This window comes from Populus nigra, chromosome 4 (genome assembly GCF_951802175.1).
Source record: "Populus nigra chromosome 4, ddPopNigr1.1, whole genome shotgun sequence".
NCBI classification, from domain to species: domain Eukaryota; kingdom Viridiplantae; phylum Streptophyta; class Magnoliopsida; order Malpighiales; family Salicaceae; genus Populus; species Populus nigra.
The window spans coordinates 3,796,558-3,913,875 of record NC_084855.1 but is presented as its reverse complement, the minus strand read 5'-3'; the positions used below and the strand labels follow the sequence as shown (position 1 = coordinate 3,913,875).

The 117,318-nt window shown below is 33.1% G+C and overlaps 12 protein-coding genes and 2 long non-coding RNA genes across 30 annotated transcripts; 10 read left to right on the top strand and 4 right to left on the bottom strand.

Annotated features, from left to right (window-relative positions):
• The first annotated feature begins 9,054 nt into the window (after positions 1-9,054).
• On the top strand, positions 9,055-12,253 carry LOC133692657 (phytoene synthase 2, chloroplastic-like). Its single transcript, XM_062113758.1, has 5 exons — positions 9,055-9,582; positions 10,483-10,533; positions 10,917-11,089; positions 11,204-11,439; positions 11,556-12,253. The coding sequence occupies exons 1-5, from the start codon at positions 9,195-9,197 to the stop codon at positions 11,926-11,928; spliced, it is 1,221 nt and encodes a 406-aa protein (XP_061969742.1). The 5' UTR covers positions 9,055-9,194; the 3' UTR covers positions 11,929-12,253.
• Positions 12,254-19,565: 7,312 nt separating this feature from the next.
• On the top strand, positions 19,566-23,401 carry LOC133690517 (protein PHOSPHATE STARVATION RESPONSE 1-like). Its single transcript, XM_062110742.1, has 5 exons — positions 19,566-19,876; positions 20,210-20,286; positions 21,254-21,375; positions 21,955-22,060; positions 22,933-23,401. Exons 1-5 carry the CDS (start codon positions 19,753-19,755, stop codon positions 23,182-23,184), a joined length of 681 nt encoding a protein of 226 aa, XP_061966726.1. The 5' UTR covers positions 19,566-19,752; the 3' UTR covers positions 23,185-23,401.
• A 1,415-nt stretch (positions 23,402-24,816) lies between these two features.
• On the bottom strand, positions 24,817-28,996 carry LOC133691538 (uncharacterized). 2 transcript variants are annotated; one of them, XM_062112078.1, is made up of 9 exons: positions 28,838-28,996; positions 28,199-28,350; positions 28,017-28,105; positions 27,793-27,931; positions 26,452-26,526; positions 26,148-26,269; positions 26,002-26,077; positions 25,855-25,914; positions 24,817-25,287 (listed from the first exon to the last, which is right to left on the bottom strand). In XM_062112078.1, exons 2-9 carry the CDS (start codon positions 28,319-28,321, stop codon positions 25,159-25,161), a joined length of 813 nt encoding a protein of 270 aa, XP_061968062.1. In that variant the 5' UTR covers positions 28,322-28,350; positions 28,838-28,996; the 3' UTR covers positions 24,817-25,158. The 2 variants fall into 2 exon arrangements, with proteins under 2 accessions (XP_061968062.1, XP_061968063.1); XM_062112079.1 differs by having other exon boundaries at positions 28,199-28,355; positions 28,839-28,994.
• A 1,189-nt stretch (positions 28,997-30,185) lies between these two features.
• Positions 30,186-40,008, bottom strand: LOC133691536 (BTB/POZ domain and ankyrin repeat-containing protein NPR1-like). Its single transcript, XM_062112077.1, has 5 exons — positions 39,562-40,008; positions 38,767-39,325; positions 37,820-38,576; positions 31,560-31,763; positions 30,186-30,862 (listed from the first exon to the last, which is right to left on the bottom strand). Exons 2-5 carry the CDS (start codon positions 39,313-39,315, stop codon positions 30,594-30,596), a joined length of 1,779 nt encoding a protein of 592 aa, XP_061968061.1. The 5' UTR covers positions 39,316-39,325; positions 39,562-40,008; the 3' UTR covers positions 30,186-30,593.
• A 4,980-nt stretch (positions 40,009-44,988) lies between these two features.
• On the top strand, positions 44,989-45,678 carry LOC133691464 (photosystem II repair protein PSB27-H1, chloroplastic-like). Its single transcript, XM_062111979.1, has one exon. It carries the CDS (start codon positions 45,064-45,066, stop codon positions 45,586-45,588), a length of 525 nt encoding a protein of 174 aa, XP_061967963.1. The 5' UTR covers positions 44,989-45,063; the 3' UTR covers positions 45,589-45,678.
• A 1,026-nt stretch (positions 45,679-46,704) lies between these two features.
• On the top strand, positions 46,705-48,386 carry LOC133690688 (small ribosomal subunit protein eS12-like). The gene is made up of 5 exons (XM_062110934.1): positions 46,705-46,812; positions 46,920-46,968; positions 47,098-47,401; positions 48,027-48,092; positions 48,188-48,386. The coding sequence occupies exons 2-5, from the start codon at positions 46,961-46,963 to the stop codon at positions 48,245-48,247; spliced, it is 438 nt and encodes a 145-aa protein (XP_061966918.1). The 5' UTR covers positions 46,705-46,812; positions 46,920-46,960; the 3' UTR covers positions 48,248-48,386.
• Positions 48,387-49,931: 1,545 nt separating this feature from the next.
• Positions 49,932-55,686, bottom strand: LOC133691313 (disease resistance protein RUN1-like). Its single transcript, XM_062111766.1, has 6 exons — positions 55,107-55,686; positions 52,668-53,766; positions 52,190-52,462; positions 51,170-52,087; positions 50,448-51,064; positions 49,932-50,204 (listed from the first exon to the last, which is right to left on the bottom strand). Exons 1-6 carry the CDS (start codon positions 55,595-55,597, stop codon positions 50,066-50,068), a joined length of 3,537 nt encoding a protein of 1,178 aa, XP_061967750.1. The 5' UTR covers positions 55,598-55,686; the 3' UTR covers positions 49,932-50,065.
• Positions 55,687-57,754: 2,068 nt separating this feature from the next.
• On the top strand, positions 57,755-61,146 carry LOC133691099 (uncharacterized). 11 transcript variants are annotated; one of them, XR_009841606.1, is made up of 6 exons: positions 57,755-57,954; positions 58,124-58,563; positions 58,777-58,854; positions 59,137-59,271; positions 59,596-59,671; positions 60,179-61,146. It is a non-coding gene; the product is annotated as an uncharacterized LOC133691099 (long non-coding RNA). The 11 variants fall into 11 exon arrangements; XR_009841607.1 differs by having other exon boundaries at positions 57,755-58,563; positions 60,179-60,417; positions 60,748-61,146; XR_009841599.1 differs by having other exon boundaries at positions 57,755-58,563; positions 60,179-60,417; positions 60,710-61,146.
• Positions 61,147-69,499: 8,353 nt separating this feature from the next.
• LOC133691922 (WD repeat-containing protein 26 homolog) lies at positions 69,500-79,963 on the top strand. 4 transcript variants are annotated; one of them, XM_062112546.1, is made up of 6 exons: positions 69,503-69,698; positions 71,483-71,546; positions 72,027-72,918; positions 73,326-73,427; positions 73,805-74,434; positions 79,586-79,963. In XM_062112546.1, exons 3-6 carry the CDS (start codon positions 72,124-72,126, stop codon positions 79,799-79,801), a joined length of 1,743 nt encoding a protein of 580 aa, XP_061968530.1. In that variant the 5' UTR covers positions 69,503-69,698; positions 71,483-71,546; positions 72,027-72,123; the 3' UTR covers positions 79,802-79,963. The 4 variants fall into 4 exon arrangements, with proteins under 4 accessions (XP_061968531.1, XP_061968530.1, XP_061968528.1 ...); XM_062112544.1 differs by having other exon boundaries at positions 71,456-71,546; XM_062112545.1 differs by lacking the exon at positions 69,503-69,698 and adding an exon at positions 70,958-71,140 and having other exon boundaries at positions 71,456-71,546.
• A 467-nt stretch (positions 79,964-80,430) lies between these two features.
• On the bottom strand, positions 80,431-82,392 carry LOC133691924 (oxygen-evolving enhancer protein 2, chloroplastic-like). The gene is made up of 4 exons (XM_062112548.1): positions 82,015-82,392; positions 81,247-81,479; positions 81,041-81,091; positions 80,431-80,852 (listed from the first exon to the last, which is right to left on the bottom strand). The coding sequence occupies exons 1-4, from the start codon at positions 82,256-82,258 to the stop codon at positions 80,592-80,594; spliced, it is 789 nt and encodes a 262-aa protein (XP_061968532.1). The 5' UTR covers positions 82,259-82,392; the 3' UTR covers positions 80,431-80,591.
• Positions 82,393-86,569: 4,177 nt separating this feature from the next.
• LOC133692730 (reticulon-like protein B8) lies at positions 86,570-90,106 on the top strand. Its single transcript, XM_062113862.1, has 6 exons — positions 86,570-86,904; positions 87,578-87,767; positions 87,862-88,042; positions 88,140-88,281; positions 89,343-89,412; positions 89,710-90,106. The coding sequence occupies exons 2-6, from the start codon at positions 87,587-87,589 to the stop codon at positions 89,877-89,879; spliced, it is 744 nt and encodes a 247-aa protein (XP_061969846.1). The 5' UTR covers positions 86,570-86,904; positions 87,578-87,586; the 3' UTR covers positions 89,880-90,106.
• A 2,176-nt stretch (positions 90,107-92,282) lies between these two features.
• LOC133691947 (uncharacterized) lies at positions 92,283-93,157 on the top strand. The gene is made up of 2 exons (XR_009841768.1): positions 92,283-92,630; positions 92,842-93,157. It is a non-coding gene; the product is annotated as an uncharacterized LOC133691947 (long non-coding RNA).
• A 2,954-nt stretch (positions 93,158-96,111) lies between these two features.
• LOC133691021 (uncharacterized oxidoreductase At1g06690, chloroplastic-like) lies at positions 96,112-99,602 on the top strand. The gene is made up of 10 exons (XM_062111329.1): positions 96,112-96,483; positions 96,940-97,031; positions 97,112-97,152; positions 97,259-97,423; positions 97,511-97,533; positions 97,715-97,786; positions 97,926-98,093; positions 98,594-98,676; positions 98,766-98,828; positions 98,976-99,602. Exons 1-10 carry the CDS (start codon positions 96,258-96,260, stop codon positions 99,159-99,161), a joined length of 1,119 nt encoding a protein of 372 aa, XP_061967313.1. The 5' UTR covers positions 96,112-96,257; the 3' UTR covers positions 99,162-99,602.
• Positions 99,603-102,925: 3,323 nt separating this feature from the next.
• Positions 102,926-107,218, top strand: LOC133692845 (transcription factor PIF4-like). 3 transcript variants are annotated; one of them, XM_062114003.1, is made up of 10 exons: positions 102,926-103,091; positions 103,184-103,360; positions 103,666-103,757; positions 103,857-104,709; positions 104,790-104,888; positions 104,969-105,034; positions 105,541-105,606; positions 105,696-105,995; positions 106,138-106,276; positions 106,950-107,218. In XM_062114003.1, exons 3-10 carry the CDS (start codon positions 103,687-103,689, stop codon positions 106,952-106,954), a joined length of 1,599 nt encoding a protein of 532 aa, XP_061969987.1. In that variant the 5' UTR covers positions 102,926-103,091; positions 103,184-103,360; positions 103,666-103,686; the 3' UTR covers positions 106,955-107,218. The 3 variants fall into 3 exon arrangements, with proteins under 3 accessions (XP_061969987.1, XP_061969986.1, XP_061969985.1); XM_062114002.1 differs by lacking the exon at positions 103,184-103,360; XM_062114001.1 differs by having other exon boundaries at positions 103,184-103,757.
• The last annotated feature ends 10,100 nt before the right edge of the window (positions 107,219-117,318 follow it).

Genomic DNA, 117,318 nt, shown 5'->3' with positions numbered 1-117,318 from the left:
TCACTTAAAAATACTATAAAAGTTATCAATTTGATTTTGTTCATTTGATTTTTTCCAAAAAAAAAATGTATTCTTAAAAGCTTTTAAGAGCGTGTTTGGTATTGTGGTAGCTTTTGTGGTTGCGGTTTGAAAAAAGTAGTTTAATAAAAAGTACTTTTTGTGAGGTTGTTTCAAAAAAAATTGGTGTTTGGTTAAAACTGTGGTTGAAGTTGTGGTTTAAAAAAAAACAGTTTCTTGTGTTTGGTTAAAAAACTGTGGTTGAAATTGTGGTAGAAAAAAAAACAGTTTTGTGTTTGGTAAAACTATGGTTCCAAAAACACTTTTCAAAAAAATTGATTTTTTTTAATAAGCGCCAATTTTGTAAATGCATTTTATTGTATTGTGAATTTTTTTAATTGAAAAATGTAAAGATTTTATTTAAATTTAATAAAATAAATATAAAAATCTAAGAAGTGATAAGTTGAGAAAAATTTGTTAATGGTAATTAAATATTAAAATAAAAAAATTAATATCTTTCATAAAAACAAAATACAATAAGCATGAAAATATTTGACCTGACTTTTTTTTTAATTCATATGTTTTTTTGTTGTTTTTTTTTATCTTAGAGGTTATTTTTTAATCAAATATAAAAAAAAAATAAAGATAAATTACAATAACTTCTTTGATACTAATATAAAATAACTTCTTTGGTACAAATATAAGAATAATTGCTATTTAAAAAAAATAGACAGCCGTAGAATAAAATAAAAATTAAACCCCATATTAATAACAAGGCGACAAAAAATTATAAGTTATAGGGGTCGAATAAACCTTTAAAAAAAAAAAACAGATTGAGAGCTTTTCTCTTTCCTAAGCTGCTGAGGTTTGGAAATGGATAGGCTGTGAGAGTTGAAACATAAAAACCAAGGACAGGAGGTGGGACCGTTGGGAAATCAAGGGAAAGCAAGGGGAAGGTGTTGGTGATGAGAGAGAGGGCAAAACGCATGAAAAGCAATTGGTAATTGCTTTTCAAAAACTGAAGTCCAACCTTAGTTTTGTACTGGGACCCACATAAATAAAAAACGTGGTTGGTGTTAACCAAACACTATATTGCATATTTTCATTTCAACCGCGACCGCTGCAGCATATCCAAACGGCCACTAAAAGCGCTTACGCATTTAAAAGCAAAAGCTAACAAATTCTAGGTTTAGAGTGTGTTTGGTATTGCAGTAGCTGTTATAGTTGTAATTTGAAAAAAATTATTTTATAAAAAGTACTTTTAGTTGAGGTTGGATTGAAAAAATAGATGCTTGGTTAAAAGTGTGGTTGAAATTGAGGTTGAACAAAAAATAATTTAACGTGTTTGATTAAGAATGCTTTTGAAATTGAAGTTATAAAATAATTTTTAAAAAATATATTTTAATATTGATGGTTTTTAATTTAAATATTGTAGATTTAACTATTGCTATTATATCATGAAATAAATAATACTCTATATAAAATATTTTTTATTATTCCATTAAACCATCTACAATTCCATTATGTATAAAATTTATCCGACAAGAACTACAGTTTCCATAATTTTTTGAGCGTACAATAAATTTAGATAAAATATTATAAGGAATAAAATTGATTTGATATTACAGTATGAGTGAATTTAATTTGCTCTACACTAGTTTTTCAGGGAAAAAATATTGTTCACAATATGAGTAAATTTAATTCACTATAAGCTAGTTTTTTAACAAAATAAATGCATTGGAAAAAAAAACAGTGCAAGTGAATTGCACTGTTTATTTGTTTTGAATGAACAGTGCAATTCACTTTATTTATATATATATATATATATATATATATATATATATATATATATATATATATATATATATATCCAATGATGGAAAAATCATCAAATGAGAACATTCTTTGTACGACAAGATACACTATTCGCTAAGATACAATTTGAAGAAAACTTCATTGGTTACCACACAGACACAGGTAAAGCAGCTTGGAGCTGCTTTCAACGGAACGCAGACGCATACGCAAATTTTGGTAGGTCCCATTAACAGTAAATAATGGTTTATCACTTACCAAACAGTTGATATCTGTGGTGGCATTAAAACGTGGAAGCTACCATGCAGCCAAACGCTTTTTTAATATATTTGGCATAACACTGGCTTTTGCAGTTATGCTTAAAAAAATAAGTTTTAAAAAAATATTTCTAGTTGTGATTTTTAAAAAGTAGATTTTAAAAAATATATGTTTGATTTAAAATGTTGTAAGATAGATTTTTACATGTAAAATAAATAAAAAAACATGTTTTCATAAATAAAATACATATTATTTTAGCTTCTATGACATCAAAATTTAAAATATAATTATAATGTGATCCAGTAAAAAAAATTTATTTAACTTAACATAACAAGTTTTTCTCTATGATTGAATAAAAAAATAAAAAAAATATCACAATCCCAAATATTCTCTCATCATTTATCTCGGTTTTTTATTATTTAATTTTTTTTTTCTATTCCATATTGATATGCTATGCCATTGTTTTCAAGAAAGCAAGGCAAAGAACAATTTTATGCATCCACAATAACTCTTTTCCAAATTTCAGTTGTGGGCTCTTGGCCCAAGTTTTCCAGCTCCTTCATGTAGCATCAAAGAAATTATATGTATAGCTGGAAGTTTGACACGTCCTGCGGTCAGGTGGATTTGATCATGTGAGGGTGAAAAGACTCTCCCCACATGATGGAGGTTGTGCATCCCTCCGCAAGGAGGTGCACTTTTGCCTCCCTGTATCTGGGCTTTAATTCCGGGTCGTGTTGAAATCTCTCCAGGCATATGTCCTTTACTATTGTTTGGAACTTTGAGTGGGCTTCTGCGATTCTGCTCCCGTAGGCCTGTTATCAAATTTCTTTTATATTTTTTAAAAAAACTAAAAAATGCGGGAAAATTACTGCACGCACAAACTCCTCAGTACTTTTTGAACATTCCGGATTTTTCGGTTAAATTCCGTCCGGAATGTTCCAGTTTCATTCCACATATTTAGTTCCGTTCTTAAAAAGCTATTGAATCAAATTAAACCTTATTCAATTTAATTAATTAAATCACCCAATTATAAAAAGTTGTTTTTCATTATTATTTTCAATAACAATGATATGATAATAATATTGAAAATTATTATTACTATTTTCATTAACAATTATATTAATTTTTTAAAATTAGATTTATCACTAATATATATAGTTTATATTCATGTTTTTTTTTTTCATGTTTATACTTTGTATGATTTTGAGAAAAACAATGGATGTTTTAGATTCTATTAGCCTTGATAACATTGACATAACTTTATATTTAAAATATTTGTGTTAAAACATTTTATTTTCATAATATTTTGATATTTTATTTAAGTTGAATTACTTTAAGTTAAAAACATATCTAATCTTGACTATTTAGGAATATTTAAATTTTAAAATTATATTTGTTTGGCATTGTGCTTATATTGCATAATTTATAATTAATTTATCTTAAATTTGAATTATGTTTGTTGAATATAAACGGAAAATTATGTTTGTTGAATTATCTTAAAATGAAATGAAATTTGTTCCGTTTTGTTTCGTTTTTTGAATTGATATAGAATGTTTCGACCATTCTGGGCGAAACGGAACGAAATTGATAACCTTGTTTTAAACGGGAATGGCATAATTATTATTTTGCTTTAAAAATAAAAAAACTCATTTAACTTGGCCTTCATGGGTCAATTGTAATTGTACAGGGACTAATCGGTTATTATTATTTTGATTGGGATTTAGAATGTTTTTTTCTTTTTTAATTGTATAATGTAATGACCAGGATGCCCTTAAAATAAAAAAAAAATGATTTGATGAAGGGGTAATTTTGTCTTTTGCTTAAAAAAACTCATTAAATTTACTCTGTTTTCTGGTTGGAGGCTTGCAGCATGCTCTCCAGAAACAAAATGCCAAGGACATTCTGGATCGAAGCAGTGAATTGAGTTGTTCAAATCGGAGTCGAACCTTTCTAATAAAGGATAAGACTCTAGAAGAAGCCTGGGGGTGACAACAAACCTCTAATTAAGGCCTAGAGTGGCATGTTTGTGAGTTTAATTGGGTTCTTTTTTGAAATGTTTTTTTATTTTTGAAATGTATTAAAATAATATTTATTTAAAATTTATTTTTAATACTAACAGGTTAAAATAATCAAAAATCACTAAAAAAATACAATTCAAAATAAAAAATTCAAAAGTTAATAAAAAAATCGGTTAAACACAGCCGAGGCATCTTCTTCAAACTTGTTCATACTTCACAAGAGCCAATTATTTCCAACACTTTCAAATCCACGCATTGCGGTGGTGTTACGTGGGCGAGAGCAAATGGTATTTTATTTATCTTGCTAATTAAAAGGAAAAAATAAAAGCTGTGGTTGGAAATTGCGGTAACAGAGAAAAAAGCAATGAAAGTGACAGCAACGGCCAAGCATACTTGTGTATAGGATTAGGAGCTGCACAGCCCGCACACATGTTGGTGGGTTGTAATTCTCAAAAAACAAAAAAACAAAAAAAGGTTATTGTAGTAATTTTATTATCTCCTTTTGAATTCTCGTATCGTTATTTTTCCTGCACACATGCTGGCGCCACGTTAAGGATCAATTGTCATGCCTGTGGAAAAGTAGCCAGCCAGCCAGCGATGCATCTCCACTGATGTGTATGCGAGAAAAACGACAAAATCAGTTTTATATATAATTACTGATTAGAAATACTGTGATTTATTGACATTGCTGATTAGAATAGAAGAGGATAGCCCACTCATCACTCGAGAAGATAGGGATTCAATTATTTATATATAATTAATCATTGAGTAATTTGATTATATTATTTTAATCTTGTTTATGTATTATTATATTCATTATAATTGTATATATTTGAATAAAATATCAAATATTTCATATTCATAAAACATTTAATCTAAATTTTGTATAAATTTATAGCGTTTTATTTTTTTAATTTCTTTTTAGCTATTAAAATTGAATTCGTAAAATCATTATCTCAAAAAATAAAAGCACAGGTTAGTAAGCTTTTTAAAAACCATGTGATGTATTTTATTTTCTTGATGCATGTCAAATTTAAATTCTTAACTATTCTCAGTTTTCTAAAAAAAAAAAATACTATTGTATCATATGATTTCATAACTTTATTAAAAAAAATAATTGAAAATAACAAAGAATCAAATAAAATAATGTAAAAGTGAACTCATGCACTTATAATATAAGCTTTTTATTGGTTTAAGAAAAATAGTATAAAATAAATTTACATCAATAAAATATTATCCAAAATATCTAGTTGAAAAAAAATTCATGATTTTTTTCAACTTGTTATTAATATTTTTTTATTTTTAATTACATGTGACAAGATGGACTTTGTACTAGTTTGGTTTTTTTTTTTTTATAGTAAATATCAAGATTGTATTGATTAAACTTTAATATACACAATTTATATATCATAACCATAGCGCTATTTTGAAAGAATACTATGTAAGGCAAATAAAAATAAATAAAAATTATACCTTTTCTATATAAAAAAGGATAAGATATTCACTTTCCAGCACATTAAAAAATTATAATTTTATTAGATATAATAGATTCTGCAAGGGAGACCTGGCCGGATAGGCAATTAAAAAAAAAGATGACGAGTGCCACATGCTATTATTGTGCATGGGTTGGACTGACAGGACAAATACCAAGAGCTATACATATATAGGCATAAATCAGTGACATAAATCACATAATTACTTGTTTTGTTTTGTTTCGACATTTCTAGTGCAGGCACGCATATCACACGAAACCCACGTTAAAATTGGCTACGTGTCAAATTGCTCCACACAGCCCACTTGCCTCTCCTCGCGTCAAGAAGCTTTCTGATCCACATAATAACTCTACCCATTATCGCAGAGTCTGTTTTATACTGTAGTCGTCGTTGTTTTTTTTAATTATATTTTTTAAAACCGCCATGTTGACTCTAACACTAATTTTTTTCTACTATAAATGATCAGGCACAGTGAGCGGTGGTCGCGTCAGCTGGTGGCGCTGGAAGAATGAGGAAGTCCGTAGTGGTAGGCTGGTTCTCCTCCTCCCCGATAATCCAACCACCAATAATGGCATCCTGCTTTTGAAAAATTCAACATGTACCAGTCGCGGTGGAGTTTTTGTAAATGAGAAAGCGAGCAGAAGCTACGGGTCACCGGTGATCCAGAGTCAAGTCTTTGCAGTTGACAAATGGGAGAAGAGTCTGCCAGGCATTATTTACCTATTATTCCTGTGACTTTTATACTGTTTATATTAGTAATACACACACTAATGTTAAAAATAAATTTTAAAAAATAAAAAATATTATTTTAATATTTTTAAATAAAAATCACTTCAAGATAGAAAAATACTTATCTCATTTTTGTCCAATTAATTACATCGAAGTTTACAGTAACAGGCATTATTAACCTAGTAATATTTATTATTAGGGTAATAATTATTTTTTAAAATATTTTTTATAGTATATTAAAATAATATTTTGTATTTTTTAAAATCTATTTCTATATCAATATGTTAAGGTGATTTAATAATATAAAAAAATAATTAAAAAGCACGTGGTTGCATAGTCAAAGACATTCCAAAAAGACTGCAAACAGAGATGGTATAGAAATCGATAAGAATTATTATGAAGCAGTGCTGTTAGGATTCCAACTAGTTTTCAAAGTTAGAACGGAAGGGAATTTCCCAGCGATTAGGATGACTATCTTTATCACAAGGACTTTACAATTCAGCATTAAATTTTTGAAACTTGGGGAAATTTGTAAATATTAAGAAATTGTTTACAAACATAGTAATATTTAAATCTTCTAGAAAATTGGAGCTAGAAAAGGAAAAACCAGAACTCTCTATCCAGATCCAATATTTTTCTATTTAGAAAACTGAAAATCTAGTTTTTTATTTTTTTTAATTTACAATGAATTTGAAAAACACATTTTAAAGTTTTTATAATTTTCATTTACAACTTTTTCATTGTTTTTTAAATAAAAAAAGACACGGATAACACACACACACACACCTACCTTTTGGCAATGTAAAACATTATAGTTATATTTTTTTATATTTTGATAACTTTTCATGATAATTTGAATAAAATAAAATTAATATTCTATAATTAGACTAACTGGGTATAAAATATTAGTATGACTGTTATAAATTATAGTTTGACTTTCTATGACTAGTATAAAATATTAGTATGAATAGCCATGATTTTGATGTATTTGTTTTTAAAAATTTGATGAACAATTCTGTATTCGCCAATGACAAGTGAACAATATTTTTAATTTTTTATAATAATAATAAAAAATATTGAAAAGGAAAAAAATATTATATCAGTAAATAGATCCTGAATTTTTACATGGTTTTATTAGTTTCCATTTACACCGCACAAACAAATTAAAAGAATGTTTTAAGGTTTGGTAGCGATTGCTTTTTAAATTATTTTTTGTTTAGAAATATATTAAAATAATTTTATTTTTATTTTTAAAAAATTATTTTTCACGTCGGTATATTAAAATAGTATAAAACATCAAAAAATATTAATTTTAAAAAATATTTTTAAAACATAAAAATAAATAACACAGAGCCTTACACTTGATCCCACCCTACATGTATGCCAGACAAGATATGTAATGCAAAATATTTTCCTTGGTTTCAACTTTCAAGAGATTTTTTCACGAAGAAAGAGATAATAATTTAATTAATTAAAATAAACGTAGCTGAGGTGGAGAAAACACTGTTCCGTACGCTTGATCTCTTCCTGCATTTATGCCGGACACCTTTAATATGCAATGAAAAATATTTTCCCTGGTTTCAAAATATCTTTTCTCAGGGAAAGAGAAAACAATTAAATTAATTAAAATAAACCCAACAGAGATAGAGAAAATATCGTTTGCCTACTCACAAAACACATGAGAACTGTGACCATGATTTTTGGTTATTTAAGTTTTTCGTACCTCTTATTGCTTTTAGTTTTATTATTCTACTCTGTGTTAACCAAGATTAAACTTGATAATTTAATTTATTTTATTTTTTATAGAAATATTATGATATCAAAAAATATCTCTGTACAAGTTTAATTCTCAAGTTTGCGAAAAAATAATAATAAATGATTTTAATACTTATAAAAAATTCAAAATAAAAAGGTAAAAATTAACAGCGATGCAAATGTGCGAGTTTTCCACTATATTGTTCATGAGGCCCCTTTAAAAATAATTTCTTGTTGAATCTTTTCATTTTTAGTCCATTTAATCTGAAATTTTTATGTTTTATTTATTTACATTTCAATTTATAAATTTAAGAGATAATAAATAATCATAAAAAAATAACTAGGAAAAAAGAAAATAACTGATTAGATAATTATGTGGCAAAAAACTAAATTTTGTGTCAATATTTTTCTCTTCAAGGTTTTTATAAAGTTTTATATTGTCAAAAAAAAAAAAAAGAGATTGGGTTGATAAAGATTTTTCTAGTTTAATTTTGTATTTTTCAACTAATTTAAAGTTATTTTGAGTTAATAAATTAGTATATTAAGTTTCATGTTTTTTGATGGTTTATGTAAAAATATGTTGAAAAATAATGTTTAAAATAAAAAAACTTTTTTATTGTATGATATTTTAATTAATTTATTCATATATGGATATGCGTACCATACTAAATTATTTTATGAAAATCTTTCTAATAATTTTGAACCTACGCCACTCCACTTCCTAACTAGACCGATTCTCTTCCTATAAATGCGATTTTTTTATCCAGTAAATGTTCAACAAAAGTTCATCACGATTTACTAGCAAAAAATAAAAGTTTTAAAGCTCAAGGAAAAAGAAAGAAAGAAAAGATAGATAGATAGATAACTAGTAATTGGTTTAAATCCTAGAAAGGCCAGTAGAAGGGTTAAAGAAACGATGTCCACATATTCCAAGGGCCTGGCTTGTGGTAACAAGGCAGAAGAAGATCCTCAGCATCACCTCACAATATAAAGTGGAAAGCCATGTAAGAAACTCAGAACAACTGGTTAGCCAACCCAGAAAGCAAGAAAATAAAAAGCTTCCACTCCTCCCTCGAAGACATTCTCACTACAGCCAACAGGCCTTTAAGAAAACCAGTGAAGAATTATCGAGATGTCTGGTGTTCTCCTTTGGGTGATTTGTCCCAAAGAGAATGCCGGTTTTGCTGCAACAACTTCGTATAGTTTAGTCCCAAAAATTCGCGCACAAGTAAGAAGTCATAACTCCAAAGGGTGTTCAAGACTCAATTTCTCTTCTGGGGTTTTTGCTGCCGCTTCCCTTTCAAGTGCAGTGGCAAACCCACCAAGATCTTCAGTTGAGAAGGTGTATGAGGTTGTTCTAAAGCAAGCTGCTTTGGTGAAAGAACAGAAAAAAGAGAGAGCTTTGGATGTTAGAAAAGAAAAGGGTCAAACTGATAGCATGACTCGTGGGGATCTGCTGAATGGGGCATATAACAGGTGTGGCGAGGTCTGTGCTGAGTATGCCAAGACCTTTTACCTGGGTAATTGATCTCTCGCGCTCTCCCTCCCTCCCTTTCTCTCTTCTTCTTGTTTGTGTTTACTTACAATTCATAGTTATCAGAGGGCTTGCTTAACTTATTGTTTTACTAATAAAGACGAAGTAAAGTTTTTATTAAAAAAAAATGAAGTGAACTGGTTTCAAGGATATAAAATATTGTCGTCAAACATAAAAGTTACAATTCTACAGTTAGAATCTGACCATGTTAGCCTTTCAAAACTTAGCAGTTTGCACATGGCAAGAGATCAATTGACTATTACAATACAACACTTTTTATCTGTTTAATTATCTATCTTCCATATCTTTTTCATTTTTATACTAAATTTTTTATTTCCTTGAAGATTAGCCCTTTGTTGCTACTTGCTAAGATAACGAAAGGAAAATAAGAAAAGTTCAATTGCTTTGCTTTTCTACTTTCCGTCTGTGCTTCTTTCTCTTGTTGTGGAAACGATTGAAAAGGCTAATGGCGGAGAAATAAAGAAGGTTGAAAAGGGCTCTATAGAGTGACAACATTATCATGGCATTATACTAAAGATAATGATTTCAGCACAGATAATGTTCCCTTTTATTATTTTTTATGGGAGCTCATTAAATCTAAATTGAATCTAACATACATGATTTATTACATGTTAAATATAATAATGACTTAATTCTTACAATTTTATTTCTCTCACAAACACACATGATTCATTGAATTCAAAACTAATTGTGAGATATTGAATATGACGAGTAATGCTACCAAGGGGGATTTGGATGGGGAACATGAGAGTGTTCGAAGCGGCGGGGAATTAGGAACTGAAATGTCAAGTTAATAATGTTGGTCAAATTGGAATAAAATTTTGTGTTATAATCAAGTTTCTTACCTGCAATATTCCAATTTCAGGCACATTACTGATGACACCAGAGCGACGAAGAGCTGTCTGGGCAATTTATGGTATGTATGCTATGGCCCTCTTTCAACTTGCCAGTTCATTTTGTTCTGTTGCATTTATGCTCCCTATACACCAATTTGTTTGTTTGTGGTGGGTGCACTAGGGCCGATTTTGGCTAGATCAGTATGATCTGCTATTCTGCTTACATTATGGGTCATATGGACATTCCATGAATGTGAATGAGCCCTGTAAATGACCCAAGTTGTGTTTTTTCGTATCACTACCAAGGGATTTGTTGTTTTGGAAAAAAAAGATGTCTCTCTACGTATTTCATCACCATGTGTAGGTCATTGTAGAATTCTCTTGCAATCATAATGGCTGCGAAACACTTTTATGTAAAAACCCCGAAGAACTAGTCTATTTACTCTTTGTATCTGTTCTGAAGTGTGGTGCAGGAGAACTGATGAGCTTGTGGATGGCCCTAATGCATCACATATCACACCCAAAGCTCTTGACAGATGGGAGCAAAGGCTGAATGAACTTTTCGAAGGTCGCCCATATGATATGTACGATGCTGCTCTATCAAACACTGTCTCCAAGTACCCTGTTGATATACAGGTAAAACCTAAACCGCAATGCTAGATAGCCAGCATGCTTTTGTATATTCACTGCAACATCTATTTAGTGATAAATTATTAACCCCCGTTGGTTGCAAATCCTCTCTTGTGACAGCCCTTCAAGGACATGATAGAAGGAATGAGAATGGACCTGAAAAAGTCGAGATACAAGGACTTTGATGAGCTTTACCTGTACTGCTATTATGTTGCCGGGACAGTGGGGCTAATGAGTGTTCCAGTAATGGGAATAGCACCGGAATCCAAGGCCTCAACAGAAAGCGTCTACAATGCGGCTTTAGCCCTTGGGATAGCTAATCAACTAACCAATATACTCAGAGATGTTGGAGAAGAGTAAGCTTAATTATAATATAATCCTGATTCGAATTGCCAAGTAGATTTCTTATTAAGCAAAGAATTAACACCCTATAAATCTGTGAATACTGAGAATGTTGGTTGGTCCTTGTCAGTGCTAGGAGGGGAAGAATATATCTCCCACAAGATGAGCTCGCTCAAGCTGGTTTGTGTGATGAAGACATATTTAATGGGAAAGTGACAGACAAATGGAGGAGTTTCATGAAGGTACAGATAAAGCGTGCAAGAATGTTCTTCGACGAGGCTGAGAAGGGTGTTGCAGAACTCAATGATGCTAGTAGATGGCCGGTATGGGCATCTTTGCTGCTATATAAGCAGATATTGGATTCTATCGAAGCAAATGACTACGATAACTTCTCAAAGAGAGCTTATGTGGGAAAAACAAAGAAATTTGCATCATTGCCTGTAGCCTATGGTAGAGCACTCATGGGTGGTTCTTCTAAATTCGCCAAGCCAGCAAGAAGTTGATCACTTCGATTTTTTGCCCTTGAATTTAATTGCTATATTACCAAAAAAAAAAGAAGAAAAAACCAAGTTTCAAAGCTATAAATTCCCTGCTTATTTCATATGTGAAATTAAAAAAGAAGAAGCAAAGCATTGGTTAATTTTTGCAATGTCTTTCACCTTTCACTCAACAGATCGTAGAGGAGCATTGGTAGCATTTGTAATAGATAAATTTATTATTTTCATGTCACTTTAATCAAATGTCTGTCATTGTATATTTATCTCAGGACACAACCAGATGTAACCTTATTTACCTTCTATATCAAATTACAAGGATTCTTTTTGTGAAGTGTTCTTCTTTTTTTCAATTTAGTACCACTTTTTTTTTACAACTATCCAAGTTGTTATGGTATTGCCTAGTTTTGAAGTTTTTCTTATTAATTTTATTTTTTCTTTTTAATTTACTTTTTTATATATATATTTTTTAGATTGATAGGATTGTTTTTTTACCTAGTTTAATTTTAAACTTTAAATTAGTTAAATAATTATAAAAGTTTTTAGCTTGATTTGGTGAATCGGATTTAATAACATCGAATAGTTATCTATAACATGAATAAATTTTTTTATATTTTGATTTTATTCTATTTGCGAGATACCCATGTAATGCTTCTCTAACCAGCTGAATCATAAGAAAAAATTAAATTTAATATCACATTTAAGTCATAACCCACTAAAATCATTGCAACATACCCAGCTTCATATATATATATATATATATATATATATATATATAAGACAAGAGAAAGAAAAGAAAAAATCAATTTCCCTCCAAATCGCAAGATCTCTACCCCAGGTCAAACTTGTAGCTCTGTCACCTCCACAACAGCTCCTGTTCATGTCAACAACACATTTCATATATAAGGTTACTAAAACAGGATTTCTATTAGCTTGGACGATACATTATGATAACAAAAAACATTATTAGATGTCTGACAACAAATTAAGAATATAACATATAGTTTAATGTGATTAAATACGGCGGAGACTTCTAAAATAAACTGAAAAGGATATATTCCATTCTTTCTTTAACCTTTGTGGGCTTTTATCCACACCGAGGCAGAATGGCATTCTTCTCTTTTTTGAGACTGAATCGGGCTTCTTCTTGCTTGCCCATGCTTTGAACACCATTACTTTAATGGATGTAATGCCTGTTGTATATAGTCCAATAGTCTGTACCCAGTTTGAACAGGCTTCGTTAACAGGGCTCTGTTTTAACTCTGAACGTTGAGGCAATTCGATCAGAGTTCGGATCCAGACGGGGGTGCAAACCATGGCAAGGCCCTTCTGTAACATCTGCTCCCCGGGATATTTTGGCTTGGATCCCGATTTTTCCCCTTGTTTCTTCCGAGGGGGCAAATACCATGGGAACATGCAAATTTTAGGTTAAAATCCGTTTTGAACTTCAATTTCTCATATATTATGCCCGCTAACAGGGAGGGAAAAACAGTATGTAATTCTTTGATTTCGCGGCCAAACAGTGTCTACGTCTCCAATTTGACATTAATTAAAACTCGACATCATGATATCTCCTCATGATACATCTCGTTTTCTTGATTTGCTTCCAACGTTGGCAAGCCTGCATCCAAAAGAATTCAACGAAATTTGTGCGAGGACCATTCATGTTGGGCTATACTAGCTTTAGCCTTTAGGTGCTTGTTTTAAAGCCAAAACTAGTTGAAAGGATACACGAAATTGCTCAACAAGGGAATTTGAATTCTAAAGTAATTGTATTATCAAGTTTTATAATAATAAATATAATTCTTAATCCAATTATTGAATTGAAATAAAAATTCACCCTGAATTTATTTTGGGATAAGATTTTAGGTAAATCCTTACGATAAAAATTAGAATGGACTACACAAATTTTATTATTTATTTTTTTAACTTATGGATATTTTATTTGGTAAAAATCCTTTTCCTATAAGGATATGATAGCTTTTTATAAGAATTTTATAGTTCTACAAGAATTTTTAACATACTATAATATAATTTTTTAAGTGTAGTGAAAATTCATTAATGTTTCAAAATTATTTTATTATAAAGATTTTTTATTCATCATAGCTACATAAAGAAAAAAGAACCAGTGATATTTACTAAAAGATTAGTTATCTTATTATTTTCTTTATATTCGGAGACTTGGTTAACATACTTTGGGTTTTTTGTAAGTAAGTAAATATTAGCCCACAAGTTTTGGGTATATTAGGGTTACTAGTTGAATTATTATACAAGGTTTTGTAAGCTGAAATTTTCAGCAACTATAGATTTATAAAATATTATTGTATTTCGTTTGAAGCAAACGTGTTCCTTGCATTAACAAAGAAGAAAATCTGACTTATTAAGGTATATATAATTAACATTGTGGCATCAATTCATGAATTCCAATACCTTTAATATTTAGTTACATGTTAACTCTAAATCAAGGTTTTCAAACTTGATTATCGATTTTCTAAGAGAAAATATCATCTTTGTTAGGAGTTGTTTGATCACAGGATCAAGATGTTTTTATTAATTGATATCAAAGTTAGGATTTGAAATTAGGTTATATCTCTTATTTTTTGTGTTTTTTTAATATTAATTTTATCCTTTGTTTTAGGTCAGAATTCTATGAGTCAATTTTCGTAATATTTATTTTCTTTCCTGCATGATTTCTTGTTTATTTTTATTATATATAATTTGTCTGATTACATCTATTTCTTGTTTATCTGTTTCGGTCATTTGCTTGGGGGTTTCTTGGGGAAATTTCCCTGCTTAGACTAATCCAAAAGAATTCAACGAAATTTGTTCAAGGACTTGTTTATATTCCACGAGGACCATTAATGTTGGGCTATACTAGCTTCAGCCTTTAGGTCCTTGGTTTTAGTTGCTTTCAGCCATTAACTTTGAAGGATTCGAAAAGACAAACTTGTTTCCTTTTGTTGAGTGTCGAGGAATTTATATTCATTCCTCTTTGAAAAGCAGAGCCTGCAACCTTCACTTAAATAAAAGGGTTGCCCAATGAAGCTAGAGCCCCCTTGGTTTTCGTCCCTTTCTTGAACATGCTTTTGGTCTTATTTCTCGGCTATCACCTCGCCGAACTTGTGCACCACCCCATGTTTCCGATATGTCGTGCTACGAGATAATACCCTATCATTAGCTTACGAGGAAAAGGATCCCCTCTAGTTCTACCAATCATGCACTCTTGAGTTTTACCTAGTGATAAATGACATTAATGGCCATCTTCATCCATGATCGATGGTGGCAAGTTTTTCTATACCAAACCCACTTTGACGACGAATGGGATTGAGATGCTAAGCTCACAAATCACATAGCATTATGTATAAAAATTATATTTGTGTGTACGAGAATATTTTGGTTACTTGTTATGGATGCAGATGTTGTTGGTAAGAATAAAATAAGAAATTAATGCCAGTTCTGTAGTTGATTTCTTTTTTACCTACTCTTTTGACATTTTTGTTATGATTGCGTATTTAATCGGATGAGCCTTGCGTCTATGTTATTTTTTTAAAAATCATAACTTGTAAAGTTTCAACTTTATACCTTCATTTTTCATTCATGAAATATACAGTAAAATATAGTATAAACCATCAAATAGCACAACCAGTAGCATGATAATGGATATCTACGAGATTTTAATATTATCTATACTCGAACCCGAATGACTGTACCCTAACCTTACCCGACAGGGTTTATAAAATCTATTCTATGACCCGACCGGACCTACGTGGTACCCGGAAATCTGCTCTTAATTTTAGTCATAACCAGCTGTTGAAAAGTAAGACACTCGAGAGAGAGAGAGAGAGAGAGAGAGAGATGCAGTATTGATCACTTCCCACTTACCTGCTCCTCCTGAAACGATTAATTAATCAGTTTAGGTAAGTCTTCAAGAAACACACCGCGTACCTCCTTTACAAAATTAGGATGATCCTCGTCAGCAAGATATTCAAATCCAGTGAAATTGTCATGATCAAGAGCCATCGAAAACATATAGTGACATGATTTTCCAATATCAGTACAAACACAAAAATCAAGATAGTCCTTTTCTTTAAGGATTTCTCAAGATATCAGATCAAGAAAACACTAGCTATTGGAATTACTCTCTGGTTCTTCAATATCAAAACTGCTTTTATCGGAAAAAAGCTCCCAAGCAAATGATCAATCAATAGAATCTTCACAAGAATCATGAGATGCTAATTATATATGCAAGGATATTTAGACGCATGAAAAGGCAACAGAATACACAGAAATCAATAGCAATCTTAATTTTTAAAGAATGAAAGATAGCCATCAATTTATTAGATATGGACATCAAAACGAATCTTGAAATGTAAACTATTCGTCAAATGAAGAACAAGAAAGCAACCCATAAGAGAGAGAGAGAGAGAGAGAGAAGAAGTCAATATTATCAACGCTTTAATATTGGACATTTTCAATTTCAAAACAAAAGATTCCACTCTTCAATTTCGAAATACGAAACAAGGCATGCAGTTGAGTAGAGGAGAGTGAGTCTGTGTGGACTGTGGGCTGCGGCCGAGGAGAGAAGATTAATGACATAAAACAAGGCATGCAGTCTTCATCAGCTATACATAGTCGAAGCTTTTGAAATTCGGGATAGCTTTTGATTGAATGGTAATGTGTTTTGTCGAAAGATTTATCATAGCTAAATTTGTCCAATTGCACGCCTGATCAGGTTGGCATCTTTTCAAGGATAAATTCGAGGGGCAAACATTCTCAGCAATGTATTGAGGAAAGAACTGTAAACTTTCATCGTTACATCGAGTCATTATGTATATATACTATGTACGTACCAAATGTCCGAAAGGTTTGAAAACTCAAGATGAACCTGCGATCAGATCGGAAGAGAGAAAGAAGATGAAGATTAAGAAACTTGTATATATCGAGTGATCTTGGCATTCATTAATTTTATATATTAATAATAGAGACAGACTATCATTAACCATAATCGTGCATTGATGATCAACTAATGATAAGTGTGAGTACTACAGTACTGTGCCCCGATTTCATTTTCTTGTTTTCCGATTATATTTTCTCCTGCACTTCAGCAGTATTTATTAATTCTGCCCGCAAAGCAGCAACAAGGCATAAGGTTAGAAATCGCATGCTAATAATTAGTGGTTTCAGAATATTATTGCAATATATAGAAAGCTTTTATATATATATATATATATATATATATATATATATATATATATATATATAAACATGTAGAGAGAATGTGTTTAATTTACAGTCGATGAATCACTGATAAGATATAGAATACTTTACGATATAGATAAAATGCAATGGTAATTCTTAAAAAAATCAGGAAATGATATATAAATAATACATTATTTTTTTTTAAAAAAATCATTATCGGGAGAATTTTACTTGAATAATATATAAAAACTAGCAGGTAAAAAAAAACAATATGAACAATAATAATTATTATGATGGCTATAAAGAATTGGTGATCGTTTGGTTTTTGTTTTTGTTTTTTTTTAAATCTAATTATTGCTACGTATCTCCCTGTTGACTAATTTGTAGCAATAACGTGTTCTTATCATAATTCTTTTTATAAGATTATAATATTAAAGAAAAAAAACCCAGAGAAAGATTCCCTTTGACTGAGAAAATAAGAGAATTAGCAATTTGATACCTGGTTGCGATGTGTGAATCAGCTTTTCCTTTGACTGAGAAAATAAGAGAATGAGCAACTTGATACCTAATTGCGGTATTTGAATCAGTTTTGGTGGCTAAAGTACGTGATTAAATTTATTTATTTAAAATATATTAAAATAATATTTTTTATTATTTTTAAAAATATTTTTTCTGATATAACACATCAAAATAATAAAAAATAAAAAATTAAATCTTTATAAAATACCGTTTTAACCGCGTTTCTAAACTGGGCCTCCATATTTATCTATATTATTTAGCATAGTTATCGAGTTACTTGTAGAAATAAGATTTACCTCTGTCACTTTCACAAAGAAAGGTAAAATGACACCCCTTCAGATATCTGCATGTGTATTTGCCTTTTGGCCAAAATTACAGTGAAAGCAATCTTCCAGATCATAAATATTATATAATTTATAGCAATAGAATACAAATTGCGGGAGCTGGGAAAACGTGAGAGATATTCTTTTACTCTCTGTTTGCAAATGTGGATCCATTTCTTTTGTGTGGTTTACGTGCACGGGAAGGTGCCCACGCACGCTGATCGATCATCCATCAAACAGGCGGTCAAGATCCTGCAACAGAGAAGTCCATGGTTGGATGCTAAATGACAGGGACGGTTCATTGCATACCATGTATCTTTAAAGCACCGGAATGTTTTCAACCATATGATGACGAGCCAGAAATTCCAGGGGGAAGCCAAGCGGCTAGCTAGCTTTTCTCTTTTTCTAGCGTATTGAAAATGGTGGCGCTGAACACGGCAGCCACAAGTCGAATCAGATGGGTCCAAAAAGTAGGCACCGTCTTCCACAGCCATGAAGTTGATAGGTTAAGGTCATGGCCTTGACATAACCCTCTATCTGCTTTGCCAATATCGATGGCTTGTTAATTTCTTCTTCTTCTTCTTTTCCCCAGAAGGTGCCATGTCCTCAAAGTGAAATGACAGAAGAAAAATCTCATAGATGCCTGTCCGAGGTTATGGCCACATGCGCTTTTGATCATAAAACAAATAAGAATAAATAATCATTGAACTAATTAAATCACACATATACAATTTTTCTGATAAATATTTTGTCTTAAACACACACACACATATATATGAAGCATTTCTTTATAAAAAACTTTAGTTTTTTCATTATTATTTATTAAATTTAATATTTAAGCCTAGATTTTGTTCAATCTTATGACGGGTGATTCATTTTCAAATCCATATATTATTTATTTATTTATTTATTTCATGTGAGTTTACTGTTTCTAACACTCTTCTCATTTACAACCTATTTTCTTGAGTTTTGTCAAGTAGATTGGTATCAGAAAGCTCACTGGACTTATAATATATGTGTTAATACCATATTAGATTTTTTTTGGATAATTACACCATATTAGATTTGACAGGCGAGTTTTATTTTTTATTCAAAAAATCTAAGTCAACTGGTAGGTGATTAATTTTCAACCTTTATATCTGTTAATTATAAACTTAATTATAATCAATTAATCATATCAAAATAGAGGTGGGAAAATGAAGTTCTTGGGCCTTGGCAAATCATTTAGAGGGATGACTCTTAATTGTTCTTGACTTATTCAATAGATTCTTTCAAAAAACTCATGGATTGTGACTCCAAAGAAATTCTGCATCCTACAAATTATAAGGTGAACAGTCTACTCTAATTATAGGTCAAAGACAGTGTATATCTTTTGATTGTTAACTGGTTAAAGCAGATTACAATCGCCATGAATATTCATGGAAGGTTAGACGACCGTTTCGATCTTCTAAAAAATTAATTGAAACAATAATCGTGTTATTAAGCTTCGAACTCCGAAGGTAAAGGATGGTGGGTGGGCTATTGTTTTTTCTTCTTGGTTATGTGTTGTGGGTTTATTCTCGGGGCTCAACTTTTCAATTTACTTAAGAGTTCATTACCACTTAAAAAAAAGAGAACAAGTTTGAACAGGAACCTAATTAAATGCTTAAAAAAAGAGTCTTTGGTCTTAGACTGACGATCACAAGTTTCTTTCTTATTTTGTATGATTGCAGGCAGATATGCGTTCATATATATTATAAGTTTAGGCTTCTCAAAAAACATTCTGGACCAGGTAGAGAAGCTATAGCTAGCCATGAAAACTTCCCAGGCAAATGGAGCAAGGCAGTACATCAAATCTGAACATCCACGCCTCCGATGGACTCCTGTGCTCCATGAACATTTTGTTGAAGCCGTTGAAAGCCTCGGTGGAAAATACAGTAAGTTGTTTCGGTCGGTCGTCTGATTTAAGGCTTCTTAATCAAAGCCATGAAGAAGACACTGCTTTGATTAACTTAATTTCTTAAAATGAAAGCTGTGTATAGAGTGCTTAAAGCTACTAAGGAAGATCAAAGGATTCCCTTTTCCTTTATGATTTCAAACAAATTATATATATTTAAATTATGGTCAACCCTTTTGTTTTTTGTTGCCCTAAATCTGCATGCCCTAAGAAAACAAAATCTTGCTGGATCGATCGTGCATACACGGTTAAGATCAATCTGTACTCTTCTCCATTACTGATTTGTATATATGATGTTGATGATTATGCTCAGAAGCAACGCCTAAGCGAATTCTACAGACGATGAGCGTGAAAGAACTGAGGATTTCTCATATTAAAAGCCATCTTCAGGTATGTCTCTCATATCAGCTAAAGAAAAGAAAAAATGTGAGCAGATCATTAAACAGCAAGACAATATGTATGCTAGGTGGAAGAATTACAAGAATGCTCCTTGTGCTATCATTATAGGCAAACCTAACCATTTCATTAACTTGAAGCTCGAAAGCGATTGGAGTTCCTTTTTTCTTTCTTGAATCTATACGTCCGAGCTGTGCATTGCAAAATTTAGACCTAATTAATTTGATGGTATATTTTCTCTGTCCAAATTGATCAATTGTACTTGGATGGCCCCAAAGGATATTTAATCTTGAGAATTAAGATGAATTAATTACGATTACATACCGCATATGGGAAATCTAGAGAATCTATACACATGATGATGAATATGAGAAACCTAAATTAACCTGAAGGAGCTTGTCTTCGTTCTAAGCTATGGTTAAAAATAGTGGCTCTTCACTCTATTCAAAACAAATTATTAGTGTTGTTTGGTAGTTAATTAACAAAATAACAATGCTATATGATGATATCTCCCCATCTCAGGTATGATATCTATACAAAAATAGCTCATTTTGGAGATTGGACATGCTGTAAATTAAGCTAAAGGAGGTATTCAATTTAAAAACCAGGTCACATACGTGCACACATCTCTAATGTTACGTGTAATAACATCCACATATGGTCTGCTTTGGCACCGAATTTTGCTGCTATAAGAAGGATAGAAAAAGAAAAATCAAAGACCCATTATTTTCTGATGCATGTACATTGAGAGGAATCTAAGATTTATGCCGACCTAGTTAATTTGCCACATTTTGTATTGTTTCTGCATGTGATAGCATGGAAAAGAATCTTTGTTCTTTTTGCATGGATAATCTTAACTAAGTAAAGGCATAAGGGACCAGGGGAAAAGGTAAACATACATAACGAGGAGAATATATTTGCTTTTCCCTCTATCTTCAAGATTGAAATCTGGTTTTGACAGATGTACAGAAGCATGAAGGGTCCCAGAAACTTCAATATCATTATACCCATGAGGAAGCATCTGCAAGCAGAAAGAAAACTACTTGATGGCATGGGAATCTCCTCAAGTTTCTCCTCTCAGAGGTAAACATGCTTTATTGTCTTCTCTTCTCGATTGGAAAAAAAAACCATTTGAGCACACGTTTCACTCATAAAACCTTAATTATCATCTATACTTTCGTTAGCCACATTTAATCAGGTCATTATTGGCTAATGTCACGTTCTTCTTCTTCTTCTTCACCTTTTCTCTTTATGAATTAAATTCTTCTTCAAGTTTCCCTTATGAAAACCCTTAATTTACAACCTTTTTTATGAACAATCATGTATAAGCTTAATAACCCAGTAAGCTAATATGAGCAACCCTCTTTTACGGTGATTCAAAAAGAGAAGCAAACGTCTCTGCAGTTGTTTTCTAAGTTGGCTCTAAAGTTTGCATGGTAATTTCAATATTTAAATAATAAAGAAATGCTTTTATACGTGAATAACGAAGACAATTACTTTAAATGTCACCGTAGCATTTACTTATTATTCAATTTGTTAGTGTTATAACTTATCTTGAGGCGTTGGCAAATTAGACGCAAATAGAACTTTAAACAATGAAACTTCGCAGTATTCTTTATGCTTAAAAACACCTCCTCTCGTGCTGCTGTTTGTGTATTGAAGGGTACTACAAGGTGAGAGGTCTGATTCAAAATGTGATATGTTTTCTGATATTGAAAGCAATGGAATCCTACAAGCACAAGAAGAAGGTGGTGACCCAGAGCAACAGGTACAAACACGTATACATCAAATAATAATTTATTTATTTGTATCCACGTTATAGAAATCTTATGAAAGTTAATCATTTGTTGGTTGATTAATAATTCCAGGATTAGTTCGTAAATTAAACCTTTGAGAGATCGTACATATATATATCATGGCAAATATTGGAATTAAACGTTGTTAATTAGGTAATCAAGTGATCTGTACCAGTTTTATATCTAGAGGATGATATCAGTGATCTAAAAAACTGCTAGGATCTTATGTAAAGGCTCTCCCTTTCCTCCCTTAAACTCAAATAGCTGTTCAGCATTAATGCAAGGGATGGCCGCAGCTATACATTAGGAATTAGATATTGATACATGCTAGGTCATTTTACAGTGATTCTCAAATCATTTCATATATGTCAAGTGGTTAATTTCATAGATGATGTTAGTGAATATACTATAAATTATGTTTGAAGTCTTATTTAATAGTTAAAATTTTAGGCATGTTTAAGAGTGTAATAGATGTTGTTTTTTAAAATATTTTTTATTTAAATATATTAAAATAATACATATTTTTTAATTTATTTTTAACTTCCACGTATTAAAACAATTCAAAAATATATAACAAATAATAATTTAAAAAGAAATTAAGATTTTTTCAAAAACACGACATCATAGACTAGACTTAGTTGACCAGTATCAATTATTCAACACCCATGTATAATTAAGGTTTTTTTTTTTAAAAAATATATATTAATGAGGTTTTCCAAGTAAACATGGACTAGTTAATATATAACCCCATGTATATATGTTAAAATGGCTGTTCAATCCCAGCGATATTGTTCCCATGGCATTACATGATCGATTAGCTACAGAATTGGCGTAATCTTTGCAGGATTCAGGCACAAGCTTTGTTGGCAGTCAGTCCAGGGAAGAAAATATTGACAGGCTACCAGCTGAAACTTGTGAGCTCTCACTGTCGTCTTTCATCCCATCAATGGCGAGCTGTACCACCGAAAAAAGAGAGTTATGGCCATTAATTAACGATCTGCATCATCGTCGTGAATATACTTCAACAAATAATTGCATAAACATACAGGATTTCCAGTTTGAGAGTAATCACATAAACTTAGACCTAACCATCTGAACATGTTACGTACCCCCATCTTTTTTGTAGAAGTAGTTCATATATGTATATGTAGCTCAAAGTGACTGAATAGTATAGAAATTAATGTCGTGAATTTTGTTTATGTCAGTGACAAAATAAGCGATCGAGTGTTAGCTCAGGGACTGAACGTTTGTGAAAGAAGGTTCTTAATTTCTTGTGAAGCTAAGTAAATATGCAGTTGTCATTTGTTTATTTAGTCGATGGCTTGACTTATCTTGTAGTTTGAGTTTCCTCTCCATGCTCTCCTGTTCCTCCTGTACTTTTCTCTCTTCTCCCTTTTATGCTTTGGGGCTAAGTGCCACATTCTTATATATTACGGCATAAGGGTGTTCGCGGTTTGGCTTTTCAAAGTTCAGAAAATTCTACAAACTGAAGCATAAAGCAGTGGATTAGATGTATATTTCAACCAAACGAAACAGCTCATTAATCATCTTAATTTCTTGAGCCATTATTAAAGGGGTTTTTTGGGATTGAAAGGAGGTTAAAGGAATTGCTGTTGGTGTTCTTTGCTTGAGCCATTATTAGATATATAGAAGTATAGAAATTAGGGTTTAATCTTTTATTTTGAAGCATGTAATATAGAAAAATGGTTCTATCAACGAAAGAAGGCAAGAAAGGGAATTGCAACAGGAGAGGGAGATCCAGTTTGGTTCACAAGATAGAGGAAGAGGGAGAGTACACATACTAATTAAATATTCTTTTATATATTACATTGAAATTCTCTATCTGACAATTTATTAATTTACTGGAAACCTAGAGTAGAGAAATTCAATGCATAATTAATTTTGCAATCTGACTGTTCCATTCAAATTAGGTTTTAATGAACTCTACAAATGTTTGCTTGTTTTTTCAGCAATTCCCTCACCTACCCCAAATGTTTGTTTGTTATATTATACGCCTAAAGATCAAAATGAGCTGCAAATGATGATGATGATGATGATCAAAATCATGAGAAGAAGGATTAAACATTTGTTTAGATGCATTGATCATAAGAAGGATGTTGACTAGGAAAATCATATGGTTCTCAAAGAATCGAATGCTTTCATCACGTGGTGCATGATGAGGTAGTTGATGACTTCATCAATCTAAATTTATTCACTTTTCTTCTTAATCCAAAGAAAAATTCTTTGTTACAAACAAAACCGTAATCAAACTTACCAAAAAAAAAAAAAAAACACTAAGGTAAATTATTTTTTATAGTTAATTATTATCAAATATTTTTTTTATGATTTGTTGACTGTCATTACCTACTTTTTAAATTAAATTATTAGATTATTCAATGTTAGATCTAATCGAGTATGGTTTTATTTATTTGAAAATACCATCATCATCTGAGCATCCTATCCCGAGTTTAATATATATGAAAAAAATAACCTGATATCGCCACAAGCACCGGCACCGATGACATATTAATTTAGAGACTAGTGAGGTACGACAATTCCAGAACACGAGCGACCTTCACAGTTTGGAAAAGTAAATTCCCCTGCTGGACGCCTGATTTCAATACTCTTTTCCCTATTTGCCTAAAGATAGCCCTTGCCCCTCCGAAGATAACATCTTGCCCAGTCGAAGAACTGGCTAGCTTGACCCTTGATTCCGAGGAGATAGAGGTTTCGGCTACTCTGATCCATTAAGTATTTGTATTGACAGGGTAAATCCAGTTACATATGCCCGCATTTGCATGTCGTAGCATATCTCATCGTTTCTGTACAGACACACCTTCGATTTTCCTACTTGTCAGTACATACCTGTATCCAATTTCTTCTCGAGAATTGGATCTACATCCATTGGTAAACAAAAAGAAAACACATTCTTTTTTTACAAGGCTTCCTATCGTGGATGTGCACATTGATAGAGGGGGAGAGGAGGCACAAAATAAACACACCCGATCAGTGGCATGAGTTGAGGAGTACATTGCCTACTTGTTTGTACAGCTCCAGTTATACATGTTATTCAGTGCCGCTTTGCTAATGTCTTTTTCATCCCCTTGAAAATCTTCCAGAACCACATCATGTTCATGACAGATAGCACTACTGGTACTACTAGTGCTAAGAGTTGTCCAGAGGCGTGCATTTGTTTGACCTGTGGGGGAGGGAACAAGAATGGCGATTAACGTGCAAATCTTACTCATCAAGGAAGCATTGATTCATTGAGAGATAAAAGAAAATGCAACCATCAAGTTGAAATCCCAACACAAATCATCAAACATTCATATTAAGTTTGTTGCTCATGTCTATCTGTGAGAAATTACTACACGAGTAAAATGCAGTCATTCTTTCTCTTTTGTGGTCTTCTTTTCAACGAGGCTTTATAACGTGTTCCTAAGCTGTTGGGGATATGGCAAGATGAAGCACTTCTTTAGATCTGACAGCAAAACAAATCAGTCTCCTTCCCATTTCATACGGCCAAAAACCTCTTCTAAGTTCTGATGGAAACGAGGTTGCTTGCAACATGATGCAAACAGATTGCATTCCTCTCAACTCAACTAAGATTCACTAGTCGCTTGTGATGAATCTTTTGAGTTTCGATCTTATAGTCAAAAGTAAACTCAACTCGTTATCTTTTAAATTGTTATCAGTCATGCTTCCCAAATTTGCATCACACAGTCAGAATCATGACATGGAGAAGTTTTGCAGGTATAGTTATTACCTGATATTGGTGCAGGGAGACATGGTAAAACAAGTAGATAAACAAGAGTATCCTAGCAACCTGCACATAGTTATAATTATAGTTAATAAGCATGTCAGAAATTAGTAATGCAGAACGGGTGTTTATTTCAATTCACAAAGTACTTACAAACCAAGCGAAGAATATCACAACCCCATTTACGAGATATGCTTTAGACCTCTTCATTCCAGCTATGTCAAGATACCTTCACAAAACCAAGCTGAGCATCACAGTTGATCACAATGCTTGGCCATTGAATTAAAATAGAAAGTTACCATCTCAAATTGACTCCAGGAGTTGTTGTCTCAGAGATAAGAACCATGTAGGCATAAAGCTGCCCCTCCCCAGTCAACATAGAATATGCCACAGAAATCATGGAAAGAAAGTGATGAATCACCTGACATAATGATGTTATCATCGTATCCATGATTAATTCCAAATTTAATGAAAACCTCCAAGCTGACATGTCTCATCAAATAGGTTGTGCTTGCAAACAAACAAATATACCAAAATTGAGGACAGGGGAAAACATAAAGTATTGGGCTTAATTAATCTTTGCACAAAAGAGTCTGTACTTACATATTCCATCCCACCAAGAGAAGGATAAAACCATATAATCATCCCAAGGTCAGAAATGAAATAGCCAACAGAAACCTGTCAATATCATAACAAAGATTGAGATGAAGGACGCATAGCACAGCAGAAAATGATATTACTAGGCAAACAGAAAGCGTCAAATCTAATAGAAACTGTAGAAATCTTCTTGATGACATGGGCATCCAGACTTTTGGCTAGACTAATCTATTGGGTACAAGATGCCCCACCCACATATGGCAGATAATTTCTGCATAAAGCCATAGGAATGGCAATCAAGAGGTACTTGCAAGCAATGAAATTCCTCCATCAACAATGTAAGTAGGTATAAGAAAGTAATTTAATGTGTTTTAGAAGTATGCCCCCACTTCCATGTATGTGTACTATCATGCAGATCAAAGAAGTTAGAGAAATCCTTGGAGATCTTACACAGTAAAATCCATGTTTACAGAATTCGAAATTAAGTAAGAGAATATAGAAAATCTTCGACAAGGGCACTCCATGAAGTGATAACTTGTGCTATACACCAAATAGCCCTGAAAGTTAATGGATGATCAAAAATGTAAAGGTGTGCGGTAACCAATAACACAGAACATTTTATTTGTTCTCCATTCAAAAGTTGACTAGCTACAAGGGACCGAATATTTTCCTATTGATAAGTACGGCTTCAATATACAAGTGCAGGAGCTGGCAAACTTTTCCAAAGCAGCACCATTTTGTCTAAAATCAAAACACCCCAGGGGAAGTGGGCTCAACTGGGTATTCTGGAGAACTGTGTGTGTCAAACTAGGATTTGAGATAGAAAAGAGTGTTTTTATCTTTCAAAAAAGGCTGCCAATATGACCATAAGTTTTTTCATTTCACAACATCAAAGAGGACCCGCAGAACAATTTCCAAACAAACTCTGCTCAAGGAATTTTGCCTTCCAGTGTTCCCTTGTGCTAATTGCCAATTTTCCGTAGATCATATCTTTCCTATCACTCGAGCGCAATGCCATAAACACAAATTCTATAATATCACCTTCAAGACATCAACAAGTCATTGGGATTGTAAGAAAACGACACCAGGCTTTCCCATCTATCTGTGGCTTCCCACAAGACATTCGTCTGTTTTTTTCACTTGCGATTAACAGAGATGAACTATTAGGTCAACAGCAAAGAGGATTTTGACCCTAATGTGTGAGAAGGAAATTGCAGGTTGATTTCTGACTCCCATTGCACAACTAAATCAACACCAACATCTCCAAAATTCAATGCAGTTTACAGCTTAAACGTGCAAATATACTTAATGCCAAGGATAAACAAAAGCAATCTAGATCGTCCTTACCCCCAATGCAAATGTAGACAGTGCAGAGCTCTGTAATGTAACAAGGCCACCGGGACATTGATCAGAGAAAAGGTCAGAGCAAAATACAAAGTATAGTGACATCGTTGCCATGAAAACGGCATGAAAAGTGGATATGGCGCTGCATTGATAGTCGAAACAAAGTTATTAAAATTCAAAACAAAACGCAATAAGAACATTAACATTAATCGAAAAGATTCAATCACCGGTTGTTCCATTCAATACGTTGCGATTTCGTGAGGCTGGAATAGCTCTTAAAGTAAACAGCACTGAACAAGTTGGTAAGATCATATACCTGAAAAGGAGCCAACAGAAATATGATCCAAAAACTGAAGCAAAAAAGAGCAAAACTTTTTTTTTTTTTTTTGTATGATAAAGAAAAACATACCATCTTGCAAGCAAAAATGCCACCTATAATAGAAGTGTACGGAATCAAAGGATCAGCTAGTAAATATTCCTTCACCAGCAGCTCAGCATGACTTTGGTAAGATTTCATCGCCATGGCAATCATTTTATCCCAGCGGAAAAATTAAACCTCTCCTGCCCAGGACACAACGATTAAAAAAAAAAACATTAAGCAAGCTGGAAATCCGCAAAGATGTTGATCGCACACTCAAGACAAGTGCAAAAAGAAAGGGGATTTTCTTGTTCAGCCAACCCAAAAAAAAAAAAAAAAACAGAGTAATCTTAATTTTGCTGCTGCCCCTTGGTCATTTATCACCTGTGATCAATAGTGCATTTGTTGTCCGCAAATAATATCACTTATTTTTAAAAAATATAAGAACAAAAAACATCCTTAATCGCTCCAAGCTCAGAGCGCAAGAGTATCACACTTTTAACACAGAAAAAAAGTTCAGAGCGACAGAAGTTTGGTTCTTCTCGCGAGTAAAAGCCAGAAAAACAGTGAGGGAGTGTGCTGAGTGAAGAAGTAGAGAAACGGAAAAAAATACAGGCTGGTGTGAATAATATAAAGAGAAGAGAAGAGGAAGGAAGAAAGACTGTGGTTGTGTTCATATAATTTTTTCACCTGGATCGGGAAATATCGCCGGATGTTGCGGGCGGGCTTTTGCTGAACCGTTTTCGGGTAACAAAGAAGGAGGGGAGAGAGAGTGAGATTACGATGATGTCTGGTATTGCTATTATTATAATCTTTCTGGTCTTTTCAACTCGAATAATGATATTAGGAGATTCGCTTAGAAGAATTATTATTTAATTTAAGGATACCGTGTGAGGGAAAGGACCAATTGGAGTTAACCTCCGGGTGCGCGTTACGCTAGCTTTTTCACACATGAAATGAGGGGGGCCCAGCTGAGAAGCTTCCTATTGGCTTTGGAATTAGCCTTCCCCTTTTCTTCTTCCAGAATTTTTATGACACGAGGTTCTGCCCACGTGTTCTTACAGCATTAAATTTAAATCAAATTATAATTACAAACAAATCTAAAACCCGTGCGGAGTTCGTTGTTGATTGTACATATAATGTAGAATGCGAGGAAAAATATTATGGGTTGTGATTATGTTTTATTTTTTCAGTATTTTTATTTTATTATTTTTGTTTTTTTAAATTTCATTCATGATTTAATAATTATGAGCTGGTCTAAGGCTGCATTTATTTTCCACTAGTTTTTGTGTTTGCAGTAAAATAAACACAATAAATTATTTGGTAACAAGTTACTACGTGTTTTATGTTGTGAGGCTCATTAAAAAAATTAAGTTTGAAACATAGTTTTTACATGTTTTTTTAATTGAGTTTTGTAAAAATTTATTTGGTTTTGCGTTTCAAAAACGCTTTAGAAAAATTTTAATTTTTTTTATTTTTTTTACTTCAAATTAATATTTTTTTATTTTTTTCATATCATTTTGATGTACTGATATAAAAAATAATTTTATAAAAATAAAAAAAATATTATTTTAATATAATTCTAAGTAAAAATGTTATAGCTATAATGATGTCATCTAAATTATTTTTTAAAATCAAACCGAATTTTAATGTTAACTTTTAATTAAAACTTGCTTTTATAATTAAAAAACTTTTTTGAAAAACAAATACCATGACAAAAAAACCTAAAAAATTAACACGTGTTAATAAGATAAAACAATTTTAATAAAGGAGATACACTTTTTATTCTTATTTCAAATAGTTATTTTTTTTTTAATTGTTCTTATTGCTTTTAAAAATTATTAGATCTATATTTATTTTAAATCTAAAGTTTTTAAGTACGATAACTTCTATTTTTGAGTAAATTTCATTTGAAAGGCATTAAATGCTTTTTCAAAATGTTTTTTTTTTATGATTTTGATATCAAATTTTTTTAAAAAAAATCTGAAAATAAACATTTTGATGCATTAACAATAAAAAACACTTTTAAAAAATATCATACACTATAATACAACTACGTACCATACACTATAATACAAATCACACAATAAGTTAATTTTACAAGCCACTGACTTCGAGATATATTACATTCAGAAGAAAATCCGCAAAACTTGTTTTAGGGATGCTATCAATCTTATGTTATTATACCAACGAGTAATGCTAAATCTTAAGAAAAGATGACAAAAAAAAAAAAAAACTCCAAATATATTATATATTTTGTGATCTATAAGGAAATTCTATTTTAAAATATTCTTTGATATTCTTGGAGTTTTTTATTATCATATTTTCTCTTATGTTTAGCATTACTCTATACAAATAACCTTCGATGACGAATGCCCTTCAAAAAAAGACTCGTAAGAATCTTACAGTCTTCCTTGGAAGGAAAGAAGAACAGGGAACACAAGTTTTAGAACTTTCTCCTGGCCTTGTATGTTACACCGCTTTTTGGAGAAGACGAGGACGAAGAAGATGATGAGCGGGCAGATCTGTTGTTGTTCTCCATGTCCTTGTAAAACGCCTTCTGCACATCGTCTTTAAGTTCCGTGAAGCGCATCTTCTTGGTTTTCTGCTCTTCTGGAGTCCCCTTATCAAGGAAGAGTGCATCAGGCATATCATCATCCAGAAACTTGTCAACCACTTCCGAGCAATGAGGGAAATAGTGCCGACCTGTCTCCACTGCCATCAAATAAAATTCAGCAAATGCATCGAGCAACTCTTGTTTATACAAATCCTCACTTATGTCTATATACTGCAAGTTGCATTTGATTATTAGGGTGTTAATGTTCAACTCAAGGGACTTCAAGGTTTTGTGTCCACATTCATTGGCAATGGAACTGCTTTTATGCGTAATCTAATCCCCCCCAAGTTTCGACTTCACAAATGTCTTCTGAGTGGTCAAAAGGACCATTATGAAAAGTATCTTGCTTAAGACACGAGTCATTGAACATTTCTGTCTCGCCGTTGTGCATAATACATACACAGGGCACACATCTGAAAGCACAAATTACATGTCTGTATGCAAGTACAGTAACGCTGCCGCAGTAAATAAATGGCAAACTAAAATGTTCGGTGGTAGAGCTCAAAGGCATCTGTGCGGAATAGCAACTAAAATTGCCCAAGAAGCTTTTGCCCATTCATGTTGGCTTCACGAGGGTATATCTGAAAACTTTTTTTACGTGACTAGAAAGATGGATCCACAAATTTAGGTCGATATGGCAGGTATAGTAATTGGTTTCTCTGAGATTCTCTTACATTTACGGTAAGAAAAAAAGCACAGGGAAAATCTTACGACTTGACTTATAAACTGAGAGTCAGAGATAAAATTCACTGGCAAACAAAAATTGGAGGTTCCGAAGACTGCAGTAAATTGTACCTGTTTTATGCAGTGCTTGTAGTCTCAACTGGAGTCGTTTGGCTTGAACAGTGGGTGTCTCATTCAAATCAACCTCCCTTAAGTCCCCACTTGAGCCTTTTGATTTTGATGCCAAAAGGCCAGTGTACATTGAGGTTGAATTTGCATTTGCAGAGTCCATGGCTAGCCTGGCCTCAGCAGGAAACAGCAATCGTGCAAAAGCCACTGCCACAAAGTAGATTAGCAGTTAGCACTTATTTCAGAACAGCAATCAAATATTTAAAGGACATTTTCTTGAAAAAGTTACAGATGACAGAGCTGGGGCTAAACCAGTGTATGCCAAATGCCTAAAGATCCACAATCATGCCTTACCTTATTGTTTCACAACCCAGAACTGAACAATGGCCATTATATCACATTGCAGGAATTTCACTTCTATTTTGTTGCACCCCTTCAGTATAACCTCAGGTTCACAATTATAGCAACCGCAGCCGTTATCATTAAAAGCTGTGTTACCAAATTTTAATGATCAATATGGACCCTTACATAAAGAGTATCGTGGAATCTTTACCACTGTAAATCATTTGCACATGGTTATCTTTACACGTCCATGTTTGTGTTCTTTCTTGATTGGAAGTGAACTTCTAATTTTGAGCAGTAAATTCAACACAAAAAAAATTATTAATTGAAGGGTGCTAGTATCAACCGTAACCAGAGTAACAAGGAAACCCGAAACAATTGGAGTGACAAGGATGAATACTCCCACAAATCAGCCTATGTTAGTGGAGAGAAGTTGACAGATGAAGGAGTTCCAATGGCAATAAACTGATCTCAGGATGGTAACTCATGAAGGAGTCCCATTAGCAACAAACTCGCCCTAAGATGGTAACTTATGACAATAAGAAAGTTGATATTACACCAGAGCATATCATGGAAACAAATCAGATCGGATCACGTTAGTTAATATTCAAATCAGTCAAAAGACCCAAAACAACAAGTCTCATCTTCCTGTAAGTCAACTAACATCTCAATCCCAAATTCTTGTTAATTGTGAATTTTGTGATGTTAATTTTTGCATTAAAGAATGACATATAGAGCAACTTGTGATCACAAAGAGGAGCAAGGGTGATCTCTCCCACCATGCCTGAGCTCTACTTCTCTCGTCAATTTAGATTAGGATTAGTAGGGATTTGGCATCAACACTTAGAACATTCTTAATTTTCTACTTTAAAATTATTGCAAAATAAAGCCTTGAATGATATTATCAAAACTATAAAACATGAACGTGTTTGTTATCATTGTCAATTCATGAAGCTTAATAAATTACCTTTTTCCTATTATGAACATTCGAGTTCTCTAATAGAAAAATTCAAATATTATACATGTTGGATAATCCCTTTACAGCACAAGTCTGACTTTGCAAATGCTTATTTAGCCTTAAACATTATGTCTCTAGACAATTTAACAAACAAATCATGGTTTTTCACTCTGATAGAGGAGAATCCATAACTCCAAACTATCATCACACTTCCTCTGAAGAGGTGTGGTTCATCAAGTATCATGCTTTTATACTCCATAACAAACAGGTATAGTAGAAATTGAAACAATACAGCATAAACTTGGATTGAGGATGAAATTGAAAACCATCAAAGTTTTTACATAATGGTCTAGGAAAAAAAGAGAAATTAAATTAAGGATCAAATTGGAAAATAAAGGCTCGATTGATATTATCGAAACTATAAAACATGAACGTATTTGTGATAGTTGTCAATTCAAGAAGCTTAGTAGATTACTTTTCTCCCATTTTGAACAATCTAGTTATGAATTTTTTAAAAAAACTCATTGTGATATGTGGGGACCTGCTCTTATTTTATTAATAGAAAAATTCAAATATTATGCACGTTTAGTAAATGATTTCTCTAAGTATACTTGGATAATCCCTCTACAACATATGTTTGACTTTTCAAATGCTTATTTAGCCTTTGAAAATTATATCTCTAGACAATTGAACAAACATATCAAGGTTTTTCACAGGAGCAGAATTCATAAACTCCAAACTATCATCATGCTTCTCTCAACAGGCATGGCTCATCAGGTATCATGCTCTTATACTCCAGAACAAATAGGTATAGTAAAAAGGCGACACAAAATAATACAGGAACCGGGTATGACTATTATTTCATAGTGGTAATCCTTTATTTTTAGGGGTTGAAGCTTTCACTATTGTTGTCTACTTTATTAATAAATTGTCTTTGTCTACTCTTAATTTGGAATCTCTATATTTTACATTGCATGCTACTAATCTTGATTATTCTTATCTTTGAGTCTTTAGGTCTAAATGCTTCTCTTACACCTAGGATACAAGACACCACAAATTTGATCCAAAAACAATCATTTGTGTCTTTGTAGGAATAAACATAAAAGATAAAAAAAATTCACCCTTCCAGTAAAAAAGTGTTTACTTTTCGTCATATCATCTTTAATGAGTCATTTTTTTCCTATAAAAAAATCAGAGTTACATCACTACATCTTCCACATCACATGTTATAAGCATATTTAATTCATTGTTGTCTCCTACTAATTCTAATTTTGTTGTAAGCATACAGCCCACAACACCCACTCCACCATGCTTAAGCTCATTGTCAGCCATTCCAACATTTGATCTTGATTCACATGACGGAGCAAATTCTGCTACTATTAATACTCCAAGTAGAACTACAAGTGAGTATGTTAGGATTGACATCGTGATTGAAATGCAACTAGCAGAACCGCAAAATGACTTCGTAATAAATCAATAGCATGATAGAGCTGACATTCAACAGTTTGAAAAAACTAAACCCATGATTGAGTTGCATCTAGTACGCCCCAAAATTGAGCTTGAAATGCCTAAGCAACACTCATCTCTTTCACAATATGATTTTGTTTCACTGGAATCAGACGCCCAGCTTGTGCATTCTCCACGTGCACTTCTTCCACCACATATCATGGTTACTAGATCACAAAAAGGGGTTGTTAAGCCCAATTCAAAATACACTTTAACTTCCCTCAAATCATCAGCAATCATTCCTCGTGAACCTCATAACATTCGATCTGCCTTAGCTCACCCTAGCTAGAAGGCTGCAATGGAAGAGGAACTTAAGGCTCTCCAAAAAATTTAGACTTGGGAACATGTTCCTCGCACAGTTGTCATGTGTTTCATTGGCTCTAAATGGGTTCTCAAACCAAAACTAAAACCTGATAGTTCACTAGATCATCTAAAAGCTCGAATGGTAGCAAAAGAGTATCACCAAGTTGATGGATTGGACTCAAAGTTGTTAAAAATATTTTTTTAACACAACATAAAAAATAAAATGTAAACTCAAATCGTAAAAACAGATTGTAAAATCATAAGTAAATTTTTTTTTCATACACGGTTCATAAAAACAATAAGCAATTTCATCAATAAAGATCATTTGAGGTTATTCTTAATGAAGTTTAGGCAATAACATAGATCATTTGCTTAAGATTAGGTTAGACTACCATGTTTCCAAAAAAATACAAGATGGGCAACGAATTGGTGAAGATATGGATGTCTCAGAGTTACTTTAAGGAGACTCCAAGTAGAGATATGAAGTTTGTTGGAGAGGAGTACTTTCAAGTAGCAACATGTTCTTTCTTCCAAGATTTGAGTTGAATGAGTTTGAAGGTATGAAATTCAAGATGTATGATATAATGCATGATTTTGCCTAATTTTTGACAAAAAATGAATGTATAACCATGGATGTCAATAATTTTGGTGAACCAACAACGAAGACTTCATATGAAAAGGTTTGTCATTTAAGCAAGAAGCTCTCAGAGGAGACCTCTTTTCTTGTGTCCATTCACAAAGCAAAAGGTCTCCATAGCCTCTTGATTGACTCTATAGACCCTTCACCTAGAGTTACACTAATTGATGTATTCAAGCAGTTGACATGCATCAGGTCATTGAATTTGTCAGGGACTTCAATCTAAGAAATACCAAATGAGGTAGGGAAATTGATACATTTGAGACAACTCAATTTGGCACATTGTTTATTTTTGTTGTCCATGCTAAAAACCATGTGTAATTTATGCAATCTGCATTACCTAGATGTTTTTTGTTGTAAACTAGTATATTCAGGTGCAAAATTGCAATTTTACATGATTTTAACCAAGTTTGCTAGTTTTGCACAAGTCAAGTCCAATTTTACTAGTTTTTGAGTTTATAGTCTGAGTTTGCATGTTAAATATATGTTGACTCGTACGATTTTACGAGTCAACTCGCAATTTTAACAGCAATGATTGGACTATAACGAGACCACCTCTCCAATTATCAAACCTAGAACTATTTGTATGGTTATCACCGTAGCACTAGTTCAAAAATGGCCCATACGTCAACTTGATGTAAAAAATACCTCTTACATGGTTTAATTTCAAAAGACATATATGGAACAACCTCCACATATGACAAATCCACAATATTCATCACATGTGTGCAAGCTCCAAAAGGCTTTTTATGGTTTTAAACAAGCACCATGCACTTGGTATGATCAGTTTAGCACAGTCCTCCCTAGATATGGGTTTTTTTTTGCAGCCTTGTAGACCCATTACTATTTTTCTTTCACTCTAACTTCGATACATTAATCTTTTTTATTTTTGTTGAAGATATACTTCTCACGTGATCTTCTGTTCTTCTATTTACAAATTTCATTCAGCTCTTGAGTTCAGAATTTGCAATGAAAGATATTGGACCAGTTCATCATTTTCTTGGGATTGAGGTCACTCACACATTTGAAGGTCTCCATCTTTCTTGATCACACTATGCACTTACCATCCTTGAACGAGCTCATATGGTGGATTGTAAACCCATGAGCACATTACTTGAAGCTAAGACTAAGACCCCAGTAAATGACACATTACCGGAAGATCCACACTCTTTTTGTGGACTTGTTGGTGCCTTATAGTATCTAACGCTCACAAAACTTAATCTTTCATACAATGTTAACTTTGTCTCTCAATTTATGTATGCTCCAACTATTAACATTTAAAATTGGTTCAACGCATTTTAAGATATGTCAAAGGCACCATTGATATTGGTCTATTTTTTACTTCTCATTCTACACTTGATCTTTGTGTTTTCTCAAATGCAGATTGGGCAGACTGCCCTGCCACAAGACATTTCACCACTAGATACTGCACATTCCTTGGCAAAAACCTCAATTCCTGATGTGCAAAGAAACAACATATCGTGTCTTGATCAAGCACTGAAGCAAAAGATAGTCATTGTCAACACATTAGCAGAACTTACATGGCTAACCTTTATTCTAAAAGATCTTCACATTCCACTCTCTTCTCTACCAATCCTCTACTATGACAATCTCAGTTCTCTACATACGAAGGTCAATCCAGTGTTTCATGCTCACTGCAAACACATTGGGTTGGATTACCATTTTGTGCATGTACGAGTTGCACTTGGACTACTCATCACTTAACATGTCTCCACTAATAATCAAGTAACCGACATCTTCACCAAACCTATGTCAAAAGTTGCACTGGGCTACTTTAAGGGCAAACTTTGCCTCTAGCCCCAACATAGTTTGAGGGAGGATATTAACAGTAACTAAAGTGACAAAGAGACCCAAAACAACTGGAGTGACAAGGATGAACACTTCCACAAATCAGCCTATGTTAGTAGAGAGAAGTTGATTGATAAACGAGTCCCAATAGCAATACACTCACTTCAAGATAGTAACTCATGAAGGAGTCTTAATGGAAATAAACTCACCCCAAGATGGTAACTCATGTTATGGAAACAAATCAACTCGGATCACGTTAGTTAACATTCAAATCAGTCAAAACAGCAGATCACATCTTAGAGATTTTATTTGCACATATTCTATACAAGCTGATACCTTATTGTTATGTTAAATACCAGCTGCTCTAGCACTGTAAAAATATTGTTGTGTATTCATTTGCCCTTCAATAAATGATTTATCTTCTTATCAAACCCCTTTGTCTTTCAATTTTCTTTAGCTAGAGCAGAAAAAATGTCTGACTAAACTAGGTTATTTTTTTGACAATTTGAGACTAAAATTATGATTTGGCAAAAAATATTCAACAAATAATAAATTAAAACATGCTGCTGCAGAATTTCTTCCCAAAATATTTTGAAGATGCATAGTGATTAGTACTAATTACCCAAATTTGTGGTGTGGCAGAGTGAATTTATGATATCTTCAGCATTGGCGAAAAGAAATTGGATAATATAAATAAATATTTATCACCTCTATTTTCCAGGTAGTCCAGCTTCATGCTTAAATCATCAGCTACCGATGGCGACAGTATTGAGACGTTTGCAGACATTGAAGTCCTTCTTCGCATATCTGTCTCCAGTACATCAATGCATATCCTGTCTTTGTTAGATTCCTGACCTTGCTTGGTGTTTTCATTATAATCCTTTGGCCTAGTCAACCTACGACAAATTGCAACTGCATTTTGTCCATCCAATGTAGTTTCTGATGCACTGGCGCCCCTAGTTAGTAGTGCCATTATGATTGATGGCTCCTTGCGCCTTGCAGCAACATGAAGTACTGAATATCCTCTGGAGTTCCTGAGATTGAGATCAGCCGAGCCTAAACTAAGAACTTCCTTGACAATCTTAGGATCACAGTAGGCAACAGCATAATGGAGAGCATAAGCATCATCCAAAGTTAAATTAGATTCACTCAAGAGAAGCTTCACCAGTTCAACATCGTCTGAATCCAAAGCCTTGTGGATTCTCCTGAAACTCTTTTCAAGTATGGGGTCCACCTCTTCAACACTACTTTCAGCTTCTGGCAGAGATTTTTTGCGAAGTAATTTAATTTTACTTGAAATTTCATCAGGGAGCTCTTTATCTATGCATGTGCTATCAAGATCTGATCTTACAAGTCTTTCGATGCAGTGAGAGAGGAGCTGGTCTAGCTGGTAGTGGAAAGCAGCCATAAGAATTGGGATTACATCTTCAACAAGAGCCTTCTCGATAAAGTTCAGGAGACGCCGCTGAAAGGATAAATGAACGTTAAATAAGGAAAAAAACTATCCTCACAATCCATGACAAATAAAAAAAGACGAGAAAACACACATTTTGGTCTAGCAATTAAGTTGTCAATTATCATTCCCTATTTATGAATCGCTGCGAGTTAAAATACATAGGACCACATAATAATTTATCCATGAAATCACTGCTTACCTGAAAAAGCAAAACAAGCTCTTTCATCTGAAAAGTGGCAGAGGCACACATCAATTCCACTACATAATTAATAGCAGGGCGGCAAGCATCATGGGCACAAACATCATCAACACATCGTGACACTTCTGGCGGAGATGGCTTAAGCTTTCCAGTGTACAAATAATGCAAGAAAACATGAAAGGCCTCATATCCAACCCCACCATAGGGCACCAAATCAGACATGAGGTACCTGGGTTTATCTCCATTCGTCGAATTGTTATTTCCCTTCTTAAAAAGCTCATGAAAGAACTGGCTACGGGCAGCCAATACACACCGATGGACACCAACAGGGATGCCCTCGACAAAAATCTCTGCATCGCTGTAATCATACTCCTTATCAAGTAATAGCCTTTCAAGATTGCCACTAAGCTTGTTTAAGCTCAAGTTTTCAAGGTTTACACCAGGCTCAGGAACATTTGAGGCTGATACGTGGTGGGTACTAGACCCATTTGATAAGTACGAAGATGAAGCGAAACTCAAAGAAGATGTCATTTCATTGGCACTTTCCATGATTTTGGATCTAAATGTCTCTAGTTAAGCCCAACAAGCACTTAAACTCATCAAGAAACATTGAATTGACAGTATAATAAGTATCAGATTTAAAGGAATGGCCACATGAGAATATTGTTCACTGTAATGGCCATAAATTGATTGTCATCTTTAATCAGACAGGAATCATAAAACCAGGATATGGTAATTGAAAAAAGAAAACAATTGTTATTAAAGAAAACACAGATAACAAAACAGAACAGATACGGTCAAGAGCTGGGGAAAATGAGGACAGCAACCAAAGGAACGAGTCACACCAAGTTTCCTCGCTTGAAAAATCCCAAAACTTGCAAAACAAAGGCATAAACATAAAAACGAAGCTAAACACAGATAGAATCAAGCCCTGAAAGAGCAGAAACTCGAAGGGAAAAAAAAAAGCAGAAAAGATTACAGCTTGTGAAGAAGACAGACTCTGATTTATTTGAAAAGCGATAAAGAAGCAGCTTGAGATGAAAAGCAGAGGTTATCGGAGACCTTATAGTTGACTTGCAAATTTACTTAGCAGTGAATAAATTGACAGGGAGATGAGTACACAAGAGGCAAGTTTAGAAAAGACTATTGTTGTTGGGGGTGTTTGCAATAATTAACATATGTGAATTCGTAGCATGGAATCCAAGTTTTGGAAGCTGTCCTCGCAGAATAAAAGAAAGAAAAGGGAAGACCACTTGTCTGACAGTTGACTCGTAATATTGATTTGCTGTTTTTATTTTATTTTCCTTCCCGCTAACGCGAGGGGCCTCCTACTATATTAGCATGTTAATAGTGATGTTTACATGCCATTTGATGATAAAAATAAATAAATAAATGTTTACTGGAGATTAATTATTTAGATTCATTGTCTTGAATGCCTTGGAGCTGTACCTCAAAAAGAAACAACAATATAGTTCAATTCCAACCATTTAAATATTGAATGATAAAAATAGGTAAAAAAAGATCTAAAATATTTGACATTAATCAACCTAGGTTAGTATAACAAACTTGTAATCTTGATAGCCAAGGCCGACCCAACTTGAGTTATGCAGCCAAACCCTTGATTCAAGTAATGAGATCAGGATAATCCGATACAAAATAAAATAAAATAAATCACAAGGCTCATTTTTAAAAAAATGTGAACTCATGTTAACTTTTTAAACTCGTGACCTGGGTGTTAGACCAGAAGCACTATGTGTGAAAAAACCATGAAACTTAATTCTTAGTCAAATGTTGAATGATAAAATTAAAAAAATAATCAATTAACAAAAGGATTAAAAAATAGCAACTAAAATATTTATAATCAAAATTGAAACAAAAAATATTTTTTATTTTTGATTGAAGGGTGAAATTGAAAAAAAATCAATTTAACAAAATGTCAAAAAAATTAAAGAAAGTAACGATGAAATTGGAAAAAACTATACATCCCAAACTGGGGTTGAATGGTAAATTTGAAAACAAATTAAAATTTTACAAAAAAATCAAGAACAAAAACTAGAAATTTAAATAATGAAGATTGAAGTGGAAATTCCTATAAATCAAAGGACAACTCCAAAATTTTTGTGTGGCCAACACAAATTTTGAGGCGAGGACAAAGAAGAGAGAGAGAAAGAGAGAGTGAAAGCATTATAAACAACAAACCGCACCACTAATGATCACACGAGCCGCCCCAAATAAAATAAAATACAACACAACTATGCTTCCAATATACGATGAAATGAGGATTAAGATTGCCAGGAGACACCACACGCGCATCTAACTTTATATGTATATACACACACACACACACACACCAAATTGTCCTATAAGTTGACCTGGTACTAGTGAAAAAACCATTGTGAAGAGACAAAAAAGCTTATTGACACCAATTTTTTTTCCTGTTTTTAAGGGTATTTTGATTGTTTTACTATGATTTTTTAATATATTTTTTCAATTATCAAATTACCCTTCAATCGACTTAACCCGAATGAGTGAAATATTTTTGAATGGTTACCTTACCTGATAAATAAAATGTAGAAAATTGAATATTGTCAGAGACAACCTGAATCCCGATTGAACCCAACTCAAAATATATATATTTATGGTATATTGATATATTCATAAAATATTTAGATTTTTTTAATACAATATTATGTATACACATCTCAATATTGATATAAAATACACATATATGTATAATATTTATCATCTTATCATTTAATACACAGACATATATAACATGCGTGTGTAATTACTTTATATATATTAACAATTTTATTTTTTATTGAATTATAAATAACAGTCAAATAATGAATTATCCATATAAATACGCGAACCCCAATAGATATTTTATGAATATCAAAATTTCTTACATGATGAGTAATTGATAAGGTATGGATATCAAGAAATTTGTTCTTAGCAGACACCCATTACGACCTCTTTTTCAAATTTGACTCAGGTCATTAGACTATAAGCACTACACATAAAAAAAAATCATTAAACTCAATTTCCAATAAACCAAATGTTGAATAATAAAATCAAGAAAAAAAAGCAATCACACAAAAAGATTCAACATGAAAAAGGGTAAAAATAGCAATTAGAAGAATGTTGATAAAAAAAATAAATAAATTAGAGAGCAATTATAATTTTTTTATTGAAGAATAAAATTGAAAAGAAAAATAACTTAAATAAAAAGATACAAAAAAAATTGAAAGAACAAATATCAAATTGAAAAATATAATATACCTTGAATCTGAATCAAAAATCAAAAATCAATAAAACTTTTACAAAAATACCAAAGAAAAAAATAAATAAAAGAAAAGCAACAAATAAAAAAAATAACATGTGATAAACTAAAATAAAAAAATAAATAATAAATAATAAATAATTTTTTTATAAAAAAACTAAAAAAATATGAACTGAAATATCAACAATAAAAAAATCCAAAACAAAAAGAAAATCTGAACAGCAATGAATCATTTTACCACTGTCGACACACATGGCAACAATAGAAAAAAAAACACATTGACACACCGAACAACACGACATGAAAACAATTTTTGCCCGAGAGGCGCCGCTAATGACGCCGAATTGTAATGTATTTTTTGTTATATCTATGACCACCCGTTAGAGTTAGTAACTTAGTATTGTTATATACATCACATAGTATCTCGAGAAACAAACATAAGCTTGGATTTTGTTTTTGCCTCGGCTGTTCTTTCGTAACCTCGGAGGGCCTCATACGCTGTGTTCTAGATTCTCGAAAAGGGCAAGCTAACTGGTGCGTGCTATATTTTTGTAAACATATTTTTGGCAGCTATATGCCATGTTCTCATCACATTTTATTGTTTATCCAACAACTAGGAATCTTCTGACCTCGTACAGGTGATAATTTAAGAAGCAAGATCGACCATTCTAGACTCATCTACAAAGTTATATACATATGATAGTTTGAATATTATACAGATAATATTAAGAGTAATTAATTCTAGTTGTGATAACCTGTACGAGCAGAAGAAACAACGAAATCCACCACCCTAGAAACAAGCTCATCCACCGCTACCGCAACAGAAGTATCCAGGACTATCTTCGGTACATCGCCAACATCATAGTCAGTGGACCCACCGTACCCTTCAAGTAGCCTCTCAAGATCCTGCCACGTTGAAGGCTTATGCCAGCTAGCCTGGTCACCCTTGCCACGTTGCTCTAGCCTTCTCCGCCAAACACCCTCATCCAACGGCTTACACTCGACAATCACGAGGCGGGACCCGGTAGAGGAAGCCACCTGGACAAGTCTATCGAGATGGGCCCTCCGAGAGAGTGGAGAGTCGATGATGACGCTGAGACCTAAACGGAGCTGAGTGGAGGCTATCTGCCAGACAACGTCGTAAGAGAGGTCGTTGAGGAGTTTGGATGCTGTAGCGGGTGAGGAGTTTTGGATGGATACGGTGCAGTCACGGACATCATCTTTGTCTATGAGAGGGATCTTGAGAGATGAAGCTAGAGAGCTGGCTAAAGTACTCTTGCCTGTGCCAGGATGCCCTTTCATCGCTATTATTACAGGAACTCCAACCTGTTTCTCTCCTCCTTTTACCATGTTTCTAATCCTGTCTGTGTCTTTGGATGTTTCTCAGAGCAGAGATGAAGAATCTACATAGAGATGATCTGTTCTGGGAGGAGATGGGATTAGATTAAGTACGTGTACATAATAGACAGGTCAAAAGATAATGTTTATAAGATAACTTTTTTTTTTTGGTTTGATTGATGAGATTTGTTTTCATTTAGAAAAATGATAGAAAAGAAAAGAAAAATACTGGATAAAACCCCGTACGTGTGGCCAGAAAAATGAAATATTAGTGCAGATAGCTAACACATAACATCGAATTCATTGCCGGTGAATCCTCTCGTGTCAATAAAAATGATCTAATTTTGATTCGATTAATTAAAAAGTGGATATTTAGCACTTAAATTTCAAACAAAATAAATGTAAATAAATTTAAAAAATAACGAACAATTGTTTGCAAATATAGGGAAATGAAAAACCGATCGGCAGAATGTGTGTCCGTTGAAAGACCCATGATGAAGAAGGTATTTATTTACGCGGCAACTTTTGTTTTAAAAGCAATCTGCAGAAACAATGTATTTAGTTAATGTTAAAATTTAATTTATTATTTGTGTAACCTAGTATAATTTATGTTGAAAAAGATTGGTTTATCAAAAGCAGCATCAAGCTGCTTTTCCTTTTCTCCTGTAATCTTAGCAGTAAAGAATGAATTAATTCATCTTTTATTATTCACATAAACAGTGGAGAATAGCTTTATTATTCATGACCGAACCGCGTCAGATCTAAATTTAAATATATTAGATCGGATCCGACCCAGTAAAAAAAATTCAATATTTTTTTTTATTTTTAATTGAGTTTTATTTAAAAAAACTAATGTTTATAATTATTTAATGACACTACATGAATTAGAAGGAAATCGCATAATGACGTAATATTTACAGAATTTGATCGCAATTCCAATTTTGTTCCTGAAAATATTTAACTTGATGTTGTTGCATGCTCAGAAAACCATGAAAATTGTAGTCCTTGTTGGATAGATTTCATACGTGATGGAATTGTAGATAGTTTAATGGAACAATAAAAAATATTTTATATAAAATATTATTTATTTTATGATGTAATAGTAGTAGTTAAATCTACAATATTTAAATTAAAAACCATTAATATTAATATATATCTTTTTAGATATTTTATAATCTCAATTTGAAAAGCATTTTTAATCAAATATATTAAATTATTTTTTATTCAACCATAATTTTAACCAAACATATATAAATACCAAACTAACAATGATTAAAAATATCTTTTATAAAATAATTTTTTAAATTATAACCATAAAAATTACTATAATAGCAATCATACTCAACCCGAGAGCTGAGAAACGGCTTTAACTTGCAAAAAAGAAAAGGAAGGAAAGGAACAACAAATGTTTCTTATGCAGGCACGTGATCGTGCATTTCCTTTTTGTGTATTTTCGAGAGGTGCACGGTGATTGGGTGCATACACGTAAGCAAAATTTTGACAGGCACCGACATATCACAATGTTTGACCTAATGCACCATGACTGGGTATGGTCTCGTCCATAGAACCAAGAATAAGGATAAGGTGATAAGCTTACGTGGCAAGAACCCTGTGCCCTCCTCACAACTCCTTCGAAGAAAACAGACACAATCTGCTCCTCTTCCAACAGAAAACCCATGGCTTCACCAGCACTCCTAACCCCAGCTTCCAAGCTCAAACCCCTCTCCCCCATCAAACCCAACTCCATCGCCCCACTTTCACCACCGCCAACACCACAGCAGCAGCAACCTCAAAACCACCACGCACGTCGCCACTTCCTGTCCTTGGCCACCGCAATCCTGACTTCCCCGTTTGTCCTCCCAATCACTCCAGCTTTTGCAGGATCGGATGAGGAGTACGTGAAAGATACAGAGGATGTGATCAACAAGGTTAGAACCACCGTAAACATGGACAAGAACGATCCGAACGTGGCTGATGCAGTGGCTAACCTAAGAGAAACTTCAAACTCTTGGGTGGCAAAGTATAGAAGAGAGAAAGCTTTGCTTGGTCGTGCTTCTTTTCGTGATATGTATTCGGCTTTGAATGCTGTCACCGGGCATTACGTCAGCTTTGGACCGACCGCTCCCATTCCATCTAAGAGAAGGGCCAGAATTCTTGAAGAGATGGACACTGCTGAGAAAGCATTATCAAGGGGCAGATAAATTAATTAATTTAGATTTTGCTTTTGGGTATTTATTTAACTTTTATCTGAATTTTAATTACTTTAATTTGTTGAGTTTGAGATTACACAACGAGGGCAGAAATTCTTGATGTTTTTTTAATTTTTTTTTTACATTTGCGCCGAGCGGTAATTATTTGCAATTTACTTTCCATTATAAACTAGTCAAATGGAGAAAATGGAAAACTTATTCCAGCAAATATATAATCAAGAGCCCTCCTCTAGTATGGGCTATGAGTGGGAGGGATTTTCCTTCATTAATCCAAGTGAAAATAGAGTTCAGATTACTAGATGGACATAGTTTGCCATCTAGGACTATATATATCAATTTATAAATATTTTAAAAATTATTAAACTTGTATACATATAATCTTGATTGATTAATTATAAATAATTTTATTTAATAATTATAATTGTGTTGTTAAATGAGAAATTGTTTTTATTCAAGATGTCAATCATTAAAATTAATTATATGAGCAGATTTAATGACATGTAATAATTTTACTGATTTGATTAATAATTTTAGGTAATGAAATGGATAATATTTTTTTATAAATAAAAAGATAGTGTCCCGCATTGGCTTCACATTTGAATTACCTATGATACACAAATAAAAAAAATAATACAATATTTAAATCTAAGATTAATTTGTGAAATTCATATAATTGCTGATTCAGAAACTATAGAAATCATTGTATATAAAAATCTACCAAAAAGTAATTTAAACAAATATATAAAACGTGATTTACACATAACATGTGAAAGTAAAAATAAAATAAAATGTAATTATCAACTTTTCTACTCAATATATTTGTTGAATGAGATTTACTTTTAACTAAAAATTGGTTGATTTATATTATAATCAATTCAAATAAAATTAGAAAAATATTTTTTTCGTTACTAACAAAATAGATAAAAATAATATACTTGAAAAACATAAGTTTGAATCCATATTCTTATCAGAAGTTAGCAATTTTATTAAAAATATAAATTAGCACCCCCCTCCAATAATAATAATAATAATAATCCAACATGAAAAAGAAGCCCAGTCCACGTTTAAACAGAAAGCCCATAGAAAGGGACAAAACTGTAATTCAGGACAAGAAGTAGGGTTTAACACCCTACTATAAAATCGCATTTTGCTCCTCCTCCAAGCTCATTTGCTTGGCTGACTCGCGCATAGCCTCCTTCGCATCTTACCTGCAAGGTAATCTCTCCCTCGTCACCATCTTCTCTTGAACATCTTAGGATAATGAGAACATCATTTTCAGTATTTCTGGATCTGAATTTCTTTGATTTTTTTTTGTTACACAGTTCCAGATTAAGTTTAGCCTGCAGATTCAAGAATCATCATCATGTCTGGGTATGCTTTTCTCTTCGATTATATTAAAAAAATGTTAATGACATAAAGGGTCTTAATTATTTAGCAAGAAAGGAATTCCTTAAAGGATCTGAATCGTTATTTTTCAATCTGTTGCATCTGTTTTTTCAGTGAAGAAGGTGCTGTTGCTCAGACTGAGACTCCAGCTGTTGCTGATGTACCACCACTCGGTGAGCCAATGGACTTGATGACAGCATTGCAGCTTGTGCTGAGAAAATCTCTGGCTCATGGTGGGCTTTCTCGAGGTCTTCATGAAGGTGCCAAAGTGATTGAGAAGCATGCTGCTCAACTTTGTGTCTTGGCAGAGGATTGCAACCAGCCTGATTATGTTAAACTTGTTAAGGCACTTTGTGCTGATCACAACGTGAACTTGCTAACTGTTCCAAGTGCAAAAACCCTCGGAGAGTGGGCTGGTGTGAGTATCTCGTCTACTTTCTTTTTTCAATCATTTTTTCTTTGTTTTGGTTTTTCTAGACTTATATGTCTTATTGTGATTACTATCGTTAATGTTAGATTTGATTGCTCGAACTCATAATCGTAAGAGTTCAACTTGAGCAGAGATTTTTATATGATAGCTAGAAATACAATGTGTATTTTTTCATGAAGAGGGAGTTAAAAGCTAGATTATACAGAGGGGAACATTAATAGAATGTGTGACTGCTGTATGAAATTTCATCGTCATGCTCTTATAAAATCGGGAATAAAGATTATGATAGATTTTAAATGCTCTGATTTCTTGAATTATAAATGTTTTTGTAAGTTTTGTTTGCTCTATTATTTTATCCAATTATATTCAATTGAATGCGGCCAAGTCAATATTATGGTATTGTTCAGTAGAATGCTCATTAATTCCTTAAAACTTTTTATTTCTTTGTTGTTATTGCTGTTAATATTCTAGATCACCTTAGGCTTCTGCTCTGTAAAACTGTGACATGGTCTGTTAAGGTTAGATATATAACGGATGCCAATTGTTGCTCTTGTGAAATTTGCTATGATTCTCCGTATTAACTGATTTATCTGATATGGGTTTTGGCGCACAGTTGTGTAAGATTGATTCAGAGGGGAAGGCTAGGAAAGTGGTCGGTTGCTCGTGCGTTGTTGTGAAGGTAAAAATCAGTTTTAGAGTACTGAATTTCATTTCATTTCATTTCACTGATTGTCTTTCAAAAGGGTTCATGTTCTTTTGTTGACTGCATTACAGGATTTTGGGGAGGACACTGAAGCTCTTAATGTCATTCAACAGCATGTCAAGGCCAACTAAGTCACTATGGATTCGATCCTTTTTGGATTTACCTGGAGCCTTTGAAGGAATTTTGATTGTATTTTGTTTTTTCTTTATCGTTGTAGTTGAAACATCTGTTGCAATATATCAAATATTATGATGTTTTTGTCCGTCACAATATTTTCAGTCTCTTTTGGTTATGTATGAATTGCACTAGAGATGCCAAGTTTTTACTCAGAATGGGATGCAATTTGTCAGAGTGACAGCATGAGAGGCACTATTTGCGATTGTATTTACTTTTAGGTTCAAAAGAAATTTATTCGCCTGCTTGATTTTTCAAATCAATATTACATATTTCGTACTTTTATATTATGACAAATAGTTGTTGTTAGTTCACTTAATAAGTACAATATTTAAGCCAACATTCTTTAGATTGTTCTTTAAACGTACATTTTACTGAACGATCGAAACGAAGGGGAGGAGGAAGAAGTCTTGGAAGATACATCTAGGGCACTGACAAGCCGTGATCCCCTTCTCCATTTTGCTTCTACAACTATTTAGCTCAATCATTTAGGAGTATTGTTCTCTTTTCATAAAGAACAAGTAAATGGCTTCCGGTTGTTGAAGAAGGCAGAGACTGCCCCTTGCTCCTTCAGGATCACAAGCTCCTTAATTTGACTACTGGTGCAAATTGGATGCGAGTTGGGAATCGTTGGAGGAATTTTTGGACAAAAGATGGACCCCTTTGCAATGAGGTCGAATGGATTCAAGAAGAATCAGGATGTTCGATATGTTTTTTTTTTTAATTTTATCTTTTTTCCCTTGAGAAAATCCAGGATATAATTGTAGAGTATGTTGGATTTAATCACCTGGCATAAAAAAGCCCTTACAAATCTTAATTTCTAGTTATAATGGTTTGCATCGTTTTCAGTGAAGAGGCTTGCTGTTCATCAAACTGTAATGCTTCTTGTGATGCACCTCTTGATAAGCCAGTGGACATGATGACAATTTGCAGCTCGTGGTGGACTTTCTAGAGGTCTTAAGTGAGTACGAAAGTAATTGAAATTCTTTCTGTCCAACTCTGCCTTTTGGCAGAGGAATGCAGCTAGCCTGATTATATCAAACTTGTTGATCAGTTTGTGCTGATTACAAGTGAATCCCTCAACTGTTTCAAGTGCGAAAACTTTTGAAAGTGGGCTGGTGTAAGCTTTGTCTGCCTTTGGCATGTCTGCACAGTGTGTGATTCTTACTTGTAATTATTGTTAATGTAAGTTTTGACCACTTGAATTAAGCAGGAGAGTTCTTATTTGATTAAAAATTGCCAGGTGAAGCAATAGATATGCAAATACGAGCTCTCACTGAGAAGAGGTTAAAAAGAAGGAAAGTTCAAACAACATTATCAATAATGTCTGAAATCAAAAGGTTGAGTTTCCTTAAAACGTTGACACTGTTAAGTTCTTGGTGGAAGCTTGTTAAGTTCCCCTCCCTCTGATGTTCAATCTCTAGCTTGATGTTGTATTTCCAAAGAAATATTCTTTGGTTCAGTTGGGGCTGTTTGGTTTCAATGTAGCGAGGTTGTTCATAAATCAAAATCATATCGTTATGTGAAATGTTTTTTTTTTAAACGTTTCATCAGGAGCATAAGCATTGATTTTGTGTTTTTCAGTTCAAACCTTCTATCATTTAAGATTTGATTCTCTTTAAAGGCATTATCAAGCACAACTTTATGGTAATATTTGGCTAAGATTTGCTTCTATCTAGAAGAAAAGCACAGACTTCTTTTTTATTTTTTAAGGAAAAAACTGATCTGCTTTGACCACCAAATAAGTTCCTTCATCTAGCAAAGAGCGAAGCAGTTCATAGTGGATCTATTTCCAACTTGAAAGCGTCTTTCTTCTCTTTAGTGCAACGCAAGAGAGCACAACAGTCACAATGTCTTCTCCTTAGGGGCACAACTGGAATCCCATCGGTCTTTTCTTCCCTTTTGACTGACCATCTGTCAAGAAAATGGGGAACACGATTAAATTTGTGTGCGACTTTGTACCGAGTAGGAAATAATCGATGGATTGAAGGATACTCGTTTTAGTACTCTTTTTTTTTTTTCTTTGAAGATCGTAATGAACCGCTTTGCAATGGAAAGAAAATGAGGATTTCAAGATCGAGCAACGAACTTATTATGAAAAATAATGATGATGACAATGAACTTGTATCTGTCAAGACCATTGCATGAATGCTTTACCTCCTGAAAGAATCATCCCAGTAGTCTTTGGAAGATGTTATTCGAGGGCGGTTAAATGTCAGCCACTGAAAACTTGAACTCAGCAACCTTCTATGGTGTCTTGACGATCCCGAATGTGAAATAGTAATTATATCGTTTAATCTGGAACCTTGCAGGTCACTGTGATGGTAAAGCAAGTGGATGCCACACCTTTTCACAGCAATTCGAAAACCCATGTCAATCAAGACATCCAGTCGATCCCCTTCTTCCATCTCATCCCGAAATCTCCAGCTCATATCTTCATCATCAATGCCTTCTACTTGATTCTCGAACGACCAGCAGCTCAGCCACATCAGATCCTGTTCCACCTCGCGCATAAAGAAGGTGATTTTAGGGCTATAATTCCAGTGGAAATTTTTCGTTCTGTTAGTAACTGCAATAATGGGGCAGAAAAAGCAAGGTGCAGAAGAATTCTCCCATGCATAGACTGCCGATATAGAAAAGCCACTGAATTTGCAACCATGATCAAGTGGAGGCACTTGCAATGATACCGAGTCACCTTCATTCTGATGGCTGAACCATGTTGGAATGTCACTCATCGGTAGAAAGATACTGTAAATAGATTTCTCAGAAAGAGCCTGCACCCATGAATGAGAATAATGAAATTATTCAACAAGCAGCCATAGTTTATATTGTCTGTGAGCCATGCACGACGTGTTAGTACAGATAGCGAGAGAGGGCACCTGGAGAGGACTGATTGTAGCTGCTCTCGTCAGATTATTGATCACATGGACATTGATGCTTGGAAGGGAATCTTCTGTGAACAAGCCACAAGTTCCAAGATATTTTTCAACAATCTCTATTCCCAAGGACTCCAAGTTGAAGTATCCCTCAATTGCTTTTAACTTTGGGCAACCATCGAGTTCCAAAGTTCCCTCCCCCCAAAAGTTCTTAAGGTTGATGGTTTCTAGCAAAAGGCAATCTTTTGCATGCAATAACTGTAGGCTTGACTGGAGCTCTGGGATACATTGAAGACTTTTGCATTCGTTTAACCAAAGTCTAGTAAGCTTAGGAAGGCTTCCAATGCTGGCTGGTAAGCTTGTAAAGTTGTTTCCGCACAATTTCAAATTTTGAAGAAGGGGCAAGCCTTGAAGATCAGAGGGAATCATGTCATCTGATAAGTTGCAGTGTCCGAGATCGAGTTCCAGTAAAGATGCTGGAAGACCCCGTCTTGTTGGTGGACATTTCCTTGGTGAGAAGATAAGACGACAACCATGCAGAGATAATTTTTCCAGATTCTTTAGATCTCCAATGGTTTCTGGTAGCGTACTTATTGCAGTTTCATCAGCAAGGAGCAGAACCAAAGATTGCAAACTCCCCAAGTGCTCTGGCAATTCCTCTAATTTTGAGCAGCCTGACACATTTAACTTCTTAAGTGAGCTTAGAGCACAGATGCTTCCCGGGAGATTCTTAAGATCCACGCAATCTTGCAGATTCAGGAACTGAAGATGACTGAGAAGTCCAATGGAGTCATGAACCTTTACCAAACTAATGCAATCTTTAAGTTTTAATTTTTCAAGACTGGGAAAGCCTTCAAAGTTAGGAGTCTCGATAAGCTTATGGGAGTGGCTAAGGTAAAGGAATTTCAGTTTTTTCAAAGACTGCAGCACCAAAATAGATGTTGGTACAATATAAGCATATCTGACAGATTAAATGACCAGTTCATACAAAAATTGAAAAAACAAGAAGATATCATGATCTACCTTTACTTCCTCTGAAAATTGCTGTAGACTGCTATAGCGCATATCAAGAACAATCAAATTTTCCAGAGTAAGATCATCTGGGATAGCTTTCAAGGGGAACTCAGACCAACACAACCACCTTAATTTGTTAGAAATATGTTCGTAGTTTCCTGTAAGGCAAATGAAATTGAGTTGGAGTAGTCTTAGCCTTTTCATCTTTTTGAATGCCTTGGTATGGAATGAGCTTTTTGATCCTTGCAGGCTTAGAACAAGGCCTTCAACTGCTTTTGTACCCTGGTACAAAAGGAATACGTTAGCTAATAGGCATTATAGCATTCATACATATGCTAATAATTAATGTGAAAACTGAAGGTGTAGGATAAGCAAGAGATAGATCATCAAAGAAAATAAAAGAGCATTTATGCAACCATTTTATGCTAAATAAATTCTACGATAAGAAATATCTTCGTTTTTCAACCCACACCAATTATTGTCTCACCGTTCTGTCAGTTAACAGATCAATAACATCTTCTTTATCCCATAATCTGCTACGTTCCCCAGGATCCCTAAAAGATTCTTGGAGAACAATTTCTCTTCCCATGTCTCGAAGCAAATCATGCATCAAGAACTTATTGTTAGCGCCAACCTTTACAAGGCATCTCCTCGTGAGAGTATTGATTCCATCAATTGGAAAGAAACCACAGCCATCAAGTATGCTCATGACATAATCCTTTTTGTACCCAATGAAGAAACATGCAATATCCAGAAATATAGACTTCTCAGCAGCATCAAGAGAATCATAACTTATTTTAAGTATACTGTGAGTACCTTTGGGGCTAATCATTTTTAGTTTTTCTAATCTGCTATTCCATACATCAATGTTTTGGCCACACAAATCTGATCCCAAAACTGTAAGGGCTAGTGGATTTCCTCCTGCATAGGATACGATTCTACTCGCAGAATCCATGTAACTTTCATCGGGACAGCGCTTGTTGAAGGCATGTAAGCTTAGTAGCTGAAGAGAATCGCTGCCATTCAATTCCTTGACCTCATATTGTCGATACAACTTTGATGGTTGTAGCAGATTCTTAATTCTAGTTGTTATTATCACCCTGCTTCCAGGGTAAAGCCAATCAAGATTCCCGAGAATTTTATCCAGTTCTTCCTGTTTATCTTCAATGTCATCCAGAACAATGAATACACGCTTGCATCGTAATCTTTCTTTTATCACCTTCGATCCTCTATCAACATTGTATATCTTCTCATGTTTTCTTTTCAAGATATCCGAGAGAAGCTGTCTCTGTAAGTAGGCTATCCCATTGGAAATAATTTGCTGTCTAACATTTTCAAGAAAGCAGCTGCCTTCAAATCTTTTGAAGACTAAATTGTAAACCTCCTTGGCAAGAGTTGTCTTGCCTATGCCCCCCATCCCAATTATACCAACTATGCGAACATCTATTGACTCATCATCTAGCAAGGAGATCACTTCTTTTGCTCGAGAATCTAAGCCAACTGGGTGGATAGCAACCCTTAAGATTGTCCGATCAAGTATAACTGAAATCTCCTTGACAATGTGGTCTATGTTTTCAGCTTCATGCCTGCAATTGTCCATGGAAAGAGCACTATAAATAAATACACAAACCAACATGCAATAATTTCAAGCATGAACTTGTACATATAGTGGAATTCCGAATTAATGATTATAGTGATTTCAGTGATGCAACAAGCATTTTCTAGATGCGTCGGTCTTACAAACACCTTTCCGAAATTGTTTCCTTATTCTCACGAATGTTTTTAAAATCTTTTTTCCGAAATAGTTTAATCGCGGGAGGGATATTCTTAATAAAGAATGAAAATATTGTCATATTAAGAGAACATAATAGAAAAGCCTTTATGTACATGCTGATAATATATATTTTGTTATAAATGATAATTCGTTGTTTCTTTATGTTAATAAGTTACGTTTCTTAATTTTCTTTCTCCTTTTCTCTATCTTTTCCTTTCCTTTCCTTTCCTCTTCTTTTTTTCTTGCTGATTGCTTGTTTGATTTCTTGATATAACTAGGGTATGGTGTATAATGGTTATATACCTGACAATTTTCTTTAATAAAACAGATTTGAATCTTACCAACTCTAATTTATTCGATAATTATATAACATGAAAGAAATATTCAGTAATACTCTTCATTATACTCTTAACATGATCTTTCAGTAAATTAGATTTTTTTTTCCTTTCAAATCCTAATATCCGCTGCAATCCTTTTATCTCCCGATGTATTTTCTTTGGGATTCACCATGCCTGAGATTATCTTTTCAAGATTTATGCACAGGCGGGTAAAGAATATTTTCAATTTTGACCGATTGATTTCATCACAACTTGTTATGTAGTAGAGCTTAAGAATGATTAATTTTGTTCACCCTAGCCATGAGCATGCACGCCCTATTGCTACTAGAGTAATTAAATCGATCTCGTACATTCAAGTTTGATGACTAAGGTACGAGTTAGCCAGTTTTGTAAGAACAATAGTTTGCAAGAACAACAAACAGACACGACAACTAAATAAAAATAAAGAAACCCCGGCTAGATGTTGGCCGGTTAGAGACATGTCTAGTACCGTGGAGCACGCAAAATGCCAAGCATTTTCGTATTATAAAATTTAACGCCATTGCAAGTGCAATTTCATATGATTTATGTGTGTGTGTGAGAGAATTTATTTTCTAGTCCAGAGCTGATTTGCTCAATATCTTGGGAATATGATTAACTGACGATAAGCAGAGCGGGAACTACTTTGGTTTTTCTTCTTCTTTGTTTTTTCTTTCCCAAAGACGAACAATTTCTTTATTAATAGGGAGCAGGGGTCGATTAATACTGTTTTTAATCTTGAAAGAGAACCACATGCCATTGCAATTGAGGTTCTAGTAATGAAGCAGCAACTTACCCGTCTAGATGTTTTCGTAGATCCAGACCCTTCAAGTAAGCAACTTCTCTTAGAGCATCCCTCCATTTTTCCACTTTATCCATGTCATCCTTGAAACTCTTTTCATGCTCAGCAAAAGCTTCTTCGAAACTTCCTGTTTGCTCTTCAACATCAGACGGATCTATGTCATAAAAGACAGGCCAAACACCATGGCCTTCTTTTCTACATCTGAGGATGTGCACAAGCTCATCAAGACACCAAGGGGAGGATGCATAGCCCTTTGAGAGAATGACAATAGAAAACCTTGAATTTTCAATTCCTTGGAGACACTCCGGTCCAATTTCTTCACCAATATCGATCTCATTTGCATCTCTAAATGTATGGATTCCTTCCCGAGACAAAGCAGAATACAAATGGTCTGTGAAACCGGACCTTGTGTCTGCACCTCTAAAACTCAGAAACACATCGTAATGCCATTTTGACGAGGTGGAGTTGGAGTTGCTGGAAGCCATTGTTCGAGGTGGGTTGGTGGTTTTTGTTGCAGATCTTTTCTGCAACCTGCTTTAGGACGCTTGCTTGTCAACTCTGGAGGCACTCTTCATGATAGACAATGGCATTTTATGACGTCTTTACTTGCAACAAGCGCACCGTATAAATACATTATTTTTATTTTATGACGTCTTTACTGGCAACAAGCGCACCGTATAAATACATTATTTTTATTTTATGCCCGCAAGACCAGGGCTAACAAAGTTGGTGGTAGATATGTATAAAAGGGTTGCTTAAAATGATATTAGTCCACGGATAACTTGAAAGTTTTCAAAATTTAAATTGTCAGCCATCTTTTAAATCTCGTGTATCTCAGGAAAACAACTACCTTGCGGTTAAATTATATTTTTTAATATTTTAATCATTTTAATATGTTAAAATTAAAATTAAAAAATATATTTTTAATTCATTTTTAAATAAAACATATTTTTTAAAAATTATCTCCACCATAACATAATACAGGTTCTGATACAGAAAGTCTACTCTCATTTTTCTATACACCTTTACACTTTAACGATTCTTTTATTCTTTTTGAAAAATTTGTTTGCCTTTTGAGTAAAGGTGGGAATATATTTGTCTTTTTATTAGCAAATTAAGCATTACAAGTTTGACTACAGTACTATCAGCTTTATAATGTATCAATAAATAGTTAAATAACCAAAAAGTCCCTCGTAACCGAAAAAACACTGTTGGGAAGGGGTATTTTTTACTCTTCATTTTGCTTATGTACAGTCAATTTAGCTCTTGGAACCAAAAAAACATTAACACGTGGATCAGGGATAATACGGTATATTTACCTCAGATATTTTGTTAATTATTGTTATTGATTTGATAAAAGGTAATAACAGACAACTGTGGATTACCCTTTGATTGTGAAAAGGCTAATAACAGCGTTTGTCAGTGTGGTTATGAATGCTTTTTAAATAATTTTTTATATTAAAATATATGTTAATGATTTTTTTTATTTTTTAAAAATCATCTTTAACATCAGCACATCAAAACAATCCAAAACATACAAATCATATTAAATTTTAATAAAAAAAAATTTCAAATTTGTTGGGAACGCATCCGCAGCCGCGTTCCCAAACATAACCTAAGTTGTCTTATTGTTTCGGCCAGGGGTTTTAACATCACCACTGACTTTTCTTCTTTTCTGTTTGTCCTTCTGACATTACGGTCTCGTTTATTGAAGTGGTTTTCTAAATTTTTTGCTATTTTTTTTTATATTTTTTTGTTATTAAAAAATTATTTAACAACAACAATTCAATTAAAAAATTTTGATTTAATTTTAATTTTTTTAATTTAAAAATAAAACGTTTTTTAAAAATTATAAAAAATTTAAAAATATCATATTATTTACTGATTATATCAAATTTGATCTTCAAACTTTTGATTACTATATATTTTATTTTCAATCCTTTTCTTTTAATTTCATTCCTTAAAATTTGATTTTTATATTAATTTTTATTTTTATGATTTTTATGATTTTTATTTTTTTTCTCTTATCATTTTTTTTTGAAATTTTTTATGATTTGGTCCTTATTTTTTTAATTGTTATTTATTTTATTTAAAATAATTTATTAAATTATTATTATTATTATATTATTATTATTTTTCAACTTTTTTATTTGTTAGATTTGATTTTCATTAATTTAAAATAATTTATGAAATTAATTTTTTTAATTTCATTCTCTTTTTAATTTTTAATTTGTAAGATTTATTCCTTATTATTTTAATAAACTTTTTAAAAATAAAACATAAATAAGTTATTTTCCAACTTATTTTTCATAACATAACCAAATATTAGAAAATATTTTTAATTTATTTTTATAATATTATTAGAAAATAATTTATTTTCTAAAAATTAACTTTTAAACAAAATTATTTGCTGAAAAAAATTCTTTTCCAACAAAGACCCTGTTTGTTTTTGTGTTTTGAAAGTGTTTTTAAAACAAAATAATTTTTTATTTTTATTTTAAATAAATATATTTTTATGTTTTTAGATTATTTTGATATAGTGATGTTAAAAATAATTTTTAAAAAATAAAAAATATATTTTTTAATATATTTATATATAAAAAAAAACTTTAAAAGACATTTCAAATAACAGAAGAGAAATATACATGGTCACGGTTATCGTGGACTGTGTTCCGGGAAAAAAGTGGGGCGGGCACTCTCGTGTTTCAACTCCACTATACTATTAATAGTTGTGGTGTGTACTTACAGCCTCTACGATAAGCAAGTGAATGGGGCCGGTGCATGGCGAACGGAACAGTTCATCAAGCCATTTCTCGCCGTGACCCCCAAAATAGGAAGAGAGGTACTTTACAAATAGGGGCTAATTGCTTCGCACCTGACTGCCCTCTCGATACCTTCTCAGAGCTTTGTAACTTGTGGCCGGGTCGCTGTTTTTCCAGTGCGCGGAGCCCCAGGTGTTAGTGGTTTCTCATTGAGTCAATAATACTAATCCCTCTTTTTTGTGCTCCTAGGGCGGGAAGAAGAAAAGAAAACGCAAAGCGTTCTCTTGCTTTCCCAACCTCTGGCTTCTAAAGGCTGCCCTCTCTTGGCTGGAGCTAAAAATCGACATCCCTTTCTTTGGCAAAGAAAGAGAGAGAGAGAAAGAGCGAGAGCGAGGATGGTGAAGGATATGGAGAGAGATGATTGGGAATCCTGTAAACACGAAAAGGGATCAGTGGGGAAAAAAAAGGGATGGATCAATGATTTTTCAGTCCCTTCTGCAATTATAGAAGCAAGGAACAGGTTGAGAGGAGAAAAAAAGGCGGAGAGGAGATCTTTGAGAGAGACGTTAGGAGCCCTGTGAAAGGGTCTCTTTTGCAGCACTGAAAGCAACAAACAGAGGGAGAGGAGCAGCAAACAACCTGAATTAGGCTAACCTGGTCTCCTCCAACTTGGGTCAAGTTCCTCCAACGTAAAATTCTAGGGTTTGCTGAAAAAATCTTCATTATTAGAGTTTTTAAATAATTCATGTCTTGGTTTTACTTTTTGATGTGTTGTGACCAATCTTGCTTGATTAATTATTGGTCAGCAACGATTGGGTTTGTCTTTCTGATTCTTTTGGATCAATGTTGTTAAGAATGTTAGTTTGCTTGATTAATGTTGTTGTCGTGTTGTGTGTTTGAAGAGGAAGAGAAGGACATGATGTATATGATGCTCGTGCTACTCTAAAAGAACTGAAGCTATTTACAGACTCTGCTGAGAGGTCAGCGCTAGCTATAGAAATCTTCCAGTGCTATTTTATTTAACTAGGTTAGTGTCTTGGAAAATATGATTGAGTTTTGGGTAAAAGTATATTTTTTAACGTATTTGGATTGAAAATAATATTAAATTGATACCTCTTTTGTATGATTTTGGATGTTTTGGGTTTAATAAATCATTTTACATTCTTGAACTGCATTTAACAAAGGGATTGTTTGTTTGTTTGTTTACAAGAGGACAGTACATGGAGGAGATAAAGAAATTCACTGCTCCTTTTTTTTTTTAGGTTAATGGTAGTGAAACTGTCGAGATGCTTGGTAAATGCTGTTGTGGTTGTGATGTGTGTTTTATGCAGGGTTGATATCCAGACCAAATTTGAAGGAGAAGAAGAGAAGGAGAATGTGGGAAGGCTATCGAAATGGTGAGTTTGATTGCTGCATCTTTTATTTGTTCTTTTAGGTTTTGAATATGGATGTTTTGAATATGGACCTGTAATGAATTCTGTGCTTTTTTATTACATTACAGAAAAAACTAATAAGCTCTTGGTTTTGCTTTACAACTAGAACCATTTACACTGTTGGTTTAAATAGTGTCTTCTTCTTTAATACTGCACCCACTTGCAATATAGTTTTTCGATTCCTGAGTTTTTTAGTGGCTGTCTTCAGTTCTTGATTGCTGGAGCCGCTCTCTTTTTTTTCTTTAATTTGACGTGTCATTGAATGAGACTGTATTTTCCACTGGCCAGTTTCTCAATATCTCTTAATTAGTTCTGCTCCAGTTCTGTTGATGGCTCTGCTCTAATTCTGTTAGCGTACAACCAAGTAAGTACATTTATGTTGTTTTCTTTCCGTTTCTTAAATTTCAGTTTCATTTGCGATCATAACCTCTTGGCAGTTCATGTCTTTTCAACGATTGTTTGCTTGCCACGTTTCATTTACATTCATTTTCCAACTGGGCGTCATGATTTGTTTTCTTGGGACTATATCTCCAGACAAATAATTTTTCCTTCCCTTCCTCTTTCATTGCAAAAAAAATAAATAGAGCATGTTAGGAACTAGGAAGCAATGAAAATAAAAACTACTTTCTCTTTCAGATTTCAATCTCTTTGTTTCTTCTCTTTGAAAAATGACTTAAGTTTTTATGGGAAGGAATTCGTTGATCATATTACTTGTGAAGTTTGATTCTTCATGTAATCTAGTGGATTTCAAATTATCTTTTACTTTCTCTGTGATTACCCATCTCCCCCTGTCTCTCTAAATATATAATGGGTTTTTGATTTGTATATTTCACAAAAATCTTGCATAACTTAACTAAAAAAATCCATATAGCCTCACAACATTCAAACTTTCCAAATTCACAAGCCCGATTCAAGGAAGGAGATCCGCGGGGAAGAGTTGTAGCTGCTCCCTAGGTCGCGAACACACAAATCCACAACTAGACAGGCAAGACAAATGAGTAACGTGTTCCTGATGGTGGAGATGGTGGCGTTAATTCTGTCGTAAAGACTGCAACAACCCGCCATCTATTGGCCAGGCCTATTAGATCGACCAGCGTCTTATGGTTTTGGGTGAGTCAATCTGAGTTTTTATTCAAGAAAAGCTTGACTTTTTCTCTACTGTCAGTCCAATCTGTAGCTAAGTTGGATATGGCATGGATATGATCTATCATAAAGCTTAAATAACCTTTTCTCTTTTTATTCATGATGTTTATTTAGCAGGGAGGCATTCGAGTCTGGTGATTGTTCATTTCTGATATACATCTCTTTTATGCCAGGATGGCAGTAACTTTGTTTGCCATGTAGTCTTTTTTTATTAGTTTAGGAATCTTCACGAATTGAATATTTGACTAATTGCCAACAGAAGGTCTAAAATCACAAATGCACAATTGTTGATTGAAGATAAGTGTTCGATGCATAGTGACCGGCACTTTCACTCCAAGCAGGCAATGCCCCCTCGTACTCAAGTTGGCAGTAATTACAAGCATATTCCAATAGCATCTTCCTTTGTTGAAGTTCAGCCTCTGGATGTAAAGCACTTGATGCCTGTGCATGGAATTGAATTTCAACCCTCTAAGATTTGTCCAGAGGATTTCATTGAAGAATGTGATGAGGAAGAGGTCAGCATTGCACACGCACATGGAAATTAATGAAGCAACTCCCCTGATTCTTGCTCCAGTTATGCTTCAAAACCTATGAAAAATAGATTTTATGTTTGGAAGTACTCTAGCAGTGTTTACTGCTGTCACAGTTGAAGGAAACAACGGAAAATAAATAAAACTAAAACTACTTATATCACCCGCGCGATACTGTAGGTTATATTTTTTTTTATATAAAAAATATTAAAAAAAATTAAGATTTAAAAGTATTAGGTTTCTTTACAAAACTATATCTAATAATCTTAGGTTTAATTGCAAATATTTATAATAATATTAAACTTGGAAGATTTAAGTTTAAGTGGGTCTGGTTGCAATACTAAATTTAATAGTCTTGAATATGGATCTGGCTACAAGGTTGTGTCATAAAAATATAATATTTAAATAGATTACTTAAAAAGAAAAAAATAAAGAAAAAAAACCAACATGAAAAAAAAAACTAATGAAAAAAAAATCTGAATTAACTAAATTAACCTGTCAAATCTGAGATCTAGGGTTATGAATGTCTAATAATTAAATAGAAAAAAATTTAATATCAACAAATTAAATAAAAAAAGGTTAATTAAAAAGAAAAAAAAAACATCAATCTTTTCACTGTGAACTGTATTGTGCAGTTCACAGTAAAAGGCATAGAAAGAAAAAAAAACCTAAAGACGTTAGCCTTTTCACCATGGACTGGATACAATATTAAAAGATAAAATCGGAAGAACAAAACTAATGAGGAAAAAGAAAAATAATCTGAATCAACTGGGTTAACTCGTCAAACCTGGGATCCGTGTCAAGAAAGTCTAATAATTAAATAGAAAAAATTTAATATTAAAAAACTAAATTAAAAGAATAATTACAAAACAAAAAAGAAACTAAAGGCATCAGTTTTTTCACTGTGAACTGCACTGTGTAGTCTACAGTAAAATGTTTAAAAAGAAAAAACAAAAAAACAAAACAAAACAAAGGCATACGCCACAGGTTATATTTTTTTTCTTGCATAAAAAAAATCAAAAAAGGCTAAGATCTAAGAGTTTTATGTCTTTCTGCAAAGATATACCCAAAAGCCTTTGGTCTAGCTACAACGCTTAATCTAAGAGTAATATTTATAATATTTATAATAATATTAAACTTACATGACTCAAGTTTAAGTGAATCTGGTTGCAACATCGGACCCAAGAGCCTTGGATGTGGGTCTGACTGCAAGGTCGTGTCATAAAAGTATGATAATTTAAAAGATTAATTAAAAAGAAAAAAACAAAGAAAAAAACCAACATGAAAAAAACTAATGAAGAAAAAAAAATTCTAAATTAAATGGGTTAACCCTTCAAACCAGGCTAGCCCGTCAAACCTTATATTCGCGTCATGAAAGTTTGATAATTAAATAGAAAAAAAATTCAATGGGTTAACCTATAATTAACTAGGTTAACCTGTCAAGCTCGGGATATGTGTCATGAAAGTCTGATAATTAAATAGAAAGAAATTTACCATTAACAAACTAAACTAAATGAAAAAAATTAATTAAAAAAAAGCAAAAAAATTAAAATTCCGGGTTAACTCGTCAAACCAGGCTAACTCGTCAAACTCGGGATCCGTGTCATGAAAGTCTGATAACTAAATAAAAAAATTACCACTAACAAACTAAATTAAAAAAAAATTAAAAGCAAAAAAAAGCAAGAAAATACCCATAAAGGCATAAAAAACAAAAAAAACAAAAACAAAAAAAATATAATATAATATATTATTATTATTATTATTATTATTATTATTATTATTATTATTATAATTAAAAGGCGTGGGGAATTCCCCACATCTTTTAGAGTATGTTACTAGTTATATGACCCGCGCGATGCTGTAGGTTAATTTTTTGCATAAAAAATATTAAAAAAATGCTAAGATATAAATATGTTAGGTTTTTTTGCAAAGCTATACCCAAAAGTCTCGGGTTTGGCTGCAACGCCTGACCTAAGAGTGATATTTATAATATTAATAATAACATTAAACTTGCATGACCCAAGTTTAAATGGGTCTAGCTGCAATACCAGACCCAATAGTCTTGGATGTGGGTCTGGCTGCAAGTTCATGTCATAAAAGTGTGATAGTTAAATAGATTAATCAAAAAGAAAAAAACAAAGAAAAAGAACCAACAAGAAGAAAAAAAACTAACGAAGAAAAAAAATCTGAATTAACTGGGTTAACCCGTCAAACTTGAGATCCGTGTCATAAAAGTCTGATAACTAAATAGAAAAAAATTTAATATCAACAAATTAAATAAAAATAATAATTAAAAAGAAAAAAGAAGGCATCAGCCTTTTCACCGTGTACTGCACTGTACAGTTCACAGTGAAAGACATAAAGAGAAAAAAAGCAAAAATAAATAAAAATCAGTCGTTTCACCGTGGATTGCATACAATATAAAAAGATAAAATCGGAAGAACAAAAATAATGAGAAAAAAGAAAAACAATCTGAATCAACTGGGTTAACCCACCAAATCAGGTTAACTCGTCACACATGGGATTCGTGTCATGAAAATGTGATAGCTAAATAGAAAAAGATTTAAATAAAAACAGGAAAAAACAAAAAAAAAAAACAGCTCAGCGTTTCACTGTAATTATTATTATTATTATTATTATTATTATTATTATATATAAGTAAAAAAAAAGATCAATTAAAAAGGACAAAGCAAAGAGAAAAAAAACCTACAGGGAAAAAAAACTAATGAAGAAAAAGAAAAAAAATATAAATCAACTGGGTTAACCTGTCAAACTTGAGATTCATGTCATGAAAGTCTAATAATTAAACAGAAAAAATTTAATATTAAAAAACTAAATTCAAAAAATAATTCAAAATGACAAAAGGACAAAAAAAACTAAAGGTATCAACTTTTTCACCGTGGACTGCATTGTGCAGTCCACAGTAAAAGGCTTAAAAAGGAAAAAAAAATAAAGACATACGTCACGGGTTATTTTTGTTTCTTGCATAAAAAACATCAAAAAATGCTAAAATCTAAGAGTGTTAGGTCTTTCAACAAAGATATACCCAAAAGTCTTTGGTCTAGCTGCAACGCTTGACCAAAGAGTAATATTTATAATATTAATAATAATATTAAACTTAAATGACTCAAGTTTAATTCAGTCTAGTTGCAACAGCGGATCCAAGAGCCTTGGATGTGGGTCTGACTGCAAGTTCGTGTCATAAAAGTATGATAATGAAATAGATTAATTAAAAAAAAAACAAAGAAAAAAAACCAACATGAAGAAAAAGAAAAAAAAATCTGAATTAACTGGGTTAACCCTTCAAACCAGGTTAACTCGTCAAACTTGAGATTCGCGTCATAAAATTTTGATAACTAAATAGAAAAAAAAAATTACGGGTTAACCCAGAATTAACTAGGTTAACCTGTCAAGCCCAGGAGACATGTCATGAAAGTCTAATAATTAAATAGAAAAAAATTTAACATTACCAAACTAAACTAAATAAAAAAAATTAATTAAAAAGAGAAAAATTTTGGGTTAACTTGTCAATCTAGGTTAACCTGTCAAATTCGGGATCCGTGTCATGAAAATCTGATAACTAAATAAAATAAAATTAAACATTAATAAACTAAATTAAAAAAAATTCATTAAAGAAAAAAAACAAAGAAAAAGGAAAAAAAAAAGCCAAATGGAATAAAAAAAAGGAAAAAGAACGGAAAAAAGAGAAGAGCAGTTTATAATTATAATATAATATAATATAATAATAATAATAATTATAATATATAAGTGAATGAAAATAAAAGGCGCGGGGAAGCTACAGTGCTTTCCCACGCCTTTTAGAGTATTGTTAATAATATATAATATAATATAATATAATATAATGGTTAAGACATTGAGAGATATTATTGTACCCGGTGATGACCGAATAAATAGTCATTATTTCAGATGAAGCCGTGTAGGGATACAAACTGAACGAGTTACGTGATGTGAAAAAACTGTTGATCTCAATTGATTTCATTCTACCATTGTCTTGATAGATAACTGTCATGGCTTCATTAAAGGATATCAAACAATGGATCATCATGCTATGATGGTTGAGCATCGATGAAGTCTAAAAAAACTAAGTAGTTTAATAATTGAGTTTTCAGGTTTGATAATCGGTTAGTCAATTAATTTTATTAGTTTTATTTTTTTTAATCAAGATAGTCACTGGTTTATTCTTGTTACTTGGTAGGTCAAGATGACTTGTGACTAGTACCTATAAGAGGTTTTTTTTTTGTTGGAGGTAAGGATTTTTTTAATACTTAAATAAGTATTTTTTTTAAAAAAACATAATAATATTTTAAAGAAAGATGCTATGAAAATATTACATGTAGCAGGGAGTGAAAATTATAAATCTTTATTATGAAGGTCTCGTAGTGTATTTATAGCCTCTTATTCTTCTGTAAATATGAAAGTCTGAAGTGTAATTTTATCTTTATAGAATTTAATGAGTAATAAATATCTTTTAAATTTGTATTAATGTGTTGATGGAAATATAATATGTCCTTGTAAAATTTTTATACACCTAAAAGGTATATGAAAATCAGGGTTCAAGACATTAAATGTAGCTAAGTCTTTAAGGCTAAATTCTTTTCCAAAGCTAGACTTAAAGAAGGATAGGTTTGTTTTATGGGTGAATTTAAAAGAGGTTGGGTCTGTTACTTAGGCGTGCCCAAGGAAAGATGCTCATTCCCTTGGGCAAACCTCATAGGGGATGTTCATTCTCTTGAATGTACTTAAGGAGGATGGTCTGCTTATTTCTCTATGCATGCCTAGGAAGGATGGATTTGTTATTTTTTTAGCGTGCTCGAGACTTGACGTAATGTCACGTCCAATTATGATTAAGTCCTACTAGCACGAGACTTGACACGTTTTTATTAGAGTGTGCTTGTGTTTTAAAAAATTTATATCCATAATTTTTATTTATCCTATGTTTTTTTGGTAATGATATATCGATAAATACTTGTTTCATCATCATACTGGTTACCATAATTGATATCATAAAATATTGTTGAACTGTTGTTTTCTTTATTTGTTGATGATGTTCTTAGTATGCCAATAACAATCTTAAGATGCCTGACTTTTAAATCCATGTTGGTTTGTTTTGAGATTGATTGATTGGTTGTTCTTTTTAACCTAAATTCTTTTTGTAATAGATTCTTTGTTTCGTCAAAATTGACCACTTATAGCTATCGCTTTTTGATAAAATAATAATAATAATAATTTACCACTTGCATTTAAGTTTTGGCCTGTTTTTTTCTGTCTAGAATCCTGCAGCGGAGCACAGTTATTTTAATTTATTTTTATATTTAAGTATTCAATTTATTTCTATAAGTATAATTTATCTCAATATATTTTTAAATTCAGATTCATTCTGGCCAATCTATCTTTTTTTATTATTATTTCAAATGTGAGAAACTCGAATTCAAAAAATAAATAAATTAATATTACACAATTTTTTTTACTAGTTTTAATTAATGAGAATCTATCAAAATGATCTCAGATATAAAAATAAATTGAAAGCAATTAAATTTGTTTTGACATATAAGAGATCTGACGTAAAACTAAAGATTAGGTGAAGTGTCCACAGTGATTTTTGTCGAAGTAACAGGCATTTAGTTGGAGTGTCAACGGTAGTATTAATTAAGGGTAGTTTATTATTTAATTCCTCCACCAATTAGTTTATTTAAAAAATTAAAATGTCAACAGTTATTTAAAATTCGCAGACTAGTTGAAGTAACGAAATGCCTGTTTTATGCCTCCATGTCAAAGTAAGGATAGAGGTTTGTAGCAGCTACAGATATAGTGTTTGTTTAGAATATTGCAAAGCTTATTTTTCAAAATACTTACTTTTTATATTAAAATAATTATTTATTTATTTATTTTTTAAAATTTAATTTTGACATAATCACATTAAAATTATTAAAATAACATAAAAAAACTAAACTTTAAAATACAGTTGAATTGCAATGTAAAACATTACCTCAATAATTGTTTATTTTTGTGTTTGATTTTTTTTTAAATAAGTTTTAAAAATGCATTTAGTTTAAAAAATATATTATTTTTTATTTTATTTTTTCATAATTTTGATACGTATTTTTTTTTTAAAAAATATATCCTCTATTCCTTTTTAAAGCATTTTTTGACTTTTCAAGTTGTATGTCATGTAAAATACTCATCTCTATCGAAAAAAAACAAAAAAACTCGTATTATACTAGAACATTGCAGGGACAAAGCCCTCTGCACCACAGCTCATATCACTACCACGACCTTTCTGTAAAACAAGCAGAATCCCTAGAAAGAGTATACATGCTCTTTGGCTGCATTTCCATAGCTTCCCTTGGACCTAACCGTCCATGCATGCCAGAACCGGTCCCAGCTGAAGCGCGGCCTTGCAATGTAGACCTTCGATTAGAATTCCTAGCTTTGTGATGATAGGAAGGAATAGTCTGCTGTGTGTCGTTGTTCATCAACGAGCTAAGGAAGCTATTTGGATTCTGATTCATCTCTCTACTTCCTGAAGCAGGCTTGCCGATCTCAGTTGCATAGACCATTGCGCGCACTCAATGACTCCACAGATTCTGCTGGTAATAATGAAATCCCACGTAGCCCGTCATTGGACTGGAATGCAATATATACAGGCCTCAAGAGCAGGAGGAAGCACTTTGTGAGGATGTGTAACCTAAAAGGACGTCATGATGACAAAGTAAAATTAAGGTGAACTAAAAGGTTTGATGAAGGATAAGACCTCGTATATCAGTATGCATTGGAATGACTACTTAATTTGAATAAGGCCGCTGCAGATAATTGCTCTCTCACCGTGTTGTGTGCCTAATCTGCCATCTGTCTCCATTCCGTCTTCATCACTTTCAGCTCCATCTGCACTATCGTAGTCGTTGCCGTCATCCTCTTCACTGCCACCCTCGATCTGCAGGAGTGATTACAATCTCTGTTGCGAGGAGTAACAATGGCAGCGGACCGATGACAGAACAGTTTCTTACGTGCATACCCCCATCTCCAAGGGTTATCTCATCATATATAACCAAAGGGTACTAGTCATTTGACTTCCAAAATGATAGCTTATAATCAAGGGACTGACCACCACTAGCAGTCTCTACAACACGCTTTCCAATTTTAGGTGGAAGGAAGGAACCTCCCCGCCATTGGATACAGACCAGCCACAAGGACAGCGTGGACTATACCTGGAACATGAGCATTCGTATTGCAACTTGAGACATCTTCTGGAATAAAACCCTTGCGAATTAGTTCTCTCTGGAGCTGCTTACGCATGGCTTGCAGCATATTCATGATGCTTGGAGAGATGAAGTATTGTTAACCAAACCATGCTTCTAGCTAGACCCCTATTCTTTTCTTTCTTCCAGCACTCAAAAGCTGCTATAACTGCTAACTGATCGCTGGATTTTACTCTGTTACGAGGAGTAACAATGGCAGCGGACCAATGACAGAACAGTTTCTTACGTGCGGTTATCTGGTAATGTATAATCGCAATATAGTGTTTATTTTGTAAAATATTTTTTATTTTTTTTAATTATTTTTCACATCAGAATATAAAAATAATCTCAAAATACTAAAAAAATATTAATTTAAAAAAATATATAAAAAAATTTAATTTTTTTAAAAATGCTTTTGTAACATAAAAACAAACAGATATAAGTTTGGAGTAAAATTATATGTCAAATTAAAACTAATTTATAAGTAAATTTAGAATTAAATATTAAATTATAGAATTGAATTGAATTATAATATTTGGAATATCTATAGAAAGAAATTAGTAATCTTGATTATTTTGTTTTTAATTTATAAATTATCTTATTACAAAAATATTTCTTTTGTTACAGTGACCCTTATATTTATTTTAAATGACATTAAATGTATATATTTTAAATAAGATATAAATATACATATCTCGTATTAATTACTTATTAAATATTTGTTGAAAAAAATTGAAAAACATATATTCATTAAAAAAACTTTTCAATCATAATAAATATTTGTTAATAAACTACTTGTGCAATCTCTACTTGTTTTTAAAAATATATAGTTTGATCTTATCATTTTCGAACTATTTTGAATGATCCGAGGGAGAAATTTTTCAGACATATCTTCTTCATGAAATCATGTGTGGTGATTACATAAAGTTAGTTTGATCTTATCATTTTTGAACTATTTATCTTATTCATGAAATCATGTGATGATTACATAGAGTTAGTGATTTATTCCGATTCATATGAGTATATCAAAATCAATAAAGATATTTTAAGCAAATCAAATATCTTAATAGATCTCATGTTTTTTTTTTTGGTTATAATGTAGCCATGAATTATTATCATGCAACAATGTTAAAATCTGTTCTTATCAAGTTTAAAAAAGATTATTCACATCCCATAATGGTAAACCCAAGATAAGAAGAATGGGCCATTTTCACAACACATTTTCATGCAACTGGCCATTTTCGTAGCAGGGCCACAAAAAGGGTAGAGTCCATGTGAAAGCAGGATTTGCAGACCTCCTCGCCCCACTCCCTCTCTATCTAATCCCCTCCATGTCTCTCCATAACCCCATTCAGTTGGTTTCCTCAACGCCAAGAGTAAACATAACAAGACCAAACCCTCTCCGTCTCTTTTCCTTCCTTTCTCTTTACCCTCCTCTTCTTTCTATAATACACAAAGCAAGGTACCAACCCAGTTTTTTCTTTTTTCTCAGAAAATAATTGCTATCATCACTATTTTCCGCTTATGATCACTGATATTGTTTTTTCAAATTTGTAATTTTTTTTAAAATCTTTTCTGGGTTGAATCCAGCGTGTGCTTTTCTATACTCCTGTAACCGACAAAGAAACAAACAGGGAACATTTTTTCACTTTATTTTCACCTTTACCCATTTCTGATTATCTTAGGCTTGGTTTCTTCCAATCGTTTTTTTTTTCTTTCTTGATCTGAATCGCCTACCAAACTGGATTTCGGTTTTTGGGCATTTCAGAGCTTGCTCTTTTATCTCCTAACTTGCAGTTATTTTTTCCTGATTCTGTTAGATTTTTTTTTTGCTTTTATGTCTTCATGATGGTTTGTGTATTGGGTGGTTAGTTTTGGAGTGGATTTGGTGTTCTGGGCTCATGAGTGATGGAGATGATGGATTGTTGCATCAATGGTTGTCTCTGATCTGGGTCTTAAGTGTTTTCTGTATATGAACTGAAATTAAAACGATTTTGCTATTTTTTCCTGGAAAGGTCCTTTCCTTTTCATTTGGTTTTATGGGTCTTGAGTGTTTCTTGCTTATTTTTACTGTAATGTGTCTGGTCAATTATTATTTTGGGTTTCTTGTGCTATTAGTTTGGTTACTCATTCACATTTTTGTTTCATGGCCTTTGTTGATTATGAAAGTTTCAGAACTTTCAGTTTGGCTTGTTATTAAGGAGCCAAACGGGCTTTTCGGCTTCTAATTGATGAACATATCAGTTTGACACACTGAAATCATGCCTTTTGAGCATACATTATCAACAATTGGTGCTCATAAGGACAATGTTTGGGCGTTAGTGTTGATTTTCTTTTGTGATGATCTTTTTCATGAATGGCTGTACTCTGTGTGGTGCTTTACGAATTAAATTAGTCATCAAAGGGGATTGAATTACCATGTTTAACCTGTTTCATGACGGAATTAAATTTAACTCCAGGATAAATAGTTTCTCTTGGCATTTGTTTGCCTCACTGAAGATGTAAGTTCCATGTTAGGGTGAGAATTTACCAGATCGGGTAGCAGCTTAAGCTATCTAAGCATCAAATGTCTGTCTTTAAATGTGGTGTGTAGACTGGATATTAGAAGTTAATGGAAGTGTCAGTTGATCCATTTCTTGAAATTTCTATAGGAGAATGATGAGTTTTATGAAAATAATCACTTCTCAAAACTTTAAAACCAAACATAATCCTGGCATCCAGTTCTTACAGGGGGGGAATTTTTTGTTAGACTCAAGCAAGCTTTCCTACAATGGATGCTAATGTAGCATGATGAGTTATTGAGTTTCTATTGCTTTGGGATCAATGTATTATTACACTTTGAACCTCTGTTTTCGATGAGAAATCAGATAGTGTAATTTGACAGAGATAAAGAATAGTGACCTGGTAATTTGCCACCATTCTCCTACATTATCTGATTTCAATAAGGGGCCATGTTCTTAAAGCCAATTATTTTTTGTCCCACACTGCATCCTATGTTCAGACGATGTCATATTCTCTAATTCATGTAGTTTTATATGCCCCAAACTATCATAACTATGAATTTCCAAGTCATTCTCGCATAACTTAAATCAACAGGTCTTGTTATTGATGCTAGGCAGTGCAAATTGTAATATACAAAAACAAAAGTTGCAAGAAAAAAGAAAAAAAATGAAGTCCATCTTCAATATTTCTTACTTGGAAGCATTTGGCATGGTACAGATAATGAAAAGTGGAACGGCATTGCAGTTCATTTGAGGTGCTGTATCTTTCTTCAAGCTTTGCAGTAATTCTGAACCAAGTTGCTCTCAAGGTAAGTTTCTTTATCTCTGTACTTTTGTTTTTGTCTAAAAAATGGTTTAGCAACTGGTTCTCTTGCCAATTTAAATCCATGAACCAGAAGTTCTATCGATTCTTTCGAAACCCTGTCAATCTCATTCTCATGTGCAGTTGGTTTGAGTGATGGATGCTGTACTGAAGTTATACTTTGAACATAAGCCTTTAAAGCTTAGCTGAACAGTTATATTTTAAGTTTCTATATGATAGCAGTTACTGCAAGACTGATAATTACAGGAATTTATGCAAAGAAACCAACAGATGAGTTGGGAAAGACACCTTGAGAGAAGGCAACCCATAGAATGTTCAGTACAAGTGATATTGTTTTCTATTGTCTTATATATCATTTTACTTTGCTGTTGTTTGCGAGATCAAATAATCAAGGAGAACTTTTTTATGACTCTATGCCTCATCCTTACTTCCATTTTAACAAACTTTACTTGTCTATGTTACGCAGGAAGATATATATTGTGATACATTCAAGACATTTTCAATTAGACTCCTTAGTTGTCTAGTTACCATTGCTGTAATATATGGGCTGAGGTGTGCATTTCATGGGAGGTGTAGAGGATGATGAACCAGCCTCAAAACGCCTGAAATTAGCCTCCGGAAGGTTGACAGGTCTTTCCAACGGTTCATCTTTAACAGAGCCCATTGTTGGTTCCAGGGATTTGATGGCTCGCCCCCCACAATCTGAAGGGGACAAAGAGGTTCTTGGTTCAAAAGGAGTTATTAAAAGAGTTGAATTTGTCAGAATAATAGCCAAGGCATTGCATTCTCTTGGATATAAGAAAAGCTGTGCTCATTTAGAGGAAGAGTCTGGGATACCATTACATTCATCTGCAGTAGATTTATTTATGCAGCAAGTTCTCAATGGCAATTGGGATGAAAGTGTAGTCACATTGCATAACATTGGCCTAAAGGATGAAAACATTGTCAAGTCAGCATCTTTTCTGATATTGGAGCAGAAGTTTTTTGAACTTTTGGACGGGGACAATATTGTGGATGCATTGAAGACATTGAGGACTGAGATTGCTCCTCTCTGCATTAATAATGGTCGAATTTGTGAACTTTCTTCCTGCATTGTATCTTCTACACATTGCAATTCAGTTGGTTCTTCCAATCAAGACAATGGAAGGATAAAGCCACGGTCCAAGCTGCTGGAGGAACTGCAAAAGCTGCTTCCCCCAACAGTTATAATACCTGAGAGCAGATTGGAACATTTAGTTGAACAGGCTCTTACCTTACAACGGGATGCTTGCTTCTTTCACAACTCGTTGGATAAAGAAATGTCGTTATACTCAGATCATCAGTGTGGAAGAGATCAGATTCCTTCTCGAATTTTGCAGGTTAGGACATATTTGCAAATGATGGCTTTATATGGAGGTTCTTTGGTTTTGATTGAATTCTGTGATGCAATGTTTTTCTTTATGAGCTGTTATATAATGTGTGCTTTGACCAAATTTTAGTGATACAGAGCTATTATCTTAGTGACTAAGTGGAAAAGGTTTCTGGGGTCAGAAGCAGCAATGAAAGTCGAATAAATAATCTATCAGGGCATTTTTTTTATTGGGAAAGTGAAAATTTTGATGAATGCTATTGCTTAATTTATATGTTTTTAGTAAGTCCTGTTTATGTTTAGCTTTTGCTTTGGATTTTATTTCCATGAGCAGACTACACTTTTCCATTTTCAGTTGCTTTCTATGCATTTCTGGCACCACTAGATTGAGTCTTTCTCTTATTCCCACTGGAACAGATATTAGAAGCACATTCAGATGAAGTCTGGTTCTTACAATTTTCACATAATGGGAAATACTTAGCTTCATCCTCTAACGATCGATCAGCAATCATATGGGAGGTATAATTGTTTGCTTTTAGCATGTTATGTTATTCAATTGTATTTCCATATTCTTTCTCCGTTGTTTTATTTGATTCTGCCTGCAACTTTCTGCCTGGGATATTTAATTGTGTGTTTCTCATATGGTGTCTTTAGAAGTTTAATCACTCTGTTTATGCAACCTTAGTAGTCAAACACCATTAAAATTCTTAAATAATCAGCTATTTCTTCCCCATAAGCATTTGTAAGCTTCACTGGGCATGCCTTGTTTACTATGTGCAACCCCCCTTATTTGAAGAACAATGGACTGCTGGAGGTCCAGATGCATCCGTGTCATTCTGCTCATGGAACAATTATATATGTTTCTTATGTGCCAGCTAATTTGTCATGCTTTCCAGATTGATGTAAATGGCGGAGTTTCTTTGAAGCATAGATTATCTGGTCACCAAAAACCTGTCTCCTCTGTTTCATGGAGTCCCGATGACCACCAGCTTCTTACTTGTGGGGTGGAGGAGGTTGTCAGGCGCTGGGATGTTTCTTCTGGTGAGTGCCTCCAGGTTTATGAGAAAGTGGGCCTTGGCCTGGTGTCCTGTGGATGGTTTCCAGACGGGAAATGGATATTTTCTGGCATCAATGATAAGAGCATCTGCATGTGGGAATTGGAAGGGAAAGAGGTAGAATGTTGGAAAGGGCAGAAAACTCTGAAGATTTCTGATTTAGAGATAACAAGTGATGGGAAGCAGATTATAAGTATGTGTAGACCGACTGCAATTTTATTGCTTGATAGAGAAGCTAAAGCTGAGAGGGTGATTGAAGAAGATCAAACAATTACTTCATTCTCATTATCAAGAGATAATAGGTTCTTGCTAGTTAATCTTCTGAACCAAGAAATCCATCTGTGGAGTATAGATGGTAACATCAGGCTTGTTGCAAAGTACAAAGGCCATAGGCGTACCCGGTTTGTTATTAGGTCATGTTTTGGGGGACTTGAACAAGCTTTTATTGCATGTGGTAGTGAAGACTCTCAGGTATGAATTTTGATTGTTTTATTTAAGTTTTTAATTCTTTAAAAGAAAGTATACCAGAAGTAGAAGTTTTGTTCATCTGTTTACTTACTTTTCCTTGTGCATAAACCATAGTCTTCTGCCTGTGTATATTTCTTTCTTTCCTCTTCACTAACCATTTTATCATGGGAGGGGTTGGTAATGATCTGGTCAGATCATTCAAGAGAAGGGCATTATTTGAATCAAATGTTGCATGTTAGTTCTTTGCACTTCCTAAGAAAGTCAAATGTTACGTACATTCCTAAGCAGTTGAGATCTTGTGATTTTTTTCTTAAATTGATCACGGCCATGGGATTGCTGATACTGTGGTGGCTTTTCAATTTGTACTACATTGAAAAAATTATTCTGCTCCCTTATCATGCATGAGAATCACAATGGATACTATTTGTTCTACATTGAAAAAATTATTATGTTCCCTTATCATGCATGAGAATCACAATGGATACTGACTAGGTCTGATAGAAAATAATTAGCTGGCTGACTGAAGATTTTAGGGAAATCTATTTTTCTTAAACAACACCTTCAGCCTCAGAAAAACTGAAAAAGCTTCAAATAGTGCTTTTGTTTCTGTGTATGTGTCTTATTAGGCTTCCACATAATCTTACATCAACAGTTTGCCTTAGATGTATAGTATTCTATCCTGTTTGTTTTGGAAGAAAAAAATGGAAATTCTGTTGACAGTTTGTTACCAGAAACCTTTAGAAATAGCTCAGAAGCACATGGAGAGTTCAGGTATATGTATATACAAGCTTTTTTTTTAATAAATTTATCATACGTCCTATCACTTTTTTTTTGGGTTAAATGTCACCAAGAAATTTTATCTCCTTAATATGGTAAGAAATCTACATGTGAACAAGTTTGATCTAACACTAAATACTAATCACAAACGGAATGAGTAACTAGCCAAGATTAAGAAATCATTTGTCTGAATGGAACATTGTCCTACATTTTAGTTTTATTTCCGAATAAGGCGTAAGGAGATAAAGTTAAGAGAGTGTGCACCAAGAATTTTATAGAGGTTCAGACAACCGTCTGCTACCATTTAAGAGTTTTAATACTCACATAGTCCACTTCTTGAATACCAAAACCTTACACAACCTCTTTCACAGATCAAAGATTGAAACCTTTCTATATTTTTTTTTAGGTTCAAGATCTAACTCAATTCTTTTATGGGTTCAAGATCAAACCTAATCCCTTTGCAAAGGCTAAGGATCAAACCTGCTACCTAATCTAATCTTTTTTAAGGGTACAAGATTAGCAAACCATTCCTCACCAATACTTGTAAATGGACAAATATCAAACACTTAAAATAGGTTTTAGAGGCTTTACCAAGTGTTTTAAGTGTCACTTATATTTTTCACAGTATTACTCTCTTAATAAAGCTGAATGGTATACAAATGAAGCACTTGAAGGAATTTTACCAATAACACTTCAACCTTGTTTTTGAATGAATTAAGAGTGAGAATATAATCAGAATTTTGCCTTTGATGTTCTTGATCATTTTGCTCAAGCGAGGGGTGTTTATAATGCTAAAAATCAAACTGGTCGTTGGACTTAACTTTCAAAAAATTTCAGTCCACTTGAGAATTAGTTAGACCATTTCTAGAATCGGTTAGACTGTTTTAAAGTTTTCGGACAGATTTTGGAATTTCAAACACTTAAAAGTTGAATTGTTTTTACCAAAATGGTCACATTATTTGGAGAAACTAGAAGCTGTTTCTCTAAATTATCTAGATTGATTTAGCTACCATAGGTCTTCTCTTGTTTTGCGTGTTTTGGTCTTTTCTTCTGTTCTTTTGAGTTTGTTTAGGTTTTGTAGATGTGAAAACCATTTCCTAAATAAAATGTTATTTGGCTAATACTCATTACGAGTTCTTGATCTTTGAAGTAAAAAATAGTTATCTCATCAAGTGTCTTGTTCTTGAACTTCATGTATCCATACATTGTTTTTTTTTAGGTTTCCTTGAATGATTTTATTCTCATGAAACCTGTTTAAATCATCACAACGCTTGTGCAACATGTAATATATGTTTTTATATTCATTAAGTAGATCTACTTACCTTAGCTCTTATGCATGCCTTGACCTTGTATTTAATCATCATTGAACTTAAACACTAATGCATATTTCATACAGGCATATTTTCATATAGGCATTTAAATAAACATATAACTATTGCACCATTCAAAAATATCATAAACTTTAAGCATATAGAATAAAACAAGTTAAATTATGATTTTAAGACAAGTTAACATTTGAGTGTAAAACAAGTCAAACATTCAATTTAAAACAAGTTACGAATAGCTCTTCAAAAGTACTAAACCACTTAGTTGGAAACGGACAATAAACTGTGTAATCAAATGAACAAAACACAAGATATCATTTGATCAAGTTAATGAAGGATGATGCAACTCATTAATCACATCAACTTGCATATGAATTCATATAAGCCAAAATTCAATCATGACAACATATGTATCTCCCCTCATACTATATGCAATGATGATATAAAATAATACTACAATACATATATCAAATTTATATTATCATTAAAAGACAAGTTTTTTTGTTAAGATTTTTTAGAGATGGACGAAGAAAAGTGGAAAAATGAGAGGAAGAAGAATGAAGAAAGAAGAAAGAAAGGTTATGAGGAAGTGACAACAAATATTAGCTCATTCCATCCTTTCACTATATATAAGAAAAGAATATAAAATTACTTTATTACCCTTGACCCCACACTATATTTAATAATTGCTTTTGACAACACTCCCTTTCAAGATAAGACATTGATATCTCTCATTGCCATCTTGAAAGTATCATGTGAAACAAGTAAACACATCAGATTTTTTAGTCACAAAAGTTCACACACTCCATGTGCTTCTACCTTGAAGTAACTATTATTAGAAAACAACAACCCCTTTCCAAGAGCAGACTTTAGATATCTAAGGATGCGATAAACAACATCAAGGTGGGATGCGTGAGGATCATGCATAAACTGACTGCTAACACTAATTGAATAAATTAAATCAGATTGGGTATATAGATTAACCTACCATCCATGCTTTGATATCTCCCCATTCCAACTACTTCATCTTCACAATCGACAAGGTGATGATTCACTTGTATAAAGGAATCAACTGATCTATAACCCAACATCCTTGTTTCAGGTAGGAGATCAAGAATATACTTCCTTTAAGAAATGAAGATGCCCTTACTTAACCTTGCGACTTCAATTCCTAGAAAATAAACTCCCAAGGTCTTTGATTTCAAATTGTTTAGCAAGATACTTCAACATATGAACCTCCTCATGATTATTTTTTGTCACCACAATGTCATTAAAATATACAATGAGAATTGTTTTCTTGCCCTGGTAATGTTTAATGAACATAGTGTCTCCGAGTCTCCATTGGTTTGTTTGTATCCAAATCGAACAATTGCCTTGATGAATCTATCAAACCATGTACATGGAGATTACTTAATGCCATATAAAGTTTTTCTCAACTTGCAGGCCTTGCCCTCTCTCTTCTCATAAGAGAAACCTAGAGGAATTTTCATGTACACTTATTCCTTTAAGTTCCCATGTAGAAAAGCATTATTCACATCTAATTGTTGCAAGTCCCATCCTAGGTTTGACGCAATAGATATTGATACCCTGATTGAGTTTATTTTTGCAACAGGAGCTGGCGTTTCCTGATAGCCAATTCTATAAGTTTGGGTTTATCTCTTAGCAACTAGCCTTGTCTTGTACCTATCAATACTTCTATCTGACTTCTGCTTAATGGATAAAACCCATTTGCAACCTGCCACTCTCTACAACAGGAAGAGTAGTGAGCTTCCATGTGTCATTTTTCAACAACGCTCTCATCTCCTTTACCATAGCTTCTTTCCTCCTAGTATTTTCAACAGCCTCCATCCAATTCTGAGGAGGATACAAGCTCTATATGAAGGTGACAACCGATCCTACACAAAATTAGATAAATGATGTTCGGTACAACTTCAAACTCTTTTTTCTAAGAGCTATAGTAAGATTATCAATAGAAAGAATAACATTTTCAGTGGAAGAGTTAGGAAACTTATAGTCAGAAGTATGTTGTAAGGTTGAATTCGAAGACGGTTCTTGGCTAAGTATAGTAGATTCATTGACTTTCGTTTTTTTCTTGCTAGTGTAACCTGCTAAACCTTCTCTTGCTGTCCCTTTCTAGTTTCCCCATCATCTTCCTTAACTATTTCTCTCTCTTTCTGGTTTCTCATCACTCTTGCATTCCTCGATTTCTACCAGATTTTCATCTCCATTCTCCTTCTCTCTATCCCTGAGTTGCTCCCTCCAATTATGGTCTAGGATTAAACAGAGTTGGGGATGCCAATAACATATCTGCACTCTTGTTGACCTTCCTCTCATTTTCACAAAAAGTTGCATCCATGCTAACAAATATTTTCCTACTTGAAGGATGATAACATCTATACCCTTTCCAAGTAGCAAAGTATCCAGTAAAAACACATTTCAATGCTCGCGGACCCAACTTACCAACATATTGTCGATGTTCCTTGTAGAAACTTCTGAGCTCAAGAACTCTAAGTGGCATCCTATTAATGAGACATGCTGGAAAAAACTTTTTCCAGGACCATAAGATGAAATTTTTTTTGAAGACCAAGTCATGTGATCATTAGCTCCTGAATGTATAACCCAAGGATCAAAATCAGAAATGGTGGAAGAACTAAAAGCTATCACTGGCATACCTGCATGTGCAAAGTTGGATGAAGAGAGAGGATCAAGCTTGGCTATTAGATGTCCAAGTGTCTGAACCTCTTGAATTTCTAGGTTGTACTATATTTATTGTATGGTACTATAATTACACATGCAAGGAGCAGCTGTTGAAACATTCTGGAATTTCTAAAAGCAGGCATTGCTTTTGTTTGTTATTGCCATTCTTGAATTCTGGGTTATTAGTTTATAAATAAGGGAGGATGGTAACTAAGTTCAGCAGATTTGATGAATTTTGGCTGGCTGTGTTTTGGAACGAGTGTAGATGTAACTCTTTGGTTCTGGATATTTAATTCTAAAGTGTTTGAGTGCTATTATCATTTCTTTCTGAAGTTCAAATTATCTATATCTGCAGGTATATATCTGGCATAGAGGCTCGGGAGATCTTGTAGAGGCATTGCCAGGTCATTCTGGAGCAGTTAACTGCGTGAGCTGGAATCCAGCCAATCCATACATGTTAGCATCTGCTAGTGATGATCGTACCATTCGAATATGGGGCTTGAATTCCCTGCATGTGAAGCACAAGAGTGCTCACAGCAATGGCACCCACTACTGCAATGGAGGAACTTGAAAGAAACTCAAGCATGATATTTTCAGATAAATACTTCTTTTCCTTGACCATTGCTTTCATGTATATACTTTATTTTTGTTTCCAGCAGACATTGAATTCATATCAAACAAGCATGTGAATTGTGCAGCGACTTTCTGATAATAAATTTCTTATCATTTTTAACGTTGGATGAGTTCTTTCCTCTATTTTTTTTTATTATTAACGTGGGTGTTCGAGTTAACTTGCGCGTACCTTGACTAATCCAACGGGTCTTGAAGTTAACAATAATATAAGCCTCCAGTGGCTATCAAATTAGCAATTATAGGGTTTGAACTTGAAACTACAGAGAAACAAACTTTTTGGTTCCAAACTTTTATCATTGGGCCACTTACTAGATGGTTAATTGTGGGTTAGATGGTAGGTCCTATGCTAGTTGATCAAAAACTTCTGGAAAAAAAAAAACTGTAATTTGTTGTGGGGGTTTTTTGGAGCAAATAATTAGATACGTTTTGTTAGGGGGGAAATCTTGTGCTTTATTTATTGTAGTTTCAAAATTAGTGTTTGTTTTTTAACACCCAACACCTTTCCTTGCAACATTTAACTTTCCCAGGCCAGCAGCTGCATTTTTTTCCCACAGCCAAAGATAGAAGTTGAAAATATTTTGTCAAGGGGTTTTATCATTTTGGTCGAGCCTCCAATCAATCAAGTACATGCTCTAAGATTTTTTTAGCAATAAGGAAAGCTGGACAACAGCTCAAAAGAAACATCACATATTTCAATTTGATTTACAACAATTTCTTAGTTAAGTTTCTTAAGCAACACTGAAAGAACTTGCAGCGCTCTCCACGAACTTTCTTGCTCCCTTGAACCATCTCTTGTCTCCAGCTTGTGCCTTGCAAATGTAAAGCTTACCATCTTTCACAGTGGCTGTGATAAGTTGGTGCTTGCCACCTTCATCTCCATCAGCAGTCCTTGTCAGCACTGATAAGAAGTAGTATTGTTTCCCATCGATCACCGGAGTTGAGGTCTCCAATATGTTAGCCGTTGCTACGGTATTGGTGTCGAAACCACCCTGCATGATCAGTTTAGATTCACATGAAATAAAAATGCATAAACACTGCTACTTTGGGTGGATAAAAACAGAAAATTGTTCCAGTTAATTCTTTAGTGGTCTAGTTTGAGAAGGTTTAGCACGTCTTATAAACAACATGAAAATCAAACGAATTATTCTGCAACGTTTCTCCGTTGTTTCGACAGTACCTCAGATGAAGTCGCAAACAAGGAGGATTGTTTTCCAAGCAAGTAATCCACCTGCAGTAACCAAAGCAAAATATTTGTCAAGTTTCTACCATTTTTCCAAAATTCAGACTTTGAAAGAAAGCTTGAAAGTAGTTAAAAAAATCTTCCATGCAGATTTGAACTTCTGCATAAATTTGATGGATTGAGAATACGAAAAATGATTGTACCTTCGAGAGGAATTCCTCAGGGGAACCGTAGTCGGCGATGGATTTCGTGTCAGTTGGGGTGACCATGACAGAAAGGTTGCTGGTGGCATCAAAATTGTCCTCATATCTCAGAACCTGACCAGGGAACTCTCTCTCTTTGCTTGGATTCCATTTTGCTGGAATTGACAACTTGAATCCATCTCCATTGTAGGGCAAGAAGTCTGTGTTTGACTTTGGCTTCCCGAAAATATTGGCTGCAACGAGCCATGTAAACTGATCAACTAGACAAATTTGATCAATTCTGTTTCTCGAGACAGAGTACCATGCCTACGTTTATGGATGGTTTGGAGGGTATCAGTTTCAGAGGACATGAATTTCCCCTCTTTAGTCGCCTTTTTTTTAGAATCAGTAAAATGTCCATTAAGAGAGCATTCTCTCCTTAATCACTCCAATCTCAAGTGAGTTGGATTAACCAGTATGTTCCTCGAGTGACTTCCACCTATCTAAACTACCTACCATCCAATATGATGAAATCGATACGGTGTTTTTTTTTTTCCTTTTAACATAAGCTGAAACTAGTACAGTTTAACTCCTTCAGTTCAGAGGTAGGTAAAGCCAAAGACCACATAAATATGGCATACATATGATGCCAACATGTTAAGCAGAACCTCCATAGAGTCCTGCTTCGATTTCAACATTAAAATTCATATACTACTAGCCATTTAAGTTCATCACTTACAAGCAATTAAGACAAGTATAAATAAGGAGCATAGCATATGTATGTTTTACCAGATTCACCATAGGCAGCATCAGCGGGAGCAACCTTTGAGCCAAGGGCAGCAGCACCAATGAGCACAGTGAGTGCCAATCTACGAGACACAACACCGTCATCCTCTTCCTGTACTGCCTGCTTCTGTGCCCTGCAAACCAGCTGGGCGGGCTTGAGGTTAACCACTTGGCGCTGTGATGATGAGGTTGATCTGGTAGGAGTGGTTAGTGCATGGTGGTGCAAGAAGCATGCAGTGGAGGCCATGTCTCTTTGCTTCACTACCTTCAACTAGAAAAGGTCGATTGTTTCGTGTATAATAAACTATCAAGCTCTGTTTGCTGGGCTTTGTGGTGCCTAGAAAATGGGTTTGGATGTTTGTGTTTGTGATATGTGAAGGGAAATGGATGGTTTTGGATACTGGATGATGAGAAAGAGATCAGATTTTTGATGCGGGATAAGGTTGTAATGGCTCTGAGTGGTGCCACCTGGAATTATCACTCCAAATCTTCTCTCTGCTCTTGCATTGGGGTCCATCACTCCATTGTGACTTCATCATAGGAATAGAGACAGGTGCATAAAATGCACCTTGTTCTCCTTCCCTCACACGTCCACAGCACAAATAATTCCCTTTCTAGCTTTTGCCGATCAAGTAGACTGTCACAGCCAGGTCTGATCTGAGCCCAGGAAGTCCTAACTACGCCTAGGCCTCGACGGCTTTCGACTCTTCTTTAAGACTGGGCTATGCTCAGCAGGACCGCGGACTTAAAGTATGTTTGGAAATACGGGCAACCTGTTTTTTTAAATTCAAAATTTTTTTTATTAAAATTTAAATTTTTATATATATTTTGGATCGTTTTCTTTTGCTAATTTTAAAAAAATAAAAATAATATTATTTTGATGTATTTCAATGTAAAAAAAAAACTTTAAAAAACAACCGCAACGACTCTTTAATATATCTTTACAAGAAACTATAACAGTTTATAACACCGGTGAACCCCACTGGTGCCATGCCTGCTACTCACATATTGAAGCAATGAATACACAGCATGTTCATATATGTGAGTAGAAGTGGTCCAATTCCATCAAAATAAATTTATATAAGCACCTTTGCCATGTAATTTGACTTATATTAGTCCTATAATCCGAGCTTACACAAGAAAAAAAAATTCATATTATGTTAGTGTTTTTTAATACCTAGATTTTTTAATTGAAAAACAAAAGGATATTGTTATGCTTAATAAAATAAATTAAAAAATGTATATTATCTGACAAATTAAAAAAATATTGTTGATGCTAATTAAATTCTAAAATAAAAAGTTATTATTCTTAGCAAACCTCTAGGTAAACTAACTGAAAAAAAATAATATTTTTTTCTTTAATATTTTCTAGTAACTTTCACTCTTTAATTTCTCCTAACTTTTAGAAATTGAAACATGAAAAAAAAATTGAATTTTGGAATCGAAAGGTAAATTTCTAAAATAACATGAGCTAAATAATACATAAACTAAAATTTTATGAACAAAGTGAAGTTTTTTACGTCCAAATCTAAATAGATCTATTTTGTTTTTTATTTTTTAAGTTTGTCTTCATTTTTATAATTTCTTTTTTAACTACAACCTAAAGTCGATCAAAATATTTCTTGACATTTGTTACATGTAAGAGCATATAAATTGAAAGAAATATAAACATATAAAACCATGTTAATGTAACCTAGAATGACGAAATTATATATATAAAAAACTTGATAACCTAAATGAAAAAAATTATGCACCATGAACAGTGCAATGAACAACGCCATTGAATCTTGGTGCAGTGAACTCCAATGTTACTTTTCATCAACCTTTTCTAGTTTATAGGATAATAGCATGCACCATCCACACACAAGCCATTGCAACACATAAAAATCCAACACAATCATGAGTTCTAAGAAACTAAATTCAATGTTCAACAGGAAAGACATATCTAAGATAACCAGGTTCGAAAGAGATGAAGTGCATGCAGACACAGGCAGGCAGGCAGGCAAAAGAAAGAAAATATCTGAGATTAAATGGCCACAAGATTGTATTCTTTTGAAGAGAAGGAAACCCCATGATCAATACCACTAGTTCAAGCACTCAACCTTGGCCACTAATTTCCTGCAAGTCTATTATGCTTAATATTGTCTAGAAAACAGAAGCCCCTGGTTGTCCATGCATCTCAACTCACACAAGATAACTATGTTCCCTAGAAACTACAAGTCTCTAGGCCATACAATCTTCTAAGATCCAAGAACTTCCATGTAATTTTTGGAGGCGGATTATTCCAGATAGCAAACAGATCTTGCTGCTTAATTTGCTCCCAAGTTTGCTAGATGGATTGGTGATCCATTTTGATTTCCTTCACGCATGGCATTCACTGGCACATACAACCAGCTGCCGATGTATCATTGAGCATCCTGAAAATATAATATGATGAATGATTACTTTATACAGAGGATTCATGATACACACTGGTTTGTGTCGTTCCGAGACATAAAACACCTGCTAGTGCGTGCCGTTCCCCTTTCCCTCTGCTCGGCTTGGTGGTTTTGACCATTAGTTCTGACTTTGTCTGTAGCTTGTATAATGGCGGTCGCATCAGAGACGACGACGCACGCTCATGGAGACAGAGTGCCTTCTGTTTGTAGTTTGTACACGTCTTATTTAATTCTATCCCAAGTCAAGCAATGCCATAATCAGGTCCGAAAGAATTCCTTGAGAGAGTGATTCTGTGTTCAGTACGTTAGCCAACTGGGTCAACGAGCATCAACTCTCGAGCCATAGATTATTGAAAAACAAACGAAATACAGAGCTAATCTTTTTTGAAGATTCAATTTAGTCCTTCTCTAATCATGACTCATAGATAGAAAATGTTGAACGGGACCCATTGGACAATGAACAAAAAAAGATTCAAAATTTTGAAAAAACATACAGCAGCTGCGTTACTAAACACGTTTTATGATTAATTTGCCTGGGAAATAGAACCATATATATTTCCAATCTGCATTTTCGTTCTCTCTCCATGTATAAATTCGTATCAAACTCGAACCCACGCTCATTCAATTTTTTATAGGAAAAAAAAATATAAAAGCAATGCCTAACTCATAAAGTTATCAAGACTCGGGCGCGGCGGTAGATAATTATTGGAGAGTGAATGGCTCGTGATTCACTGGCTGCGCTGGCAGTCCCTGGAAAAATACACGAGGACGGTTGGTGGAGACAAACAAAAGACACGCGAATCACGTGTTTAGGATAAATAAATTAATGGAATTAGATGGATATTTTTCTCTCGGGGGGTGTAGGATACTGTTCGGATGGCATTTTGTTCTACCCACCTCTGGATGAAGTTTTGGTAACCGATCTAACTGCTATTTCGTAGCGAGGTAGTTTTTATTTTTTATTTTTTTTATGTTTTAAAAGTATATTTTATATGAAAAAATATTAAATTAATATTTTTTTATTTTTTTATGATTTTAATATGCTAGTGTCAAAAATAAAATAAAAATTATTTTGATATATTTTGAAGCAAAAAATATTTTTAAAAAACATCATGCACTACAATACCAAACACACAAAATAAATGTTTGTTTTGGTGGTTAAATATGCTTTCCAAGGTATTTTTTACTTGAAAAACAATAAATTGATGCTTTTTAGATGCTCTTTGATAGTTTTAATATGTTGATGTCAAAAATAAAAAATAATCTATAAAAATATATTATCTTAATGAATTTTTAATTCAAAAACACTCTCCATCGCATTACTAAACATACACTTATATAACCTTTTTAAAGATAATTTCGTATCATGTTGAAGGTTTGCTAAATTAATTTGCAAATAAGTAAATTAACCTGGATTTATTTTAAAACAATGTTATTTAAAATAAAACTTAAAATTAATTAAATCAAGTTTTATTTAGGTTTAACTAAATCAATTGAATCATGATTCAACTAAGTTAATCTAGATCATCAATCACTTTGATTAAAAAAAATCAAAATGATTATGATAATAAGGAATATTAGTGATGAGATAGTGATATTTTGATGATAATATTAGCAATATAGCATTATGTATATAAAAATCAATAACATAAAATAAAAACCACTTTTAATTATCTTTTAAAAAAACAAGTTTTTATTTTTTCAAGAAAAAAGACATTAAACATAAAACCATACTAATACCAGAAAGGTATGCATCTCAAAATTGCAAAAAGAAATTAATTGGTAAATAAATGTGTTTTATGTATGATTTTTTTTTTCAGAAACAAGGGAGATTGAAATTGAAAAGCTGGAAGGAGACAGATCCTCCCTTCTTTTCCACCCATCTCTCTTTATGTCTATCCTTTTCCCCTTCAATTTTTGCTCCCCACCACATACTCCCTTAGAACCCTTAAATTGTTAGCTCATATAATAATTGAATTTGTTGGATCTTCACTATACTAAGACCAAAAGAAAAAAAAAAAAAAGGGGGATACCTTGATGGAAAGGAGAGAGACCTTAATTTTATGGGGAAAAGAATCAAGGTTTTTGGTGGCTACCAACCAAAGTAAAATTAAATTAAATTAAATTAAATTAAATTAAAAAGAAAACAGAAAGGAAGAAAAAGGCAAGTCGACACGATTCCTCCTGCACGATTCCTCCGGGTAATAAGAACATTTAGAATCAGAATCATAATCATAATCACAAGTCCAGTTCTAATTTAATTTAATCACAGACAGAGGTGAGGTGAGGTGAGGTTGCCCGTTATAAATTCCCGGTCTCCCGTACGCAACCATCACTTTCTTTCACAGCTAAATAAATAAATAAATAAATAACCCATTCATTGTTGAGTACAAGAGGGCTACCATCTATCTATCTTCTCCGACCTCAACAAGAAATCCATCATCCGAATTCCCTGGTCTGTGCTCTTTCTTTGCTTCTCTCACTTGGATGCAATCTTTTCATTTGTTTATTTATTTTATGGTTTTACTGCTTTTTGCTAGCTAGTTGTAGATTCCTTTTTCTGTTTTTCCCTTCTGGTATGTGGTTCTGTTCTTTGACTTGCAAACACTGCTAGCTTTTGTTGAATGCTTGTTCGTGTTTATCTGCTAAATATAGGAACCGGGTATACTCCAGTTTGATCCGTTGACCTTTTCCTGCAAGAAATTCGACTGATAGATACAATCAGAGATGCCCTTTCTTAGCTGATGTATTATGTAGTCTGTATGCTTTTATTTGGTGGAAATGGGGGGTTAGATTGTATACATGGAATTTGAATACTTCTTTTAGTTTTATCTACTGGGTTGAACTCTTCACGTGCTTCTTCTTTTTTGTTCTTGTACTTTGATTGTACGTTACTCCTGACCTTGTAACAAGACTTGACTTTGTTCATTTTTGGTAGGGATGTGGCTATTTGTTGACAATAAGTGGCCTCCCTTTTCGAACAATTTATTACATGTCTTTATGATGCTCTTACCCGTTACTGAATTATTGTGGCTTTGTTTTTGTTTTTTCTTCTTGCCTGCTAGTTGAATGTGATATGCAACATTTCTTTGCTCCTTTTTTTACTGTAATTTTTGTTTCTCTTGAAGATTGCAATCATGCCTGACAAGATAACAGCAGAAAGCCTTTTCAGCAATCTAGTAGAAACTATTGCTGATAGTGTTCCGAAGCAGAAACCCGTGTCGTTTTTTGAGGAAGGGGAAGACTCTGTCACTTCTCGTATCAACCGTCTGTTTGGGCGACAGAAGCCTGTCCACCATCTTTTGGGAGGTGGAAAATGTAGGGCTCTCTCTTCCTCTCCCTCTTTATTTATGTTCAATGAATCGTTATTGCTTTAGTGCTCAATTTCCCACTTTCCCCGTGAATAATGCAGCTGCTGATGTTCTCTTATGGAGGAACAAGAAGATCTCAGCTGGTGTCTTAACCGGGGCAACAGCCATCTGGGTGCTCTTTGAATGGCTTAACTACCATCTCTTGTCTCTTATATGCTTTGCGCTGGCTCTTGGTATGCTGGCCCAATTTGTTTGGATAAATGCTTCGGGCCTAATGAACAGGTCAGTTAAGTGCTTTCTCATCTTGCTGCTTGTTGTGTCCGTGCCAATAATATGTGATTCTAATTGCTGTTTCATCAATGATTTTTCTTTGTCACAGGTCTCCATCTCAGGTCCCTCGCCTTGTACTACCTGATGATATATTTGTCAGCATTGGCAGATCAATTGGTGCCGAGGTTAACCGTGCTTTGCTGTTTCTTCAGGATTTGTCATGTGGAGGAAACTTGAAACAGTTTCTTGCGGTAGGTTTGAACTGTGGTTGTTTCCTGATATTCTTTCATTCAGTTCATAGTGCAAGCCAAACGACAGTTCTTTATTCTGCAACTATCTGAATTCTTCTAGCACATATTGTTAGAATATTCACTACAAACCCATGCATTACAAATATAAGGAGATGGATTCTGTTTACTATTCGGGCTTTTCTGTTTCATAGAAAATTATTTGGGATGCCAATCAATAACAAGGAGATGTGTCCTAACAGTTATGAACTCTAGAATGACTTAACAGCTTTTCCGCAATTACCCTTTGGATTTCAAGTTCAAAGAGAACTTCATCTGGTTCCTTGTATGCTGTAAAATGAATGGTTGCCAAGAATTGATATTTCATTTTATTCATCTGGAAGTTAAATCAAACAGCATTTCTAGAAAAGTTTGGGAATATTCTCACTGTGAATGTCCTAGCGAGCAACAAGACATACAATATCTCAAGGCAGATGGTCATCTGAGTTAGGAAGCGTGCAGTATGGTTTCAGTGTTTTTTGAAATCCAAACAATCTGTTATGCTGATCATCATTTGGAATGTTTTGTGAACATTATCCATCATTCCAGAACTTTTTCGCCTCTAAATTGTTCACATATAACCATTCCATCACTTGTTCATCAGTAATTCAAAAACAGAGGATGAGCCAAGGCTTTGATTGCTTTACGTCACAACCTATTCTTTCTTTACAATGCATTCCCAATTCTTTTTTTTGGGTGATCCTCTCAAATATGATGATGCGCGTGACAAAATAGTCTTTTTTTAATTTATGTTGTGTCGTTACCAATTCTTTAGATTAGTTCTGGAGATCCTAATTTGACAGACATTTTTTGTGCTTAAAATAGTATCATGCTAGTGTTCTGAGTTCAAATGCGGGAAAATGCTTTTTTGCAAATTTCTGGTCAAATCATAGAAGAAATGCTGTGTGTTCTGAAGGATTTGGTTTGCTCAGTCGCAGTAGCTCAATGATGATTGAATAATGATTTTTTTTCATGCATCTGCTATTCTAATGAGAGGAGCTATTGGTTCTTCAAAATTCTTGCAGGCTATAGTAAGCTTGTGGGTTGCTGCAATTATTGGGAGCTGGTGCAACTTTTTAACTGTTATGTATATTGGTGAGTTTCCCATAGCCATTGCTGATAGATTCATGTTTTGTAGATGCAATCCATGACGAATTGCCCCATATTTTATTTACATGTTTATGCACTATGAAAAGGGTATAAGACAAGATATATACAGCATCTCTGCTGCCTGTGGGATATATTTCTTTAAACACATTGGGCGAATGAAGGAAGAGAAACATGATGAATGGGCTTATCTAGTGTATTTTACTTCCTTTGCTTTAAAAATAGCAGATGATGAGTGAGTTTTGTGACTATTGTGAATTTGAAAATCGTGTTGTTCTTCTCAAGGTTTTGTTGCTGCCCACACATTGCCAGTCCTGTATGAGAGATATGAAGATCAAGTAGATGATTTTGTGTTCAAGGCATTTGATCAGCTCCGAAATAACTACCAAAAGCTTGATGCTGGTGTCCTCAGTAAGATCCCCAACGGAAAGTTCAATGGAAAGAAGCATGAATAGATTCACCACTGATGTATCTGTCTGTGAATTTAGTGGTAGTATCAAGCAAATCATTTTAGGGAGCATGTTATGTTATGGTCAGTGTGTGAATTCTGTCAGTTTTCAGGCAGTAAAAATTGGCCGTGCTGATACCAAAAGCACCGCACCCAAACTTGAAACATAATTTTCTGGGGGAAACTAGTCAAAGGCACTGAAAATAAAGGGAACTCGAAATGGGAGCTTTGTTATGACAGTACTACTTCGGTGTTGCCACTTCAATGTGTGCCGTTACATATTCTACCTCCGCTTGGTTAAGCAAATGCATTTGTTGCAGTGCAGTAAACCAACAATATTTGGATATCACGCTCCACTTCAAATGAAAGAGGAGGCGGCGGGGAAGAATAAAATGAGACGGCATAATCCTACTTTTTTTTTAGCATTTGAAGCCGTCATATGCGCTGCTCGAAGTGAAGTGCTGCTCGAAGTGAAGTGTGTCGGTGTTTCTAATGTGTTGGCACCTATAATAATTTTTTAAAATTAAAAATATTATTCTAATAGTCAATTACATAACAATCATTGACCAACCTAATAATTAACAAGAAAAAATAAAACTATGGTTTAAATACCATAATACCCATGATTTTAATGAATTAAATTTTTTTGATTCAATATAATTCTACTGTGTATAAAAAACATATACCAAAATATCCTTACCCGAAACCCTTTATTTTTTTACACTAGAGGTATTTGGTTATTTTCCTAATAGGCTAAAATAACCCTTAAATAAATACATAATACCTAAGACATCAAATAAAAAAATTAACAAAAATACCCTTGATTTAAAGGCAAATAAAGTTTCATATGAAGGACAGAAAAGTCACCACAATGTGGTGAATAAAAAAAATATAAGAATAAATCCCTATCGTTTTCATATACTAGTGTTGTGAGATGAGATAAAAATCATAGAAATAAATAAATAAAAGAAAATAGATTATTACATGGACCAAGTCCATGTGAAACTAAACTAAAATCAAATTAATCATAGGGATCCAATAATGCTGTATAACCTCTAATATTATGAGAATTGATTGCATCAATCAATCTTCAATTTTTGAATAACATAATTATTTATTTTTTTTGTCCCACTTTGTTTGTCTTTTTTTTTTAGAGATGTCTCATAAGATTTGGACTCCTCTTTCTAAACTAATAAATTACATCAAAAAAATTATCAACTTTTAATCGCATATATATTCAATTATATATACAACTTTATTTCAAAAATATATAGACTTAATTATAAAATTTTCAAGATACAAATAATTTTTTAGAATGTGCAAAACAAATTAACAGCACCGCGTAATGTTTTGAAACAGTAAAAAACCCAGTGGTGGAGAAACAAAAACAAATGCGAGGAGGGAACAATATTTTTCCAAGAAAATATTGTAAAGCAAAGGATAACATTGCATTAGGATTATTAAACTCAGTTTAATTCATGATTTGATAAGATTATAAATTCAACAAGCTAATCAAAGTCATGAATCCAAAACGATCGCATTATAATGAGACATATATATATATATATAAGATCATTTTCAGAACAGAAGAGGAATCCCTCAATAAATTAAGACTACCACACTACCTTGCATGCAGCCAACCAAACAATATCATATATAGTCAATCTCCCATGCATTTTTCTGTGGGCAAGATTTGATCGGCTGAGACGTAAACAATATATGTAGGTTTTCCGTTGGCAAGGAGCTTCAGTCTTCCGCTCGCTTTGGCTGGTTTCTTTGCTACTAATTATCCTTGTGAGTATGCTGGTGGTGCTTGAGGATCGATCAATTCTTTTGCTTCCGGTTTAATGTCTCTTTTGACTTATATGATTTTGTGGTTTCTGTTGCTGCTGCTTTCTCTGTGGCAGCTTCAATTCCTGTACTCTTTTTCACCAATTTGGCTTACGCGCACACACTCATTAATTAATTCGCAGGTCCAAGTTTAGTTTGAAAAAAAAAATAGCTGATCACCAAATTAAAATCTTTGGCCCCAACAAGAAAATCTGGAAAAAAGACATTTGGTGAATAGTCGTCACCGTCTTTTAATTAGCTCTGCTTGGTCGATCAGTAGATAGAAAGAATTTCGACTGTGAACAGTTCAAACTCTTCTGGGTCCTAGAGTTCTGATACTGCTAATTACCATTCAAAGCCAGCTAGCTTGGCATGCAGATGACAAACACGAGACAATGGGGCTTAAGCGTGTGCAACGGCTACTGCCCACCACGTGCCAATCGTGAAAGACATGAGTTGAACTCAGGTGATAGGGCCCTACCTGCCATTCAGGCAAAATGAATGGAATCCAAGCTAACAGGTCACTCCTTTTTTGCTTTGCAAGATATGAAAGGGAAAAGGCAGATAAAAGAATGGCAAAGATATCATGAGCATTTCTTGATGATAGTGCACTATATATTCCAAGTTATAAATAGGACACACTGGCTTTATAGGTCGTAACAATTCCATCTTTCTTGCATTACAAAGTTGTTTTTGGTTCTTTCTTCAATATATACCTCTCCAATGGTGATTGTTGATAGCAAGAAACCTGGGGTTTCCGAGCTGGTTATCCCCAAGGACCAGATTGTCATCAACTCCCATGTTTGTGAACCGCGTGAGGGGGACGACGACGACGACGACGACGGGGTGGATGTAGCGCCTGCTGCATAATTAACTACATAATTGGCATCATGGACATGAGAGGATTCTTGAGCTCATGTCGACGTTGGTGAGGAAACCTGCGGTATTTTAGGATGCGCATGTTATATGTATACAGATATATATATGCTGAGTTTACTTTGTACTAGTATGAAATGCCGAGTAACATTATAGTATTAATTGTTTAAGGAAATTAATAACACTATAATCATCTCTATATATAATATTATATGTTATTAATTATATGATATCTCTCACAAACACACCCCACTCATACGCAGGCACACAGCCAGCATATATAGATCAGTCCACGAAGATGCTTCCTTAGCTTGGCAATTACGGGATGGCTGGCCATTTATCAAGTTCTTCCATCTATCTCCTACAAATACTAGGGATTTCTTGTTTAGTTATCAAGAAAATACACCTTGCTATTAATTTTGGAAAACTAGGGTTTTTTGGAGATATTGGGGCCGGGTGACGGCGGACCAACGCTTGGCTGTACTGGCGGAACCCTAAACTTCTACTCCATAATAATTAATCTCCTGAATTTTCCACATGTTGATGAGCATGTTACAAATAAATCCATCTTTTTTTTTATTTTCTTGGCTTCATTATATATATTTGCAGCCGCGATTTCTCATGGGTGTGCTATTTTGAGGCATCTGGCCCTGACTGTTTTTGCAGTATGTATGGCTTACTCATTTTTAACACAGCAAATCGAAGGAATATTATGGATATGGGAGCCCTAATTTCTCCTTATGAAACAAAGAAATGTGAAAACATTTCGAAGTGCATAATTGTTTTTATATATAAGCATATCCTTACCACACTTTTCCATTGCAATTTACTTCTGTCTTTCAGACTTTCTATGTGGTTGGTTACTTCTTGTTTATGCCATTAAATGCCTTCATTTTAAATTTAATTCAAGGAGTTTTCATTCACAAGATTCAGCCTCTCGAGGCTCGAAAAACAAAACGTACTTAATTAATATTTTAGGGTTTCTTCTCCAAATATGGGTTAGTAAAACAAATTGTTAGAATGAAGACAGGAAATCATTAATCAAAGAATTCCAACTATTGTTCGAAGCAGGCCTGGTATCATAACAAAGCAGAGAGAGCAGATCAGTGAAATCATACGATCCAAATTGTACCTCGGAGGCCATCAATGGTGGAGAATTCCAGTTCCACATGGTTTTCCTTTTGTTATATGTGTGTGTGTGTTAAGTACAATGTAATTAAGTGATTATATTCTCTTTAATGATCATTAATTATGGGTAAATATTCTAGCTAGCTACTAATCAAACAAATTTCTTTTGTTTCTACTGATTGCTACTTTACTTTATCACCCCTTTTATTTTGCTTCATCAGAAGATGGAAAAGATTGCAATATTTTGTCTTTAGTAGATCAAGATATATAGTTTTTACGAAGATAAAAAATCCTGATGTAGTATGAAGAAGACAACTTATTTATCGGAAAGTGAATCCTTTTAAAAGGTAAATTGCTGAGAAATTAACTTTTTTAAAAAAATTAATTATTTTATAATATTTAGTTTTATCATGAAAAATCAATTGAAAACTTGCAAATGTTTAATAATCATGTCATGTCATGATGAAAGAGCAAGAAAATAATAATTTTTAGATTTTAAATTTTTTAATGTAGTAGAATTTTTTAATTATTAACTTAAGAGTTTCTTTTCTTTATCGTTTATGCATTGAAAAATGTTTTACTTTATTATTTCATTGTTTATGAATAATGAGTTAAAAAATACTTTTTAAATACCTGATATACAATAAAAAAACCAATTAAAAAATTTAGTACGTGACATACAAAATGTAATCACAACTTGAGTGAAATATAACATAACTTGATTATTATATTTTATAAGAAATTTTACGAGCTAAAACTTTCAAAAATAATACAAAAGAGCATGAAACAAATTAATGAGGGTGAGAAGTAGTGCAGAATTAAAAGAAAACGAAGAAATTTTATTTTTACTATACAATAAATGATGAATAACAAACTTCAAATAGTTTAAGTTTACACTCAATAAAATTAATAAAATCAAGAAAACTTCAAATTGGATTGAACTTTGTGGTGATCTTAAATTATTTAAGCTACTAACCTTCACACAAACTAGTGGAATGATGGTTTAGTAGTGTCTAGAGTGATTTAACTTGTTAATGGTTCAATGAGTTGATGGGGTGATTTTCGCAAACTTTCTTGTAAAACAAGTCCTATGTGGGAATAAAGGACTTTTCATTGCTTAAGTTAATAAAATATAAAAAGGAAACAATACACAAGAGAGTAAAGAACATGAAAAAATATATCTATGAATATTGTGTGTTATGTATGAACTTGTTGGATAATTGAATGGTTCTTTATGGTTGCTTGTTGTTATTAGAATTGTTGTTTGTAGTTACTCATAAATGAACTTGAATTTCTTGAATAGTTATATAGTAATTTGAGGTATTAATTTATATAAATTTTAATTGTGTCAACTTATCTCATGGCGCGTAAAGAATGTGGTGTTAGAAACATCTCGTGGTAAGTGGAGTTGAAATAACCCGGGGTAGCTAGAGAAAAAAATAAATACTATTAGTAAAAAAAATTGATGCTCTTGATTACTGTGCATCGTTACCCATTAATGAAGAGATTAATGCTTAGCAAGCAAGTATCTTTGTGATGCCCAATGGGTAGAAAGTGACCATTTATGAGAAAGGAGGTGCCCTTCTCTGCATGGAAGATCTTATGTGCATCGATGGTTGGTGCGTGACAGTGTTCTGACATATCAGAAACTAGAAATATACTGAGGTGTGTGCCCAGCAAGTATTAGTGGCCTAAATAGTTTTGAGAGCAGGCCATTTGGGCTAAGAGGCAAGTCATCCGGGCTAGCCTAAGCAATTAGGAAGGCATCATACTGTTTGGGCTGGCTCGAACGTGTAGAGAGTAGCACGCCATTCGAGCTAGGCATGAGCTGTCATGAAAGTGGATTTTTTTTATGCACCATAAAAAATATATCATGGATTTTAAATAAAATTCACCCATAAGGATTAGTCAAAAATAATTAAACTATAGTCAAAGAAAACTTTAAAAATAAATTAAAAATTAAACTCTGTTGCAAACAAGGATATAATTAAGAAGATATAACAAAAATATAGTCAAAGAAAACTTAATGAGCTATTTATTATAAGCATAACAGAAAGATATTAATTATTATGAAATCAGATATGGAATAAATATTCCAATCAGATTTTCTCCATATGTTAGAAATTTGGAAACCCTTGACTGTCAAACGACGCCTCCTAGCCTAGCCTAAAAAACTACTGCTTGAGCTGGGTTCAGGCTTGTAAGAACTAAACCCGAACGAGACCAATCCTGCTCAAGAGAAACCCAGCCCAGAAACTATTTTGGAACCTCGCCGATGCCAAATTGCAAGTTTGCAAAATTCCGCCACTTGATTATTGGTACGTGACAAGTACCTGCCTTACGTGGAAAGTTTTAGGACCATGTTTCTTCTCCTCCATAACTCGCTCTATTAGCCAAACAAATCCTAGATAGATACAGTTATGACAAGCAGTGTTTGATTTCTATCTCAGTTCAGTGCTTTTGTCTGAACTTTATTAAATATCATACAAATCTCATTATTAAAAAAAGATAAAGGCCACACAAGTTCTTGAATTAAAGAGACCCCATCACAATGGCTATGGCTATGGCTATGAACGTTAGTAGTGCATGTTTTTGTGTTTCAAGTAATAGGAGATCAGTTAACAGGGTGAGAGCTGTTGCCTCGGAGGATTTTGCTGCTTCGAAAATACAGGAAGATAAGGTGCAGTTGGGTGGATCTGATTTAGAGGTTACAAGGCTTGGAATTGGTGCTTGGTCCTGGGGCGATACCAGCTACTGGAACAACTTCGAATGGGATGGTACGTACTTCTGCTGCAAAATCTTAAATTACTGATCACTTTTTTTTTTCTTTCAAAAGAAAACAACAACGCCTTTATCATGACTAATTTTGCATTAGACACTAATGATTTTGTGCAATACAACTACTAACGTTTTTGTGTTTAAAAATATGCTGTCTCTGAGAATTGCCATGTTCTTTTCCAATAACAAATTGTGCTGGTTTTATGTTGGATTTTGTTGCTAAATATGGCATTGTTGCTCATTAAACTATGGATACATTCAGAACTCCCCATCTGTTTACGTTTGCTAATTTCCCCAACTTCTGCACCACCATCCTAATTTGTTAAATTTTAAGGCCTGTCGTTTTATTTGCGCTGCAAGAGCTCTATATGTCTGTGTTTGTAACTAAATTGTTGTCTACATTTCTTCTCCATGAAATATGTTAAGCGTTTCCTTCTGCTTTGCAATGATGGCAGATGTGAAAATGAAGGCTGCTAAAGCAGCTTTTGATACAAGCGTTGATTGCGGTATAACTTTCTTTGATACTGCTGAAGTTTACGGCTCTAGGGTGAGAAGTGGACGTTATTTTCAGTTTATTCTCACTTTACATCAATGGGAAATTTATGGACATCATTGTGCATTTGGCAGTTCTCATTTGGTGCCATAAATTCAGAAACTCTTCTAGGAAGGTATATCATTGCAAATGGGTTACGATGTCCATCTGCTATAACATTACAGCATCATTGGTTTTCAGCTTAGTTTACTTATCATCTGAACTTCACTGGTTGCTTGAAGATTTATCAAGGACAGGAAAGTAAAAGATCCTGAAGTGGAGGTAGCTGTCGCAACCAAGTATGCAGCTTTGCCTTGGAGGCTGGGACGTCAGAGTGTTCTAACTGCCCTTAAGGAGTCCCTCAATCGCCTTGGACTTTCTTCGGTAGAGCTATATCAACTACATTGGTATGAACTTTACCATGCTACGTGATTTCAGTCTGCAACTTTTTTGACAGAACATACCACTCATGAAGTTTTTGTGCTGGTCTCCAGGCCTGGAATATGGGGAAATGAAGGTGGCTCATTTGCTACATCATTGTTTCATTGAGCACTTGACTGGATTTATCTAAACACACTCAAATTCAACTCAACTATGCATCGTTCTCGACTGCATATAGCTAGCAGAACTGAATTTTGATAGAGCTCAAACACCTTCAGGTTCAGAAGAAACTTAGTTCAATGGAAATTCTTTTTCAGGATATATTGATGGTCTTGGGGATGCTGTTGAGCAGGGGCTTGTGAAGGCTGTTGGTGTTTCCAATTACAGTGGTAAATTCCTAATTCCAGCAGTTTGAACTGTTAAAAGGAATTTTAGAGTTTGATATATTTGATCATACACTAATCTTGTCTTTTTTTCAGAATTTATATATTTTATTATGCATGATGATATTTTATTTCTTTAATTCAGAGAGCCGACTCCGTGATGCTTATGAGAAGCTTAAGAAAAGAGGTATTCCACTGGCTTCGAATCAAGTGAATTACAGCCTTATATACAGGGCACCTGAGGAGAATGGTGTGAAGGCAGCCTGTGATGAACTTGGGGTCACTTTGATTGCATATTCTCCTATTGCTCAAGGTGGGTTTCTCATACTTGTTTCATGCTCTAAAACTTCACTCGGGTGCTCTATATGCAATTGTAAGTGTTCCTGGGGTTCAGCCAGGACTAGAAAGTTGCAGGTTCAAGACCTAAGAATAGTCAAACTACATGGTGGGCATAAAAGGCTTATATTCCTTATTAAATTCTTGTTGTCTTCCAATGTTGTGCTGCTAGTCACTAAAAGTGCTTTGGTCGACAGGGCAAGCCAGTCACCCACCTGAGTAGCCTATTATGCTTAGCAGATGATCATTTCAGCTTTTAGAAAGAAAGTTCAGAAGGGAACCAATTTGATTTTGATTTCTAGTTCACCAGATCATGGATATCAAGGCTGAAATGCTTAGAAGAGTTTTTAAAAAAAAACCCATGTTCATCATTGAAATAATTTTTTAAGCTGCTTATTAGTCACAGTTTCTTGACCATCATTATATATGCTATCTTTTCTATCTGTGAGAAGTAATAAACCTTTGGAACCTATGCAGGTGTTCTTACAGGAAAGTATACACCAGAAAATCCACCAACTGGTCCTCGAGGCCAGATTTACACTCCTGAGTTTCTAACAAAGGTAGTGACTAAAAGTTAATATATATATATATATATATATATAACCATTAAATCCCAACTCTATGGCTGAAACATCCTTGTGTTCTGCAGCTCCAACCTCTGTTGAACAGCATCAAGGAAATAGGACAGAACTACAGTAAAACTCCCACACAGGTTCATCCTTGTTCTTTTAAAGTCTTTTTACTTGTTCCGTCTCCTTTCCATCTTGTGCAGCAGAAGCTACATAGTTGTTGTTTAGTCATAACTAACACTAATTTATCAGAACGATCAATGCTTAAAGTAAGGTTTTGATCTGTATAGGTAGTACTGAACTGGCTAGTAGCCCAGGAGAATGTCGTTCCAATCCCAGGGGCCAAGAACGCTGAACAGGCTGAGGAGTTCGCTGGTGCACTTGGTTGGAGACTCACCAGTGATGAGATCAACGAGCTGCGCTCCTTGGCATTGGAGATAAAACCTGTAATCGGTTTCCCCGTTGAAAAGTTGTAAATTGGCACAGGTATCAGGAAAATCAGATGATCAAGTAGGACGAAAGAGGGGAGATGAAGAAAGTAAGAATATAAAGAGATGGTGGACGATGAGATTATTTTTTAATTTAAGGTCCTAACACCTAAGCCAGCCAACAATATTCAAAATTAATAAATCATTGTCTCAAGCTCTCAGCTGGATAAGGGTGCCGTGGAAATCCGCAGCAGAGGGACTGGATTGAACAATTTGATTGAGTAGAAGACTGAGGAGGCGGGCGTCATGTTTACTTTTTTCTTTCTCCTCTTTGTACTTTGTTCTAACTTGTAAGTTGAATGCGGTGGTGGTGCCGAGGTAATTCATCTGGATATTGGCATAGTTGTCTTCACGTTGTCACTTTAAGAACATGATGTGACATCAATTGATAAAAAACAGAGTGCCCTCCAATTATTATCTTAGAGAAAATCCCTTCCTTTTCTTTTTCTTTTTCTTTTTCTTTTTCTTTTAAAAAAAAATCAATGCTTAAACTAGAAAAACTTGTCGTGTGTGCGTGAAAGGCAAGATATATATATTAATATATATATATATATATTAGAAATTGGTTGCTGTTGAAAAGAAGGAAGTACTTGGAAGAGAACATGAAGGGAGAAACTCTATTTACAAGTATTTGTTTGGAAATGACATATATAGTGTTTTTAAAAATATTTTTTAATTAAAGAAATGTTAAAATAGTATTATTTTTATATATTTTTTTACATTGTCACATTAAGATAATAAAAAAATCTAAAAAAATATCAATTTGATGCTTTTATTGGATAAAAAACAATTTAAAAAATACTTTGACAATCAGGTTGGAACTCAAAAACAAACACCCCTTTAGTATCACCATATTCTTTCGGTGCATTCTTTACTCAATTTAAACATTTTAATTTGGTTGTGTTCTCAAAAGGACTGGGTTATAAATAAGTACTAGCTATGTAACTTGCACTTCACTGCGAATCAACAAAATTAAGCATAAAAATGATTTTCAAGTGACACAATTGTGTTTTAAAATCGGAGAAAAATCGATGTTGAATGAGAAAAACCAATGTCAAATGATGAAAAATAAAATAAGCTAAAAAAAATAACAACCCGTGTTAACACATTAAACCTGTAACCTGAGTCATTTGACCATAAGCAACAAATTTGAAAAAACATTGAAGTCTAGTTTTTAACTAATCAAATGTTGAATGATGAAATTGAAAAAAGATCAACATACAAAATAAAAACAAAAAACAATTTTAAGATAAAGAAGGCTTGAGCCCACTTGTCAAACCCATAGATCATATTATGAGATCAAGATAATTCGATATAAAAGAAAACAAAAAAAATCATGAAACTCGGTTAAAAAAAAAACAAGGTCAAATCATGAGATGGAAAAAAAAATCAATCCCAAAAAAAATTCATGCACCAAACTATTTGATTGGAAACACCAAATTTGAAAGGAAAAAAAAATATGAAGGTCAATTCTAAACAAATCAAATATTGAATGGTAAAATTTAAAAAATATCAACCACATAAAAGGATCTAAAAGAAAAAACAATGATTAAAAGTTAAGAAAAAAAAATCCAAACCCACAAGAGTTAAACCGTCAAATACACAAGTCAGGTTATAAAATATGAATAACCTTTAACCACCTAATATCTTCAACTAAGAGAACTAGTTTGAAATCATGAATGTCAAGCATGGTTTTTAAGGGACGAGATAAGAAAAAGAAAAAAAAATTATTGGCGTCAAACTTAATAATCTTTAACACACCAAGAAGGTTCAAACATCATTGTGGAAAAATGAAATCCAACCACCTAATATCCTCGCATGCGTCGCACAGGGGCTTTCCAAGTGTGCATCGCACTAACATTTTTTTTATATGAGGGTATAAAGATCATTTTATTATGTGAACAAAAGGATGTTGTATCTCCTTTTAAATTTTGGAATGTCAAATGGATCCTTGTAAAATTATTTAATTACCCATAATATAATAGTTTTTTAAGGGTAAAATAGGTATTTCACCACAAAGCCGGAATGAGTCGCTCATTTGCTTCTTCTTTTTTTTCATTCTAGTATTTTATCTTTCAATCTCATCATCTCTCAATAAATTAGCCTAAATCGGCCTATATTTTGAGCCAATAACAGCTAAATGGAAGAAAAAAATTTACAACCAGAGTATCCATTGTGTCTTGTTAGTGTGTGTACAGTGCCATCTCCACTGTGGAAAGGCCATGCATTTTAGTATTACTTACTAAGTACTCGATATTGAGTTTCTTGAATTAAAGGAATTAAATAGTCATTTTAAAGGATGCAATAATAATTCACCACCTGCAAGTCATCTCCATGATCAACTGGTAGACAGCGATTCAAAGATGAACCTGATTATTGCTAAGTTTAAGGTTACTATATTAATTGTCACATTTCTTACATATTCTACTGTTTAATTGGAAATTAAACCAATCTGATGAACCCTAATTAATCTCATCGCCACTTCAAGATTATATTACTTTTCCTTCGAGAGTTGGAAACTTGGATAGGCAGACACAAGCACTAATGATGTGATCGTAGCCGAAGAACTTTTAAATGATCGCTAGCCAAATTACTGGAAAGTAAATTTGTTTTATTAAGTAATATCTTCTTTGGAGATGTAATTATGATTGTTTTTTAAAATGTTTTTCGTGCTAAAATATATTAAAATAATATTTTTTTTATTTTTTAAAAATTATTTTTAAAATTAGCTCATTAAAATAATCCAAAACATATAAAAAATTTAATTTTTAACAATAAAAATTAAAATTTTTATGAAACACGGTCCAAACAATACCTAAACTTTATAGTAAATTATATTTTTAGAAGATGAGTTATTTTATGACATTCGGTTGTATTTACGATAACAGGTTTGAAAATATTTTTAATATATGGTGTGGTTATAAAAAACAAAGTAGAAAATAAGATTTTTTTAAGTTATAAACGTTTTAAAATAGTAAAATTACTTAAAATGATAATTCAGGTGCATTGGATCATATCTCTAATCAATAAACACTGCTACAGATTCTTTCTTGAACTCTTGATTATAAAAAACTATAATTTATTTTAAACCTATTTTTCTAAATTACAACAATAAAAACTGTCAATTACAACCTAAATCCAACTATTCCATGATTGCAATACAATTCCAAACCCAACAAGCCACGCTACTGATGATCAGTTGTATAAAACACTGTTTATAATTGTCTTTTCCTTCGTCAATAAATCCACCGGTCAATATTAGCAATTTTATTTGAGAGTTAATGTATTATTTTGATAGATTGATATTAAAAATAAAAAAAATTATTTTAATATATTTTTAAATAAAAATATATTAAATAATAATTTCTATTACAAACAAGTTCTGAATTCTATTATTTTTTATTAGAAGGTGTGTGATATTGAGATTAAATTAATTTTTTTAATATTTTTAGATTGTTTTAAAAATTAAATTTAAAAAATATAAAATATAAATTATTTTAATATATTAAAAAAAATTACAAACAATATCTCCCATGTACCTTCTAGGATTTCCTAATCCCCTCTCTCTCGAACTCATATTTTAAAAAATATATTTATAAAATCAAATTTCCAGTCAGCCAAATTTTCAACAAACTAGCCCCCGCTAAAAAACAAACAACTGGTCATCTGCCACGTGGAATGCAGTGCAAGTAACTTCAGATTAAAAAATGAGTTGCGTTGTTACAGAGTCCTTCCCCTAACTCTCTTAGTCTGTGTCATGTCCTTTTATTTCTAACTGGGAGTTAAAAACAGACCCTCCTCTATCTCTCTCTCTCGGGCAAGTCCAGTCTCAAATTTCTCTTTACAGAGCTTTCTACAGAGAGAGAGGGAGAGGTCATAGTGGAAGTTGAATTGGTTCAGTTGAATTGGTTTGGTCAGGTGTGCTTTGATTTCATTTCCCATATATTTCCTACTTGTGTGCCTTTTAAAGTCCACTTTGTTTGATTCTCTCTGCTTGGTTTCTCTTGCAGGCCAGAAGAATGTCTTTTTTTTGCCCCTTTTATCTTCTTCTCTTTCGACTTTCCTTTTCTTGACACAACTATTTGTGGGTCTTCGAGTTTCTGTAGTCCTTCTTCAAAAGACTGCACCTTTGTTTTCTTGAGGATTCTCCAATGGGTCTTGTTTTCAAAAGTTTCCCCCTTTGACTGGTGCCGATTTTGTCTTCTTCTTTTTCAAGCAGGGTGCTTCGTGTTGCTGATTCTTTCTTTCAGTCTGTCGTTATGATATGCATACAGTTCTTGATATTATTTAATTCCATTTCATGTTTATTTATTATTAATTTACTTGTTGGTGTGTTACATGGTTTCTCCTCGTGTTTCTTTTTTCTTTTTTCTTTGACCATATTAATAAGACTTAGATAATGACACAGAGCATCATACCCGTTAGACTGATAATAATTATTAATACTTTTTGTCAAATATTTTAAACTTATCTTCTGTGTTGTGTTTAACAGGATTTCTGTGTCTTCTCAGCCATGAATCATTGCATTCCTGATTGGAATCTTGAGGGTGATCTTCCTGTCTCCAATCAGAAGAACCCCATGGAGTGTGTGCTCTATCTAAATTTTGATAATCTGATCTTCAAAGCATATCTATTTTTGTAAAGGTTGTTGATTTTGGCTGCCCCATTTTTTACCTTTCGCAGGCCAGACAATGAGCTAGTAGAGCTGCTATGGCGAAATGGGCAGGTGGTTATGCACAGCCAAACACAAAGAAAACCAAGTCCTCACGTTCAAAAACATGATTCACCAACAGTAAGGGGCTATGACTCAACTCTGAATTCAAGTCATTTGATTCAAGATGATGAGACAGTTTCTTGGATTCATGACCCTCTTGAAGATTCCTTTGAAAAGGAGTTCTGTTCCAATTTTTTCTCCGAATTGCCACCACCGCTTTCTGATCAAATTTCAGAAGAAAAGTCGGCTAAATTTGATGCCTCGAAAACTTCACATCAGCAACAACAACTCAACAACAACAAGCATCCAGTGGTTCCTGAATTTCCAGGAAACCCAATGCCCCCTCCAAGAATTCAAGTCCAGGAGCAAAATCATATTAGTGTAGGAGGATTTGGTAAAGCTGTTAATGTTAACTTTTCTCAGTTCTCAGCTCCCCTAAAAGTGGGTGATTTTAGATCTTCAAGTCGACAATTTGGAGGACAGGGGTCTGGAGATTTTTCACAAGGAGAGGCCAGGGAGTGCTCGGTGGTGACAGTAGGGTCAAGCAACCAAACTCCACGTGACCGTTTCCTGAGCCGTGCTTCTGGTAATGCTATTGAGACCGGTACAGGCTTGTCCGCCGGACCCTCCATAGATGATCCACGAAAAGTAATCTCCCAGAGCGAGAGAGGCAAAGCTGATCAGACACTTGATCCTACTGCTACTTCATCCTCAGGTGGGTCAGGTAGTAGTTTTGCTAGAACATGTAAGCAATCTGCAGTACCTAGTCGTGGCCAGAAAAGAAAGACCATGGACGCGGAGGAATCTGAGTGCCAAAGTGAGGTGAATATACAAACTTCCTCTCCATCTGTCAGTAATTATGTTATACGTTGCATGATGAACATGAATTGTGAATTATATAGGATGCCGAACTTGATTCAACAGTGGCAAACAAGCCAGCCAAACGATCAGGATCTACCCGCAGGAGCCGTGCTGCTGAAGTGCATAACCTCTCAGAAAGGGTAGGAATACCTGATCTCGTTGCATTTCGAGATTCAAGATTGTATCATTAGTTATTCAACTGTTGTCCATTTATATGCAGAGACGGAGGGATAGAATTAATGAGAAGATGAGAGCATTGCAAGAGCTCATACCTCACTGCAACAAGGTCTTCTTTTCTGATCTTCACAGTTCAAGTTTTACTATCGATCTCTGCTACTCTTTTCTTTGCATGTATAAGACATTTTTTTATCTAATCACCTGTTGTTAGCCCGAGAATTTTACCGTAGTATGCAGTGTTCGAAAGAAAAGGCTTAGCGTATTTATGAAATAATGGTTGAATAAAGAAGAAAAGTTAAGACGGATCTGTGGCAAGTGAATAAAGGATAGCACTGCCAATGGGAATTTTAAGGGAAAACAGGAGTAGATGAGAGCAAGTCCACTGATGCGAAAAATGGGCATGATCACCTTTGCTTTTTGAGAATATATACAGGGATAGTGGCATAAAAGTTGTCCAAATTTTCCTGGTTTTTAGCCAAAATAATCAATCAAACGCTTTTAACTTAATTATTCCATAACAGGAGTAAATCAGAGAGCGCATTCTCTCCATACTTTATTCTCTTACTTAGAAAATGTTCCTTGTTCTCTCAAGTTAAGCTTGTCCTAATGTTACAGACAGATAAAGCATCAATGTTAGATGAGGCAATTGAGTATCTGAAGTCACTTCAATTACAACTTCAGGTTTGGTAGAGATTCTTATAAAAATCAAAGTTTGAGCTTATCATTCTTCTTTCAATTCAAATCCATTGACGATTTTTTGGGTTTTTCAGGTAATGTGGATGGGAAGTGGGATTGTCCCAGTGATGTTTCCAGGAGTGCAGCATTTCATGTCCCGCATGGGAATGGGAATGGGAGTGGGCCCGCCTCCTTTGCCTTCTATGCAAAATCCTATGCATTTGCCTAGGGTCCCACTTGTTGATCAATCCATTTCTATGGCTCCCACACAGAACCAGGCAGTATGCCAAACTCCAGTATTGAATCCAGTTAGTTATCAAAATCAGATGCAAAATCCTACTTTCTCTGATCAGCATGCACGTTTCATGGGCTTTCATATGCAAGCTGCTTCTCAGGTTTTGTGATTCACCTCGTTTCATGAGATGATCATTTGTGTTTATGGCTTTTCAATAATGTAAATTGCTTTATGATCTCGTAATCAGAAAAAAAAAAGAAGTTTAGTGATAACAGTGTTGCTGCATTGGTTTGGTCTTGCAGCCCATGAATATGTTCCGGTTTGGCTCGCAAACAGTACAGCAGAACCAAATGATGGCACCACCAAACAGTGGCGGTGGACCCTTGAGTGCTGGAACTACAGCCAGTGATGCTCCTCCGAGTGACAAGAGTGGCAAGACGGGTAAGCCTTTCTATTCTCTTCACCTTCCAGGGAAAAATAATTTTAGTTGCTAGGAGGAGAACATCCCAAAGTTTTGAATTTCTAGACGAAGAATTTCCTTGAGTCCGCTCTATACGGTGTCTTTGTTAGACCAAATTTGGCTTCCTCGAGTGATTGATAGTGATGCAACTTGAGGGCATTAATTTGATGTGAGAGAAACAAATACAGCCATTTACTAGCTTATCTTTAATCGCCATCCTTTCATACATTGAATGGTCTAAAACCTACACGAATGAGGTTAGCCACAAAAATCTTTTGTCATTCTGCACTACTTACAGTCAAATTCCATGGCCTCCACTAGTTCCCTTCCTGGTCGCCCATGGCCCCAGGACAAAACTGGTCACTTTATATAGTACTTCCCTTCTTCACGTACCTTTTTCCCGCCGCGTGTTTTCTTGTTTAACTTTTTAATGAGAGTGTATTCCGCTTAACTTAGCTAGTTAACTCAGCTGGCATCAGCCAAGTGATCAGCGTTCAAATCTGATTCACACCAGAGTCAAGGAAGAGAGTCATTCACAGTAGCTCAAGGCCCAAAAGGCTTCCCTGGGAGCTGAAAGGGAAAAAAATTTAATGCCACAAGTGCCCCCATCATTTAAAGCTGATCTGACAGATTTTTTCTCGTCGATGTGAACAGGTTAAATGGCGATATGTATTCTGATCGGGTGTTTCTGGTCCCCTGGACGGATAAATTAGGAGAATTGCAGTGCGGTGGATGCAACTTCCTGTTGGATATGTGAAGCATTTAATTCCTCACCAATCATCTGCCTACTACTGAAATAGATGCAGTCATATTTTCTCTGTACATGTCCCTGAAATATAGCTGTTACCATGTTCTAAATATCTCCCATCAACTTCAAACGTGTTTTGTAACCATTTTTTATTGAATGAAATAGTTACGTATAAGTGTTGCCGCTGATGGGATGGAGACAACGCGCATGCATATATATATATATATATATATATATATATATATATATGCGCGCGCGCGCGTGAGAGAGAGGGGCCACTAGTTCTTCGGTAAAATGATGAGAATTTCCGGTGAGACTTGCAAGCGCAAGCATGCCAGTGGAGAGCTACTCCTCTTCTGCCGGGAGCAGTCTGTCCTGGCGACTGACAGAACATTCTGGCAAAACAAAAACGGATTATGCTGTTTCATAAGCTGTACCTATGCTCACTGCTAAAAAAAAAAAAGAATAATTCAGATGCTGATTTAATAACAGATTACGTATATATCAACCTTTTAATATTTTGCAATAGGTTAATCAATGAAAAATATGTTGCTAAAAAAAAGTAAATATTTTTTTAAAACATTAATATATTAAGAATCAGTAATGAATCTGTCATTGTCAACATAATATCAATGAAAAATTCCTTACTAAAAAAAATATTAAAAATAATAGAAAGTAAAAAATAATATTGGTGTAGAAAAAAACTCAAGTAGGTATTATACCAATATCATAAAAAAAAAACCTTTCATTCTAAAATAAAAACCTTACCCCGACAATGTCCCTTTCTTTCTTTTTCTAAAACCTCTATCCTTATCGTTAATTTTTAAATTTCTTCTCCGGTGAATCTATGCTTCCAAGGCGCATACAATAAAGGATTTCATCTTGCAAGTAATAAATTCAATACATCAAAGATAACAGATATAATTAAAAATTTATGCTCGAGAGATTATGTTGATAATTCAGAGAGAATATATATTATTTTATTAACTAATTTTATCAATTTATTGTAAGTTATTTGTTAAATATGACTCTCAATTACATGCTAATGTTTTTAATTCTTAATGTAACATTCTTTTATCTTTGTAAATCCCATACATGGGCTAACAAAAGTCTAAAACATGGCAGAGAACTCAAATTAGTTAATAATATTTGAACGGATGAGCATGTGTGCTCACACGAAACAGTAGCTACGTTATGGCAAGGTGCAGCATTGAAGGCTACACAGAATTCGGCGAGTACTGGCGTCGAGAACAAGATCCCAAATTCGAAATAAATCGACAATCCATATAGATTCTCTTCGTTTATTTTGGGAGTTATACTCGAGCTGTTACTTTCAAAATCTAGCAACATGAAGAATTAATTATTTGCATGTAAAATGTTCTTGCTCTCGATCCAGCGGCGAACCTGCAAATTGATTGAACAGGGAGCGGTGGCAGTACTATCAAGATTAATTAAAGATAGCCAGCTAACTAGAGTCTAGACGATGTTAGATGCAGTGCATCTATATCAAGACGACACTACGTTGCTTTGCAAATGGTCCCTCGAGAAGAGTAGACATATATGACTTGTGGGGACTTTTGTCTTTGTTAAAAGAATTCCCTCTCTTTCCTTGTCAATGTTCTCGGATGCATATAATGTAAATGGAGTTTGGACAAGGACGTAAGATGGATTATTTTTCTTCTAACGTAATAATAAAAAAAAAAACAAGTTTTAAAAAATTATTTGATATTTTATTTATTAATCCTTACTTAAATGATTAGTCTTCAAGTCTATGATCTATCTCTTTACTTAGTACAGTTTTAAAATTAAAATATGATTCAACCAGCCTGACAGATTTTAAGGCATTCAGGCTGACATGTAAAAAAATTTTGATGTTGAAATTAAAAATAAAATATAAAATTAACATTTTAAAAAAATCTTGATCTAATTTCTTATGTAAGAATTGTTATTATTTGATTTTGTCAATGTTTGCAAGACATCTTCCATATTTAACTCCGAAATTTGGTCGGTATACGGCACATGCATCACAGGCCCATCATATGATGAATGCACTTCTATTTCATGTCCGACTTCTATTCAACTAGCCATTATTACACTTCAAATGCTTTTTGCGTCTGTACTTCTTCAAGATTTCAATCAAAATAATAATTAAATTAGAGAGCGTAAAAAATTTTAATTAAAGGGTTAAATTAAAAAGAAAAAAAAATAATAAAAATAAAAGAAAATCAAAAGAATAAAGGCTAAATAAAAATAAAATATAACAACATAAACTTTGATAAAATGATGAAATTGAAAATCAATAAAACTCTAACAAAAAAACCAAGAAAAAAAAACATAAATCAAAAGAATAATAACCGAATTATAAAAATAATACATGAAAAATTATAATTGAAGAACTAAATTGAAAACATAAAAAAAATTATAAAAATGGCAAGGGTGGAGATAAAAAAATAAAAAACATAAGGATTGAAATTAAAATATCAAAAAATACAAACAGACATTAACTTTTTTTATAAAAGAAAGAAAGAAAAGAAGAGGGGAAATGACCACTAACAACAAATCACTCATCATTCGCCTCCACGCACCATACCAACAAGAAGAGGATATGATGGTGCTTCCAATAACATGATGGAAGTGTAGGTTTAGCCACCAGATAGCATTGCAACCGTCATTCAAAGGACATGGACGTTGCCCATGTGCTAGCGCGTAATAAGCCCGCCCTAACAACTTTTTGAAATAAAAAATTAATTACTCAAAATAAAAATATCAAAACACCCTTCATGCCTCTGAAAATTACAAAAAAATTTTGATGAAATGATAAAAACACCCCTTCAACACATGACTTTCAATTTTTTATTTTTATTTTTTTATCTTTTTAAGGGTAAGAATATTTTTTAATTATATTCAAATAAGTGAAAAGACAAATATATTATTGGTTAACAATCGTGATTTTTTTACCTCGGAGTAAATAAGTAATTTTACTTTTTATTTTTTAAAAAAATAAATATACCATTTAACAATCTTTTAATGAATAACAAGTCATTTAAAAAAAAGGCTAAAATACCCCCAGCACCTAGGCTTTTTTATTCAAAAAAAAAAAACAGTAAAATTGACGCCTGAAATTTCTTGTTGGATAGCCATACATCTTTGATGCTCACTCGGTTCCTTAGAAGGTTGCGGATCCTCTCAATCTGAAAAACATCTCTTAAACTTAGCAATGGCTTCGAAAAAATCTAAGCTTTTTTAAGCATGATGGTCCTCGTAATAGAAAAGCTTACAACTTAGTCCTTTAAACATAACTTTCAAATCAAGCTTCGATATGTTAAAACAATTGCATTATCTCAATGTATTCATTGCCTCTTCCCAGACAGAATTTCTAGCTTCGCTAATGCTTATGGTACAAAAGTCAGATTTTATATTATCATGTGTACATTTATCACGTCATTAAAATAATATTTTTTATATTTTAAAATTTATTTTTGACATCAACCTATCAAAACAATTTAAATATATTAAAATTTATTTTTTATTTTTAACCCCACCAAGCTCTAAATTCAATCCTCTTCCCACCACCACACCATTTGGACATGACTTACGCGGGCACAGGAATGACAATGGATCCGGCCCAAAATCATGATGTATGCGTACAATAGCTGTATTAAACGTTTTCCCAAGCCTAAGGTCCAATTCATGTGGGTCTGATTGCTGAAAACTATATAATATGAAAATATTTAGTACGAGCAATTCAGTATAGCATATCTGCGTTTGGTTAATTGGTGTTCTAAATCATAAGAGATTTGTATAAAAAATAATAATTATATTTCAACAGCTTAAACCAATCATGTGATTCTTCTCCTCAAGTTGTCTTTGCCTGAACTTTAAACAGCTTATCTCCTGGCTGTCTCGATGAAACATAACTATAAATTACTTCCTGATACTGAAAACAAGTGTCATGGTAATTCTTACCCTGCCTCGTTTTCTTGGGCTCTGGTTCCAGGTAACATGAGTAGCTCACCCTTTCTGGACCTGGGCCTTGTCCTCTTGGGCTGGAACATGAATTCAGGTTTGGTCCAAATTGAGTGTGATAAAATCAGTCGTTGTCATGGACACTGAAAAGGCAGACAGCGTGCTTATCCGATACATATTATTTTCAAAATAAATGGGAGACATAGAATATACAAGTTGTTTATTTCTCTTGGTGCCAAAACAAAAAATAATAATAATAATAAAATAAAAAGGGTCAAGCACAGCATCTGACCCTTGATTACCAGGCTCGCGTGTTAAGCTTTAATTTTTTTTAATAAATAACCAGCCTCTTATTTAAAAAAAATAATTAAAATAAATGATGCGCACATGTATTCTATGGTACATCTCCATATTCTTGAAAAAAATAAATATTAGAGGTAATTATTTTCGGTTTAATTCAATTTTTATAAAAAAAATTAATCAAAATTGATTTTTTTTATGGTTTGATTTTTTTGTTATTTTTTTTTATTTTCTTGGTTTAATCGATTTTTCAGTTTTTTTACTCGTCCTAATAAATTTTACTGTGTTTGAGCTATAAATAGTAGTGTCACATGGGTTATAGTTTGGTCTCATTGGCTAACATGCCATCTTATTTTATAATTTTGATGTTATTCTATTTTTTATGTAGAAGATAAAAAAAAAAATTAAAAAAACTTAACATTGATAGCCAAGTTTTATTTTAGAAGAGGATCTAAATAGTCAAGGGAGAGAAAAAAATTAAGAAAATCATAGAGTAGGGATTTATCAAGCTTTCCAAATAAAGTGACTATGACTAGTAAGGAATCAAGATCATTTACGTGAAAAAATCCTAGTTTCCAAAAACAAATTACCTAAAAGTAATGGAATTCTAAAATCTATATTAATAACATTCTTGGACTTCTATTTAGTATATACTCATAAGACAAGTTTTATTTTTATTTTTATTTTTTACCCTAAGTAGATTCAAGAAGAATGGAATTTATGCATGCATTCCATATCCCTTGTTTCCCTAAAAAGCTCTCATTCGGTATCAATGATCACACTCTATAATCTTTATAAGAATAGTTATCAAACTCGACTTGGGGTTGATCTGGTCAAGAAATCCAGTTCTGGATTATATGAATTGATCCAGGTTAACCCGAAAAAAATTTAAATTTTTTGTTGAGATTTTAATATTTCATATGAAAAAATTAAGAAGCAATCCATATGGATATGAACTATACATATTATAAATAATGGAGTTTAAAATATTATTTTAAAAAAAAATTATCCTATGTTAGAAAGATACTATCTTATTCTTTTAAGTTGAAGTATTTAAATCAAAAAAGTATTTTATCCCGCATTGAAAAACATAACTTTTTTTCTTGTAAACATATAATATATACACTAAAAGGTTTCAAATCCCACATTGAAAAAATATAACATTCTTCTAGTATTTATATAGTGAATTTTGAAACTGGATAGTAACCAACTGGAAAATATGAAAAAAATGGGTCTCTGACTATGAGAAAAAACACATTTAAAACAAGAATGAGTCTTTACCGTGTTTTGTTGGGTCACACGGGTTCCAAGTTGACCCAGCAGGTCGACCAGTTTTTTTCAGGTTAGTTGCAAGCCGGGTTTTCAATAAAATAGACCCAATCAAGGCTTCGGGCCACTCGAGTTCTGGGTTGACTCGTTGGGTTAGATCAGGTCTGATAACTATGCTTATAAGTACTAAATCAAGCCGTAAACTTAGATGAAAGTTTAACAATATAATTCATAAGGCTTTTAGAGTTATTATTTTATGGCAAAAAAAAAATTTAGAAGTTAGGATTTTTATATGGTTGATTTCGATTTCCTATTAGCCATAATTATATTTTATGAAAAGCATAATAAACTTTAATTCAAGATTTTCCTTTTTTTCTCTCTATTGGTTATTTGAACCCTCTTTCTAAATTAAGATTTGACTACTCATATCAAGCATTTATTTTTGTGATCACTCACCTCAGAATTAGAAAATGATGAAACATATTAGTTAATAGGTTTAAGTTTAACTCTTAGAATGTCACTAGTTACAGTTTAAAAACCATAAAAAATTCAGGTCTCATGGAATTCTTTGACACTATTATTAAATAAAAAATACAATTATTTAATAAAAACTCATCAAGATATATTTTTCTATTAACGTATTTATTATTTTTCTAAGCGAACATAATTTTTTAATTGAAATCATTGTTTTTGTTAACAAAATATTTAATGACTGTTAAAGCATGTTAATAAAAAATATCAAAATAATATATCAATATTTTGTGTGATTGAAAGATAAAACAAAAATCATAAATATAAAAAATCATGTTCAAATTTTATTTAAAGTTTTCATTAATAAAAAAATATTTCAATTGAATTTTCATGAATAATTTATTATTAGTGTTATTATTTTCATATCAGATACGAACTAACTAGAAAAAAAATTATTAAAATTTAAATAAAAAATTATAATATCATTTAATAATCATATCAAAACCGAAGTGTAAGTGAATAAAAAAAAGCAAAGGAAATGTAACAGATGAAAAGTTGTTTATTAATTTTTTATCAATGGAAAAAAAGAAAAATATAGCAAAAGACCAGGGCTAGTGCCTGACCCACTAATAGCTGGTCAGGGCCACGTGTCTACCTTCGTTTTATTTTTTTATTAAGAGGGTGAAGGCATGTTACTCGTCCTTCGTTTTTTTCAAAAAAAAATAAAAATACAACAAACAAAAAATTATTTATCACATAAAAGAAAATATTAAAACGACCAAACAAAGGTATTATATAAATTTGTTATTAAAACGACCAAACAAAGGTATTAATCTACTTCACTACTCATTATTTGTCTAATGAACCCCAATTGTTTTAGTAGTACAGTGCTCGTTTACTGCTTGCTATTTCATTGAGGGTTAGACCCAAATTTTTTGGAATGTCAAAAATTAATATCTAGTTTGTTATAAATTTTTTGGCATTGTTATTAAATTTGATATAATCATTTAAATTTGATAAATCATGACCTAACTCTTTTATTAGTTTGAATTTTAAATCAAATCATATGTAAGTTACTCCAACATAACTTTGTTAATTGAGTGGGTCCAAAGAAAAAAATTAAAGAAAAAAAAAATTGATAGGTTCATCTTATTCAACCCATTGTTCTCGTTACCTAAATTATAGACTCTATCAGATTGAATTAATTTTTTTATTTTATTATATAATGAAAAAATACAAAGGATAATAAAATATAAAAAATCAATTTATAATCAACTCAATATTAAATGATAAAATTTAATAAAAAACCAACATTAAAAGATGAAATTAAAAAGAAAAAGAAAAAGGAAAAGGCCAAAGCAAAAGCAAAAAAAAAAATGTCTACTAAAAAAAGTTATGGGTTTGATATAAAAAAAGCTTAGATGTATAGCCCAACGGCGTGCTTATTCAATCCACCGCTCTCGTTACTCAAATTATGGACTCTATCGGATTGAATTAATTTTTTTATTTTATTATATGATAAAAAATATAAAAAATCGATTTAGAATTAACTCAATATTAAATAATAAAATTTAATAAAAAAACCAACATTAAAAGATCAAATGAAAAAAAAAAGGCAAAAGCAAAAGCAAAAAAAAAGAGTCTACTAAAAAACGTTTTGATATAAAATAAGCCTAGGTGTATAGCCCAACTGTATGCTTATGCGCATAGACCTTTTTGTTTTGTTTATGGTAAGAAAAAAATAAATTTTTTTTAAAAAAATAATGTGGATAATAGATTGTTTGTTGCTTAGAATAAAATACTGTAACTCCTAGTCTTAAACCTATAACCTTAACATTACACACGTACATTAATCATTGAACTACAACACAAAATTATTATCCAAACTATAGAAAATTTATATATATAAATGTATGTATGTATATGTGTGTGTTGGGTTAATTGTCTATATAAATAGTTAAAATAATATTTTGCTATGTTTCAAGGCGTTTGGTTAATATTTTAAATAGAATAAATGAATATTAAAAACTAGAAACGTGTTTAATTAATTTAACAAATCTGAATAAAGTATTTTATATTATCCAATGCTGAATCCTACGGTCCAGGACTCATGGGTGTTGCATTTAAGTTCCAGGGCAAGCCATACAAAACATGAGCTTAAAATCAGTACATGCTTGTGTCATCGTGAATTGGGTTGAAGATGAGTGGAATCCGGACCTCGGCCCGTTTTCAATTTGAAATTGTTGTGAATAAGATTTCTTGATTTTTCATGATTTAAATATAACATGAGAAGCACCTTAACTTTGCATTGCAATGGCCAAAATAACCTCTTAGCCGAAAGCAACTTAACATGAACAGGGGTCTGACTCTTTTTTTTTAATGTAAAAAAAAATGTTCAAGTTCTGAAATGAAGTAAAAAAAAACATAAAAAATCAGTTATGTTAAATTTATAACACGCTAATTAAAGCCGAGTCAGCATGAGATATCAAGCTAAACCCGCAACTCAGATCATGTGATTGGAATAACTCGATACGAAATAAAAAGAATTATAAAGACCTTTTAAAAAAAGCCCTGTCAACTTTTTAAGTTCGTGACCCACGTCACTAGACCTGAAGCACTCCATATAGTTCAATTCTCAATTAATCATGTATCAAAATAAAAGATGAGAAATCAAAAGAACAAGCATTGAAGAGAATACGACGACGCTTTCAACAACATGATAGAAATGTATTTTTAGATGTTGTTAGGCATTGCATTCGCCACTTGAAAGGTGCGGGCACCTCCCACGTGCCTCTAGTTGTGCCGCGTACGCATGTCCTTTTTTGTTTTTTATTTAGCTAAATACCAAAGTTCTCATGAGCTTGCTTTCTAAGTACAAAAAAGCCACTGCGAAAAAAAAAAACATCCCTTGACTATAGACTTTTATTTATTTATTTTAAGAGTATTTTGTTGTTTTACTATGTATTCTAATTTTTTATATTTAGTTAAATACCAAATTGCTTCTTAATTTAAACTGTAATAACAAAAAAAAAACAACTATAAAAATACAAAAACATCTCTTGATGATTGATTTAATTTTTTTTTGCTTCTAAGAATATTATGGTTATTTCATTGTGCAATCAATATAATAAAATATTTATTTATCTTCGGTCAATTTAGAAAAAACAAATAGACCACGTGAAAAGATTTTAATATTCTTAAAAAAATTAAAAGTTTTATAAATAGAAGAATAAAAATATTATTATACCATTTTAATAAATAATGCTAATAAATTTGGAGCTACAATGTTTTTATAGTAGGTTTTAGGTATTTTTAATAAGAAAAGGTAAGCAAAAGGATTTTTCTTTCCTGACTGAAAATAGAAAAGAAAGAGGATGCAAGGGTGGCTTACCTTACCTAGTTTTCTTGGGCTATTGTTCCATGTCATGTGACCAATTCATCCTGATTGGACCTTAGCCCTGTCCTCTTGGGCTGAGACAGAAATTCAAAGCCTGGCCCAAATTAAATGTAATAAAATCAGTTACAAGATTGTTAATTCTATGATGTCCCCTCTGGAATAACCTATATTATGTCCTGTCTAAACTAACCTATATATCTCATTTCAGTTTAAAAATTAAAATAAACTAAATTTTATTTTGCTTAGAATTCTAACCCGTTTTGAAAATTCCATCCAAATTCTGGTTGTAACGTTTGGATTTTGTTTGGCCATTCCGTTCCAATCAAGTAATGTTTTTTTAATTATTATTTAGTTTTATGGTATGAATTATATCTCTTACTCTGATTATTTGATTGAACTAAATTTTTATAATGAGTTTCCTTGCATGGTTTTATATCCCAGGTTAAACTTTAAGGACAATCATAATTTAGAAATATCTTGTGAGACTAATAATGATATTTTTATAATTTTATTAAAAAAAAGTTATTTTATTGTTTTGTTTTTTTAGATTGTATTTTTTTTTAATTTCACAACTCAACAATGGATTTATCGGTAATTGAGTTTCATAATTTATTTTGATTTGTTTTATTTAGGGTTATCATAGTTTCGTGATCCGGGTTATGAATTTTAAAAGTTAACACATGTTGATTTGGGTCGATCAAATATGTTATTGTTTCAATATTTTTTTAAAATGCTATCTTGATTTTTTTAGTCAAATAATATTTTTACCAGTTGTTTAATTTGTTTTTTGACCTGTTGAATTAATCAATTCATATTAATTTAATTTAACTCTCGCTTTTTATGTGTATTTAAAAATTAAATTGTGTAATTTT

Bases quoted from the DNA above. Each gene is read 5' to 3' on its own strand.
- LOC133692657 (XM_062113758.1), top strand. From the start codon at position 9,195: ATGTCTGGTGTTCTCCTTTGGGTGATTTGTCCCAAAGAGAATGCCGGT. The intron at 10,534-10,916 runs GTATGTATGCTA...TCTGTTCTGAAG, and splicing joins AGCTGTCTGGGCAATTTATG to TGTGGTGCAGGAGAACTGAT. The intron at 11,440-11,555 runs GTAAGCTTAATT...GGTCCTTGTCAG, and splicing joins CTCAGAGATGTTGGAGAAGA to TGCTAGGAGGGGAAGAATAT.
- LOC133690517 (XM_062110742.1), top strand. From the start codon at position 19,753: ATGAAAACTTCCCAGGCAAATGGAGCAAGGCAGTACATCAAATCTGAA. The intron at 19,877-20,209 runs GTAAGTTGTTTC...GATTATGCTCAG, and splicing joins AAGCCTCGGTGGAAAATACA to AAGCAACGCCTAAGCGAATT. The intron at 21,376-21,954 runs GTAAACATGCTT...TGTGTATTGAAG, and splicing joins TCAAGTTTCTCCTCTCAGAG to GGTACTACAAGGTGAGAGGT.
- LOC133691538 (XM_062112078.1), bottom strand. From the start codon at position 28,321: ATGATTGCCATGGCGATGAAATCTTACCAAAGTCATGCTGAGCTGCTG. The intron at 28,106-28,198 runs GTATGTTTTTCT...GCTCCTTTTCAG, and splicing joins GCATTTTTGCTTGCAAGATG to GTATATGATCTTACCAACTT. The intron at 26,078-26,147 runs GTAACTTTCTAT...GGTTTTGTGAAG, and splicing joins CCTGGAGTCAATTTGAGATG to GTATCTTGACATAGCTGGAA.
- LOC133691536 (XM_062112077.1), bottom strand. From the start codon at position 39,315: ATGGAAAGTGCCAATGAAATGACATCTTCTTTGAGTTTCGCTTCATCT. The intron at 38,577-38,766 runs GTAAGCAGTGAT...TTATCCTTTCAG, and splicing joins AGCTTGTTTTGCTTTTTCAG to CGGCGTCTCCTGAACTTTAT. The intron at 31,764-37,819 runs GTGATAAATATT...ACTTTGTGGCAG, and splicing joins GGACTACCTGGAAAATAGAG to TGGCTTTTGCACGATTGCTG.
- LOC133691464 (XM_062111979.1), top strand. From the start codon at position 45,064: ATGGCTTCACCAGCACTCCTAACCCCAGCTTCCAAGCTCAAACCCCTC.
- LOC133690688 (XM_062110934.1), top strand. The intron at 47,402-48,026 runs GTGAGTATCTCG...TTTGGCGCACAG, and splicing joins CCCTCGGAGAGTGGGCTGGT to TTGTGTAAGATTGATTCAGA. The intron at 48,093-48,187 runs GTAAAAATCAGT...ACTGCATTACAG, and splicing joins GCTCGTGCGTTGTTGTGAAG to GATTTTGGGGAGGACACTGA.
- LOC133691313 (XM_062111766.1), bottom strand. From the start codon at position 55,597: ATGGCTTCCAGCAACTCCAACTCCACCTCGTCAAAATGGCATTACGAT. The intron at 52,463-52,667 runs GTGAGACAATAA...CTTTTGTACCAG, and splicing joins ATCTGTTAACTGACAGAACG to GGTACAAAAGCAGTTGAAGG. The intron at 51,065-51,169 runs GTGCCCTCTCTC...TCATGGGTGCAG, and splicing joins CTACAATCAGTCCTCTCCAG to GCTCTTTCTGAGAAATCTAT.
- LOC133691922 (XM_062112546.1), top strand. From the start codon at position 72,124: ATGGGAGGTGTAGAGGATGATGAACCAGCCTCAAAACGCCTGAAATTA. The intron at 73,428-73,804 runs GTATAATTGTTT...CATGCTTTCCAG, and splicing joins GATCAGCAATCATATGGGAG to ATTGATGTAAATGGCGGAGT. The intron at 74,435-79,585 runs GTATGAATTTTG...CTATATCTGCAG, and splicing joins GTGGTAGTGAAGACTCTCAG to GTATATATCTGGCATAGAGG.
- LOC133691924 (XM_062112548.1), bottom strand. From the start codon at position 82,258: ATGGCCTCCACTGCATGCTTCTTGCACCACCATGCACTAACCACTCCT. The intron at 81,480-82,014 runs GTAAAACATACA...GGCTCGTTGCAG, and splicing joins TGCTGCCTATGGTGAATCTG to CCAATATTTTCGGGAAGCCA. The intron at 81,092-81,246 runs GTACAATCATTT...TGGTTACTGCAG, and splicing joins CTGAGGAATTCCTCTCGAAG to GTGGATTACTTGCTTGGAAA.
- LOC133692730 (XM_062113862.1), top strand. From the start codon at position 87,587: ATGCCTGACAAGATAACAGCAGAAAGCCTTTTCAGCAATCTAGTAGAA. The intron at 87,768-87,861 runs GTAGGGCTCTCT...TGAATAATGCAG, and splicing joins TCTTTTGGGAGGTGGAAAAT to CTGCTGATGTTCTCTTATGG. The intron at 88,282-89,342 runs GTAGGTTTGAAC...AAATTCTTGCAG, and splicing joins ACTTGAAACAGTTTCTTGCG to GCTATAGTAAGCTTGTGGGT.
- LOC133691021 (XM_062111329.1), top strand. From the start codon at position 96,258: ATGGCTATGGCTATGGCTATGAACGTTAGTAGTGCATGTTTTTGTGTT. The intron at 96,484-96,939 runs GTACGTACTTCT...CAATGATGGCAG, and splicing joins GAACAACTTCGAATGGGATG to ATGTGAAAATGAAGGCTGCT. The intron at 97,424-97,510 runs GTATGAACTTTA...GCTGGTCTCCAG, and splicing joins GAGCTATATCAACTACATTG to GCCTGGAATATGGGGAAATG.
- LOC133692845 (XM_062114002.1), top strand. From the start codon at position 103,687: ATGAATCATTGCATTCCTGATTGGAATCTTGAGGGTGATCTTCCTGTC. The intron at 104,889-104,968 runs GTAGGAATACCT...ATTTATATGCAG, and splicing joins TGCATAACCTCTCAGAAAGG to AGACGGAGGGATAGAATTAA. The intron at 105,996-106,137 runs GTTTTGTGATTC...TTGGTCTTGCAG, and splicing joins ATATGCAAGCTGCTTCTCAG to CCCATGAATATGTTCCGGTT.